This window comes from Xenopus laevis, chromosome 9_10S (genome assembly GCF_017654675.1).
Source record: "Xenopus laevis strain J_2021 chromosome 9_10S, Xenopus_laevis_v10.1, whole genome shotgun sequence".
NCBI lineage: Eukaryota > Metazoa > Chordata > Amphibia > Anura > Pipidae > Xenopus > Xenopus laevis.
The window spans coordinates 62,488,457-62,632,635 of NC_054388.1; the positions used below are offsets into that span (position 1 = coordinate 62,488,457).

Consider the following 144,179-nt stretch of genomic DNA (forward strand, 5'->3'; position numbering starts at 1 on the left):
CCTTGTATTGATTCCTGTGTTTGACCCTTGCCTGATTATCGTTATTTGAACCTTCGCTGCCTCAATCGAACTTATTGCCTGGACTCGACCATTCCCTATCTGTACCGTGTACTGTTGAACTGGTGCTTCCTCCTTGGTCCGCTACTCCTGGCTGAGCCTTTGGGCCCCTTACAACCCAGGATAGTCTGCTTCTGCTTACAGGAACCCCTTAGGCTCCCCTTAGTGACCCAAACCCATTCTCACATTCCATGTTGAAGTGATGGGTTTGCGCATCATGGAAAGCAGAGGGACTTTATGTTTTAGGATCTATCATTTCACAATAGACCAGTGTAAGGAAGGCGTTGGATCATTTTATTAACCTAAGGGGGTAGGAAAATGGTCCTTGCAAGCATAGGCAGATTATCAGGTTTCCTTTCAATTCATGGAATCAGGTATGTCTGTGTATAAAATATATGTTTATATTCATTTCTGGCAGCTCAGATACTGTTTAAGCACCTTTTCTATAGTCCCAACTGATTAAGCCCATGTCAAAAAGGGGGGTATAATCTCTTCTTTAAATAATGCTCAGTAAAAACAAGAGAGCATTAAGTTAGGTGTAGGTGTGCATGGAATGAGCCACTCGTTTTCCATACCTCCCAACCGTTTTTCACAGGACAGTCACGATTTTGACAGCTCAACCAGCAGTCCCGGGTTTGTTACTGGGGGTTACAACTTTCTCTTTGATCTCCTGCACTGAACAGCCAGAAAAAGATACAACATTTATAACTTAAAGGACCAGTAACACCAAACATTTTTATCTAAAAATTCCATTCCAAATACTAAAATAGGCTTTTTGCAGAGAAGCCCAAATACATACTTAGATACTTTTGTAACAATTTGAGATAAGCCAGAAACTGTGATTTGCAGCTTAAAGGGCAATGCACTGCAAAACTGTAATAACACATAAAAACTGCAGAAATGTGTTCAAACTTTCATAACCTGCCAAATATTGTAAAATGGACATGGTAATTAGGGGGTGTAGCCACAAAAACGGGCGTGGTCAAAAAATCTTTCTATTTCCAAAATGTTGGGAGGAATGGTGTTCTGTGGAGATGAGAAACAATGCAGAAGCACAAGATTGAGTTGTGGGCAACTGCCTTACTCTACGGAGCACAACATGTTAATAGTGAGAAGCTAAAGGGACACCTCTGTTAATTGGTTTGTTAGATGGGTTGGACTGGCCTACCTGATTGCCTGAGGGGCCCCAGCCCAGGGTTATTCTCATCAGTTCTTCCTTATATCCACCACAGGGCTAAATGACACTAACACTTATCAATATCTACCAGGGCCGGAACTAGGGAAGGCAGAGTAGGCATGTGCCTAGGGCGCAAAGCTGGGTTACCTTATCTGCCTCCTTCCCCTGGTCTGGTCACCTCTCTGGCCAGCGGCCTTTCATGTGGGTGCCAGTGACTTTTTGGCTCAGAGGCTGGCCACGTTGCCTAGGGTGCCTGGCTGGCATGGCCCGGCACCGAGAGATTTGGTATTTCTTAAGAAACTGGGTCCTGGATTTCAGGTTCTCTCAATTATATGTTTTGACTTATATTGTTCATATGGTTTTATATGTATATACAGAGTTGGATTGGGCAGATGCGCACCCTGTGCTGCTTCTTCCTGCCGCAGCCTTCGGGCCGGCATGCGTGCACACATCAGGGTGGGGTCCGGAGGAGTTCCCTGAAACTGTAGCCCAGGGGGCCCCAGGCCCCCCAGTCCAACCCTGTGTAGGTAATAAATGCATTATGTGTGCAATTGCCCAATTTTAGCATGCAACAAATCTTGCACAATAACTCTTTTAACTGATCAGGACTGCAACTCCACCTATTAGTCATGCTGCTCAGACTTAGGATGCAAAGAGGGGTTCTGCAATTTTTTAGGAAACAGTATCAAGGAGGAAATAACTAAACGACCCTCGTTCATTATTACTGTTGGTCTTAAATTCAATATTTAATATTGTTCATTAAGTCTACTTGTGGTACCAAATTTATCATCTGTGCTTGGACCAACAGAGCTAAATGGTCAAAAAGTGTCAGGCTCTTCTGCTTCAACATATATCATTCTTGTGTACTGCTAATTTAAGAGTTGTAATGGATGGATGGATAGACAGATAAATAGTAGATAGATAGAAATTTAAATGATAATTCATGATAATGTACCTCCAGACAACAGGCAAACATGGAAGCCCATAAGTTTTTACGGTAGCTAATTACATTGGGACTCAACGCATTAAATTAAAAAGTGCCTTTTATACTGTTCACCTTAAAAGTCAATTACTCAGTCATTCCTGCTGGCTCTGATCCAGCAATGAAATTGGTTACATGATGGCCTGTTAGGGTTTGCAAGTGGCTAGAAACCCACTGTTTTCATTTCCTTTTCTCTCATTTTTGTGAGTATCATCTAATGTATCATATTCACAGAGGACTAACTATCAACATATGTAATGACATCAATTACAAGAATCAGCAGTTTTCACTCAAACCATGCTACTTCATTATATTAACATAGTTAAAGTACAGGTGCTCATCTTTAGTACATGCTGATGCCCCTTTAAGTAGTGTCAAGGGACAGCAACTCTCCTGCCCATGAGTCTTTTATCATTAACTTTCAGACACTGGATCCTTATAAACACCCTCTGCCAATACTGTATTGTAATGGTTACATAGTACAAGTTGATCCGTTCCAGGGACTAGTCTGATTGCCATCTTGGAGTCAGGAAGTTATGTTGACTATAACAAACAAGAAACAAACATAGACTGTTTAGGTTATGTTCTCATCTTTTCTCTTCTACTTCCAAGTGGGCCAGAGGCCTATTTAATGCAAAGGGAACCATTGAGAATCATACCTGCTCTCTTTACACCTGAAGGGGGGCGGCCAACAAAGAAATCCGGCGCTGACTACTGTTGTTATCAGTTAACAAACAAATACTGTATGTTGTTGTATAGTGGGATTTGTAATCCAGCTAAATTTGGGTGAAGTTAAGTTTAGCAAAAAAAAAGGTAAAATGAAGTGCAACATTCAGTGCATTCCTATATTTAAAAGGCAACTGGACCCCTCCATAAAACTGTCCCACTGTGCCACATAGCTGACCAAAATAATTACAGATTCTAATTTAAGAATCCTCTTGAATCCATTAGGCCTTTGGCCCGTAAAGGGGACCCATCACCCAAAAAAAGTATTCCAAATCCTATTTTATCATGTTAATCAAGCAAAATAAATTAAAATGTTACTGTAATCAGTCTGGGAACTCATAATTATAGCAAGCAGGCAGGAGCCATTTTGTGGACACTGTTATTAAGGCAAGCCTTCCATCATCTCAGACTCTTGTTTGTGCACCAGAATGGGGGACCTGATGTCCATCCCTATGTACTGGTTACACAACTAAATGGTTCAGAGAACTGGGGGAATGTGGGGAGAGCAGTGATATCTAGCAAGTGCTGAATGGAAAGTGAAAGTAATTGCTTGCCCCGCATGTGATATTTGATTTACAGCTGACATTTTTAAATGAGTTTACAACAGCTATGAATGCTTTAATAAAGAAAAAAGAATTTGGATTTCATGTTTAATTTGAAAATAACTTTTATTATACAGCTTTTTATGGGTGACGGTCCCCTTTAAGAACAGGGGCAACATTTCACTGGGCAGGGTTGATTTAAGAATCCTCCCCTAGCATGCTGGACTACAGCTCCCAGTATGCGTGAACCTTTATAAACAAGGTGGAAACTGCATTCCAAAAAAATTGGCATAGCCTATGGTTGAGCCATGAACCATGCCTGCTTTTAAGTATAGGACCAGAGCCATTTAATGCCTTTAAGGACTGAATTGTCACAGAGTAGATTGGCCCTTGTATGACCACCTGTATTCCCAAAGTTTAGTGGGGACCTAAAATGATTTTGCAGCGGGGCTCGGTCTTTTCTAGTTATATCACTGTCCCAACATATAACCCCTTGTAAAATAAACTAACAGCAGTTATTACTATTCATCTTACTTTCAGTAGATGGAATGTGTCATTTATAAAACCTTGAGTATATATTGACTTCTAAAATGTTATAATAATATAGATACAGTATCTGTGGGATTTTGATTGCTTATGAACCAAGTAAAAATGCCCATTTTATTTGATTTCTCAAATTTTTAACCAAACTGTCACAGCTGTTTAGCTAGTCCCACTGGCTTAACGAGACCAACAAAGGGCAATCAGAAAGCCTATGGCTTGCCTGAGCAATTTTATCACACACAATCAAATTATATTTTGTCTGGCCATAAGCACAGGGTTATATAAAAAAAAATTATAGCCAATCCTAATGAGCCAAACAAATCTGAAGCCAAACCCTCAAACTATCTGAAGCAGAATTCTAGGAAGAAATTAGCATGTATTTTTCAGGATAGCGGACATGACTATTAATTGGATAAAACATAAACAGTAACAAAATAATATTCAACTTCTGAAAATGCAAGTCCTGTCAAAAGTATATAGCAAACATATTAATGTGACAATTAGTTTCCATTGTCTTCATGCTTCCTCCGGTAAGGATTAAATAAGGCAAGGCACTGTAGAACAAATTAAGTCTAAATATCTAAAATATTTGCACAAACATGTCTGTTCGTTATTATGCATTCTCTTTGCAATTTTTGTATTAATTTGGTAAATTCGGTGATATGTATTTTAGTGTTGCAAAACAGAGATAAATTTCTTAAACAGTAGCAAACCACAGTTTTTATGTGTTTGTGTATAGGGGGCAATAATAAAATTGCTTGCTCTGTAGGCAAATAGGGATGCACCGAATCCAGTATTCAGTTTGGTTTTTGGGCAGGATTCAGACTATTTCAGCTGGATTTGTCTGAATCCTTATGCCTGGGCGAACCAAATTCAAATTCCCCTCCCTCCCCCTGATTTGCATATGCAAATAAGAATTCAGATTCCGTTCGGTATTTAGCCAAATTTTTCACAAAGGATTCAGGATTCAGCCGAAACCTAAAATATTGGATTTGGTGCATCCATACAGACAAACCCACTTCCCCTCTTTTTCATCCTCTAATGTGGCATTTAATATACATAATGGAATGATGTATTTATCCTACTTTCCTTTTTATTACCTCATTTGCCTGTTTGTGAAGGTGCGTTGCCCATTTGCAAACATTACTGGTGCACTTGCCAACAGCTATTTTCTCATAATGGTAAATTCAGATGGATAGACAGATACAAGCTTAGTCTGAGTGGCATGGCTTCCTCAGAAGTTTTGCTCTATAAGAAGTGCTTACAATGAATTCTGTTCTTCACTATACCTATCTATATACTACTTACTAATGAACTCTACTCCAAAGCCATGGGATAAAACAACATCCAGAAAAAGAAGGCAGGTGATGGTGCCCATGCTTCTTCAGAGGATCTGCATGATCCTACTCCAACACAACAACTCATCACCTCTGCAGAATTTAGACCATTCTTGCTGCTATGTTTACATATTTAACGGATGAAGGACAGGGATAACTATCAGGCAAGACACTCTCAGGGGCAGATTTCTCAAAATGTGAGTTCAGATTTTAATAAATAAAAACTCCCCCACGTTCTGTTCATTCCTATGGGATTTTTGGAAGAGTATTCATCAAATGGTGAGTTCCAGTTATCCTCCTAAAAATCCCATAGAAATAAATAGAATGTGGGTGAGTTTTTGTTTATTAAAATCTGAACTCACATTTTGAGAAATCTGCCCCTAGATATTTGGGAGAAAACATCTGTGAGAAGATAGAACAACAACAGTCTCAACTATAACCTAGGAAATAGACAGTATAACAACAATATCAAAGTGGGTTTGATGAATAGAGCTGAGAACAAGGACCCATAAGAGAGTTTTTACTGACTAAAAGTGAATTTAGGTTAATTCACTGCTGATAATGGGCCAGCACAACAGGGTTCCAGCTAGGTCCCCACCACCAGAAGTCCTATATTGCCCACTTCTGGTTAAATAAATAAATCACCAAGGCTTTTGCTCTGGCAAAAGTGCAGAGAAGAGAGTTTCTTGTATCTCAGTGAAGAATCACCTTAAAGCCAAATATTATTTTCTAATCCCATGAGGTCACTGAATGAATTAGACAGCAATAGGTGTATTCAAGACAAAATGCTATTATCTGCATTATTGGGACATGTATGGGATCTGCAAGTATTTTTTCTTCTACAATTTTGTGTGTGCGGATAATATGTGGAATATGATCTTTCATAAATGCAATTGAACAGTTTGTTTTAGGAATTAAAAAAAGGATTTTTTTTTACTTCTCTATTTCGTTTACTGTTAATATCGACTTTAAAATGCAGAATTTTCTTAATATTAATTTGAGGACGTGAGAACAATTTAAGCAATATAATATTTCCTAAACAAAAGCACTTCATTGGGTGAAAGGTCAATCAGGAATACTACATATTGTTTGTATTTCCTATTTATATATTTTTTCTTTACATTAGATCCCACTCAGCTGATGTGATTAACCTAAAAATAAACAATGCTATACAACTATGAAAGGGATAGTATCCTACATTATTGTATGTTCCCAATTTTCATTTATTTGCATATTGTGAAATTGCTGTGGAGTTGTGAGGTGTGTTTTATTATTATTTTTATGTTGCTATATTGTTCCTGTCTGCCTAACTATACATGAAGATTAGGGAGCACCAACCATCAATCGTAGAGAATGCTGTGCTGGGTCAAGTAAATTAAACATGTATCAAAAAAGGAAAATAACTGACCCATATAACTGCACCCTCCCATACAATGTAGTTGAAGTGTGCTTCAAAAGCGGATTAGGCTCCTTGCAGCCCCGGGTGCAAGCCGTACCCCCTGCCAGGGCAAAATATACATATATCAAATAAAGCAGCAAAAAAAAAAAGTGAAAAACTTTACTCAAATGCCATAGCCAACGTTTCGTGCTACGCAGGCCCTTTGTCAAGCCATTAATTAACAGTGTCTAAATGTGTTTAAATACCCACAACAGGGAGGAGTCACACAATTCCACCTCCATATTACCCATGAGTCACAGTGAGCTATTTTCATGCCAAATTACATTCAATATACCAAATTATCCCATATGTTAAGTGTCTCATACTCATATTTTGTTACAAAAAAGTGGATTGTAGAAAGTGTTATATAGTAACAAGTAATAGATAAAAATCTTTTTATATAATAAACAGTGACACAATGTATTAAAATCCTCTTAAATAGCCATTGAAACATAAGTATCAAGGGCAGGAAGCCTTACTTTGCTTTATCTCAATATTGGACCTCTTGATTTTACTTATCTCTGGCTCCAATGCTGAATTCAGGGAACTGATACCCCAGAATTACTTTGAATCAGGAGCTCCCATATCTTTAAATCTCACTGTCCTATAAAACAATAAAAATAGAAATAAAATTATTATATAATAGTCATTTTAAATCTGTAAACAGACACATATTAAAAATAAGCATATCAATAAAGTCAACTACAAGCACTTACTTATATAAATAACATAGGTGTATATTCTTTATTCAAGCCACCCGGCGTTAAAGTGCCCAATGTATTGATCCAACGCATCTCTAATTTCTTAAGGATTTGTTGTCTATCACCGACACGTCTTAATGGCTACACATTATCAATAACCTGATATCGTAGTTGTGAAACAGTATGTTTCATTTCATGAAAATGTGCGGGTATCGGTAAATGCAACAATTTACAGCGTATGTTAGACTTATGTTGCTTTATCCTTTCTTTTACATTCTGTGTCGTTTCACCCACATACGCTAACCCAGATGGGCACTTATTCAGGTAAACCACATACCTGGACTCACAAGTATAGTATTTATTAATCGAGATGTTTTTACCCGTATGGGGATGTGTAAAAGAATTCCCTTTGGTAATATTATTGCAATGTGCACAAGATAAGCAAGGGAATGTCCCCTTTTGAAGGGGTCCTAAGAATTGTTGTCAAAGTTTCTTTTGTGGACCTATATCCGCTCTCACCAAAAGGTCCTTTAAGTTTTTATTACGTTTGTAGGCCATTAAGGAAGGGGATGAGAATTCTTTGACATGTGAAACCCGTTTTGAGGACCTGCCAATGTTTTCTCAAAATATTCTTAACCTGATCACTTGCCACTGAATACTGACTTACAAAGGCTAACTTACTTTCTTTCTCTATAGTATCTGTCTTTTTGGGAGTCCTTAACTGTGCAGGTGTTATATTTTTTATAGCTATCAAATCTTCCATTAATTTACACTGGGAATAACCCCTTTCTATGAACCGTTCCGACATTTCTTTTAAACAGACACTGTTGTTCATTGGAAACAATCCTTTTAACCCTCTTAAACTGTGTCTTCGGTAAAGACTTCAATAATGTTGCAATGGTTATTTAAGAGGATTTAAGAGGAATACATTGTGTCACTGTTTATTATATAAAAAGATTTTTATCTATTACTTGTTACTATATAACACTTTCTACAATCTACTTTTTTGTAACAATATATGATTATGAGACACTTAACATATGGGTTAATTTGGTATATTGAATGTAATTTGGCATGAAAATAGCTCACTGTGACTCATGGGTAATATGGAGGTGGAATGGTGTGACTCCTCCCTGTTGTGGGTATTTAAGCACATTAAGACACTGTTAATTAATGGCTTGACAAAGGGCCTGCGTAGCCCGAAACGTTGCCTATGGCATTTGAGTAAAGTTTTTCACTTTTTCAACAATACCGGAGTGCTGCAGCTTTATTTGATATATGCACCCTCCCATACATTACATCCAAAAACGCATACGTAATAATTAAATAAAAGTAACTTTTAATAAATTATTAAAACAAATGTCCAGTGTGCATAGATTAAAATATAGGTTAATAGCAGGAAGACGGTTTGACTTCCTGTTATTAACCTATATTTTAATCTATGCACACTGGACATTTGTTTTAATTCATTATTAAAAGTTAGGTTTAATTTAATTATTGCACATGAGTTGTTGGATGTAATGGAAGGGAGGGTGCAGCTATACAAGTCAGTTCTTTTCCTTTTTTGATACATGTCTGCCTAACTAACCACTATATATTAAAGAGGACCTGTCACCTTAAAAAAAAATCCAATTTCTTTTATATAATTTTAGTTGATCAAAATTAACTTTACTTACACTATACTTATTATTCAAATTTTGTTTCCCTCAGTCTTGGAATTACACAATCACAGCAAACAGACATGAGCCATTTTGTGGCAATTTGTTATTAAGACGAATTGCATAACTCCCAACATTTGAAAACTGTACAGAGGGACAAGAACATCAGCTGCACGTAACACGGTGAATTGTTCTGACCACACCCATTTTATGTCACACCCCCTAATTACCATGTCCATTTTACAAAATTTGGCACGTCATGAAAGTTTGAACAGTTTTAGGGCCATGTTTTATGTGTTATAACAGTTTTGCTATTGAAGGTGAAATGGCCCGTTAAGCTGTAAGTTTCCCCAAGTCACCTGCGTATCTTATATAGTTACATTTGTATCTTTGCTTATTTTAAATTGTATTAAAGTGTAATTAAATGTATTAAAGTGCACCTGCTCAGTGTTCTGGGATATGTTCCAAAAAATCTTATTTTAAATAAGAAACGTTGTATCTTTTTCTGGCATCAGTGTAAGAGATCAAAGAGAAAGTCAGGACATTTCAGTAAGAATCCCAGGACTGTGGGCTGAAAATCTTGTGTATCTTGTGTATGTGAGGCAGGGCAGGTAATATTTGACTGCTCAGATATTTAGACACCTTTATAACAGGTATGGATAATTAAATACAAAAAAGTTCCATGCAAAGGACTTTCCCTATAGAGCTTTTTATATGTAGGTGACAGGTCCACTTTAATAGCCATTTTGGTGATAGTGTTGCATGCCACGTCTTTACTGAGTTTGTTCACAAACTCGACATCGCCAAACGAGAGGATCTCTCTGTGTATAGCTACCTTTTTTCTAGATCATTTGTGCATCATGCATTATGAAAAGCAGAGGAACTTTTGTACATCCACAAGGGCAGTCCAGCACTTTTCCCACCGTCAGATGCATGTAACACCATATTTATTTAAGGTACTTGGTTAAAAATGCACTCCCTCCACTTAGGGTAAGGGCAGGCTGAGACAATAAGATCTGGTCAGTGTCCCTGCTCCATTGATTTGAATCTGATCAGTCTGTGTGAGCTCACACACAGCGGAACTGAAGCTAAAGACAGTCCAAATATGTGAAAGGAGTCCTCTCCAGCTGACATCAGCTTCAGCTCCACTGTGTGTGGGTGCACATGGGCTGATCAGATTCAAATCAATGGAGTAGGGGCACTGAGCAAATCTGCTTCTTTCAGCCTGCAAAAATGTACAGGCTTACAAAAGCCAGCGCCTTCAGCCTGTGTGCCCATAGCCTTAGTCCTTTGGCTCAAATGTGCCGAATTTGCAACAATTTGGGTGAATAAGATGCAATTGCAGTAGGCGCATCACAATTGCATCTTATAATTGCACAATTGCATCTTATAATTGCAAGAGTATTATTCCTTTGCAACAGCAATACATGATGTACATGAGCCCTAAGGTCTCCAGAAATACTCTTAGCTGCCATACAGAACAGACAGGAGAGTTAGTTTAGCATCTTGGTAACATCTGGGGAATAATAATGGTCTTCCAGTTGATGATTAAGTCTTGCTATTAGTAATATCAGCACCCCCACATTGGGCACCCCCACAGTAGAGGTATGGCAGCTCAACGCTAGTGTGAATTAGAGAAAACTAAACAAATACCGTTTTAAAAAGTTTAGTTTGAGTATTCAGTACCTTATACCTGTGATGTATAACCAATCAATCTGTTGTTGAACTACAGATAAACTATTATAGGCACTCAGCCTGGATCCAACCCTATACAAATGCTCAAAAATGTCATTTTCTATATCTACTAATCTCTGGCTCCCTTCTTGGCTACTGGTGGCAGGACCGGTGAATTTCCCTGCATGTATAATTTAGAACCATCTGTTCCTTGTGATGCTTCACCGTTTAAAAATGTTCACGTCTCTAAATTTTCATATAATTGACAGCGATTGTTCACTCCCAAATATTGAGCAACAAAACACTCTCTGTATACCTATACAAAGGGGGGCCCTGGGGTGGAATATTTGATCTTATATTTAGCAAAGAATTATCTGTAAACACTCAGGTACAGTGTTGTAAAATATCTAAAGAGACAGAAAAAAAAATATGGTGATAAATGGCAATGCCCATTCACTCTCAATAGGGTGTGAACAAAACACTTGAAAGCATCCTATGTGTAATTGCCCTAAAAAACACCTTTCCTGGTTCCTACAAAAGATTTTTAAGGGGCAGTATAGGGTTACATGGATTATCACATGACAGGTGGAACTTTCTATGAGACAAGAAGAATCTATTGTTTAGAAAACATTTTAAAGAACAGGGCCCTTTATTGTTCTCTTCCATGCAAGGGCTGACGAGTCTGGTGTAGCCTGCAGGTTACAATATGTTTTTATAAGGAAGCTTTCCTATAAGGCATTGCTAACACACTAATGTTGCTGCAGAACATGGATTTAACCCTGTAAAGAACTGGTGTGACCAGTGTTGGACTGGGGGAGTATGGGCCCACCAGAGCTGCCACTTCACGGGCCTGCATAAAACCTGTTTCAGCCCCCCAACTCCCACCTCCAACATAAGGGCCCCTGTGCCAGCCATAACTTTCCTCCATTTGCCTCCCTCCTGTCCCCAAACAGCATGCACCTGCTTTTCTGCCCCAGCCCCTGACCTGCCAACTCCAGGCCCCTCCCCCCCAATGCCATCCGCAGCCCTCCTCCCTTCCCCCGACCAGCGTTTACCTGCTTTCTTCTATCGGTTGGTGCGGGGAGAGGTCAGGGAGTTTCTGGCAGGCATGGGGGAGCAGCCCACTCCAACCCTGGATGTGACCTTATTTACATCACGCAAGGCTCTGCATTTCCCTTTAGGGGAGCCACAAAGTAAATCAGGCTACTGAAGCCAAGGTACAGCACCATATGGAAAAGAGAATACATTCACTTAAGGGAAAATGTAATATGTTTCGCTAGCGTAAAGAAACCGTTCTCAAAGAAGCTTGCGAACGTTAGAGACCATGTTTGCTCCATTTTTACCCTCAATCAGGGGTGCTTCACCAATGAGGCGAGTTGAGGCTGTCGCCTCAGGCAGCAGCGCCCACTAGGTACCAGGGGCGGCAAAAATGCTGCTCCTGGTACTTTAAGAGCGAATTTCCGGGGGAGGCGGGGCAGCAGCAACTGCTGCTGCTTCAGGCTGCGGAGGGGCCAGGATCGCCCCTGCCCTCAATGACATCCTTTTTGACCAAATTGCTTATGCTAATGTTGCAGTGTAATAACATTTTGCAAATTGCAAACCAATTTTTTTACAACAAAATATTTAACGAAACTGCAGAGCAGGTGTCAAAGGTTTGCGATGTACAATTAAGATTTGCAATGCAATTGTCGGCTTGCTGGCGCTCCCTACGCTTACAGCGTTTTCCCCAAGATGCCAGCGCCCAGGGGAGTCACCATTCCGGCGCAGCGTTATTACGCCAGCGTCAAAACATGCGGCGTCCGCATGTGACGTCATCACACACTTTTGGTGCAAAAAGTTGCATAAAAGGACGTCAGAGGCTTGAATCTTTGCCCGATTGTAGGTTCTTCTACTTAGAGTTCCTGAGTGTGTTTTTTGTGTGTGTTTCTGTTCCTTGACCCAAGCCTGAATCCTGACCACAAAATCTTGCCTTCTGAACTGACCTTTGTCTGAACTGACGATTCTTCTGCCTAATCCTTCTGTACTGCGAACTGTGTTCCTCGTATACCGCTTCCTCCTTGGTTCACACTGCAAACTGGGCCTTGACAGCAATAAAAGCGAAGAATATTACATTGCGATAGGCAAATTTTTATTACATTTCCCTCATAGTAAGCCAAAACCTCTGTTTCCAGGACTGTTTAACTGGAGGCCCATAAGCCAGAAGTGGCGATTAGCGATCCGCTACGAAAAGCATGCAAATGTGCGCAACTCTTTATGTGCGAGGGGGCACTGCCCTCTAGAATGAAATTCCGCTACTTTCCATTCATTTCTATGGGATTTTGAAAGGCATAGGATGAACTTTCACTTTCACCTATTGATAAAAGTGGCGGAATTTCACTCTAGAGGACTGTGGCGATCACTAATTTCACTATTTGATAAATATACCCCAATGAAGGAAACTGTGTAAATAATAGGGGTAATGTACACAGATTGGAAGAAGTACAAGAGCACAAATGGGCCCAAAGGTACACCCCTAAAGGTTGAAAACAAACAATCTTTCATCAATGGTCACAGGAAAGATCGTAATTGTTAAGTCTATGGCCACCTTTAGGGCTCAGTCAGGCAGCTTTTATTCACCCAATCGGGTTGCGCTCTGCACCTCACACCACAGTAACAGGGGTGCAAACCAGTCTTGTTCTCATGGCAGATGGTAAAGACAGTGCCCTTTTGCGGCTTGTGTCATATGCTGCTCACTAAATTCAATGTCTGAGTGACGTACAAGTTAGGGGGTGGGTAGGGGGTGGGAAGAAAGATATTATATTCCTCCTGCATTCAAAACCTAAAAATCATCCTCTGTCCACCTGTGCAGTGATCCTGGATGGTTCCCGCATGTGCACCCCCACACAGCTTAAAAGCATGTAAGAAAAAAAGAAAGTAATACATTTTCCATTGTCAAAATGTAAATATTTTTTGGGGGGAAAAACAAGTCTAACCATAAAAGTAAAGAAGAAAAAAACAAAGTTGAAAATATTGCAGAAACTTAACATAGGCTCACAAGCTGCGGCAGTGCTCCCCCCCTAACTTTCAGTCTGTATAAATAAAGGCAGTCAAAAGATGAAAGATTTTCTAATTTTCTGCCTGCCAAGGATCTGGGAAAAGAAAAAAGGAAGCCTTGGGAATCAAATCACTCAAGATGGCAAGAAGCTTGTTGTTTAGAGGGCAGGGGAAAAGGGGGAGAAAAAAAATGGAGGATATTGTTATATAAACAAAGGGATAAATTTCAGCAACTCGGCCAGTCTGCAGCTGCTGCTCTGTGCAAGGGAGCAGCACAAAAGGCTGAGTGGAGGAGAAGAGGAGGGAAGAGCTGGGACACAGCAAAAAAGATAAGATGTTCTCTGTGCAAGAACCTCTTTCACCTCTGATCTTCTCCGTGCCACCCATTTGCAAAACACTATCATGTACAGGCCCAGACTCTCAATCTGTAAATTCTGGCAAATGCCAGACGGGCTGCTATACTGTAAGTTGACATAGACAGTCACTAATTATTGGGCTGGTGGGGGGCTGCTTGGACCTCTGTGACTTGAAATGAAAGGGTCTATTGTGAATCCCAGTCTGGACCTGATCGTGTACCTGCTTGGTTTGGGAGGGCTGTGCCGTGCTTTATGCAAAAACAGTACCTAACAGGCAGGGTTACCTTTTACCCCTAAAATACTTCTGGGTTCAGGGTTACTGATTGAGGGGTGTGAGGAGGGGGTGACACAGTTTAAGGTTACCAGTCAATGTTGCCATGCATTAAACAGACTAATGGCTGCAGAGTGGCATTCATGGATCCACAAATTCTGCTCATAGTAACAGCCCCTAAGTACTTGGAACACCCTTTGTGGATATTAGATAGGATTCTGTTGTGTAGCACTGCATTATGTGTTGGTGCTATAATGCATGGTAATATTAATAACATCTGAGTACAAGGAGTTAACTGTTGGTACAATGCTGCTACAGAGAAGATTCTATTGAATACAGATAAGCGGTTATCCTGTGGGGTAAACTGTGTCACTCCCCCAATAGAGTCAATCAAAATAGAAATCAAAGTGCAGAACAAATCCACAGCAGTATTCTTTGACTGCAAAAATGTATTGGGAACGTGAAGAACACAACATGTTTCGGGCTAGGCCCTTTATCAACATGTTGTGTTCTTCACCTTCCCAATAAATTTTTGCAGTCAAAGAATACTGCTGTGGATTTGTCCTGCACTTTGATTTCTCTTTTGCTACAGAGAAGATGTAGACTTACAGTGTACAGAGAGGCACAGGGGTTAAAGTATATGGGATACTGGATATCAAGGAGTGGGAAGGGGCGGTTATTATTTTAAGGAAACGGTGGGAATGAAAACTGAAACCAAATATGCTAGAGAGCAGGGACACATGGGTAATGGAGGGTTAAAGGGATGCTGCATGTGTTTGGCAACAGCTGGGGGCATGTTTGGGAACTGAAGTGCCTTTTTACCGGTCTTGGGAAGGGTAGTCAAGATATAATTAGGGGGGTTGTTATGGGGACACAGGTGTGTTGATTAATGTCATAGACACCATGAAACATCAGGAAGGGGAGGTAGTGCAGTGCAAACAGCTAAGAAGCAATGGAAAAAAGTAGAACACATACATAGAGAAATAAAATACATGGTCAGAGGCAGGAGAGCACCAAATCAGCAGGAAGGGGGAAAGGCAGGAGGGAAGCAGAGGGGTATGAAAGGAAATAAGAGCAGGAGGGACAGGAATGAGGCAGTGGGACAGAAAGAAAGACAGGGATACAGCAGGAAGGCAGAGAGGGCCAAGAAGGATGAAGATGGGCAAGAGGGGGATGGGCAGGCAAGGGGCAGGAGGAATACAGGGGGACAGGTGGAGAATGAAGCTCAGGGATTCATAAAAAAGCAAATGTGCAAGACTAAAAGGCCAAGAGGAGGAAGAAAGCCAGGAATGCAGTGAAGAGACAGGGGCAACATGAAGAAGAAGAGTAGAGGCATAGGAGTCGGACAGAAGGACAAGATGAGGAAGAGCAGGGGGAAAGGAGGCGGACAGAGAGGCAAGAGGAGAAAGAAGTGAAGTGGCAAAACGCTGGGGATAACAGAACCGATATAACAACAGAGGAGAAAGAAGAGCCTGCTCCCAGCGCCGGCGGGAAACTTTGCCCAACAGCCGCCAGGGATTCAGCTAAACAACCGGCGATAGGAACCTGAGAGAGGGACAGCCGGGAGCCTGGGAGAAGCCCTATTTAAACCGACGGGGATGGGCCCCTGACGCTCTGCTCAAAACACCCTCAACACCCCTATAATTCTGAGCGTTTAACACTTGTCCAAAAGCGCCAACACCTTTATAACAACAAGGACCCGGCATAACTTCATCCCCTCCTCCCCCAACATGGGGTGCAACTCTCACAGCCCTCTCTTACTGGATAATAAACAAGCCTCCCCCGCGAGCACTCACCTTCAATTCCGCAGAGATGACGGGGTCCCGGGTCTTTCCAGTGCAGAGGATGAGGGCTACTTTTTGGGGAAAGTGATGGACGGGGAATCTGCTGTGTGTGTCCGTTCCTCCTTCCCCAGGAGCGCTGGGAAGGGACATAAAGGCAGAGGGTGGAACGGAGCCGCTTCCTCAGTGTGTGTCTGTGTCTGTGCAGCACATTCAAGGAGATTCTTACCAAGGTTTATTATTCAGCTTCACTTCAAGGCAAAAGCTCCAGGAACCCGAAGTGACGTCAGCCAACAAGCTCACAGCAACAATGTAATACTCTGCTGTACAGAAACAAACTCGCAGCATCAATGTAATACTCTACTGCTGTACAGAAACAAGCTCCAAAATGCACTACTCTTCTGCACACCAGGCAAGCAAGCTCTCAACAACATAATGCTCTGCTGTACACCAAGCAAACAAGCTTGCAACAATGTAACACTCCACTGTACACCAAACTAGTGTAGCTTGACCAGAAAACTGCAGTGACCCATGGGTTGACCACCAGATGACCAAGTTTGGGTTGAAATTTGGCCAACCATTCCAGGTTATGGTTGGGTGTGGGTCAGACACTCCCCCACTGCTCCCAAAGATTCCCTGTCTTGGATCCAGAGGTGAGTGTACAGAGTGACATGAGTACAGGTCCAGTGCGGCATCGCCAAACAAACGGATCTTTCCCCGATATGCCATTAACGAGCATGGCTATATCGGGGGTAATCTGAACGTTTGGCCGTATGGCCGAACGATCCGATTACAATGCACAATGGGCTCCGGCGGGATCGGTCGGGTCAAAATCAAACCTGTCCAATCGACCAAACGACCAATCTCCACTGGACGAAAGATGTCGGCACTCTCCACAAAAGATCCGAAAATCGTACGAATCCTCGAGGATCGCCACAAAAGATCCGAAAATCGTACGAATCCTCAAAGATCTGTGCATCTATGGCCAGCTTTAGGGTCCAGTGTGGGTTATGATTTTGCTGGGGGGGGGAGGTTGGATGCAGGGGCGATCCTGGCCCCTCCGCCGCCTGAGGCAGCAGCAGTTGCTGCTGCCCCCCTCCCCCAAAAATTCGCTCTTAAAGTACCAGGAGCAGCATTTTTGCTGCCCCTGGTATCTAGTGGGGCGCTGCCGCCTGAGGCGACAGCCTCAACTTGTCTCATTGGTGAAGCACCCCTGGTTGGATGTACAGTTAGGCCCATAAATATTTGGACAGAGACAACTTTTTTCAAATTTTCTGGTTCTGTACATTACCAGACAAACGAGCTCACAACAATGTAACACTCCACTATACACTAGGCAAGCAAGTTTACAACAATTTAATATTATGCTTTAGAGAAACAAGCTTGCAACAATAAAATACTCTGCTGTACACCAACCAAACAAGCTTGCAACAATAAAATACTCTGCTGTACACCAACCAAACAAGCTTGCAACAATACACTGCTATTATAATAATGCACTGCTATAATAATAATAATACACTGAAATATACCAGGCAAACAAGATTGCAATAATGAAATGCTCTGCTATACCTCAGCCACACAAGTTTGGGAATCAAAATGTTACAAGACGTGTATTATGCAGTGCCATTCACATGGTACATATACAAGAGTTTTTTTTATTAAAGGGGTTGTTCACCTTCCAAACATTTTTTAAGTTGTGTTGTTTTCAGGTTTTTCACCATAAACAAAGACTTTTTTAGTTGATTTTCATCTTTTGTTTTTAACCATTTTTCACCATTGAAGCTTAATGTTTAATGTTCTTGCCTCTAGTGTTTCAGTCTGGCAGCTCAGTGATCCAGGAGCATCTGGACTGTTACAATTTGATACATTTAGTTGTTGCAATTACTTGATACATTTCTCTGCAGTATCTGTGAAATATTCACAGCTATTGCATCAATTTTAACAGCTGCCTTTAATGAAACTCAGGGATTCTGCTCAGCAGGGACAAACATAACAAATGTAAAGAGTCTGTGACCCCCTCCCCCTTCCCAGAGCTGCTTTAGAAGGTGAAAAATTAAACTTTTCACTTTATTATTAGAAAAACAGTCACAAATAGAAAATAATTGGTAAAACTCTTTATTTCTGGTGATCTGTCAGAAACCAACTGAATTGTTTGAAGGTGAACAACCTCTGCTTCAGAGGTGGCCATTCTGCTGTTGTTGAATCCAGAATTCCTTAATAGCCAAAATAAAAACATGATATGTAGTATTTTGAAAAGAGTAAATGGAATATCTGTACAATGCCATCTGCTGGTTAAAGACCCTATGGCAGCAAATCTTGGGGGTGGGGGATTCCAGGACATGTAATGCAGAATATAGTGTGTAGCTTTGTATATTCCAGGTTATTAGACAATAATAACACATTCTGTGTATCATTATACATTCCGTCCTAGTGATATGCAACAAGAGGTGCAGGTGATGGCAAACAAAGCCCTCAAAAGAATTAGTCACCTCAATGTTTATTTTATTACATGATTAGGCTGACAAATAAACATATGTAGCATACAGACAGCTAAATGGAAACAGTTGGGCATCTCTACTCAATACCCTTTTCGCATATTGTCTTACTATAAACACTAGTAACACTGCCACACAGTTGCAGACCCAACCACGACACAATCTTGCCGTGCTATACTTAAGATTTCCTAAAATGGAGCAAACAGTTGCACCTTAGTCTGTATGTTCAGTGAAACTGAATACAGAAGGGGAAGGAGGTGAGTGGCACATGGACATTCTCTAACTTCATGTCATACAGAACATGCAAACTGAGGAGCACCGGGGGACCCAAGTTGGCAGGGTTTAATGCTTGTACCTGTCAGTGCTGCACTCTTTTAATCCAGGATGTATTTCATCCTCTATAACCTGCATTGGGGTTTCATCTCTAACCCAGGATTCATATTGCAGAAGCACCACAAAAGTTATCAGCAGTTTTTCAGTTCTCCTGTGAATAGCTCTTCCTGGCAGTGCTATGGAACAATATGTACCCTTTAAACACCTGGTACACTTTACCTGGAGAGATGGGAGGGGGTACAAAACTGTCCCTGATTTTGCTGGACTGCAACACCCAGCATTCTTTCATCTTTTATTAAATGCTTGAATAATAATATATAAATACATTTAGGGGGACCTGCAAAGTTCGATTAAACTGTGATGACATTTTCTTATTTTTTTTTTTTGGTCAATGCTGCACTGCCCCCCCATCCCCCACCGCACCCCATACCTCCTGGGCATCCTCCATCCAAAGCAGATGTAGGGTCTCCTTCCTCTGTACTTACAGTGTGTCCCTCTTGCTGCTGCTGCATCAGAGCACCCATCAAGCTTTATTATTGATAATATGATGGACAGTACCAATTAGGCAAATGAAAAACTTGCCTTTGCAGCACTTTACCAGGGGTGGGTGGCAAAGACTGCAGTAAATATGTTTGTCACTGTATATGTGTCTGTTTTAGTGCAGTTGCTATCTCTGCATTTCAGATGCAGCGCCCACTAATACCACCCTGATTGCAAAAGAGGGGGTGCTCTAAAAGTAAATAGCAGGATGTATGGTGATTGGGGGGTTGCAGGTTCATACCAGTACCAGACCCCCTCTCGCTTATGGTCCCCTGATTATGGGATCTGCTGCCTGTCTAGTCAAGCCACTGCTGGATGCTGTTGCTGTAGTCCACTAAGCTTTGGATAACCCAAGGCTTAAGTAAAGCGGCAGTAATGCAAAACAAACATGTATGTATAAGCATCAAACGTCGCAAGTGGATCAACTCACCAAATTGAATAGGTGGCCCAGGTGCTCCTGCCCCAGGCCCTCAGCTCAAGGGAGCGGACAAACCGTATATAAGGAAGCAGAATGTTGGAGCAAGGCACTCAAATAGGTCACCCATGGATCAGACAAATGTTAGGTAAAAAGAAATTTTTTTTTTTTTTAAAGGTTAATTTTTATTGAATTTTAACAACAGAAAATTAGAAAGAAGGAAAGCAAGTTAAAAAGAAAGAAAAGAAGGGGAAAGTGGGGAGAGGAGGTATGGCTGAAAAAGTAACTATCAATGGTTGGTCGAGGTGGCTGGCGACTCGGGCCAAGGGTTCCAAATATTCTCAAACTTCTTTGGACATCCTCCTGCCAAGTACGTAAGCTTGGACAGTTCCAGTTGCGAATTAACCAGTCCAATCCATCTACTCAGAGACGGTGGCGATGGGCCCATCCAGTGCAGGGCAACGACTTTCTTTGCGTAAAAGAAAAGCAACCTCATCAGGCATCTAGTGTTTACTCTAGGTATCACGGAGTCAAGGAGACCCAGAAGACAAGTAGCAGGGTTAAGTATCTGGGGAAGTTCCAGTTCGGTAGCCATGAAGTTCAAAATTGCCCTCCAATATCTGAGTATCACTGGGCAATCCCACATTAGATGTATGAAATTAGCTACAGGAGCACCACATCTCGGACAGCTGGGAAAAAAGAAAATTTTATTTATATAAACTTATGCCTATCACGTTTCGACCAAGTGTCTTAGACACGAAACGCGTCAGGCATGAGTTATTTATACAATATGCTCCAACATGTTGTTTCCTTTAGTAAAGCGGCAACCTATACTACTCTATATATGAGTTTTTAATTATGGCATACATTGGCATGCTGGAAGTCATAGCAGACATTTGATCTAATCGTAGCACCGTCTCTACCTATGAAGTTCTCTACACTGTATCCAATGTCAAGGCAAACGCGTATTCCTTTTAGCCCTAGAAACAAAACTATTGCACAATAAGGGAGTAATATTGCGCTGGATGTTGCCCTTGATAAATGGCATTTATTACCCTGTGTGTAAGTGATATTGCAGGGAGGATGCGGCGGAGAGAATCAAATAAAAGGTCGTTGAGGGAAGAAAATATTAGTGTTCAGCTGAAAAACAGTCGCAGCTCGCAGGCGTGAGTAATGGCTTGTAAGGTGATCGCACCGTGCGCCGTTGTGCGCATGGTTATAAATATCTGGCTAATGTTCATTTACTAGCGTAACAGGAAATCATTGCCTCCTCCTTCTGTGTCTTTCTATGTTCTGGGCAATTTATCTAAGAAAAAATAATAAGGTCACCTCCCATGTATAAAACCCTTTAAACTTCCCACGTGTTCCCTTTTTTTTTTGGACAGCAGTCAAGTTGGTGCAGGGTTAAAGTACACGGAAAACAAAGGAACTTGCACGCTTTGCTACTCTGGCTTCGGAAGCAAAAACACAGCAGCGGTTAGGCATTAAAAATAGAATATTTTTTTCCAAGGGATGTTTGGTTGTTTATAGATGGAATTTCTTTTATTGTGTTCAGATTTGTATTTTTTATTTGGTGTTTGTTTCGCCCACGGGCTGCGCCTGCGATTTTAATTGCGCCGGAGGATCTTCATTAGTATTAACACATGGGGAGAAATGCACAAAGGCGCTTCATTAGAAGAACAGAGGTCTTTTTGCATACGATGAGAATGTCAGGCGTCCCTCGGTCATTTGGTAACATAATAAGTGCGAGAGGCAGAAGCATTGCCATCCACAAACACTGGGGGAAGGGCACGCAAACAAATCCTGCCTTAATAGGGGCTTTATCATAAAAAAAAAACCTTGGCTACAAAATAAAACCATATATATATCGCAGGATGGGGGGCTTGCCCAGAACGCGATTTAAACACATATTTGCAATTAATATTCTTTTTTTTCCCTCTCTGTATTTATTCCCTGAAAGACAGTGTTCCCATCCTCACAGCAGCTGTGCTTGCATTTATTGATTTTTTTTTTTTTTGCTGCCACATTCCCGGAATACAGATTTTAATCATTTCACTACAACACACTCAGTAATTTCATTAAAAACTGGAACAGAGCAGCCCCAGCAAAGCATTTCATTTCAATGACACAAGAGTTCTCTCTCTGAGCAGCATAAAAACTGACTCAGTAGCCACAGGCACACACATACAAAGACACACACACACACACATACATATACATTGGTTTAGGGTTCATATCTTGGACTAAAACAAGCTGTGCATTCCTGTGAATGTGTAATGCGAATAAAGCTATCCATAGATGGACAGACCGATTTAATTGTACAAAGAAGTCAATAAGGATGTGACCACTCAAGACTCACGCCACCACGCAATGTCCCTCCCATCAGCTCCGTAAACTCTGTGTGCTCAGCCACCAGCGTCCCGGCTGTGATACAGGTCCAAATAAACAAACAAACAATTCAGGCTGCACGCCAGATGGATTTGAGGGGGTTTATTACAACATTAGGGTAACAGCATCCATCGCCTTCGCGTTTCGGGGAAAATTCCCTTAATTATAGGCTATGATTAAAGGAATATTTCCCCGAAAAGCATAAGGCGATGCTGTTACCCTAATGTTGCAATGTTGCAATAAACCCCCTCAAATCCATCCAGAGTGCTGCCTGAATTGTTTATTTCGACCTATAATTGTACAAAACTTCCTTTCATATGATTTTTGGACCTTGTGTGGGCTCCAAATTATTGATCGTTCGATTGGTTGTTTAGTCAATCAGGCAAGTTAGAAAATACATGTATTGCCATTCTTATAATATCCATGGGTGACCTACAGTGTATTCCTGGGACATGACGATTGCTGTCTGGCAATTACTAATGGCCAAAACATTGTCAGATTTGTTATTTTTAGGATTTTAATCTTACAATTCAATCTGAATGTTAGTATCAGATCATTGCATTAAAACGTACAATTGAAATCCGAATGTTCACTGTACAACAAATACAATTTGCACATCTATGTCCACCTTAAAGCTGGCCTAACGGGCAGAAATTTACTTATATGACCTTGAGGTGGCGATATCAGGCTGATCAGATCACAACGGGAATACAGGCAGTCAGAGTGAGGACCACATCAACAAACCAATGCGGCCCTTGCTTCAATGGGATTTTTAATATCTGGGTGACATTTGTCCAGATATGGGTTGGAGAAACCAGATGGAGGGCTCTATACACAGGTGAATAAGCTGGCAACATTGTTGGCCTGTGAATGGAATATTTTACCCCCTAATGGCTTTAATTATTAGCGTGTATTTAAAAAAAGCCAACACCTTCATCCCCTGTATATCAATTTACCTGCCATTAGTCTACCAAAATCAACATAACTATTGGTTTGTCTGTCTTTCTATCATGTACTTCTGTGTGCTCTATTTGTCTATATCAGTCTGTCCATCACTTTTCTATCATGACTCTTTCCAGAAGTTTATCATATATAATAATACATTATCTATCTGTGTGTCTATCTATTATCTATCTATCTATCTATCTATCTATCTATCTATCTATCTATCTATCTATCTATCTATCTATCTATCTATCTATCTATCTATCTATCTATCTATCTAACTATCATCTATTATTTCATTATTTTGTTTTTCCATGTATCTATTAGAAGACATTAAGATACTTTAGGAAATGCTGCACTATATTAAAAGCACAAAAAAACACTTTTCTTTTTAGATTCACCCCGGAGTTATAACCTGGAATAATTAGCAATTTGCATTGAGTGGTCTCTTTAAACTCTCAAAAATAAAATCACATTTTTGATTGGTTGATGATAGCTGCACTTTTATTATTATGAACAACTGTACCTGTAACGACGGCCACACATGACCCGACTTCCTAAAAAAATAGTTGAAAATGTTTCCGAAAAACGCTAGCGTCTTTTCCTTTATCAGGGTGATAGGCTGAAAAAGAGCGTTCATTTTTTTTGGGGTAACCCGCTTCCCCCCTACATTTCCTAACATATGGCACATAAACTATACACTGGGCACATGTGTAGGGCAATATAACAACTTTATTTCATTTTATTAACATATACGTCCATTGAACTTTAACTTCCCGCCATATGCAAATGAGGCAACGCTAGCGCAACTTCACTTTGCTTGCTGCAGTAACGCTAGCGCAACTTCACCAGCGTTTGGGGCCCTGGACGCAACTTCGGATTTTAGTGAATTAGCGTTGTCCTGGCGAATCTACACCTGGCGACGTGTTGTGAGCGAAGGCGTTGCTGGGGAATTTTCAGAGGTTAGTAAATTTGCCCCATGTGTGTCACAGATTTGATACAAAGGAGAGTGGTTATGACAGATCACACAAACACCCTCGTTGCGCCAAGCACCTTATGCAGTACAGCTCCCAACCCTAAGCAAAATGTATCGAAGGTTTATAAAGCCAAAATCAAATCCTTAACCGTCTTTTTCTCTTCACACAACACAACAAATAAGATAACTGGGCAGTTGTCTGTCAATGGATATTGATAGGACTGTCAGAAATAATATTTCCCGGGGTTGCTATCCCTGCTGTGCTGTCCTACAGGTCATATACGCCAAAGGCCGTTCCTGATTATCTCCATGTACCAGGGAATGGGAAGAGACTGCAATATCATCTGGAACAACTAGAAAATATTACCATTTGTTATACAACGGCATGTTAAATGTTGTGGGATCAAAGGAATGGTTTCAGCTTTGAAGTTGTGCTTGCTTAATGATACCATCGCTTATTGTTTGTAAACATGTGCAAGTTCACTATACTCGTTCCTGGGTTACATAAATAGCATTAACAATTAAAAAAATCCCCAAAACTGGTGTGCATAATGAAAGAAAATGGAATTCTAAGCAACTTTCCTACATTTATTAAAAGTATTTGTGGTTTTAAAGGAGAAGGAAAGCGAAGCTGTAACTAAAGGTCAGGGCAAAAGGGACCTGCTGAACTACTTAAAGTGTGTTAATTCAGACCAAAAGGGTTTCCTGATCTTTGACAGACAACCCACATGACCCAGTGACTCACCAGTATTTATAGACCCTTGCCAAACCATTGACCATTGGGACTACTCTATGCACCTAGAGGTCAAAAGTGGTGGATTAATGCACAGGCTACCCCACTGTGATCAGGGGACCATCTAGCTTTTTTCACTTATTATTTCTATTATGGCATGCACCAAACCCGACCCAGCATAGAGAGCTTGGGTGCACGCATGTCTGGATCTGCACACTTCCAGACCTAGCAGTACCCTAGAAGGGGGCTCTTCTGGGTGTAGCCTTGGGGCCTCACATGTCACTGGAGGTATATTTCCAGTCCTGCACTAGTTACAGAGTGCAGCCAGAACTTGGATTCAAGCGCTTTTTGAATAACCAGTAAGGTGCATGCATTTTGCACCCAATAGTGCTCTAAACTTGTGTCTGGGTCAAAGTAAATGGACAATAATATAGCAGAAGGCAGGTGATTAACAGGGCTGCAGGAGGACTGACTTCTGCCACATTGTTATACTGTAATAGTCAGAAGCAGAGAAGAAAAAGGGAGAAACAAACACTGCTTTCAAACAAAATGACATTTACCTTAAAACTACTGATTTTTTTTATTATTAATGTAAGTTACTTAAAAACATATCTTCATTCTCCAAAATTCAGTTTTTGGATGGATTTCCCTTTTATTGATATTATTATGTCAAACGGAGTGTATTTATGTGTTTCTGTGTCCTTGAATTCTTGTGAATTGATTGAGGAAAAGAATAAAAGATCGGTTACATTGATCTTCATATGTAAAGGATCCAGTCGGGTAATTTTTACCAACAGGGAATATATTATTTTGATCACATATAAGACAATCTAAGAATGAATGCCTTTTCAGGAAGAGTATTGATTTTCCTTCCCCCCTCTCTTCATTAGCAATTAAAAAATGGGTTTTATAGGTTATGGATGGCCGGATATGTGAATCCCACTCAGCAAAAAATAGAGGGGGGGTTGGGAACATTTAAAATAATCCAGAAAATCAATGGGGAAAAAAATGAACTAAATGATCAGTTTTTTGAAGCAAGGGGCTTTTTTCCTTGGATGTTTATTATAAGGAAAGCAAATCTTTGAAGCAGAAGGAGGCACATATTACCTGTCCTGCAACATAAAGAAGCAAGGCAATTAGTCTGCTGCCTTTGACTTTATATGTCACATTAATTATGATCATCATTACCATAAGAAGCCTTGATGCTATTTGTGCATAATTTATGCAGAATGGATGTGGAGCAGCAAGGCTGACACTTACTTCAGGCTAAATAAATAAAGGCACAATACAAGTGAATGCAAATTAAATTTATAACACCAGTGACCTCTTGCCGCACTTTACACCTCTGTAAAATTTTATGGGGCCATGTTGTATTGGGCTGCTGACGTAAGGCTATACAGTGGATTATATATATATAAAATATGATTTAGTGGATCACACAACAAGGACAGAATAAACCATTTTTAGAGGAATAGTAAAACCAAAAAAATTAAAGTGTTTTGAAGTAATGAGAATATAATGTATTGTTGTGCTGCAGTGGTACAAGCATCAGAATCTCTACTATAGTTTATATAAAGAAGCTGCTGTGTAGCCATGGGGGCAGTCATTCAAAGCTGAAAAAGGAGAAAAGGCACTGGATACAAAGCAGATAACAGATAAGCTCTGTAGTATACAATGGGATTCTTCAGAACTTATCTGTTATCTACTCTGTATCCTGTGCTTGAATGGCTGACCCCATGGCTACACAGCAGCTTAGTATATTGGGAGAGGTGGCGACCTCTCCAACCAACACGGGGAATTCGCCTTTTGGAGAGAATTGGGGAAAAATGAAAATTTGCTTGTCAAAACAAATGACCCCTCCCATGACCCGCTCAAAAATGGGACAGCACAAGTTTAACTACAAAGGTAAGAGAATGACTCAGTAGGAAACATGCCTACCAAAACCATATCAAAAGGTGGGATCAGGGTCGGACTGGGCCAGTGGGACACCGGGAAATAACCCAGTGGGCCCCGCCGGGCCAGATCCACACCCAGATCCGTGGCTGCTTCCTGCCGTGACCTCCCTTTGTCGGGCGGTCGCGGCAGAGACATTGCGTGCATGTATGAGCATGCACGATGCGCAGTGTGCCGATGTAGTGTGCCGGCACGCCGACATAGCAGGGGGAGTCCAGTGGCGGTCCCTGGGACAGCAGCCCCAGTGATAATCTCTAACTTCACTCTATTATAAATATACCCTTATGTTTCTTGGTTAATTTTTCATGTCATGTCATGTTTACTGGCACAGGATCAAAAGAGCCATCCACTCAAGCGATTAAAGGGGATATGAACCTTCCCTGAAACTGACTTTTTTGTGCTCCTTACTGGAAAAGTATGGGTCAGAATGCGGCAATGGTCAAAAATGATTCCAATAACAGGTCAGTACAAATAAAGCAGGCAGGTTTCTCACTGTAGGAACCACTTGCATCAGTTGGTTTGCTGGCCCTATTATTGTACAGTGCTGCTTTAAAGTGTACCTATCATCAAGAAATTGTTTAATGAGCTGGAGGTGCGGGCTTAAAAAAGCCTCCCCCGATTACAACCTGCACCGGGAAGGAGCTCTCCATTAAGTGGATGCCCACAAAATAATAGGTATCCCATATATAGGCATTTTCACCCAGATATGAGCAGCGTTCCTGGGAATACATACATAGTTGCACAATGTAGGTCTCGGATGGAATTCATCTTCCAGATACATCTCCCAGAGAGAGAAGGTACAGGCATAGAACAAGACCTGTCACCATGAATCACTGTAAGAAAGAAAGTAAAGTGCACCAGTAGCTTGTGAGCAGAGTTAGAAATGCACAGGTCAGGCACATGGCACTGATGGCTTTCAGATGCTCTTGAGCACTAACCATATAAAACCTTCTGATGTATCACACGCAGAGCTTCTTTTATTCCTTCCAAATGTAACAAGAAAATGCAATTGAAAAGCAACCATGTAACCACCTATATAGACACAAGACTAACAGCTAGGGACCAAGGAGGCAAGTAAACAGACTGCAGACCCTGGGGTTGAAGGGTAGAGAACCCAAGGAACTGTTATCTGGGGACGATCAGTCACATTTACTATTCTTTCATAGGTCAGAGAGCAGTGGCAAGTTTTTTGGATGAAGCTGTCAAACCATCACCAATAATAAAGAAGGCATACAATAAAATCAGTGTCACGCAACAGAGAAACAATAAGTATGCATGTACATGTAATAATGAAATCAGACCTGAATAAATACGTTGTGGAGTTGATGGAGCATAGTCTCCCTCTTGTGGCTTTATGCTACCAACCAGTTCAAATCAATGGGGAAACCTTTATCACACCTGACCATGCATAAAAGTGCAACCTCTAGGTATAGCCACTAGATGAAACCATTGACTGGAAGTCTATGGAAAGTCTATGGAAAATACCTCTACCAAAACAAAGACTACAGCAGAAATCCCCTTTTTAGACATAGATGCAACTAAACAAAGTATGTATATGTTTGTCAGATATTTTCTTTAATGTCAATTAAAGGGGAAATTAACCTGCTCTGCATAAATTGCATGGCTGACTTCCTGCATCTGTCAAGTCTGTATCCCTGATGTACAGGTATTAGTGCTGATGGGAAAGTAACCTCCCTAAATAGAGCAGCAAATCCCATGCAGGACGACTTGCATCCGAACACAGCCACATGCATTATTTGCTTGCATTAGCAAAGCAGATTCCATGTAAAGCATCAGGGGTTCCAAAAGGGTTAAGATCTATCGCTTCCAATGCAACTTTTGATATGTGTAAGCAGTGCGGGGCATCCATCCATACTTGCAACAGAAGCAGCCACTGTTTTAATGTCAATTTATTCCTAGGTCTTTCTATTAAAACTGGTAACTATGGAGACAATCTTTTTTGTGCTAATTCATCAGAAAACGATTGTGAAAGGTGCAAGATGAAAAACATTAAATATAAGGGGCCAAATGTTTTTTGTATTGATTTCTTATCATTGTGCTTTCTTCTCGCTAGTCTCGGGAAGGAACGGAAATTCTTTTGGGGGGAGCTTTTGTTTCTTGACCCACAAAAGGCTTTTTTTTTCTGTGCAGCAGCAAGCACCTACATATTATGTAAATACATCTATGTCATACTGAGAATACAGTGAGTTATCATTTCCAAGGTTGTGATTAAATCATTGGTTTATTAGGTGGGCATATTTTTATAGAGTTTATGTTGGCACCAAAAATATTACAAATATTACAAATATAAATTGTAAATTGTAAAAAAAAAAAAAAATAGAATATAATTTTTTCAAAACAAAAATGAAACCCTTTAAAGCAATGTAAATCTCCCAAAAAAAAACTCTCCAGTTGCATTCTGCATTTCCCCAAAATAGGCATGGCATGCTAAGTTTAAGATGCAAGTATGCACTCCTTTCTACCATGAATGAATCCTCTCTACCAGCTCATTATCATAGGGGAGATTACTGTACAATTGTTTGCTTACAAGTATAACACTGAAATCTAACATTATAGCAGATATAGTGCTATTCAGGCTTTAGAAAAAAACATTTAAGTAAATTAAAAAACCCACTGCACTGCATTTCTAAACCACATTTTACTGCTGGTCTAAAATCTCAGCATACTTTAACATATTATTCATGCTAAGACATGCTGGGAGCTGTAGTCCAACATCATCAGGATTGTATTTTTAAAGCAATATTACAGTACACTTTTTCCCTTGACCTATAAGGCCCACAGCTGCATCAAAATGTAAAATAATCCTCCAATAAGAATCTCAGTTGATCTGTGTACATCTGGCTCTATGTTCTTTGTTCCTGCAACTGGAGTTGGAAACTTTAAGCACAGTTTCCTAGCACTGCACAAGTCTGTCCTTTAACCCTATGTCTTTTTCCAGTGTAATATATTGAAGCCAAAATGACATAATAATCACTGTATTTTAGAAAACAGCAAGATGGCTGGCATAGAGCTGGTAATCAGCATTCTCATGCATCTCCTGCTAGTTTTTGGTCACTAGAATTCTCATTGGTGAATTGTTTTCCATGTTTTTTGTCAATTTCTATAGAGAACTAGGGGTTACAGTGATACAACTTTACAATTGCATCTAGTGGCCCTTTAAAAATCCATTTCTCTGTTTGCTGGATTACAGCATTTATAAACCAATGATAAACTGGGGAAGTTGTAGTCCAGCCAAATTTGGGTGAAGCAACATTGGTACTGAAAGTTAAGTGGCTTTTAAAAACCTAGCCCTGATGTTGCTGCACTATACATGCACACACAGGATAGATTAATAAAAAAACAAGGTGTGGGAAATGAATTAAACCACTGATTTTTATTATTATGCCAAATTTGCTGACAGATAATGGCTTCTAGCCTCTCTTTGATTTATTGTTATGAACAATATCAATGACTTCATCATTATATTATTATATTTTACTAGTGGGTTCATGAAATAAACTTAATTGAATTACCAACTTTGAAATTACATTCTGCAGTTTTTAAAAAACATTATACTTCACATTTTACACTCACAATGAAATCACCACTTGCTGCAATGGGTTAGGATTGTGCTATTACAGTTTGTGGTTCTATAAAAATGTGTTTTAAAACGTGGTTTTAGGATTTATTTGGGCAATTATTTGGGTAATTTTTAAAGCTCTAAAAACGTTAAAACTCTCCCATTCCTGCCCCTTTATAAGGTATATATATAATCTCATTGGTCACAAACCGCACCCCAAGGGCTTCATATAAACACAAAAAGTTTATTTCAACATTTCAGCTCCTCTACTCGAGCCATCTTCAGGAGAAGACGGCTCGAGTAGAGGAGCTGGAACGTTGAAATAAACTTTTTGTATTTAATAACATTTTTTAACCTGCACCTAGGCATTGATGTTTTTGTGTTTTGAATGCACTTACTTTGGAGAAACTATATATATCTATCTATATATATATCTATATATATATATATATCTATATATATATATAGATATAGATATAGATATATATATAGATATAGATATATATATAGATATATATATATATATATATATATATATATATATATATATATATATATATAGATATAGATATAGATATATATATATATATATATAACAAACAAGGGAAAGTTGTGCTCACCACTATTTTTTAAAACCATTAGGCAGGGTGCAATGAGGCTGTGACCACAAAATACATATAGTCAAACACAAGAGTCCTCTGCACTCAACCCATTATCAATATATTTAAGACAGCGACATTTTGTGCATACTGCTACTAAAAAAATGCCTTACCCTTTAAACAAAACAGGGATTGTTTGTCCATATATTGCAATATATTTAAGCTGGCCAACTACGTCAAAGTCATCCCATATCTGGCCAGTCCTATGCTCAATTTTCATCTGATTCATTAAGAATTCTATTGCTTCATTATACATTTTACAAAGGGACTAGGTTTTACCTGGAACTTACTTGCTGCTTTCAAAGTAAACCTCCATACTTGGCTGCCCTTTTATTAGACACCAGTGGGATCACCTGACTATAGCTGGGAAGGGTGGGAGCTACAACATGGAGCTGGTCACTGCCTAATGGTTTTAAAAAATAGTGGTGAGCACAACATTCCCTTGTTTTTTATAGTTATACAGGAGCAGTGACCAGCTCCATGTTGTAGCTCCCACCCTTCCCAGCTATAGTCGGGTGATCCCACTGGTGTCTAATAAAAGGGCAGCCAATTACTTTGAAAGCAGCAAGTAAGTTGCAGGTAAAACCTAGTCCCTTTGTAAAATGTATAATGAAGCAATAGAATTCTTAATGAATCAGATAAAATTGAGCATAGGACTGGCCAGATATGGGATGACTTTGACGTAGTTGGCCAGCTTAAATATATTGGAATATATGGACAAACAATCCCTGTTTTGTTTAAAGGGTAAGGCATATTGATTATGGGTTGAGTGCAGAGGACTCTTGTGTTTGACTATATATATATATATATATATATATAGATAGATAGATAGATAGATAGATAGATAGATATGGGATGTGCATGCCATTGTATCTCCAGCTACATAACCATTGCATCTGACTGTATTCTTCTTTATTACTTTTGTTTACACATTTCTCATGAGGGCAAATATGTTTTTGTGCAGAGAAATCTGTTCTTGCGTATGTGACAAGGCTGAAACGGTCTCATTTTGTCAGCTATAACCCATCAAAATATAATTTAAAAGACACTAGGATAGCACAGAGCTCGCCAATTGTTCCTAAGTCGCTGAAAAATTAGTTCATTAGAATCACAACATGGGGGTAAATCTTGGGATAAATGGCCGGTACGCACTAATCATTTTAAATGAGCAACTACATGCCATCCTGCTACAAAGCATGCTGCTATGCTTATTTTTAGTTAAGTGCATATGCAGTTTATATTGTCTGTGAGGCAGAGAATCTATATCCAACAATAGAATAACATACAGAGCAGCAGAGCAGCTGGCCTCTCATGCAGAATAAACATTAACATGTTAGCTCAAAAGTAAGTTTCCAGGGTTTATAACATAAGGATCACCAAGCCTTAGAGCTTTCTAGGGTAAAGGTGGACAATGGCAAAGGTTCTAGAGGTCTTCGTGGCAGCTGTAGGTCCCTACATTACACAAGCGCATATTTAAAAGGACTCAACAACTGATCAAATATCTGACAAACAAAAACATATCAACTTTGATCAGCAGTGAACAACCACGTCCTAAGGTACCATCAAGAGTGAAACCTTACTGACACCAACAAAAGAGCACTGACTAGCACAGATTTTTATATCTAAAGAACCTAATACAGGGGTGTCCAAAAGGTCGATAGGGATCTAGCAGTAGACCTTTAGTTGGTGATCAGTAGATCTCAAGACATTGTCAACAAACAGGTTGACTAAATCACTCTCCTGTTTCATGCTTTTCATTCAGATAATTATGCTGTTACAGAAGAAATAGTTGTTTCTTAAAGGGGAACTATCACAAAAATAAAAATTTAATATAAGCTTCCTCATACTGAAGTAAGACATTTTCTAAATACAATCATTTAAAATTCTGCATTGTTTTTCAAATAATCAAGTTTATCTTCACTGTCCCTCTCTCAGCAGATGTTTCTCTTCATTCTGTCTTCATGCAGCAGTTGGGTGTCAGCTGAATTATCCAATATATCTTATAGGGGGGGGCTTCCTTTCCTAGCAGATGTATTAGAGTTCATTCACATAAATGATTCCAGTACAAACAAAATCTAACAAAATAACTGCCTTTTGCACAAATTCTGCAATTAGAGAGACAGGATTTCTGGTGATTTTCTTTCAATATTTCTTGATTGCAAATATTCAACATTTAGGGGCACATTTACTAAGCTCAAGTGCAGGATTCGAATGAAAAAAACTTAGAATTTCGAAGTTTTTTTTGGCTACTTCGACCATCGAATTGGCTACTTCAACCTTCGACTTCGAATCGAACGATTCAAACTAAAAATCGTTCGACTATTCGACCATTCGATAGTCGAAGTACTGTCTCTTTAAAAAAAACTTTGACCACCTACTTCGCTACATAAAACCTACCGAGCACCAATGTTAGCCTATGGGGAAGGTCCCCATAGGCTTTCCTAGCAATTTCTGATCGAAGAAAAATCGTTCGATCAATGGATTAAAATCCATTGAATCTTTCGATTAGAAGGATTTAATCGTTCGATCGAACGATTTTTCCTTCGATCGTTCGATCAAACGAATTGCGGTAAATCCTTCAACTTCAATATTCGAAGGATTTAACTTCGATGGTCGAATATCGAGGGTTAATTAACCCTCGATATTCAACCCATAGTAAATGTGCCCCTAACATCTCAGTGCGTTAATTTTATTCATACATTTAAAAAGCCATTGAATATGTTAGATCACAATTAAACATACTATATATGATTCAATCGCCTGACTCATTATGTGGCTCTATTTGCTTCCGAGGATGTAAAAATATTGATAAACAAGTTATTCAAAATCTTTTAAACAGAGAATAGGTAGGAGGGGGAAAAGGAGAGAAAAGGAAAGGAAAAGTGGTAAAAAGATAAAGAGAGGAAAAAAAAGGGAAAGGGGGGGGGGAAAGAAGGGATGAATTTCTTCCATTCACTGCACTTAGTATTATACAAACAAATTATTATTCAAGCAATACCATACGATTCCTTTCCTGTGTCCTCTCATGACCAACTAATATGCTAAAACATTACAGTCAAATCTATTGGGGTAGCGGTATTGAATCCATGGGTCCCAAACTTTTTGAATTGTTCCTGCTTATCTAGTGTTATGCTAGTTAGTTTTTCCATAAGAAAGACATTCTATTCTGTTTTTGACTTCTGAAAAGGCCAATTGCAGAGTTAGCCAGGCTTTCGCAATAGTTTGCTTAGTTGCAGTGAAAAGATGTGCGATTAGTTTATGGTGCGACTTATTAATTGCCTTTATTGGTTTATTCAATAGTGCTTCCACTGGGCATTTAGGTATGTTTACTTGTAATACTGTGTATATTAATTCATAGACTCTAGCCCATAAGCATTGTACCCTACTACATTGCCAAAATGTATGCAGCATTGTGCCTAGCATGGCACATCCTCTAAAACAATTAGGATTAGCTCCCCGTTTACATTTGGCTATGCGAGTGGGTACCAAGTACCATCTACTTAAAATGTTATATGAAGTTTCTTGTGCCAATATATTAACCGAAGTATGCATTGTGTTTGTGAAAAAAGTTTGCCAATTTTGCTCATCCAAAGTCAGTGACAATTCTGCTGTCCAATTTTTAACAGATGTCAGGGATGTTAGGGGCTGAGAAGAAGTACATTGTCTATAGAGGTAACTGAGAGATCCTTTCATCTGGGGACGATGTAAACATAGTGTTTCGAAAAATGTAGGAGTGGAAAATGAAATTTTTTTTCTCTAGAGTAATTAAAAAATGCCCTATTTGGTTATAGCGGTATCTTTCTTGATCAGGAATAGCATATCTGTCTTGTAAGACTGTCCAGCTTATAATTTTGTTATGCAACAAATAGTGACGGATATGTGTAAGTCCTTTATCCACCCACCAAATGAATTGTCTAGGTTCCAGTCCTGGTGGAAAGTCTGGGTTATTAAACAAAGGTGCTAAATGTTTAAATTTGGACAGCCAGTTAGATTTAGAGGCTACAGTGTGGATTTCTGGTGATTTTATTAGGGTGAGCTCTAATACATCTTTTAGGCAAAAGGATTCACCCCCCCCCAATATGATACCCAACTCCTGAATGAAGACAGAAAAAGGAGAAACAGAGGCTCAGACACAGAATTTTTAATTGATTGTAATTAGAAAGTTTCTTATTTCAGTATGCTGACGCTAATATTATATTTTAATTTTTGTGATAATTCCCCTTTAAATATAGCAATATACATTCTTTCATTAATCAATATAATATTTAAGTAATATTTTCCATGGATCAGAACAGTGCTTTTCTGGATGTAGATCATAATGGGACAACATCACTAAAAGTAGACCTAGCATTAGTAAAGTATTAGTAAAGTATTGGTCAATAGTGTAACTAGCAGGGGGGTGTAACAAGATAGCACAGGCCCCCCTGCAAAAAATCTATTGAGGGGCCCTGCGTGCAAAGAAACCTAACATGCCCCCCAGTGCACGTACCTGACCTCTTCAAATAGATTGTAGCAGCAGCACAAACGTTTGCCAGTGGATGACTATAAAGGAAGCTGACCCCACAGTCTGGACCCCCTGTTCTACAGCAAACCCCAACCCTGTGAACACTATAGTTACACCACTGGTAACTAGATGTTAGTGGGTCCATCAACAATTTTGGTAAGCTCACTTATTTTACTTTGATATAGCCCCTGAGGTGGCATCCCTGGTGGGCCGAGGACACCCCAGTCCATTCCTGTCTAGGCTCCCTGAAAATGCAGGGCCTTTTTCTCCTATAGTTACACCCCTGGTCACTATCCATTTTATTATGCTTATTGAACAGTGAGTTGTGCCATAGCAGTCCCTTGTATTGCCTCAAGATAAACTTCAGATGTCTTGGTGACATCTGAGCTAAAATTCAGGGATGATTCTGGTTCTGCTGCCATCTGTGCCAGATATCACTCAGGAAGGCCCCATACACAGGTTAATTAAATCCATGGAGATTAGCTACTGTAGATCAAGGATCACCCCAAGAGCAGAGATTCCCTAGATGGAGTATGAATAAAGGGCCTGATAATCCATGGCATAAACATTCACAAAGAAGGCTTTCCCCAAAGTGTTGTAAAAAGTAAAGCTTATCCTGTGCCAGAGAGTAACATGAGCAGTGTAATGCAAAAGAGCACAGGCCCAATGCTTTTAGCCAAAGCATTTCAAGCATTACTGATAAATAACTATAATCTAGCTCAGTGACATAACTAGATATTACTGAGCCCCACAGCAAATTATGTTTGAGGCCCCCAAAATATCTAGAGCAAGGGTTCCCAAAAGGTGGATTGGTATCTACCAGTAGACCTTTAGCTTGTGCTCAGTAGACCTCAAGACGCTGTCAACAAACAGCTTGTCTAAATCACCTGCCTATTTAATGCTTTTCATTCAGATATTTATTATGTTTAGGTTACATAAGAAATAGTTGTTTGTTGAATATAGCAATATACATTTTCTCATAAATCATTATTTAAATAATATTTTCCATGGAACAGAATGCTAACAAGGCTTTTATGAATGCAGATCATAATGGGACAACATCACTGAAAGTAGACCCCGCATTAGTAAATTATGGGCACTTCTGGTCTAGAGGTTGACCTGTTCTTTCAATATTTATTGAAATTGTATATTAATTAGGGCCTCATGGGGCCATTATACTTCCTGGGCCCCCCTGCCCAGGAACTAACTGTCCTGAATTACTGTAAATATCCTTAGTTATAATCTCATGGCATGGTGGGAATTTGCGCTGCAACAGAAACATGTATTAGTTACAATTCATATAGGATTTATTCAGGCCTGAGTACTGAACAAAATGTTGTTTCTAGCACCACCTAGTGGGGGCAGAAGGCTGACCCAATTAAATCTTCTCTTTTTATTTGTAAAGGTAAAATGTATTCAAACAAAGAGTAGAAAAGTTATGTCACTGATCTACAATGTTGTTATATCATCTATAGCCAAGCACTGTTTTATACTGTACAAGACTTCTTACAAAAAAGTTTCCTAAACCCAACTTCCACCATGAACTACCTATTTTGTCAGATTTCTTTTTGGGAATCTCTAGCTTTGTGGGTAGGGTTGACACCTTTTCTTGAAAAAAATACCGGCCTTCCTATATAATTATTTTTTTTCCCTATTAATAACATTGGGATCAACCATCATGTTTACCAGCCAGGCCGGTAAAATACCGGCCAGGTGGAGTTAGGCTAATTTACTAGGTAGTGATGGGCGAATCTGAGCCTTTTACTTATGCCCCCAAAAATTTGAAGCCACCGAGAATTCGCCAAATGCATTAAACTCTATGGGCGACTAACATTTTTTTTTTTTGATACAAGTAATTTTTTTTCTTCCATTGGAGTCTATGGGCGTCATTTCAGCGGTGAAACTCGTCGCCCATCCCCTCCCTGGTCCTTGCCTGGCATATTTTGCGGTTATGATGATAGAAGTTGGCTGCTCTAGTTCATCTTGGTTATTGATCACTGGGTCTTTTCCCCGTGAGCTTAACAAGGCTTATGTAAATAAACAGAAGATAATTTACTGATCAAATAGTTAGTGAAGTTCTAAAAATATAACAAGAAACAAGTTTGTTGAGCTGGCACTCATGAATTTCCACATCATCAGGTGTGTTATAAAACAACATACACAGGCTGGAGTGAATCATAAAGGGAATTTTGTAGAGCAAAATAATGTTATATTTTAACATAAGGCCGCATGCACATAAGCAAGTGTATAGAGCTAATCTACAAAGCAAGTGCAAAGCCCTTGGTCCAGCAGTGCTGGAGTTTCTGCAAAAATGAAACTTGGGACGCTGAGAGTTATGGTTCAGTAAGAGCAGAAAGCTTGTTGCTTTGGATATCCTTAGTTGTCTTGCCCTTGAGTGCTGTACTGAGGGCAATAGTGCTGCTTTACATGTAAGAGACAATAATATGAGACCCACTGCTGATGGTTTTCTTTCTTGCTTGGAAAATAAAGAAGCTTTGAACAGCCGTTTCCTTCGTCCTTCGCTTATCCTCCCCCTCCGCTGGGGAATCAGCTTGTAGATATGGTGCAGTGAGCAGGAAATCGCAGCCCATACATCTCATTCCCTGCCCCCCTGCCTGTTTGTACCTAGGCTCTGGCCTATTTATCTTGCATGAAACAGGCTGCGCACCCTTTTTGCATCCTAAAGTAGCTTCTTCCTGCTGCTGCTCCTATGAAACTGATGACCAGTCATCACAACTGGTTCAGCAAGCTCTGCTTTTGTATGAGCCCCTGTCTCTGCATCAACCAAATAGTAGTTTTAGGCGAGGGGCTGTTTTTCCAGGGCCCATACTAAATGAGGGACTATGGGGCTTCCGTATTTAAATACAAAATATATCCTATTAGGCATATAACATTCTTGGTGCATTTAGAATGCAGCAGCAAGAGGGGCCCTAATGATTATTAAGTTGGCAGCTTTTCTCTTATTATCCATACCTTCTGAATTTGAAAAAATTACCCAATTTAGGCCATGTTTCCAGATCCCACCCAAAACCCCACCACCTTTAGGTAAGTCCCAACTCCTTCAGGCTCCACAAGTCTGGACTATCCATTGGAAAATGGGATAATTGGAAAGTATCATTATCTTGTTTCACTTATGGCTTTGTTGAAAGAGGTTCCACAAGAGATGCAAACCGGTGCAGCCCCTACTCAAGATACTGGAAATATTAGCAGCTCAAGGTTGATTTTCCAGGGTTTCTTTAAGCTGCAGAAGTACATTGCTTTTTATGATATCACACACACACACATAAGTAGCTAGTGCTTATATTTAAACAGTGAGACAGACTCACTTGTTGGCTCTCCTGTCTGAACTGACTCATTTCTTTCCATTCACGGTAGTACCTGCTGTTGCTTCATCACTTCTCTAAAATAATAGTCACCCAATAAGTTTTTCTTCTCCCCTTGTGTGTCATCAGGCATTAATGGGAGCCACCTGTTACTGGGCATGCAGGGTGGATTTTAGCCAAAAAACACAAAAGTTAGTGTTTGCACAGCAAAAAATTATTTTCTTATATTCTTATCATACTAAGCAATAGAAATGAGGGGAAAACATTATGAGGAACATCCTGCATTTTTCAGCCTGGCCATTAACAATTTGGGGTACTCAGACTACACCTTTATGTTATTAGAGTAAAAACTTCTAAAATAATGTAAATTGCAAAAGTGTTCTTTGGGTCTATATATAGTTTCTTTCTGCAAGCACATAAGTATTCAAGATATCTGGCTCACTATAAAAGAAATTGGGCATCGCTGAGCTAGTATAAATAATCACAGTGAGAAAAATAAGAGGAAATATTTCTAGCACTGAAACTTGGATAACAGCAGCAGGAGTCTAAAACCAAACAAACTGGTATGGTGAAAAAATGATCTGGATGAAGTCAATGTCCACGAATATTTACATATAACATTAAGCTGGCCATAGATGTTGAGATTTTTAAAAGAACCGATCGTCCTCATGAGACCATGATTATCTCGGAACGATCGTACGAATTGTCCATCAACTAAAAATACCAATTTGCCAGGAAAACAAAGGGGAGCTGCCTGCTTGGGCCTGCAAACATAGATAGATTGCACTGGGACCGATAAAGATTTTTTAACCTGGCGATCAATTTCCTGACAGATGTCGGCCGAAAAATCGTAAGATGTTCGGTTTCTCGAATCCCACTAACCGCACGATAATTTCGAAGGATTGGTCGGACTTCACTAAAATCGGTCGTTCGGCAAGAGAAATCTTTGCGTCTATGGGGACCTATATGGCTTTAGGAAAAGACCAGGCACGTTTGAATGGTGCACGTGTTACACAGAAGGAACTAGCAGTGTGTAGGTATTTGCATTGACTTGTTGTGACAGGTTTTGGCTAAGAAAGTGGCTAAGACAGGTTTTGACTAAGAAAGTTAAGATCAAATCATCTGAAACAGGTTATACACAAATTTACTGGAATTAACAAAACAAGAACATTTAAGTGACTTGGATTAAAAAAATGATAGCATTAATTTGTTACATGGTGCTCTGCTCCAAAATTAAATTAGACACATTGATCGTGTGTTTGTTAATCCTTTGTGAGCTATAACACATCAGCTAATGTGAATGGCCTGAAGACAAATAATCACTTCCACCAGCCTGAGAATTCTATTACACACATTTCCCACACAATATCATTATACATTTCTATAATAACATTGTATGTAAGCATACAATATCGGCACAGTGCACTATTATTATTGTTTCTTATTGTTTACACTTATTTTATGTCAAATGTTTGTACAAGATATTTACATTAAAAGGCACAATGCACTACTAATATTGTTTCTTATTGCTTACAATTATTTTATATCATGTTATTTAACAAGGTGTTTTTACATGATAAACACAGTGTACTATTATTGCTCATTGCTTATTTTTCTTTCTTTTGTTTATTTTATGTCAAAGGGCTTTTAGGAGTAGAGAATTTAAATCTCTTTAACATTTTTATCTACAAACTGCACAGTCTAGGAATGATCAGGGAGCATTTCATTACATGTTGTACTTGCATAACTGTGTATGTGACAAAAAAAGGGAATCTTGAATCAGCCCTGCAGCAGAAAAGTTATAGCCCCAGGAATAGCACTGATACATGCTAGATTGATTTTCTCACCCACAGCAGAATATGTACAATATACAGATTTCCAGTCTTTGTAGATGCACCCTCTAATATTACACACCTCTCTGTAAAGGTGACCATGCACAAGTGGATTTAAGCTGTTTTAGACCAAGTCAGCAGGTACATAGTGCACTGTTTCTGTGTCTATAAAAGGGGAGAGTGAACATCCCTACACATTACACATAACTGCACTTAACTGCTTTAAAACGGGACATCCGTGCCACACTTACAAACATAGTATGGCTCTAACAACACAGTGAGATTTAAAAGTGTGGTTCACCTTTAAAGGGGTTCTTCACCTTCAAACACTACATTAAACTTTAAATTTAACATTTGAGAAAACTTTTTGACCCTAGCAACCATATTGATTAAAATTGTAAAATTGCTGAAATTGCAAATTGGAGAGCAGCAGAATAAAAAGCTAAATAACTAAAAAGAAACCCCACAAATATAATATAAAAATGAAAACCAAATGCAAATTGTCAGAGAATATCACTCTCTACATCATACTACATGTGAACAGGTGCTGTTAACCTTTGAGATAACTTTTAGTATGATGTAGAGAGTGAAATAATTTGCAATTGGTTTTTTATCTTTTTATTCAGTAGCTCTTCAATTTGCATTTTTAGCAATCTGGTAACTAGTGCCCAAATTACCCTAGCAACCTTGCATTGATTTGAATAAGAGACTGGAGTCTGAATAGAAGGATCAGTAATAAACAGTAGCAATAACAATACATTTGTAGCCTTACAGAGGACAGCGACGCCCATTTGAAAGCTGCAAAGAATCAGAAGAAAAAGACAAATAACTATAAAACTATAAAATATAAATAATGAAAACCAATTGAAAAGTTGCTTAGAATTGGTCGTTTTATAACATAATATAAGTTACTTTAAAGGTGAACCACCCCTTTAAATTAACATTTAGTATGATGTAGAGACTGAGAGTGATGTTCTGAGACAATTTTCAAATGATTTTCATTTTTTATAATTTGTGGTTTTGGAATTATTTCCTTTTTCATTCAGCAGCTCTCCAGTTTGCAAGTTGCTAGGGTATGTAAAAGACTGGAATGACGCATACCTCCGAACTGTCCCTTTTTCGGAGGGACAGTCCCTCTTTTCACAGCTCACCCTGCAGTCCCTCGCTTGTACTGGAAAGTCCCTATTTTCTCTGCATTGAACAGCCAGAAAAAGAAACAAAGTTTCTCACTTAATTCGCTTTTAGCAGAGAGCACAGAACAGCTAACAGGTGCAAATAAGATACTTTGTAACAAATTTGAGACACAAAAAAAACAGTTTAGATGAGGAGAATTATTTTCAAACTTTCATAACCTGTCAAATTTTGTAAAATGAACATGGTAATTAGGGGGTGTGGCCACAGAAAGGGTCGTGGGCAAAAAATTTTGCTGCGATATGTGCGAAAACATTTTTTGTCACTCTTTTTTACTTCCAAAATGTTGGGAGGTATGTGAATAGGGGAGGGCCTGAACAGAAAGATGAGTAATACAAAGTATCAAAAACAATAAATGTGTAGCCTTACAGAGCTTTTGTTTTTAGATGGGGTCAGTCAGTGACCCCCCATTTCAAAGCTGGAAAGAGTCAAAAGCAGCAGGAAATAATAAAAACAATTAATTAGTGATTCTATAAGACTTAAAGGTGAACCACCCCTTTAACATCTGGGAAAACACACAAAAAACTATTTGTTACCTCCTTAATGATGATGCCGTTTTTGTCACTGTCGCTGTCTTTTAGCATCATCATTTGTTTACATTTTCCATAACCATAAGAAATATGGCGGCGTGAAGTTCTTCCGCCCACATAACTCACTGAGACTAACAGCTGGGGACGTGGTTGTGCGTGCCACGATCACGTGGCTTGCGTGCGAGGGCCGTAGACAATAAGAGTAGACGCCATCTTTTTTTTTGAAGATATTATTTTTTTATTTTTTTTTCTCTGTTGGTGAGAAGGCAAGGCGGAGACGGCTCCTGGAAGGTGAGACTTGATTCTGCCTCTTTGGGGGGGACGGTAACATATGATGAGTCTTTGTATACTCGCACACTTACCTGTTAGCTCTTCGCTATTTACAAGTTAAGCAGTGGTTTATCCTGCAATTTACCATCTGCAGCCTGTTGCCTTGCAGACCGCGTGTGATGCAGGTTAGGCCACTTGCAGGATATGAGCAAGGGACTAATCAAGTCTGCTTTAATGGCAGGGCAGAGTTGATTTATAAACACTAGCCCCAAAAAATAAAGGGACTGTAAGTAAGATCATGTTGGCTTGGATAACAATTGTTGCAATATACATAAGGGATGTTCAACCTGCAGTCCTCCTGCTGTTAAACTCTATAGGTAATAATGCTCTTCATGCCTTTTCTAGTTCAAAACAGGGCTCTTGTAGCAGCCACCCATGTGTTTTAATGTAAAATCCCTTGTTAAAAGCTTTCAAAGAGGCTCAGAAGCTTTAAACCTGGGGTGCAAAGTTTTGGGCACACTGACTAAACTTACTAAGTGATGTCCGCATTACAAAGATATTGGTCTGTATTGTCCAGCCAACATATTATACATAGTGAAAATTCTGTTCTTCTTTATGGGTTTACCAGCATTCTAGCTTTGTCAGTTGCCCCCATTTAACTTGGTTTCTTAAACTAAAAGCCAAATGGGCTCTCTGCTGTGTTTCCCCCTAGCCTGACCAACAAAAAGTTAGTAAGTAGATGACGTAAAGTTGTTTTTGTTTCCATTTGCAAGGTACAGTTTGATCTGGCATTGCTGCGCTGGCAGGCAAAGGGTTAAATAGGAACTTTATTCTGATCCATCAACTGTTTAATTGTCCTGCCCCCACCTGGACAACCTGTATTTTGTATTAATATTAACTTTTTAGTCTTAAGGCACTTACTGTCCAGAAAGCTCTTTATTATTTATGGTGGAGCCATTTCCTGTTGAGAGCTAATTATACAATTATTAGTTCCCCTTTTCTTTCTAACAATGCAGGGCCTTGTACATGATAACTAAGTTGTTTAAACCCATCGTCATGTACTTTAATGCAATAAAACACTTTTTTTTTTCCTTCTTGGGGCACTTTCTATCTGAATAACTCATATATGCTGTTTGTGAAATCTTGTGCTGGGTTTACAAAATATTTGCTGTTTAAGCAGGGTTGCCAAATGAGCATATCTTTACCTATTTAAATTTAACCACCCACATTTCAATGTGGCCCTTTTCTTTGATGGAATAGTCAAACCTCTCACAGTTAAAGGGCCAGTAACCCGCACTGCAATCCTGGTCACTGTAGCTCAAAATGGCAAATCAAATCACATGATCCACAAGCCGAATCAAATTAGACTGATCCATTATTGTTCCTAGAGCTAATGAACGGCTTATTTATTGCAGTCTATAGAGACCTGTTTGCACAGGGACTGCGTCTATGTGCCAATGACCTCCTCTTCTGACAGACAAACTTGACCAATTTCTATCTGGACCTATTTTGGTCAGTTTCAAATAACAGTCCTTCTTCTGGGCCTCCTCAATATTGGCGCAAAAGCTTCAAAGGGGCCAAATTATCTTAAATCTGCTTCCTCAACTGCCAATGTACCATTCCCTGGCCAGCATGGCATCTTGGTAGATTACTTTTTTAAAATCTCCAATATCCATGGTATATAATATCAGTCACATACCAAATCCTACCAAACAAAGTATGTTTATAAAGTTCTCTGAATACAATGGGCCAGCTGGATTTCTGTTTTAAACAGATAAGAAGGCTGAACAAAGCCACGCTGATAAACATGTTTCAATTAAACCAGGGCTTCTACACCAAAGAAGAGTTTTATATGTACAAGATACAAATAAATACCAGGCCAAATTAATTTTCATTTTTGGTGTTACTGGTCCTTTAAGGGATCAGTGTTCAGGTTGCCTATCTGTAGGAGAGCTGAGAAAATGAAGATTACAGAGCATGCCAAAGAAGAGCTAAAGTAATTGAAATGCATACATTTGGAAAAGGGTACAAAATAATATCAAAGACTTTGCATTTCCCATTGGGTATGGATGGTTCAATTATCAGAAAGTGGAAGAAATATGAAACCACCCAGACGCTTCCTAGAAAAGGCTGACCCTCAAAACTCTCTGCCCAAACAAAGAGAAGAATTGTGCGAGAAGCCACAGAGAGGCCAACAATTACATTAAAGGAGCTACAGAGTTCAGTAGAGAAGACTGGCGTGCAGGTGCACCAGTCAACCATATCAAGAGCTCTGCATAACATTGGCCTGTACGCAAGGCTGGCACAAGGGGAGCCTTTGCTCGAAACAGAACCAAGGGAAAGCGTGTTTGACATCTGTCAGGAAATTGATCAGCCAGGTCAAAAAATCTTTGTCGGTCCCAGTGCAATCTATCTATGTTTGCAGGCCCAAGCAGGCAGCTCCCCTTTGTTTTCCTGGCAAATTGGTCTTTTTGGTGTTAAATTCGTATGATCGTTCTGAGAAGATCGTGGTCTCACGATCAGGATCTGATCTTTTAAAAATCTCAACATCTATGGCCAGCTTAAGAGTGGGCCAAAACCCCTCCAGGACAGTGTGGAAAATTTGACATATACTCAAAAACAAAAATTCTTCGTGGAACAAAAACTCAACATTGTAATTTTTTTCATAGGAGTTTTTTTCCGCAATGTAACAGTCGCATTAAAGTGATTGTGTGTCAGTACTTTGAAATAAATTTTGCAGAACATTCAGTGTATAATTTGTTGGTCCATAAGATTAGAGAAAGCATCAAGGGTGTGAATAAGTGAGATCCTGCTATGCCTGTTGCAAAAAGCTGAACTAGACATAAGAGGTTGTCTAGTGCCCCCCCACCCCCCTCATTGTGCCCTAGTTCTGGCCCTGCAGCTTGGCACAGTCAGCATCAGTTAAAAATAATGCTGTAAACTAGGGATGTGTGGATTGACCAAAACCCCCATGTCAGGTAGAAATCTTGTACAGTCTGACCCAAACCTACAGTGGTTGCCAACTACACTTGTGTGCTTGCCTCTGGAAGCAGATCAGTAGTGTACAGAGCAGAAAGATGTGGTTCTTTTAACAGCAGGATTGGGTTCAGCCCCCCCCCCCCCATCACTCTAGCAATGAAGATGGTGGGACCCTCAGGCTTCAACTTTCAACATTTGCTGATGGGTGAAGGGTTGTATATTTGATTCCTCGTTTGTATAAGGTTTTCCCTAGTAGCCCTTTTATATGTTTAGATCTGTAAGCTATAACAAGCAGTCCCCACTTTACCTGCCTGTATTTGTATGCAATAGCTTCTTGGCTTTCAATATATAATATAGGTTATTGCTACATATTGGTGAGCACTGTGCATGGTTCCAAATATTTGTATACTCAAAAATAAACATGCACAGAACCTGTCTGCATACCTCGTGTCAGCCTCTCCCTCCTGACTCATTTCACGCCATTGGGCGCTTCATTAGAGGAAGTGCCCCAATGGAGCAAAACGTGTCAGGAGGGAGTGGCTGACACGAGGCATGCAGACAGTGGGGGAGACACAGCCATGTGCTTTGTTATGCATGAACACTTAAATGGATTATGTATTTTCAAGAATGCCGATTTTTGTTTTTGTGGAATTTGCACAAATACATATTTGATGTGAGGTACTGTGCATGTTTCTGTTTTTGAGTTTACAAATAGCTTGGCTTTCACAGCAGAAGGCAGAAACATTGGGCAGGGGGGGGAGAATAGTTTAGGACTCCAGTTTTTGTAGGTGACAGTGTCTGTGCTGTCAGGTTTGTTAGCTATCTGTGAGCTGTTGTGGCATGAAAGGGATCAGATAACAAGCAAATAAAAGCTCTTGTCCCTGCCCTGATCTCGAGTGAGCTGTGCGCTTGCTCATGCTGGAAGCTGTTTATAACTTGCCTTCCCCATTCCTTACAATCCAGTCAACCCTTTTGCTCTCATGGACTTGGGACGCTATCTGGAGCAGGACTTTATACAGGGTAATGTGTTACAAGAGTGTGCTTTCTTTATTTTCTATTTCTTTTTCTCTGCCTATCCCTTTTAAAATGCTTTCGGTAGGTTTGATTTTGTACATTCCTCCTTTGCCCATGGTTCCTCAAGCTGTTATTAAGAGCTAGTTATTGCAGTCCTGCCTTTCAAATAAAACACAGGGTGCTAGGGTTCTTGTATCCAATAATTTTGTAATTATTTTTTCTCCCTTTCATTTCATGCTAGGTTTCTTACTATAACACTGGTTAACTCCTTAAGTGCCATAGGTTCAAACGAAGAGGTAGCAATTTTAGAGCTTGAACTTTTGCTATAGAACCTTTTTATTAGAGACTTTATATAAAACATCTCATTGCCAACTACTTTGCTTTGTTAAAGATCAAAGCCTGATGTGCTGCATGATGGGTTATTTTAGAGGTATCATTTTATGTCCTGAGAACTTTACTCCTCAGGCCCCCATAGAAGGGCTGATAAAAGCTGCTGACAGACAACCGCTTATTGGCCAGTGTGTGGTGCCCTCCAACGATGGATATCTGGCTAAGTATAAAATCCCATTGGATTGTGGTCGCATCTGATTGTTGATGCGGTCCTGCAATCCGACTGCCCGTATATCCTCCATTCTGATCCGATCGTTGGTCTCTAGAGCCCACGATCAAATCGGCCCGATATCACCCACCTCAATGTGGGATCTCCCTGTGTATGGCCACCTTTAGACCCAAAAACTGGTCCCGGTGATTTTTGGGTTGGTTTGTTTCCTTCTAGTAGTATGATTTGTCTTCCTACAGTATAAAATGGTAGTTTAAAATGAAACCCCTCATTCAACTTTATTTCAGTCCCTGAGAACACGTTTTTGTGGTTTTTTTGGGCTACAATCCCTGGGGCTGGCTTGTACACTTGGGCCCTGAATCTGAAACTCCCTCCATGTTTAGGTATTGACATACAATCACAGTGATGTGGGAGTAGCCTTGAATAAACAGGAAGGGCATGCCTGTTACTAGTGTGGTGATTAGTGGTTTGGACTTCATTATATTCAAAGTTTTGGTGGTTCTACTTTAGTGCTGAAAATGTATCCAAGACTTTTTTATAATAAGATTAATGGTCTCTGCTATGCTTCTTGTGAGACTATTGCAGATGTAATCTACATGTTTTGACCCAAAACAGGAATATCTGTTTGTTTATCTGACTGGGATGGAAGCAAAGACTAAAGTGAGAGTCAGATAAACATAATCCACAATCAGAAGCTTATTGACCTGTGTATGGTGCACTAGAACCTGCCTGTCCGTATCTGGCTAAAAAGAGTTGTGATATCTATTGGATAAGATTAAAATTCTGTTGCTTAAACCTTTTGCTACACTGACCCATTAGTCCGTGCCATGATTCTGCTGTAGGCTGCAGTACTATTATGTACTAAATACTTTGTTCAACAAGCATTGTTGTACTCCTATACAAGTAGTATTTACATACATTACATTAAAGAAACAGAGCAGTATTGCATTAAAAGTAAAATATCATTAGGAATAAATATTTGAAACATCATATTTGATTTGCCATCCACTTCCTGCTGCCACTTAACCACAGTGGGGGTAAAAGACCAGGCTACATGGCTGACTTTGTAACGCCATTACAAATCTTATGTTGCCTGTGCATGCTTATGGCTGCTGTAGTCATTGGGTTGTAAACTTTCATAGCTGTAACAACTGCAGTGCCGCTAGTAAATCAGACACACAGACACGGTTTGATCACTGTGCTGTCCATTTGCTAGGTGACAACTATGTTTCTGGGCTATTAACACAATTCTAAATAGAGTACATTTCTCCTCTACCCAAATACATTTGTCTGTCAAGGTAAAAGGCTAATTGTATAAAAGACTTTGTTTTCCATGGTTTGCTTTTAAGCCATCTAAACCATTGTAGTGTAACAATGGAACAGCTAACTGAGAATGCGCTGCTGCTTGATGTGCCTGCACCCAGATACATTGCCTTGGCTCATGTGCAGGTAGACGCAGTGGATTTTGGTGCCGCAACGGCACTTTTCATTTTGCCCCTAAATCCTCCTCCACCTGCCTGCACTTGAGCCGTGGCGATGTATATGAGTGTGGCACATTGAGCAGTAGAGGAGGAGCGGATTCTGGTCCTGCGTTTCTCTACGGCCAAGATCCTCTGGCAATAGTCATAAGTGGTATTTGTTTGTGCTGGCTTTGTCTACATTGTGTTTTTAACTATAACATTGATAAGACTAGCTTAGAACATTTTATTACTTTAAATGTCAGCATTTTTATATAGTTTGACTTGCTTCAGCCCCTGCACAATCTAAGGTCTATTTCCTACACAATGGAAAAAAATGTAGTTCCATTAGGAGACAATTGACCTATCTGTTTATGTTGGAGTATGGGTGAAAACTCGTCAACTAGCAGGAACACTGAAAACAATTTATGCCCACCCCCCTTTTTATTTATTTATTTTTTTTAGTCCCCATGAACAACTTCTCTGTGCTTTGTATCCTTTAACCCTTACTATTTTGGGAGTAGGCTATTTCAACATTAGGCAAATTTGGGCGACTATTGAAAACGCATCGCCGTGTGTGCATTAGCGCAGGCGACTTTTCATTGTAGCCTATGGGGAAAAACGCTGAGGCAGTTTGGGGAGATAGTTGCTCAAAAGACGAGGCGATTAGTTGCCAGGCGACACAATCTCCCCGAATCTCCTCGTGAGGACTAGCCCTAATAGTTCCCTCTTGGATGTCTACAATGGGACATATTTTCCACCACTTTCAATGAACCTGCTTGTGCCTTTATCAATCATGCTGCAGCCGTAACGCTTCAGGTAGTTTGTCTTCCTCCAGAGTAAAAAGTAAATATCTATAATTATTATAGATTTGTGTTTCCCATGTACTATATGACAGACAAGTACACAAAATCCTTAGGTGGTCATGTTAGACTTTTGTGTGATTTTTATCTCTGTGGATCGACTTTCATCTAATGTGCCAAAGTATGCTCAGGAACTGGATGGGGCAAATGTGTCTCCTGATATCAAACTATCACCATCGTCTTTTGTTTCTAGATTAATTTGCATGACATAGACCCTTACACTGGATACAATGACGCAATGCATGCTATTTAGGGTAGGGACACACTGGGCGATTTGGAGAGTTTTAGTCGCCTGGCGACTAATCGCCGCGACTTTTCTCCCCGAATGCCTCCCCTCGCTCTGCGCCTGGCTAAAATGAATAATCGCCTGCGCTAATCACACGCGGTGATTCGTTTTCCGAAATCGCCCGAAGTTGCCTCACGAGGAAACTTTGGGCGACTTCGGAAAACGAATCGCCGCGTGTGATTAGCGCAGGCGATTTTTCATTTTAGCCAGGCGCAGAGCGAGGGGAGGCATTCGGGGAGAAAAGTCGCGGCGATTGGTCGCCAGGCGACTAAAACTCCCCAAATCGCCCAGTGTGTCCCTACCCTTAGTGGAATAGCCTTTCTTTTAACAATATTTAGGTGCTGATTTAGCAAAGCTGGGGGTGCTCTTATCTTATCTAGCAGATCGACTAATTTGGCATTTAGCAATGTATTTTTTGTATTGTTGCCTGTGTGAGAAATCACACGTGGAGATTCATCATTATGGATGTATTTCAGTTGAAGCCTTCATACACTTCATATAGTTAAGATTTCGTGACAGTTTCTCTGTTTCGTACAAGTCAACAGAAAACTTGCACATTGAATCATTTTCTCAAGGGCTTTCACTGTTGGGAATATTCAAATGACAAATGATAAATAAGTGATTCATGAATCACACTTTCAGTTTTCAGAAATGTTGATATACAATGTACCGTATCTGTCCCAAAAAGTAGATAAGACTGAGAGTAAAGAACAGATGCACCAGTCTCTTAAACAACTTCACGTATAATAAAGAAAAGTGTGACTTCTAAATGTAAAACTTTTTTAATAGGCTTTTACATAAAACAGGTATAGGATCAATTATCCGGAAACGTGTTATACAGAAAGCTCCGATTTATGGAAAGGTCATATCCCATAGACTCCCATTTTATCAAAATAATCCACATTTTTAAAAATGTTTTCTTTTTCTCTCTAATATTAAAACAGTACCTTGTACTTGCTCCAAACTATAAAATAATGAATCCTTTTTGAAAGAAAACCCAGCCTATTGGGTTTATTTAATGTTTACGTGATTTTCTAGTAGACTTAGGGCATGAAGATCCAAATTACGTAAAACCCCAGGTCCAGAGCACTCTGTATATCTGGTCTTGATTTCTCTTGAATAGCATAACATGCATTTTGAATAGGCAAGTGAAGGTACTGTATGCCTACATTAATGGCAGAATAATAAAGGGAAAAGAACACTGCACCCTTTTACTTGATTATACACAGGTTGCTCTGTGCAAGATGTTGCTGTAAAGGGATCTTTCAATGACTCAGCCCCTTTGGAAAGCGGTAGATTTGCTTTCACAAACAAACCAGATACTCCTGTTTGTAGGCAAGTATTTAATTACAAGAAAATTCAGTTTGTTGGTACATTGCGGACCTTGATTTTAGGCCATAGTTTTATGTTTATGATATATAGAAAGAGAGAGAGAAGACAGAGAGATGAAAATTAACTATTTAATAAAATGTATAATAAAAGCAATTGCAGGCCCATAATGTGGTGTTCTCCTTTTTTACAACAGGTAGGTAGGAGGGTAGTGACTATTTGCTCTTATTGTTTTGCTAAACTACACCTTGCAGTATTACATCTTTATCTGACAGACATTATTATATATAAAATTTTATGTATTCGGTTGTTTCGAACAGGTTTTTAAATTTTGCTCAGATAAGGCATTATGAATAAATTTAATAAATGATCCGAGAGCAGTTTGTGATCTGTGACTAGGGCTATCCAATTTGTACTTACAGGGGCCAACAATTTCACCCTGTCCTGAAAAAGACACAGGATAAACAAGTAGGGATGCACCGAATCCAGGATTCGGTTCGGGATTCTGCCTTTTTCTGCAGGATTCGGCCGAACTGAATCCTAATTTGCATATGCAAATTATGGCTGGGGAGGGAAATTGTGCGACTTTTTGTCACGAAACAGGGAAGTAAAATGTTTTCCCCCATCCCTAATTTGCATATGCAAATTATTATTCGGATTCGGTTCAGTATTCAGCCGAATCTTAAAGGATTCAGCTGAATCCAAAATAGTGGATTCGGTGCATCCCTATAAACAAGTCATCAGATTTTTGTTAGTTGGGGAGGCTTGGCTTTCTTTTCATCTCCACCTTCATGCTTATTTTGCATACTGCATAAAGTGAGGGTTCCTTGAAGCATCTCAAACTTTTGTATTAAAAAGATAGTAACACCAACCTTTTTAAATGCAAATTGTGCTCTGGCAATTTTTTTTTTTTTTGTGTACAAAATAGTCAGATAAAATTCCCTGTCCAGCTTGTTTGGGTTCAGACGGGTCCTATACTTGTACCTAAACTCCTGCTCTTTAAGGCAGCTATAGATGCACCGATAATATTATACAAAACTAATTTTCATACGATTTTCAGTGCGTGTATGGTGGGAGATGAGACGACAGATATCTGGAAAAGACTTGGATATCAGGCTGGCTGGACAATTTTGGAGATCAATTTTGCAGCTCTGTCAAAGCTCCATATGTGTTCATTAGGGAACATTAAGCCCCAACTTAAAATTAGGGTGGAGCCAGTCGCTATAAGCGTAGCCTTGCCGTGATAAACAGGGCAGTTCTGTCTTAAATGTATGCGTTAAAATATAATTCTTGATAACTTCTTTCATAGCCAGGGGCAGCTACTGTAGGTAGGCCTGTTACTTTATTTGCATGCACTAAAAAGCATGGTAACCAGAGTTCAAATGCAGTACTGAACTTAAGAATGAAATAAAATGACAGATTACATGTAGGTGATGGATGAACAGATGCAAATTTTCTGTTAAAAAAAGGAATCCTTGTATAGTTTATTTTACTTCTCTTTTCAGTTCAGTAACACAGTGCAGTTTGTTGCAGCAACTAATAGCCTTTGTATAGATGCATAATTATGAAAGTTGTGTCGTAGCAGAGATTTTCTGTATCCCCAAGATACATAGTGCAGTGTGTCATTGTGCAATATGGAAGTGACTTCCATATTCCCTTTGCTCAACCAACATTTTCTGTCTTTGATCACTGGATGGTGCAGTTGTACCAAGAATGTCTAGAGAATCAAAGTAGAAAGGCTTTAATACATGGGACGCTCCCCATGAGGGTCTCCAGGACTAGTATAGCAAAGACGAAGAACTGTTTGCACACTCTTATTTAGAAAAATCATAAAATATATTGATCAAAAAAAAAGGTGGTTACAAAAAATACAAAAATAAATGGTGAGCCCAATGTGTTTTGATCATAGTAGTCTTCCTCAGGGGCACAAATAATGAAAAAAGAAAAGGCATATTCTTTATTTATTTATTTATTTATTTATTTATTTATTTATTATTTGTGCCCCGAGGTAGACCACTACACTTTACAAGTACATTAGAGGACATTATAGACAAATGGCAGGGGACCTTTTTACCCATAAAGAGGATCACCGTACCGGAGGCCACCCCTTAGACTAGAAGAAAAGAACTTTCATTTGAAGCAACGTAGGGGGTTCTTCACAGTCAGGACAGTGAGGTTGTGGAATGCACTGCCGGGTGATGTTGTGATGGCTGATTCAGTTAATGCCTTTAAGAGTGGCTTGGATGATTTTTTGGACGGACATAATATCAAAGGCTATTGTGATACTAAGCTCTATAGTTAGTATAGGTATGGGTATATAGAATTTAATTAAAAGTAGGGAGGGGTGTGTGTATGGATGCTGGGTTTTCATTTGGAGGGGTTGAACTTGATGGACTTTGTCTTTTTTCAACCCAATTTAACTATGTAACTATGGTCGGAACACGTTGGGCTCATCATTTATTTTTGTATTTTTTGTAACTCCCGTTTTTTTTATTAATACATTTTGTTTGATTTTTCTAAATAAGTGTGCAAACAGTTCGTTTTTGCTGTAGCAAGAATATCTTTTGGTCAAGGCAAGTGATATGGCAGTGCTTCCTCATATAACCAAAACAGAACAGCGCATGCTTGGCAAACAACCTGCCATGTTTTCCTTTAAATAAAGAAAACCTTATTATAATTAGAGTTTTGTTAGACCTCTTTGTGCTAATTGTAAGATGTGTGTGTCCAGACAGAGCTGCATTTGGGTTCTGCTTATAAACCATATCAGAAAGCATAATAGAAATCACTCCTCTTCAAATATTCATCAAATTGAATGGGAGAGCTCACTGTTTTGAAAGATACCTAAGAGCTTAGGAACACAAAGGAGTCTCTTAATTGATAGCTATCTATTGTACAGCATAGCGTGGCTGAAATCCCAGTACAGTGTCTAGTCAGAGCATGGTACCTGGGTATGTTATTAGGAAGCTTTCTATGCTGACACCTTACAAGTTGTATAAATGTCTGTCTAGGGAAATGAATGCCAGTATTTTGTGCTTTGCAGGTTAAAAAAATGGAACCAAAGCCATCAAGACTGCCTCGTAGGATAACTGTACAACCCTCCACCTTGTCCCCCATAACTTCACGGACCTCAAGGGTGGAACGATTAGGTGGAATCAGTGACACTTATAACAGAGACAGCTCAAGAAGACATGATCTTGACTATCAGGTAAACTATTTTTAGCTTACTGCATGTTTATCACAAATTTATGTTTTAAAAGTCATCTTGCTCAAAAAGGTCCACTTGTTTGGTGGGGTCAGCAAAGAAGTAGATCTAAATTATGGGCCAAATTTGGCTGATGTGATCGTTTGGTCGCAGGAGGGCACCTATAGAGGCTTATTAGAAGAAGACCACATTAATGCACAAATGCTGTTCCCCCCATATATCATAGAGGCCTTTGTGCTGCCCCATAAACTGATAGCTTAGCTGCTATCTTGGTCTAAAGGGACACAATTGGCAGCTTAATGTGAGCTAACTATATTGTGTTTGCTTCACTAGCCATGGACCAAGCTGCTTGCCTGCCTGGAACATTAACATCAAAAATTTAGTGTTTTATAAATAATAAATAATATAAATATAATACACAAAAGCCATGAATATCCTGTAAATTATTTCCTTATAAATGGGGAGTTCTGATGTCATCAGTTATAAACGGTGAGTACTGATGTCATTTCTGTCATATGACTCACTGAAACTTGTGTATTATAATAAATAAAGTACCCCCAGTTGCAAAATATGAGGATATTAGGAGTCCCCTCGGAGTTCCATGACCTGTATAAAAACACTCGGCCTTCAGGCCTTGTGTTTTTATATGGTCATGAAACTCCTCGGTAACTTATAATATCCTTATATTTTACAAGAGGGGGTGCTTTATTCACTATATAATGTACTGTTGCCCTCCTGCACTGTTAAATCTGGTGTATTTGCTTCAGAAACCTCTACTAAAGTTTATATAAACAAGCTGCTATGGAGCCATTCAAAGCTGACAAAAAGGCACCGGATACACAACAGATAAGCTCTATAGCATACAGCAGGATTCTTCAGAACTTCCCCTTGGCAAAAATATCAATTGCTGGTGAGATGCCATATGTATCGCTTTGGTTTTCAAAGTTGCCTCACGAGGAAACTTCTAGCGACTTGGGAAAATGAAGCGATACTTAAGCATTCCTTTGGACTGGAAGGCATTTGGAGAGTTTTGTCGCCCACAGTAGAGAAGATTTGTCACTTGGCGACTAATCTTCCCTTGTGCCACCAGCCTAAAACACTCATTTTTTGTTGTTTCTGTTCCTTTAAGGTGTCCATACACTCATAGGTGTTTATCAGCTTGTTTGGTGGGGTCACCAGATTGCATGTAGTGTTTCTTAATTTGGTCAACTAGGTGGTAGTACAAATGATCGGATAAATCACAATCTGTTCCCTTATTTGTACCTTAGCTGAACTTTTGGGAAAGAACCACATCAATGTCCCCAGTGTTAACTGATCTTTTGTCTCTGTGACTTTCTTGGGAGCAGCCAGACACACTGACCTGTCCATGGCTAATTAGTGGCCTCTCTTGACTGCATTGGCAGCCATTTAGGAGGTGTTTGTGCCAAAAATTATTGCTGTCTTAAATGATATTTCAGCAAGCCCAGATCAGATAATCTTTCAAGAGGAGTCAGCTGAGGAGCATGTGAGACTAGAACTCAACATCAGGTCAGGCTGCTTTTCTTGGCTTAATTTGCAAAGATGCCCTTGCAAAGATGCAACCTGACAGAACTCATTTGATCTTCTCTGAGTATGGCCACCTTTATTTTTTTTGCAAAGTTGATAGGCCACACATCTCCCCATAAAGCTAGCAGCCTGTAAGACATTCTAGCAACTGTAGTTCAGAAGTTTGAAGGCAAAGTTGCCCTTTCCTCTGTTAAGAAATGGCATATAAAAGATTGTTACTGGAGTACCTAGAGTGCTTGGAGTTTTTACCTTGAATTGATAGTGAACCAATTTTACACACAGGGTTTGACTGCCCTTTCCCTAGTTTGTACTAGTTAATGTTGGTAAAACATTGCAGTCATTTTCAGTTGCTCCTTAGGCTACAAACTGTTCATGTAATGAACTGTTAATCGTATCAAGTTGCCTCTTATGGGTTATCACCAAGCAATATCGAGGGTGTCTTAAGTCTCAAATGGCATGTCCTGGTCCATTGTTCTGTGAACACCCCTAACAGAACTTCTAAAAAGGTAGGGCAAAGGGCAGAATCACCATGAGCGTTCTCTTTATTACCTGCTCTGGTGCCTGCATGTATCTCTTATTTTCCATCTACATACCAGAGCCCAGACAGATCCTGATTCAAAAGGTTATGTGAATTTGTAAATGTTCACTTCAGTGGCATAACTATAGAGGGTGCATACTTGTGATTTCATTTTACCAAATGATCACGTTATATATAAATTTAGGGCTTTCTAATTTTTTAATGCCACTGGTCTATCAAACCTGATGAGTTTAAAAAAAACAAACACATTTTAAAGAAGGATGCCTGCATTTATTGGGGCTGCAATGTTATTAGCTGGCAGCTGGGTTGTTGCAACTTTTTCAAACCTCCCAGGTATCTGCTTGATTCTAGAAGGGCTCACCCACAGAAATCTGATAAAATGTTTTATACAGTTTATATGATTACACGTGGAGGCATAAATATAGCGATCAGTGTAATGTACACAAGGCTGGTGTGTTTTGATGAAGAGGAGCAGCAGCCAGTAATGGGCGTTAAGTGACTTTCCCTAACAATTTGGCACCCCCCACAGTGATTATGGATTTCCTTACCTTATTTTATGTTGGATATCCATTCAGTCAGTGGAAACCTTTGACTAATGCAATACATACTTTTTCTCCTCTTACTGAGGGTAAGGAAGGTCCTATTCGTGTCACCTTGGACTGCTGCAGTATTATTGTGCTAAGTGTATGGCCTTTCGCAGGCTCCAAGAGATGAATTGGTTTCTCCATCAGTGTGGATCATTAAGACATTCACCAGCTTTAATGAAAGATACCAATTCATGCAGTGTAGGCATTATCAGGATCTACCTTCTGCTGTCTTCTGCCAATTAAGGTAAGTTGTGGGGGTATTTTTTTTTTTTTTTGGATTTTTTTTTTTTACACTACAAGCATCAAACTTTTTTTTTTTTTTTATTTATATGATTTTTGATTGAGGTGGAGAGCGTTGGCAGGTGTTGCTCTGATTATTATAGTTCAGGAGGCTGCTGTAAATAATGGACCTGGGAAATTAATACCAAGTATGTAGACGGCATGTGCCTGAGACAAATGGGATCCAGTATTTTTTTAATTAATAGCAGTAAAATGATTACTCCTAGTGCCATATGGTCCCTTATTTACTGATACCTATCCCTTGCCCTTTTTATATGGTGTGCATTGGTGCTTTTTAATAAACCCTTTTCCATGCAACTAAAGGTTCTCTGAATTTGCATAGGGTAAGTCATTTACAGTTTGTATTGTACAGTTCTATATTCAGTTTAGTTACAGTACATTATATCAACTTTTTCTTTGCTTAAATATCGTCTTGTCTGGAGATTTATATCTGACTGTGCCTAAAGGTTTTTAAACTTGGGTATGAATTGTGAATAATCTTAATAATGTTTCAATTCTTTATCTAGGATTCTAGTACCTACCGTAATTCCAGTCGAGACTGGTCATTCAGGGAGAGGGACAGCTTTGAGCCTTCCTGGAAGACCACCACTTCATCTTACCAGCGCTGCTCAGGAACGTATGAGCAGCCCCTGTCTGGGGGCTTAGTATCAAGCAGGAGCCGTCTTGTAAGTACTCTTATTGATCTAACTGTATACCGTATTATGTTTTCACCTTACAGTAGCCAATTGGCTGAATGATCTAATAAATGCATCTGGAAGCTATGATCAGATGGGCTAAAAGATGAAGCACAATGACCAATATAGATATATTTTTTATTTTACATAATCTGCCTGCTCCCTCAAACTGCTCATATTCCAGTTCCATCCCTTTCAGTTAGATCTGTCTCTTTAAATTTCTTGTTAGCTTACAGATTTTTCTCTCCTCTTTAGTCAACATCATCTTCAACTCCTCAGTCAACGTACGAGCCATTGGAGAGGGCTCAGGGCACTTATACTGGATTGCACAGCCAGCAGCAGGATCGGGACTCAAAGAGACCAAAACTATCATATTCTGCTTATTCCTCTCTTTCTGGCATTAGAAGCACAAGTAGTGGTTTAAGTTCCACTTCAGGTATTGCTATGTTTTATCTCCTCTTCTATATTTATTAGTCTACCTGTGTAAAGCTGGCCATAGATGTAAAGTTTTTTTAAAGATCTTTTCGTTATGGTGATACCATGATTATCTCGAAATGATCATTTAAATGTACGATTTGTCCAACTAAAAATACCATTTCAAGCGATATTGCCAGGAAAACTGAGGGTAGCTGACTGCTTGGCCCTGCAAACAAAGATGGATTGCACTGGGACCGACAAAAACATTTTTTAACCTGGCCGATCAATTTTCTGACAGATGTGGGACGAAAAATCGTAAAATGCACGATCGTTCGTTTCCCACTAACCTCACGATAATTTGACAGATTGGTCGGACTGAACTGAAATCTATCGTTCACCAATGAAAAATCTTTGCGTCTATGGGGACCTTAAGGCCTATGCCACACTGATCTTTTACCACTGCTCTGCTGTTTTGTAAACCATGGCAGTCTAAATTCCCTTAATTGCCTGTCACTCTCTTCATATGCAAGTAAGGCAAAACGGTCTACAGCAGCAAAGATGCTTTCATGCAGACACTGTTCTTTCTCACTAAGAGAAATGCAGTAATAAAATGCCCAACATAGGTCCAAAACCACAAGGCTGTGAAAGCTTTTCTGCAGTGCATTACTGTATATAGGCTGCCTTAAATATTCACGACTTACTTGTAATTGCTTTTCTTCTGAGGATTGCACAATTAAATTTAAAGAATACACTACCTCTTGTGAATCTGTAAACTGTTATGACCCGGTCTTGGTTCGCCAGATTCTACCAGCAGGTATGGAAGGTTTCCAAGGACTTCCCCTATGATGCTAGGTTCCAGTAGATCTGATTTTACTAGAGACCGAGAAAGGAGGACTGATTCAACCATCCACAGTCTTATGGATTATAGTCATAGAAACTCGGACACTACACAGTCATGTAAGTATATGTAACCGTTTCAGTGGGGTCTTTGATTAGCTGCATTCAAATGTTTGGGCCTACGAGACTACCACATTAATCACATGTTGATGCCATGTATATTTCCATCATCATCGAGTGTTACTATTAATAAACCTGCACTTTAAATGATCAGGTGTCATTGTGTGAGCATGAGAAATGAGTACTATATGTAGGTTCAGGGTAATGGGAAGTAGTGCAGGACAGGGGCAAGGTACTTCACCCTCATCTGTTGAAGCACATATGAGCAACCTATAGTTCTGCAGTTGATTAATCTACTGGGACCCTGGCAGCCACAATGGTTTGTTTGTGGTGAAATTGATGAATGCTTTAGCCATTCTGTGAAGTTAGAATTCATTTTCAAGCTTCTGAAACCCAGAACTCTTAACAGGCCATCAGTCGGCTGGAAAATTGGAAGTTGGGGGTCAGGAGTCGGGTGCAGTGTTACTGTCTGCCCTGATCTTAAGGTTATTTTAACCCACTTCTGTTCTACAATGTGTTTACAGGGACAGTAGCCAAAATCAAACCCCCTCTCATGGGTTGCTCATTAATGTATTTAGTGCATCTTTTGACACACACCACTAACAAAGTTAAATTGAGAAAGTTGGCCGTCAAAATAGTGTGCTATGGCCCACTTTAAATGGGCAGATATTTTATTTTATTCTGTGTAAACAACATGCTTTTTATTTTTTTTGCCATGCAGATCTTCAAGACAGAGTTTCTTCATATGCACAAGGAGCAAGGCCAAAAGATAATTCCTTAAGCACATCTCGACCCAACACGTCTATCAGCCACCAGCTGCCTTCTCAACACAGCTCCTCGCTCTACAGCAGAGACTCAACCAGGAATTTGCGGCCAGTGACTTCTAGAGATATACGTTCCTCATCACAAGATACTCAGACTGAAATCCAGCATGTCACAAGTAGGAGGGAAACTGCACCTAGAACTTCAGGAAGACTTTCGCCTGTTCAACAAAGATCTAATGAGCAGTCTACAGATGTGGAGAGCAGACGCTCAACAAGGCACTTACTTTCTCGCATTGCTTCTAGCATGTCTTCTACCTTCTTTTCTAGAAGATCTAGCCAAGACTCATTAAATGGACGATCACCAAATACTGAGGAATCGCCATCTAGTTTACAAAATCAGTCTCCTCAATGCAGGGTTGCTACTCCACCCAGTGCTGATGCATCTGAAAACAGGTCATCTGAACAATCTCAGGGATTTGCCTTTTTCAGACGGCGACGCTGGGGTTTGTCTTCTGTCTCTCCCAGTCAGAGTTCAGATTCTGATGCAGACAGTTATAGATCAGAAGATTCAGAAACAAGGTCTTCTGCATCGTGGTTGCCTTCTTCCCTCAGAAACAGATGTACACCTCTCTTTTCCAGGAGAAGGCGTGAAGGAAGGAGTGAAACTGCCAGAGCATCATCTACCTCTGACACTAACCGGATACATTATCCGTTCAGGAGGAGTTCTTCAGAAGCAGCATCTGCTGATGAAGGTCATGGAGCCACAGCATCCTCTCCAGATTCTAGTACGGACTCTTCAAGTGGAGCATCCCTGGCAGATTCCCTATTTAGTGCGAGAAATTCTGGCATTTCGGGAATGCTTCCTGGCTCATTTCTACAAATTTCAGTGCCCGGTGCATTAAGTAGCTCCCTCTCAGACAATGTCATGATAACAGTAGATGTTAGGACAAGTGATGTGCAAGATAGTCAAAAGTCTCAAACTTCCTCCAGAGATCCAGAGAAAATAAAGCAAATTCAAGAAAGGCAAGTTTTTAAAACAAGACCACTTTTATACTGACTTAGACATTCATATAACTTTGTAAGTGCAGTTAAGCTGGCCAGTTTGGCCCCCTTAGTTCAGGCCAGCCTGATCTTTTTTGCCCTCACAGGCCCATGCAAACCAGTCAGATGTTTCATTAGACTGCCCACTACCAAAAGGTTGCTGCAGCCAAAATCTGCCTGTGTATGTCCATCTTTATTTTATTGGTCACAAAACCCCAACAGTTTGTGTTTTTATCATGTTCATTCTCTTGTATAGGCATATCCATTTTTACTAATGTATAAAGCTTAGTAAATCAGTCTATCATTGGGGGATGTAGTCCACACTAGAAACCAAGAGCTGCAAATCTCCCAGTAGCCTTGCATTGAGCAAAACTGTTATATTTCTACTGAAGTTTCATCTTGAGAAAATTTTAAACAGGATATTAAACAGTTCTATATACATTTTAGCCTTCTACTAGAGGATTCTGAGGAAGAGGATGGAGATCTGTGCAGAATATGCCAGACAGGAATGACGACGCCATTGAATCCCTTCATAGAGCCATGTAAATGTTCTGGAAGTCTTCAGTATGTTCATCAGGACTGTATGAAGAAATGGCTGAATGCAAAAATTAATTCTGGTGAGGATTATTTCTCTCTAGCGTAGCATTTTGTAAAGGGATTTGTTTCTTCTTCTGCATAGCCATTTAAGAAGTCAATGGTCCAGTAAAGAGACAGGGGCTCATTAAATAAACACTGGGCAAATTTGCACCTGGGCAGTAACCCATAGCGACCAATCAGTGATTAGCTTTTTTCAGTTTGCTTCAGGCTGACAAAGAAGCTAATCACTGATTGGTCGCTATGGGTTACTGCCCAGGTGCAAATTTGCCCACTGTTTATAAATGAGCTCCAGAGTGTGAATTCATAGCTGATGGGAATGAAAGCTAGGCTGAAATGTTTTACTACTCTTTAGCATCAAAGGGCACATGCCAACCTGTGGCTTCAGTAATAAAGGCTAAAGCATGCCTTATACACCAGTGCCACGTGCATCCCATTCACCTCTTGCCTTGCTGTTGCCTTTGATCTTGTTGCACCACTTTGATGTCCCTGACAGTTGGCAATGTAGATTTTACAATCCATACAGGCAAGCTAATGTGCTACACAGTAGCAGATCTTCAGTCGAGTTTTTCCCGCCAAAGGGCTGACACCTGTTCTTTGACATTTTTTTTGTATTCAAAACATTGTACATAAATGACTTGCGCAGCCCTTAGGCTTTTACCTTGTTCCTTTAAAGGAGAACGAAACCGCCCATTGGGATAATGGGCGTTTCACAATGGGGGTTTAGTTCTCCTTTAAAAATAAAGCTTTAAAATACTTTGGGTGCAGGGTTGTTGCTTCATTTCGCTCATACTGTTTCTGTATATCTATACAGGATCCATGAGCTTGCTTTTCTGCCCTGCAGGAACTGGATTGTATAGGAGTTTGCTTTTAAAATTAATCCATTTAAAGCATGTAGTTCACCTTTTAAATTAACCAGTTAGTATGGTGAAAGTACTATTGAGACAAGTTGCAATTGGTCTTCATTTTATTGTGGATGTGAATTTATCCTTTTGTTTGGCAGCTCTCCAGTTTGACATTTCAGCAGCTATCTAGGTGTTATGCTTCTAGTTACCAGATAGTGGTTTGAAAGAGAGACCGGTATATGAATCGAATAGGTACTGAATTGAAGGTGCTGTAAGTAATAAATTAGTTGCTGCCTGCCAGTTGTTTCAAAAGTTGGGTTGGGCCTATTTATCGCATACCAGGGATCATGAATCCGTTTCAATATATCAAAATACATGATGCAAAGTTGCCTTATGCCCTTGAAATGAGTGTTTCAAAAAGACAATGACCCCAAACACACCGTAAACGAGCAACTTCTTGGTTCGAGTTCAACAAGATTAACATTATGGAGTGATCAGCCCAATCCCTGGACCTTAATCCAATAGAAAACTTGTGGGGTGATATTAAAAATGTTGTTTGAGGCAAAACCAAGAAATGCAGAATTGTGGAATGTAACGGGTTCCAGAAGTTTGCCGACTCGATGCAACACAGATGTGCAGCGGTGCTCGGAAACAGTGGCTATACACCTAAATTAGTTCAGTGATTTAAAAGAGAGACTGATCTTGAACTGTAAAATAAGCTTTGCTCTTCTTGCTTGGGATGTTCTAGCCCTTGGTGTGTACATGAATACACTTTATTAGCTACCTGTCATTTTTTGCTTGAGAGCGTGCTGATCTCTGCATATCCTTTGCAGGCACTTCTCTAGAAAGCATAACTACATGTGAATTGTGTAAAGAGAAACTGGATCTGAACTTGGAAGATTTTGACATCCTGGAACTTTATCGTGCTCATGCCAGCGAGAGGGTAAGCTTTTGTATGTGATTAAATTCAGTCCAGGCGGACTTAAATTGAAATGTTATGCTGCATTCATGATATAAACTGAGCCAATTGCCTAAGCCAAGTGATTAACATATAATATTCTTCCTCTCTGTAGGCCGAATATGAATTTATCAGCTCTGGTCTGTACCTGGTTGTCTTGCTCCACTTGTGTGAGCAGAGATTCTCTGACATGTTGGGAGCGGCTAATGAAGCAAGCACTAGGGTTAGAGTGAGTGGATGTGCTATGTATCTGTAATATTCCCATTACAAGCAGTTAATCACAATGTGTGTAATGTTCTGGGTTTTTTTGTGTTATGTTTTTTTCCAGTTTATAAATCTTGCCCGAACTCTCCAAGCACACATGGATGACCTTGAAAGTAAGTTCCAATTTAGAAGTAGGTGTTGCTATTATCTCTAGTTAATGATGCAGTAGAAGGTCCTGCTGTGTTTTAATGTTGCTTTGCTGTAACAACCCAATTCTTTCTCGTCCACACCCTGATGACATGTACGTTCCCAGTTAAGCAGCCATGTGTACTTGGCATTTGAACCTTTTGTGTCCTGTACTGTCTAAGCTGGCATGTAAGTATGCAAAACGGTCTTCCGGCTCACATTGGCTTCCACGAGAACTGCCTCAAATCGCTAGTGCAAATGAAATCATGCACCATTTTAGGCCAATAACCACCACCATGATAGATGATCTGTTCCCTTGTATTAACAAGAACTATTGAAGCTGCAAATTACAGTGGCCACGAGAGTTCACCAAATGAGTGAATCAAAGTCTATGGCCAGTTTTAGTGTCTGATCTGCTCCATGGAAGGTTAGATATTCTGTCACTATTTGTAAGTTTTAATGGGAATCTCATAAATACTGGCAAGCACGCCGCAGTCCACTCATAGGGTAAAATCATTCGTTTATTTCAGCAGATTAAAAAATTTCAATCCTGACACGTTTCGTTATCAAAGATATGTAGTCCTAGGTATCTCTTAGCCTTTATGGCAGGGATGCCCAAACTTTTTTGCAACCAGGGCCAGCCCTAAAGAAGTATGCGAAAACAGCGCGTCTCTACGTACCAGTATGGGTCTATTGCTAACACCTTCAGCACACAGGCAGCAGTATAGACCAAGTGGCAGATCATTTCACTAATGTGCCTTAATATTACTGCTATGGGATTCCTGATCCCACTGTGCTGGGGGCCTCTATTATTCATTTCATGAAGGAGGATGAGGGCCGGTGTAAATTTGAAAATGGGCCGCAATTGGCCCCCGGCCGCACTTTGGACATGCCTGAAGTATACTAATGCCTTATAAGAATTGTAGGTTGAAATTCAGCTTATTATAGTTGAATGCAGCATTAATGGGAATCTGTCTGTAAAAATGTAGCCTCACCCTCCCCAACTCTGTATTAATGTTGAAACTGTCTTTCAGCTTCAGAAGAGGAAGATTCAGAAGATGAAAGGGTATAACTGACATCAAACCTGTCCATTTGGCCTGCAGCTTGAAGCTACCAAAGCAACAGCATTAAAGATGACAGTAATGCAGGCATATTGTGCATTTTTGCTTTGTATTTTTAATATTCAGCCGTTCCATAATAGATATCCCTTGTATTTGACCCTTAAATCACTTTGTGAGCTTGGCAATGTTTTTTTTTTGGGTTTTTTTTAAGTGCAAACGCCTCCTCTTGTGTTGACTGCAGGAATCGGGAACCTTTAGCTCTCCAGGTGTTGTAGAACTGCAACATGCATCTGTCTCTACTTTTTGGGCTCCAAAGGTTGCCTTTCCTTGCTTGCACAAACTGTTTTTGGCCTCTTGTGTTTATTTTTCCTTGTTTTCTTTTGGAACATTCATGCCTTTTTTTCTTTTTGTTAGTTTAACCAGGCCCTGAAGCTTTGTTTTTCAATAATCTTTTCTTTGTGTGTCTTTATAAATGTATCTAGCCTTGCCTATCATCTTGCTATTCTTAACTCTGAAAAGCAATGTTTGCATAACTAAATAGGCTATTAGACTATGTTCTGGGACTGGGGGAGATATATATGCAGAAAATTATTATTTTTCCTTTTAAGAAAAAAATAACCAAGCCTTAAGTTGCAGGCTCCTATTTTATAATATAAGAATAAAATGCCTCCAATGTTAATTGTTTCCTATGAAGGGGTTTTTGTACAGCTAATTCCGTATCCAATGTTTTTTTGATTCGACCTGTAACTTCATAAAAGGCCAACAGAAATCAGAGGTCAATTCTCGATATGGATTAATTTTGTGTTGGGCTAATATTTTGTGCATATCACACTTTTACAGTCTGAATCGTATAGAGAGAACTGTAGCTGGATGTCCCTTCAAACCACCTGTCATTGCAGACATCTTAGAACCATGTGCAGTCACTTTCAACACTGACCTATTGATGTTTTAGTTGACAATGAAAATAAAGATAATGTAAGTTATTCCGGGTCTGCTATGATTTCTGCTTATATTCCTGTTAATGGTGCGCTAGAAAATGGATTTCTTCCATCGGATCTCAAGTGCTGCATTTGTTGTGGAAAAGTACAAAATTTCTCTATCTGTGAAATGATCTGTAAAGCTCTTTGAAGCTGGCTGCCATTCTGTCTGTAAAGCTGCCTATCCCAACCCACTGTGCCCATAGGCTTTAGCAACCAGCACCCCAACCCGCCCATGTCTGACATCACAGGGGGCAGGCACACTCTTATAAAAGAGAGTGGAAAACCAGCGACAGAATTGAGCTGGGGGTGGGCTAGGGGACTGATCTGTGGATGACACTGGGGAGAATTAGGCCTGTGACCTGACAGTAACTGGTCATACTGGCCCATGTCCAATCACTAGCAATGGGTGGTCGGCACAGGTCCCATGTCATTGCTAGTAGCCATGCACAAGCCACACAGATGGGTACCATGCAATTGACCATATACCTCTTTGGACAGTTTTCAATTAGTTCGTTAGTAATGGATGATTGCTTGAACCATTTAAACAGCAGGACGTAAAGAGGAAAAATATATTTTTTTTCGCTACAACAGAGCATCCTCTGTTAACTAGGATTGCCATATTCTCTCCAGAAAGTCCCCCTGATTTGCCAGACTCGCCTAGACCAAATCTTGGCCAGCTTCAAGCGTTGTAAACTCAACCGTAACACCGTACCAAAACACCCCCTAGTTTTCTATAGAAGTTGCTGTAAAAACGTAATTACAGATATAAGAAAATTCACCAATAATAATTGTAATGAAAGACTCCATTACTCTGCTGATTCTTTTTTCTTGTCTGGCATCTTGCTGTTATGTTACATAGATACTTCTGTTGTGTTACTGTTTATTATTACACTGCTACTGGAAATGGGCATAAAGGACAGACTTGTTTAGTACTTGGAAACTGCTTAAAACTTCCAGTTGCAGAAACAACAGAGTTTGTACCCTTCCCTATATTGGTTCAGCTGCACTGTACCTTGTTTTAAGACAGAAAGCTTATAATTATTGGCAGACAAAATAATGGGAAGAAGTAGCAGGAATTCAGTTCTAGATTGAAAAAAATGACCTCATTCCGGAGCTGAGTGCCCTATACAAAGTGCCTTGGTGGAGCAATTATTGTGATCTTTTTTTTTTTTTTGTTCATCGTTCAGCTATTCTACAGTGTCCCTATTGGTGTAAGGGGACAGGAAGGTTTGCCAGTAAAGCAATGACTAGGCGGCAGGCCCAGTGCATGTATTTTTCTCAAAAGTATATTTACATTACTGTGGGTTTTTTCTTCTATTAAACAAAATATTGTGACGTCACTATGCACAGGTTAGAAGCATTTAACTATACTGAGTAGGCTTTTCTGTACAAGAACACCTTAAAAAAGTGTTTTTTTTTTTTTTTACAGGCTGCCTAACTGACCGTTTCTTAAACTGTCAATCCATTATGAACGCACACAAAAGGTGGCTCTGGGTGAATGATTATCATTAAAGCAGAACAGAGCCTTGATTTGGCTTCACACTTGGTAATCTTCCCTGTTAGCAGAGTTAGTTTTACTCGTGAGTGTGTGCTCTGTATAAACAATCTCCTCCCTTGGCTGACACCTAAGCAGGATTCTGTTATGCAGGGGATTTATTTGTGCATTAGTTATCTACTCAAGTACCAAGTTATAAAGATAAGGCTGATTAAATTTCCCTGTTTAATTTAAGAATTACTTTAGATCTTTAGATCTTTCTTGTTCTTGGCCTATTTTTGTTCAATGCACATTGTTGAACAAAGGCAACAACTATCCTGATGGTAGGGGAGAAAAGATAAGTCTGGGTGTTGTCTAACTGACTTGTACAAGCTCTGGATCACTAATGGACTGATTAGATTCCTCACTGAATGTAGGTACTGCTGTGTTTAAAACCTTATGCTAAGACTTTTTGGCTTCAGCCTCTGCATTGCTTCATACTGTTGTATCAGGACCCAACTGGGCTCATAATATTACTGACCTATGAATGGTCACTCTGTATATTTTTACACAAAGTTCACTGCTATATTTCCAGGATTGTCCAAGACAGTAAATCATTAATCTCAATTCCTTCAGGCTGTCCACACATTTCAGTGATTTGTATCCCCTGTGGGCCAGTCCCATTGTTTAAGCACCACTGTCCTAGGCAGCAGAGTCCTCCATTGCCACTGTGTCCACTAATACACGCTGATCTGAGTAAGGAAGAACCTCGCTGGCTAAGGTATAGTTCCTTGATAGAAATCCTGTAGAGCTTCTCCTATACAGTCCCAAGAGTACTGCCGATACACTTAGAACGACAAGAACTATAAAGATGATCAGGGTGATTGTTAAAGCCCTTAGATCTGCAAAAGAATATTGGGCATAGTTAGTGGAAAGGTCATGCTGACACCCACTTCCAATTCAATAGCTAAATGACTGGTAACTGAAAGGGACTGTTCACCTTTAAATTAACGGTATGAAACAAACTAGAAAAAACTTATAAATGAAGAGTTTCAAAGGAATGACAATATAATGTTCCATTGCTCTGAACTGGTAAAACATTATATTTTCATTGTTTTAAAAGACTTTCATGTTTTGGAGTTAGTGCTCCTTTAAAACAACAACTTTAAGTCCTTCAGGTCCAGTCCAGTAGCCCAAGTGATGCAAGAGTCTTCTCCAATGAGAAGCCACCTTGATCTGTTTGCATTTGGCTCTCTTCTTTAATTTCTAAGGCATATTTTGGCTTTGGAGATGTAAAGAGCCTCACTTGTAATTCCAGCCACTGATTTATTGCTAAGGCCAGTTTCTAGCAACCCAGTGCCATTAAAGTAAAAAGTTTAATAACCGAAAGAATTAAAAAAAAAAAAAAAAGACATGCAAACACATTCATAGAGATGTTGCTTCTACAACAAACTCACCTGGTAAGGTATTCTCATTTTGGGCATCTGAAATAAAAAGTGGTACAGATTTAAAAAAAAAAAAAAAAAAGGAAGGCCTGCAATTCTGTCTGGCCAATCGGATTGCAGCATTACGTAGGGCAAAACATGTGCTTTGGGGTTTTCAAAGGTACTTTGCTTTAAAGGAACAGTAACACCAAAAAATGAGTGTTTGAAAGTAATGAAAATATGTACTGTTGCCCTGCACTGGTAAAACTGGTGTTTGCTTCCAAAACACTACTATAGTTCATATAAATAAGCTGCTGTGTAGCAATGGTAGAAATTTTTAATGTACATTCATATTTTAAAAAGTTTTATAGTGTCAGTAACACTTTAAAACAATTTAATATTTTGATGTTACTGTTCTGCTGTTTAACCCAAAATCTCTTGCCTGCCAATCAGATTGTGCCATTCCATAGTATTGTAAACTAAAACATGTACATTACAAAGGTGAGGAGTTTTAAATCTGGGATACATTTATTTATTGAAGGTAACATTTTAAGATAAACATTCATGTAAGATATTTGATACAGCTAAATACTGTATGCATGGAAATACTTACTTGTTTTTTTACACAAAGTTCCCATTTCAGCCACATTTTCACAGTCGATGAGATCCCACAGCCCTGTGATTGTGCTCATTGTGGTGCAAGTGATTAGATTGTTAGGATTCTTCTCTTCTCTCCAGTTTGTGAACCTCACTTCAGACTGGTCGAGCCATTTCATAGAGTTGTCTGTGGCAGCAACAATGTTACTGGAATTCTATTATGCAGGCTAATTTTCCATATTTAGCAGAGATAAAATATTCTACTTAATAAAGTAAAGCGAGTCATTGAAACTCTGTGGGCCGTTGTTGCTACTTTACAAATAAATGACTGCCACTTTGTTAAAAATCCTAGCATTGGGTAACATTGCTGTTTTTTTCTTTTCTTTACTGTAAGGTCCTTATCGCTTTAGCAACTCCCAGTAGTTAAAAGAGAAGTAAAAGTTAAAATGAAGGGTACCGACCCTTAAAACACAAGTATGCAACTCCAAGCAATAATCCTTTTTAACTTTCCATATTGGCTCCCCACAGATACAGATCCCCTCCCAATGGACCTCACCACCCCACACAAAGCCTCGCTACTTAAACAGCCACCACCTCTACTCAAGACCCCAACATAGATCCCTCCTGTCATTACATTTAGGGTGTTATTTACTAAAACTCAAATTTTTCTAGTCTGTTTTTAAAAGGCAACTCGAATTTTTTGAGATTTATTATACCCTGAAGCTGCTAACAATTTGAATCCGAAAATACTCCAGCTAAAACCTGTCGATGGCAAATGGTCCCTTTGACCTTTGGAACATGTTTTATGCCTCCGTGGTTCTCAAAAGTTTCAGGCTGTTTGTGTTGGTTTTTGTTCGATAATCCAAATTATTTGAGTTATTCAGACGACAACTGTTAAAAGTTGAGTTTTGGGAGCGCTAATTCGAAAAAGTTGAATGATTTGAATTGACACACAATTTTGTGGCAATGTTTTTTTGCTGAGATTTATGAGAAAAAATATTTATAAATAAAGGGCATTTGGGTTTTTTTTATAATAAATTGAGAAATATTTGAGTTGTAGTAAAAACTGTAACTTCCTAAATATTTAGGAGACCTTATTGAACACTGAGCCTTCCCCACATATACACACATTCAAGAGAAAATCCTGAAACCCACCCTATCCTTTTGAAAATACTTGCAGCTATGATCAGGGGTCAGTTTGCAGCCTTTGTCCCCAATTTACCTAACTTATAATGGTGGATAATCCAGCTACGGTAATCTCACTTAAAGTTTATAACAAAACTTGCTTTTTAACAGGCCAAACCTTTTCGCTCTGCCAGGGAATGGTGAACTTCTCAAATACCTGAGCTCACTCAGGATGATTAGGAAGAGGCAACTGATACTATATATAATACACAAAAGCTATGAATATCTTGTAAATGATATCCTTATAAACGGTGAGTTCTGATGTCATCAGTTATAAACAGTGAGTTCTGATGTCATTTCTGTCACATGACTCACTGAAATTTGTGTATTATAATAAATAAAGTACCCCCAGTTGCAAAATATGAGGATATTAGAAGTTACCTCGGAGTTCCATGACCTGTATAAAAACTCTCTGCCTTCGGCCGAGTGTTTTTATACGGTCATGAAACTCCTCGGTAATTTATAATCTCCTTATATTTTACAAGAGGGGGTACTTTATTCACTATATAACTGCCTTATTTCCATCGAGGACAGATACAATACAATACAAAACTTTTCATCATTGTTACATTACGCCATTAAGGTTACACCAGATGGCTCGAGCTTTGAAAGACCACTGCCCTAGATGTGGAACTAGAACTGCTAACTTATTTCATATGGTGTTTTCCTCACATCTCCAGGTTTTTGGCAGCAGTGATTAATTACCTCATGTCCCTACAGGCAACACTTACACCTGAGTTTGGCTACTTCCTGTTGGTAGAAAAAACACATTGTCCAATAAAAACACATCATGCCCCCGTATAGCCTGCACTTCCTCTCCAATACCTCAGTGTTTTTTCTTATTGCGGGTAGATTGTCACATTTGTTATTTTAAACGACTGTGGTAGTTTTGTCCCTCCTGTGCCATGCCGGGTAGGGTTGGTAGGGTTTGCATTTTGCATCCCTCCCCTGGAGCTTGTGTGTTATGGGGCTGGCAGTGCTTGTTCTTCCAGCCACAACGCTCCCCACCCACTTCCCCTTAATTGTCACTTTTTTCGAACCTGTCCAATTCTTCGGGCTGAAGGGAGTATGTCACACGTACTCATGGGCCCAGTTGGAAACTTCCGGGTTTGAGTCGTTCCAGATAACACGGCAGACTGCTTCTCACGCTGCTCCCTGAGATGGTTCCTATCCAGTGGTCCCCTTGCCTAGTCCCTGCCTCTGCTGGAACTACTCTGTGCTCACTGTTTATTTAGTCATTATATTAAGCTCATATACTTATATTTCAGCTTTGTCTGACCCTGCACTTATTAAGAGCAAGGAAAAGCCTAAAGTTAAAGAAGCCCTGGTTAAAGATGCCAAGAAGGAGAAAGAGTCTAAGAAACTACAGAAAATGTTCGTGCTGCATATGATGCCATTACTCTGATAAGCTATGCCTTTCATGTAGAGAAAAACTTCAGTTGCCTGGACCATCTAACCCTATGTCAGATTTTATGCCTTGGTTTATGTCACAGACCCTGGAATCTGTAAAATCCTCTATGATTCCTAATACGGTAGATAAATTAATTTGTGTTATTGGTGAAAATATTTCCTCAGAAGAATCAGCAGATGAGGGTACACCTTTGCTAGGAATTCTGAATCTGAGGAAGGAGAATTCTGAAAATGAGGATTTTTTTTTTCTCTGGAAAATGTAGGGCCATTACTTAAAGAATTAAGAGATACTATGGGGGAATAAATAACTGATCCCCCTAAAAGAAAAGCAAACTTTTTTTTCTAGTATCTCTAAAAAGAAAACTTTCTATTCCAAAAAGGATTTTGGCTCTTTTCCTAATGACTGTAAAGGTTCCTAGGTAGATTCCCCTGTTGCTCAAACTGTTAAATGCACTACCATTCCCCTTGAGGACAGTTTGGGGTTAAACTCCTATGGGTAGAAAGGCAGATATTGCCTTAAGGAAAGCCTATGTTTCTGCTTGTGCAGGATTTAAATCAGCTATTGCAGAGGCATCAGTAGCAAAGTCATTGAGGATCTGGTTAAGTCAATTACAGAAGGGAATTAAGAAAGTTGTTCCTAGAGAAATGCTTTTGAATGATTTCTCCATTCTTTTTATGGCATCTGATTTTCTAACTGAAGTGGCACTAGCCTCTATTCATATGTGTGCTAAAACTACAGCTTTTTTCCACCCTAGCACATAGAGCCCTCTCGCTCAAAGCATGGGTTGCTGATATACTTAAAAAATCATTTACTGAACATACCCTTTGATGGAGAGAAGCTATTTGGTCCAGAACTCAACTCATTGGTGAAAAATAAATCCAATGATAAGGTAAAATCATTGCCTCAGAATAGGTGTAATTCTAAAAAGTGTTTTTTTCGTTCATACAGAGCTTCATCCTCTAAAGCTGTGCAGGATTGGAGATATAACAAAGGCCACAGAGAAAAACCTTCTCAAAAAGTTAAACATATTCTATCAATATGAGATATCATATCAAAAGTGGATATACAATAGAATTCCTATTAAAACCACTTTAACATTTAATTGTCACAAAGAGGCCTCTTCAAACAGAGAGGGATTTTCCATTCCTGGATGTGCTCCATATCAGTAATGTCTGGGATATCCCTGTCCCCCATGCCCCATCAGAAGGACCCTCCCCACGCTTTAAAAGCCACTCCCACCACCACGGCATGTTTGTTATGAGCTTTAAGACAACCATTGTAGAAGAGATGGGAACATACTGATATGGAGTAAGTCCAGGAAAGGAAAATCACAGTAAGTATGATACAATTTTCCCTGAACGTACTCCATATCAGTTCTCTCCGGGACATAGCAAGCTCAATGCCCAGTTGGAAGGGAACTAGGCTCTAACAGCCTCTTGCATAATATTGTACTAACTTACTGTTTTGTAGTACAGAAATTTGTCATACTATCTGCTCAAGGTGCAGAACCTAGTAATGTACAGGAGACATTTTATAGGATTAGCTGATCTCAACTCCAATTTAGAGGAGGAGAGCAATGAACAATGATACTCAGGGGAAGACAATACTGCTAGGACCTAGCTCTACACAAGGAAACTCACAACAAGAGTGACCCACCATATGGCCATCTCACATCCCTATAGTGAGAGGTGGATAGTGCCTGATTAGTCATGGGACCAACTTCCAGAACTTAATCATGAAGAAGCATACAGAGAAAAAATTGAAATGAACACCACCCAAGAGTGAAATGCATCACAATTGGAATATATCTGTTAGACCAGGGCTGTCCAACTGGTGGCCCGACCCGCGACCACACCTTCTGTGGCCCCCCACATGCTGTGTCTGTTTACCATATGTAAAATTTAAAAGGTATCACTACAGAGATTAACTGGCCCCTGCATTGTTTAAACCTCAAATTCAGTCTCTAATCCCCTGTATTGTTCACACTTGTGACACCTCTATTGTTTATATCCTAAAATCCTGTACTGTTCACACCTGAGACCCAGACTGAAACTGCCCACATTGTCATCTGTTCAACGTGATATAAGAGAACCAGCACTCCCATGTGTAAAATATTCTCATTTATGGACATGGACATTGATTCATATATATGAACACAAGTGACCAACTGCGGTTTATGGTGCTGGAAACAGTACCTCCGCTCAAAAGAGGGGGTGATCGGGAGCTAAGATTGAAGCTGCGGGAGGTGTGGTGGATCAATAGGTTGAACACACTTCACCCACATGGTCTTAATAAGGATTATGACTTGTACTTGTTTTTATAGCTAATTTGTTATATTTGTTATATTTATTACCATTACTGTATTCATGGGTTAAAATTGCTGCGATAATACTAAAGTTGTTTCCATTATATTTGATTTTCATTCAGGCTATGGGGTGGAAACCCTGCATTGTGTATGGAAAATACTTTGCATGTCACTTCCTTTCCTGGAATTTAAATACCATTATGAACACGGACTATGTCTTTTCACCATTGATACATATGGCTTGAGAAAGGGCCAAGATGGCTCGAAACGTTGCCAACTGATATGTGCACATATATGGTGATGTAAGGTTTTTATCTTTCAATACATTATTTTTGCATCAACAGTGAGTGCTGTCCATTTCTTTCGTCTCTATATACCATGGGAAGCTAACCGGAGTATCCCAAAGGACGAGCACCACAGTCAGATTCATTAAGCGTGAGTGCTGTTACTAACCTTGTAAATATCTATATATATATATATATATATATATATATATATATATATATATATATATATGGCTAGCAATACAGTACGATAGAAGACCCCCAAAGGCAACAGAATATTGCCTCACAAGGAAATACTGTAGGCAGAGAACCTAAACAGACCTGTCCAAGACCAGGCCAATATGTGTTTATGCTAGCTTCTTGACCACTCGCAGTACACTAGCCTGCCAGGGCCCCATAAAAAGTTACTATCATGCCGAAAGGTAACCTTACTCGAAAGTCAAAATGCCTGTGGGTAACCTATTTTCAGTAAAGCTTCCTTATACCAACACATCAATATCTAAACCAACAGTCCCTAATTTGGGCTGTATGACACATTAAGGCAACCATGTTTGAAAGGATAACTGCTTAGCACGAAACAAGCAGGGCAAATTATGCCTCATTACCACCTTGTTCTTTAGGCAAACACCAAGAACAGACTGCCCCTGCCACTACACTAATGGCCTGTGAACAGGAAGGTACATTCCCTGCCAACATAGGCACTGGGCAGAAACAAAGGAATTCATACAACCTAGGACCAAGGTCACACATGCTTTACCTAAGCAAAATGTTTGTCCCTTATCCTGACTAGTCTGATGGAAGCCAAAACTAGAGACACCATGAACATCAGGGCAAGAATTGACTGTTGCCCAAGCAATAACTTGGATAATTAACTGTGCCCTAGGCAGGAATATATTAATCCTACCTCCACAGACTATGACAACAGATCATAACCTAAAGCATGTCATGCCCACTACTGTGGTTATGACTCCCTTTTAAGGGGCACCTCCCTCACCAAGGGAAATATGTATAGAATGGCAACTGTTCCAAAACATGCAATTGAAAACCATAGGTAAAACAATTCCTTTAATATAATATTGAGGCAAAACATGTCAAAACAGCACCTGTCAAATGTCCCACATTACCGGGAAGTCCACAGTAGAAACATCACCCACTAGTTTTCAGCGCTTATAGACCCCTGACCCATGGCAACCATGAGAGTTTGCAGAAGGGAGCCAGTAAACGTCAACAAATGTGACATTAAAAGGGGGCATGTTTTAACAACAGATATGTTCATCATGGGGGCGTAGCTAAAAATGGGCGTAGTTTCTATCCCCAAACAAGGTGTCCCGCTTTTCATTTCTAAAATGTTGGCAGGTTTGTTATATTTTGGTATTGTTTTTTTAAACATTGAGGTATGCGAGAGGAAGTGTGGGATATAGTGTATGGAGGTGGGATGTCTTTTTATTTTACAATGTGTTTTTCCTAACTACACAGAGGAGCCAATCTCATGTGTAAATTCTGCCTTTGGGATTGAGGGGAAAGGGATTTACGAGTATAAATCCTGTCTTTCTCTACTTTACTTGCACCTGTGACCTGTCTCCTAGGAATCCTAGACAGTATAATTCCGCAAAGTAACTCCCGACTACGTTTTTGACTATAATTGTTCTATGCAAAAAAAAAAAACAATGGCCATGCACTGGATGGGCCCCTCCCTGCCTGCTGTCACTGCCTGGAAAAATTAGGCGAATAGGGTCATCCCTCTGTATAAGCTAACATATGAGGCTAGAGGTGCATATGATACATTTTACAAAGTTTGGGATCCTCGGCATGACTTGGAAGGCAACTAAAGGGCCCTAAACTACTTACCCCTTAAGTTGGAACTTCTTACTTACCCCATGTGATACTTCTTATGTGCCTACATTAACCAGTAATTCAATTCACTATACATGAACTGCTGCCAAAACTTAAAATTTGTGATGTCGTATTTGTCATCTCATTGCCTACAATGTACAGTATTTCAGACACCGTTGTATACTTTGATCTGGAAACAAACTTTCTATGTTTTATACCATTATTTTATATGATGTGTTGTTTTATTGTTTACTCAGTATACTTTCCAATGCTGCCTTGTTGGAACCAATTATATAAGTATAACTTGAGCCCACTGGGTATTGAAAACGTCTCAATAGTTATTACACTGCTTATGTGCCTGATCATAACGTGCAGAGGATACTTGGTTATAGGATCAAACCTGAAGTGGTGCTCTTTAAGAAAGTACCCCAGGCCAATGTGACTTTTATAGACAATCTCTGACCCATTCCACATGGTAAACAATTTCATTCACAGTGGAGTGGCCATCACAGGGCTTCCAACGGATATCATGCAGCCCCACACTTCTTTAGACGGCAAAGATCCCCAACATGCCTGGTTTCTTAGCCCTCTGGCTGACGTACTGCCAATTTACAAGAATGGAGACCCAAGATAAAAAATACATTTTACTATAGGTTATGCTAGGCTTTGTAAGCTTTCTAGCAGTGTTGTTGGGTTTGGGGTTTTCTAGTTTTGGGTTACTGCAATGTCCTTTTGTTAGAGAATAGCAATATGAATGTTATGGTATTAGGCAGGTTTCTCACTGGAGAACCCTCTTGCACCTTCAGGTAAGTTTGGGGTTGGAGACCTGGTTTAGAGAACTGGGGTGTAAAATGGGCAAGTTTATAGACTACAGGGATGACCACAATAACAAATAAGAAATTAGGTGTACACATAGCAGCCAGGGGTTCTCACTGAAGCTTTTCCCCTGTAGGATAGGGGAAAGGCCTTGTTGCTTTAATGTTATATCCTTGCTTTGTCCCTTCCTTATACTGTATATGGGTCTATGTTGGGAGCTGTAATATAATAACATCTGAGTAAGCAACACTGGTATTGAAGGCTTACATCCCAAATATGTCTACTAATGGCATTTTTGTGTGCTAACGTCTTCTGTGTTGGGTAACATATTGGACATTTTAGTTATTTTTTACAACTTTGGCATGTTTGATCAGTATTGCTCATTCGGAAATATTTTTTTTTGGGTTATCAAAACCTTTCTATCTATTGTCTCAGTACAAACTTACCATCACTGTCGTAGAACATGCCCAGTAAGATTTTATCAGGGCCCTTCCATTGAGCTTGAAACAACTTTAAAACAAATGTGTTTTCCTCTTCGGTAATGATACTTATAAGGTTGGCACCATAGGCTGGAAAGGAAATTTATGTTATTATCAGACTGGACTATTCTGAAACCACTTTAAGAACTTACTTTAAGAATCATACTTTGATTCATTGAATATTGAAAAATTTCTGCCATTTTTCCCAGGAACATCCCTATGACCAAAACAGTTTTTGTCCTAGACTTATATGGGAAAAAAATGGCAATAATGGGTTTATTGCACAACTGGCAGTCAGCATCTCTCAGCACCTTTCAACTGGGTGCATGTCTCATTGTGGTCAACAAACACAAGTTCAGTAAATCCAGCTCTCTCTGACAGCACTCCGTGACAATAGTTAGATTTCAAGCCCAAATTGATCTGAAGCTTGATAAAATGCAAAAGTGCACCTGAAATGTTACTATTCAGGGTCTGTGCACTACCCTTTTTTTCGGCCCCTTGGACAGCACTCCACAATGGAAATTGTCTAACGTCGGCTTCTGCAAGTTGCTCTGGCATGCACTGTTTGCATGCTACCTGTACTGCGAGTTACCAGCCTTGGCCGATTTAGCTTATGTTGGTCGTAGCTCATGACCAGTGCTTCTGCTAGCAGTGAATTTTGATATCAGGTTTTCAGGTGGACCCTAAGCGCCCCAGTCCAACACTAATAAAAATGTCACCAGTAGTGATTTAGTGCTTTTACGGCTTCTTCTTTTTCCTGAACAATGTTACAGTTCTTTTCCAGGATACTAGGGTAACGGTAGGCCAGGGTCATGATTGGAGATGAGGGGACACGTGAACATTGTGGAGGTAATATCTGGAGGGGGTAAATATTGGTGTGTCAGAGAGAACACCCGTCATCTATTGGTTACCTTTCAAAAATTTAGTACACAGCATAGTAGTTACAGACATTGTTGCTGTAACAGTTTTGCTCCTGTGTACCAGCACTCTGAAGTCCTTCACTCTTATGGGCAATCATCTACAAGATCATCTACAAACCCTACACTACATTTCCTCAATAGGAGTCCTCCTGGGTGTACATAGATCCCCCTTAATGTCATAAGTGAGAACATTTGCATTCTGAATTTGATGTCTTAAGAAAAGTTACTTTGCGATTTTGTTGATCTTTACCTTTGCAAAGTTCTTGAGCAGGTTCAATACTTAACAAGTTCTTTGGTGTAATGCGAAGGAAAGTGTAACAGCTGCTGTTAAACCCAACCCAGGCTGGAGATGGACATCCTTTTCCTAAGGGTAGATAGAAGGCCAAATCAATAAACACGCAGTAATGTTGTCAAAGCCTCCGGATCATTGTTTATGTGGTATTGCTGTCCTTTAATGTGTGACTCTCTATTATGCGGTGCAAAACAAAAACATTAATTTAGCTCTCTTTAAATCTAGGGAAATGCCAAATGTAGAATTTTATTATTGTATGGGTGATGGACATACCATAAAACCATACCATGTATGTAGCAAATAACAGGAACATGAAACTTCCTCTAAACTTCTCCATGGAGCCGGTGTGTTCACCCATAGTCCTCAAACTTGTGCTTACCCCAACACAACACATATTATCAGCTTTAGTGATGGAATAAGAACTATTGTAATAATTTGTTTAAGTACAACATACAACTGCCAACCTATGCTGTGCCTACGTGGCCTTCTGACAAACCCAGCAATTAGACAGATCAGATAAAGTCCCATATAGATTGCCTGAGTCTTTTCACTTTATCTATAGATAAGGTCCAACTCCGCATGGACACCCTAAGGAGATTCCCAGTGGAAGCTGATTCAGGACATAATGTAGATTCAACTGTGCATGTTCCTGCAAGATCCATGTAGGGAAACTAACAGAAGATGGTCAGAAGACAGGGTGAAATGGCAACTTCGAGCTCTGCTTTGCAGTTCTGCAGATTTATTACAGGATGGCACATGGGAACTTTTGAACAGGATATGTGCAGCAGGGTGGGAACTTGGAGGGGGGCAGTGGAGGGGGCTGAGGATAGGCTTGGGTTTAGTTTTCCTTTAAATTAAGTTAGTGAGCATAGAACAGTCATGTGATGTTTCCCAGTTCAGTTTCAAGCAACATTACAAGACGTACCCCTTCTTACTAACTTACTTTTCTGCCAACTGTAGTTAGTTGGCCAAACAGCAGCTGGTGCTGTCACAAGAGCACTTTTACTTTAATTTGTTGAGGGTTTACACTTTAACACTTTGTGAGTTCCTCAAAGCAATATTATTGTTTTGGCTGCAAACAATACAGTCACATTGTGAGCCGCTGACAATTTCACCTGATCTGGATTACAGCATTAATCATCGATCTTCAATGTTTGTTTGAGAAAGCACAAAATAGTTACATCTCAAAAATAATAAAACCTTGCAACTCACTGGAATGCACTGTGGGCTTAATCTAGAAGAAACTGCTTGTTTTTTCATATCTCAGTCTCTGCTTTGCTTGGCTTTAATTTTCGAGCCAGACTCTGGTAGTATCCTCTAGCGAGACCTAGCGAAGGAGCCTAGTATAGACATCATTTATTGACTGCAATGCAGATGGTATTTTGAATGGGACAGAGAAGAATTAAAAAGAAAAAAAAGGAATTAAAAAAAGAAGACGGCCATTAAATTGTGCACATTGGACCAATGTTCCCTGGTGATGAGTCAGTAGAATGCATCTTATAGTGAGTGTGCCCAGAAGCTCCGTGGCTGCCCCAGTTACAAGCGCACATTGCAAATATTTACATTGCACAACGGCTGAAACATGAGCTCGGCCACATGATACTGATGAACCCATTGCTAAATTATGCAAGACCTCAAAATGTTCCTTTTTATGCACATTGATTTAAAGTGGATATTGACCTTCTCTCGGCATTGTGTATTCTGGTACCAGCTGGAATGTTTTGGTCTCTAAACTGCATTTCAGTAAAGACACAGTGTCATGGTATATATCCGGTGTGTTCATTTATCTGGCTGGATTTAGAAATAAAATGGATATGTTAATGGATTACAATGGAATCTACACTGCTGAATGAATACAATATTTTCTATTTTTTTGCTTCTCGTGGATATTTTAGGCATCAGCTCTGTCCTAGAAGGATGATTAGTTTTCAATGCCAGGTTATTTCTGTTTTTGTAGCAAATGTTAGGGCATTAGATAGAATGCAGGATCTGTAGTTGACACACACTGGCTTGGAGATGGATTTTAGAATGTGCACATAAACAGATTGGAGAAGACTATAGATAGTGCTATATTAACTTACTTAAATGGGCCTTTATTGGTTTTTATTTAATTCAATACAATATTTAAAGCAATTGTTCAGTATAAAAATAAAACTGGTTAAATAGATGTGCAAAATAAAAAATGTTTCTAATATAGTTAGTTAGCCAAAAATGTAATGTATAAAGGCTGGAGAGTCTGGATGTCTAACATAACAGAACACTACTTCCTGCTACCAGGCAGTAACCAATCAGAGACTTGAGGGGGACCACATGGGTCATAACTGTTTGCTTTTGAATCTGAGCTGAATGCTGAGGATGAAAACTCACTGAACAGTTATGTCCCATGTGTCCCCCCTTCAAGTCGCTGACTAACTCAGAGTTAGAGAGCTGAACAGCAGGAAGTTGTGTTTTGGCTATTATGTTATGACATCCACTCACTCCAGCCTGTACAGATTACATTTTTGCCTAACTAACCATATAAAAAACATAGTATGTCCAAAACATTTTTTATTTTGGACATACTATTTATGTATCCAGTTTTTATTTTTACACTGAATTGTTCCTTTATGTTGGGCAGCCTTTACACCTAGCAGGGAAGCCACCAGGTGACTCTGACCTTACACAGTAACATTTCAGGGAAAGTCAACCATTTGTTTTCCCTTAATGCTCTGTTAATAGGATTGATTAATTTCTGTTAGGGCAAGAAGATACTAGTTTGTCAAAGTCAGACAGAGAATGGGTCTGCACAGTCAGATGCTACAAGTATGAAAATGAGGTAGGGGATGAACTGTGCAGCCTGACTCATAAGGGTATTCCTGAGTCACGCTCTCTGCTGACATCTTTCATTGCATAGTGGGGCTAGTGTAAGGCATAGTAAATTATTGCTTAAATATATTTTACAATGTAGTTTTAGCTGTTTGGGGCAGTATTTACTCAATAGCTGCTTTTTTCATGAGTGCAAATATTTGCATCTCTATTTACATCAAACATTTCTGTTGCTAAGTCAATCAACATCAAAATGGACATTTCTTTCACAGCAGTTAATATACTCGTTGGGTTTAAGGCAGTGATATTTGGTAGGAGTTACTACTACTCAAAATTAGAAGGTAATAAAGAAGCCTCTTGGAAATCATAACGCAAAATCCTGAAGGTAAAGTCAAAGAAGCTACAGAATGCCAATGTGGAATCTTTAAGTAGAGGACATTACTATTACCCTTCCAGTAATTAAACATAAAGTTTGCACAATAGGAATGTATACATGTATTATACATCATGTGTCTAAGCTACTGTAGGACTATTAGGTAAGTAGAAGGCAGAAGGTATATCTATTGTTAAATCTATGTAGCCAGAAAAAACACTAAAGAGTGTGGCTGCCCCTTGGAAAGGGCAGTTTGTGGGGGAATCATGTACACTGTATGGCCAAGAGTATGTGAACACCTGCCTATCCAACTTTTCATTCCAAAATAAAGGGTATAATTAGGAAGTATTGCTACTATAACAGCCTCTACTCTTCTGTGATGGTTTTCCTTTAGATGTGGAAAATATTGATGGTTGTAGGCCTAAAAACTTCAGAGAGCATTATTGTGCTGGAATAGAAAAAGGATCTTCCACAAACTGTTGCCACAAAGTAAGTCTCACAGAATTGTCATGAATTTCCTTGGATGATGCAGTGGCCCCTATCTCCAAAATTATAAGTTTTGCTTAAAATAGCAAATGCTAAGGATTAGAAGGGCTGTCCACAAACTTGTTTCCATGTAGTGTATGTGGCATAGGTATTTATTTATTCATTTATTATATGTCATAGAAAGGCTGGATTTGTGAGAAGGCCACAAACCCGGAGCCTAGAATGGCAAAGATTTAGGGCTGATATGCCACCCACTTTCTGCAGTAATAGGGTGCTTCCCCGTGGACTGTACAAGGTTTAAAATCACCTGTCCTAGTGTGGCCCCATGTAGACCGAATAGTAGGGTGCTCTTATCGTCTTTCTTTTGTGTGAGTGTGCGCCTGTGTGTCCACACACGTTTGGCAGGAGAGAGGGGTGGTATACCAGGCATGCGGGTGTTATGCTGGTAATAGCAGCCCTGTGCTACACCAAGGATATGGCAACAGATCATGCTGCTAGTGCTGCTGTTCCCAATGTATTGGCCCCCAGCAACTAGCCAGTTAAATTGCTGATCAGCATAATTCCTTGTTAAATAAAGCACTTGATTCATTAAAAATAACTTGTGCCTAAATTATAATAAGGACTATGAGAATCTATGAGATCTCTGTCTGTCCCTAGCACATGCAAAATTCTCCAGAGGTTCCAAAGTGACCCAAGCTCATGTTTGTCTGCAGGGAGCAGCCCCGCCAACATGGTACATGTATCATGAGTTTATGATGTGCCCTAGTTTTGCACAAAAAGGGATTGGGTTAGAACCTATTTGTACCAGTAAGGTCACAAATAAGACAAATGTTCTTGGCTTTTCTTACCATTTTCTTGGGTGTCTGATCCAGGGAGCCCAGCAGTACAATGTGCAACGCTGCAGAGGGAGAGCAGTATTAGAGCCCTCATTGGCTTTTCTTCTCCGGGATGTTGTTATGTTTTCCAGGGGTGGTGCCCAAAAATAGACAGTGGAAATGTCTTGAGATTCCTGTGGTCTGGCAGGGAGAGATCTGTATTTCTTGTAATTTCCTGCAGCACTGACAGAACGGTTACTATGACCTGACCCAACAGCGGCCCACACTGCTTCCAAAATACTCTTGCTCAATCACAAAACACACTCGCATCCCACAATCAGAGCCAGTGGGCTGGGGTGTAAGGGGGAGTGAACCAAACTTAACTCCTTCTCTTTTTCATTTATAAACATTTTTTTTATTATTGTTTATTCTATCTGTTACTCAGGCCTGTTGCCCCCACCCACTTGTTAATGAAATTGTGGCCTTTAGGGAACACACAAGTAATGAGAAAACAACAAAAGAACAATGGGAACAATTCTGCTTTTTCTAAAGATGATTTAAACTAATAGGTAAGTTTTAAAAACATTGTTCTCAGAGAGGAATTGTTTTTCATCCATAAATACCTGGAATATTTTAGTCAATGTGCCATGTGTACCTGGGGCATTATACAGTTATTGTTTTCTCCTGTGTTTAAGGTTGTTTTGTGGCTGGTATTTAACTAGCCTAGCCAGTAAACACCAACTAGGGATTGTGCCAGTATTACAAATGTATTTGTCAGTAAATTTGCAATACCTTATAAATCCCAGACCCTCCTCTGCTCCACCCATTTCCTCAGTCCTTTCCACCAATTTCTGCCCCATGATGTCTCCACCCTGCCTCCAAGCACATGTAAAAATAACCTACCTTTTTCTATCTTATTAGACAACAGAACTAAGAATCCTGCAGAATCTTTATGCGCACACTCTGCGACTCAATTATGCCACAACTTTGGTGGCGGATAAATTATTCGCAAAACAGTTTTGCAAACTGCGAATTTAAGTTACTGTCAATGCTATTTTCGCACACAACTACCTCGCACATTGGGTGCGCTTGAGCAAACTCCCGTCTCATTTGCGGAAATTTATTCACACTGCGAATTCGCAAAAAACGGAAAGACGGGCAGAGCAGTGCAATATATTAGCGTTCAGAGTGAGACTATCATCTCTGCCACTTGTTATGCATAAGGTCTGTGAGATTTCTCTGCCCTTTTCCCCATCAAATAATGAAAGAGCTTCATTTTGCGGTTCTCATCACATCACTGGGCTACTGTGAGATCCACATACAGGCCAAACTCCTCTTTCCAGTGTTTCCAAACTTTTCACTACAAGGTTTAGTTCCCTGCTACCACCATGTTATGAAGGGAGACTTACATCATTCAGGTACATGCTCAGGATCCTGTAGCGCAGACTTTATTAGCTGATCCCAAGAGAAACCATTAGCTGCTGCACACACGGTCTGTAACTACCGACAAGTATATCCTGCTAGTTCTTGCATAAGTCAAAACAGTGAGACCTCTAGTGGCCAGTTGTAACCTATGTTGCTACAGGTCCCAAGTAGCAATAGCAGCCCAAAATACCTTTCCCTCCAGTTAGGTACTGGCTCCCTCGTGGCAGGCATCAACAACAGCCTGTGTCATAAACAGAAACCATCCTGGATCCTCTCTTTTTCTACCCTCCCCATGACACACCTTACCCTGGGGATTCACACAGATGGGTAGGCTCATCCAGAGCTGGAGCAGGCATCCACAGCGATGAATCCATTCCATGAAGCACATGCAGCTTGCTTGATCCTCCATTCGTAGCTCCCAGCACTGTATATAGCGCGAACACTCAGATATCTTCCTCTGCAGAACTACAGCTCCCAGCACTATCCATAGCGCAAGCACAAAAGTTGTCCAGCAAAACTCCAAACCAGCATGGTTGAGCTTTCCAGGCTTTTGGAGTACCCTGCATCAGCCCACAGGGCTATCAAACTCCTTTTAGCCCCCTACATTTTTGCATGTGTTCTGTCCACCTTCCTCCAATAAAAGTGAAATAAGGAATCCTCCAGCAGTAATAGCTGCGAGCACATGGCAATCTCCTTACACAGCAGCGACACCTTGTGGCTGCTTTTGGGACCAGCCATGCTTCACAATCAGGAAACCCTGTATTCACCATGAGGCTCCACATGAAAAGGGGAACTTACGCCTCATGGTCCCTACATATATATATATATATATATATATATATATATATATATATATATATATATATATATATATATATACATACACAAGCATAAAGGGAGCTTCTTTGAGGTTTCCCACTGTATCCCTAACTTTAAAGTTTAAAGTTGATCCCCAGGCCGATCATAATATGGTTTAAAGACACCAATTGAAAGAGTGCCTCAACAATATATGGATGTGTTCTAACCATTTTGCCCTACTCCCACCTACAATCAATCATATTTCAGCATTCCAGAAGTTATGACCAAATGCTACACTACTGGTCTCATTTACAATGCCCCACACAGTGTGCAAAGTGCAAAAAAAGCCACAATTGTTCCTTTTTTGCCCTTTGCACACTGTGGGCATGCTACAGTATGTTCTGAATTTATAATCAGCTGTATAGGTACAGGTACTGTATCTTACTGAAGCCCAAGAGAGGTGTGGGAGAAGCTGGTGTTGCCATGCCAGACGCGGGCCTGCCAGTGAGCTGAAGTGATGTCACATCTGAAGCGTTTCGCTCCAATCAGCTTCTAGCTTCTCCCACGACCCTCTTGAAAAAGGCTTTTCAGAAAGCTCTGAACTAAAGCAAGTGAGTTGAGAAGCACACATTATGTTTTTACTTAAATAACTACCAGGAGAGGGCTTCCCGTGAGACACATTGATGCACCTTTTTTAGAAGACAAATTCAGCCTTCCAAATTTGAACAGTTACATTTGTTGGTGGGTACCTGTATTGCCTGGACAACACTGCTGCAGCTTAGTTTACTATGTTTAAATATTGGGCCTTTGCTCAACATGAGCATAATAAATAAAAAAGCATTTGCTTATTATTTAAATTAAAAAAAATATTTTCTAAATGTTATGCAATTAAAAAAACACAATTGGAAAAATAATTTTGTTCCCTGGCCCCATCAATAGTAAACAGGGTAAATTAATGAAATTCACATAAATGAGCTCTGAGAAAACTGAGAAACATATGGAAGGGCCTGATGGGCTGTTGTCTTTTTATCCCATATAGACTACATATTCTTCAATTTGCGTAACACTGCCCATTGCTGCCATTAATTGCTGCCATTGCTGCCATTAACCCTGACTGATTTAAGTAATGCAGCCAAGCAGCTTAAAATTATAGAATATTAAAAAAATAAGGATTACACAAATATAAAAAAAATTACAAAATGTAATATTAAAATATATATATGAAATATATATTGTTATAAATATGTTTAATTAAATATACACAAAAATGAAACTATATATTCATATAAAGTAATATATATTTGATAAAAATATACGTCATATAAAAATATAAAATATATATATAATTAGATTATAGTAGAATTTTGCAGCTATATAGTGCTCCCTGTTTATTCTGCACTGACGCCTGCCCTCCGTTATAGCATATTGTCTTTTGGCAAATGTTCATTAGATGGAATCAGTTTGGTTGACACCATTAGCTTTGTTATGATATCAGCTTTCAATACTTTTTCAAGTAGGCAGTATATTGAGAGAACACTTTTCAGTTTTCCGGTTCAATTTTAATAGCTTGGAAATCTTCTTCAGGGTTTGGGTGACATTATTGATAGTGATATTCTTTGAGATGTCCAGATGGTATGTATGTACTATGTATGTTTGTATGTATGTATATTTTTATTTGTATAGCGCTCCTTGAGGGCAAAGCACTGTACAGCAAAACAATAAATTAGTAGTAACAAACAAGGGGTCACTGCATTAATAAGTTACAATAAGTGCATTATTAGAAATACAATTCACATACACATAAAAAATAATTACAATAAAGATTAAGTGCACAGTTTCAAGGAGACAACATGATGGAGGACCCCACCTCGTGGGGCTTACAGTGTAAATGGATGGATGGTAACCCTGAAGTCTTGTCCTACACGTGGAGGGTGTTACTTCTCTTCTGAAAGCTCTTTATTGGTAGTATAGGGACACTTGGTATCCTCCTTGATGGTAGAGAACAGCTCCTGGTTTATTAAACCTGTCTCTGTAGAACATAAAATACATTATACATTAACCTCAATAGGGTTGAAGGTTATATTCTGTGTACTGAGGGCTATGGTGAACCCTGACCCCCACACCTTAGTATGGTTTGTATACCAAATGTGGTTTTCTATAAATTGTGTACTGGCAAAGCTGATTGGTTCAGTGATCTAACTAGAAGATACCGGCCCCCAGAGAAAAAATGTTGGCCCCCTAAATTTTGGGAGTAATTCATCTACAGGGTCTAATTACACTTATTGTACTGTTCTGCGATAAACTTAGTAACAGTTTATTGTATTGGGCTGTAGTTGAGTGGTTGCTAGAACATGAATTTTGAAGACTTAGTTCAAGGTGCTAAGCAAGGTCATGATGCAGAATTTCTGCAGCATGACCAAGGAGGTTCTTGCCACATAGCTGTGCCTTGCAACTCTACTGTGTACCTAGTTACAGCAAGTTACTCTCTATAGCTTACAGTACTCACACATAATATAGTTCCCAGAACATCCTTTAGAGGGCAGAGTTTAACTGATGTACCAGGTACACCTGTTCCTTCAATGTAATGGGTTCCTAAGATGGTGGGTTAGTGATGTGCATAAATGGTATTTTCTTACCCATACCTGACCCTATCCCACCCCTTCTCAAACCAGGAGTCCCACCCCTCAGAGATGATCATTGAGGAGTGGACCCTCCAGTGGCTTTGTCAGCAGAGTGTTCTGGGAAGGTAAGAGAGGTTAAGAGCAGGGAGAGGCCTTGTGAATATTCCCCTGTAGCTAGGGTGTTACCCTCAGGGTTCAAAGTTTCAAGTCAAATGACATACTGCTATATTCAATGTCTTCAAGGTAGTAACTCAATGGACACATCTTGCTGTAGTTAAAGACTGTTCACTAAATAAGCCCTCACCACCTTGTTCCCTTAAAGCAGAGTTTACTAAAAGGTGGGATGCCTGTTATTACTGGATGGCCTATCTTCCTATATCTCTAACCTTGTTGGGACCTAACTAAAGGTTGGACCACACGATGGGGCTTGAGCCTATATGTTATGAAAAACTGTGTTCAGAATAAATACACTCAGAAACGAACCTGTACACTGGCTAGCTCCTCATTCATGGGGGTCTCTGGCCTTCTTCCTCAGACTCTGAGACACCCCATTATATTAGACATGTGCTTAAAATGCCAGTTGAGTTTACTAAAAACTGATTGTTTCCCTTTAACCACATTAGGAGGAAGCTAGTGAAAGAGATCTGTGATATCCATGGGATACATTTCCCATCATTGTCTCATGGAGATCTCACAACATTCTGTATTGGGTCTCGCGTCACTTTTGCAATATTCTCTTTTGGGAATTAGACCTTCGTTGTTATTGTAATATGAACCATTCATTTGTCGTTGGATTCAATTGCCATAATTAAATGTTTTCATTATGAGAAAATAAAAAGCCAAAGTATTGTTACTATAGAACTCATTTATCTGCAACAAAAACATTTTCTAAACAATATTTTGACTCCACCTAAGGACCAGCCTTTGGGTCAAAATCCATATTTTATTACATATAAGAACAAAACATCAAATATTATAACACAAAGAAGTCTCGTTAGAGAAGGAGAAAAACAGTAACTTAATAAACTTAGTAGTCATCTTTCTCCTCCACGTGTACCAGTGTTAAATGATAAGGTCAAATTTCAAGGGCTGGGCAGGGTCCTTGAAGTTGCTGTGGGTGTGAAGAATAAATGAATGAACTTAGGGAATTCGTATCTGTGACCCTCAGGGCTTATATGGGGACCCAGATGGGAGGGGTGCTGTGTATTGGTTCCCAATCCCAGAAGACCTTATAAGGGCATTGTTATATGATTCTAGAGTCCTTTACTAGAGTAACACTAGACTCATGCACAGCTGACTGCACAATCACTGGTCATTTCTGAAAGTTGTCAGGGGGCTTTGCAGTGCATGGAAAAATGGGGGGTTGCAAATTGACTATGACTGAAATCTTGTCCATGCACCTTTGGCCCCCCAGATTTGATGCTGCAGGCAACTTTGTGCATGCGCCCCGATCCGACTACTATCTTTGTAAAGTGACGCTCAGCAGTTCTTTCATAAATAAACGGTAGTGTCATGTTTTGGCAAAACCGAGGTCTCCAGGGTAAATAGCAGCAAGAAAATCCATGAGCATCATGTGTGGAGAGACCTGACCTTCTGTGCAGTGGTTTTGGTAAGCATTCAATAAATCGGAAATAATCCCTCCATAAAACACTTGCCAAAGAAGCCTGGCCAAATGTAATCACAGGTGTAAAGACATTTTCCAGTGGGAATTCTACAGTTTCAGTCATCTTTCTGCTATTTAACATGTTACTGTTCCATTTTGACTAGTGATATTCAACTGTAAACTGCAGATGTGCTGTTGGCTTCATGTTCTTGGATATGTTTGTTCATTGTTCATGATCATTGTTATGGAATTCTGCTGCTATTAGAGGGTGGCATCTATGGCAGAAGAGAAAGTATGCTTATCACTCCTGATAGGGTAGCTAGGTGATAAGTGAGTGACACATAGAACATTACACATTTATGGACATGTACTGTATATGTCAATCTGATTTTATAATCTGATAAACATTTGCTTTTGGGTAAGTATTCATTCCAAAGGGTATTGTTTTCCTTTAACTTTGGTAAGCATAGCTATGGGTACCCCTGTGTCATTGCAGAAAGAATCCCAAGGCACACAGGATAATTGCAAGCAAGCTGCCTTTGCGTGTCAAGCTTGCTTGAGAAAGGGGCGTGACCCCGAAACGCTTGCAATTATCCTGTGTGCCTTGGGATTCTTTCGGCTAGACTGTTTGTGAGGCGGCCGATCCTCTACCTTCGTGCACCAGGTGTCGTTATTTCAATTTACTAAGGGTGTGCGAGAGCCATAGTTGATCTACCCCTGTGCCATTACCATTATGGAAGATTTTCATCCGTGTTGGGTAGATTTATTTTGCCAAGCATCTAAGAAACATGGCACTAAAATGCAGTCACGTGGGCCCAGTAATGTGACTTTTACGGCAAAGAAAAACATAATTCTTTATTGACTCTCTAGGGAACATGCCGGCCCAGCCAAAGGCCCTCATACACTGCAGTATTTTTCATACTAGCCATCCCCTTATCAAGATGAATCAGTGCAGCCACTCTCCTGTTTGCCCTGTGACCCTACAAAGCAGAATCTGAAGGAACTTCTTGATTTGTATTTAACCATGAACACGTGTTGCTGCAGGGCCCTCTCATACTATTCCATTGATTTTCTTGTCTTGTCGTCTGTAAGTCGCATTCTTAAAGGAAAACTATACCCCCAAAATGAATGCTTAAGCAACAGGTAGTTTATATCAAATTGAATGACATATTAAAGAATCTTACCAAACTGGAATATATATTTACATAAATATTGCCCTTTTACATCTCTTGCCTTGAACCACCATTTCGTGACTCTATCTGTGCTGCCTCAGAGATCACCTGACCATAAATACTACAACACTAACTGCAACAGGAAGAAGTGAGGAAGCAAAAGGCAGAACTCTGTCTGTTAATTGGCTCATGTGACCTTACATGTGGTTTGTATGTGTGGACAGTGAATCTTACGATCTCAGGGGGCGGCCCTTATTTTTTAAAATGGCAATTTTCTATTTATGATTACCCAATGGTACATACAACTAAAAAAGTATATTATTATGATAATGGTTCATTTACATGAAGCAGGGTTTACACATGAGCGGTTTTACTCAGTATCTTTTAATAGAGACCTACATTGTTTGGGGGGTATAGTTTTCCTTTAAATGTTGATGTGGAACCTTTGTAGAGTGGATCTGTACCCTGGGGGGAAGGAAAAACAATAACACAGTTATTTTAGTAGTACCATATCTATATGTGCACTACAACGGAATAGTTTCTCAAAGGGGTTAAAATGGAAATAGGCATTTGTAGTAATACTAGCAAAGTCTGTAACCAACAGCAACCAAGCAAATGCTTAGCCAATGCAGTAAACACTGCCCTCATGCTTTAGATTCTATTTAAAGAGACACTGTACCCTAAATTGAACATGGTATAAGAAAGTGTCCATGCAGGGTCTACATAAGGAACTAGGGTTGCCACCTGGCCAGTATTTTACTGGCCTGACCGGTAAAAATGATGCTTGACCCCAATGTTATTATTAAGAATAAAATCTATATAAATCTATATTTATAGAAAAGCCAGTATTTTTTTCCAAAAAAAAAAAGGTGGAAACCCTATATGGAACACATAGCATAAATATAGTGTAATGACCATGTATAGAACCCTTCAGTACATATGGCTGGATAAATACAGTGCCAGTACCATATATAATGCCCCCAGCACATACAGTATGGCAGGACAGATACAGTGCACATCCATGTATAAAACAGAACACATAGCAGGATAAAGGCAGTGATAATGGTAATACTTTAATAATTGGGCAATAAAGAGGGTGTAACTTGTATCTAAAAGTATTAATGAGGACATCTTCGGACCAATCGGAAACCCTCACACGTTTGTATATCTTGTATTGTAAAAAAAACAAAAAACATGTGCTGTAATATGTAAATGAGCTTTTGGGGTTTTTCCTAGGCCTCTCACAACCTGTAATGTACCCCGTACCCCCTGGGGATACTTGGGCAAAAGTATTTGGAAAAAAGTCTTTATTTCTGGTGAATGATCTTCAAACTGAACAAAAAAAGTGTTTGATGGTGAACAACCCCATTAACAATTCCACCTGGTAAACTAAAATTAACATTTACATAAAATTAATTACTCTACTCCTTACACTTCCCTCCTGGTTAGTCAAACAACATCCCCATTGTCAACTAAATAAAACACAATCACACCTAACCCTTCTCATATCTGCTGGGTCTTCTTGGGTTTTAAAGGTTAGTATGTTGGCCTTCCCAGCTCCAGATTATACATACTGAATCCCATTTGGTCTTCATACTTTCCACTTCAAAATTAGCAACTTCTCGACGATCTTGAAATGAGACCAACAGCTTCCAGATGCACAGGATAACAATGCCAATCAGTGCAATTGTAATGGAGACCCCAATGACTATCATTAGAACGATTGGAGCTTGAGGGCAATCTGTAAAAGAAAAAAAGGAGGAATAGCGTGTAAACTGGCATTTCATGGGGCATAGGACATGAAGCCCTGCAAAGTCTGTTTTGCCTGCACTGCCACTACTAAAGAAAAACTCCTCACTGGGACATATTTTTCTCTCTTCTGTGTTCTGATAACTATGAACTAGTTTGGATGAACAGCCCCTTCATTTGTCTTCCAATTTGGCTCTGAATTCCTGTTATTACCACAAGGTGTCACTCTAACTCAAGTTTCTTTATTAATACAGTCTGCATCTGGAATCCATTGAGGGAATAATGTACTAAGCACTTTCTCCTTCAAAGACAGCAAATATAACTTCAGTCAACAGAAGTGTTATGTAAAGTACACTCGGACATTGCCAGATTGTGGTGCTAGTAAAATTTTTTTTTAAAAAAAACCCACTAGATATAATATTTGTTAACCCAAGGAAGTGTTACTGGCTAATGCTGGCCATTCAGGAGTGCAAAAAAAATGTAAGCAGCACCCTCTTGTTTTTGATAGCAGAAGGGCCATCATGCTAAACAGGTAATGTAATGATCTGGCTCACAAAAGAAAACATTTTGGCAGCAGTGTAAATAAACACTGAGAAGGCAGACCATGCGGCTGCTGGAGATAGGGTTGCCACTTGGCTGGTAAAAATGCAGATTGATCCGAATGTTATTAATAGGGACAAAGATAAATATATAGGAAGGCAGAATTTCTTTCCAGAAAAGGTGGCAACCTTAGTTGGTAGGGGGGGGGGGAGTTCCAGGGAATCAGTAGGACACTGACTTTAAAGTGATTCTAATTTGTTTATGAAAAATGTCTTAATCCAAGAATTTAAGGGGTTCCCAAAATTATTTTGATGTTGGGCACATTACATTCTGGTTAGGCCTCTGCATTGTTAACAGGCACTGGATTCATATGCTCTTTGCTCAATGAGGTGGATCCAACTGGTTGAATATTCTCCCTATACACATAAAATGTTTTTACCTGATCCTGCTTGTATTACACAGGACTCTACCTGCTTGCTTCTATTATTATACTGAAGCTACCACAAGCTTAGCCAAGACCTGTCAACACTTGGGAGTCATCTGTATTTATACCCTCAGTAGGGGTTAGGCCACCTACGGTATTCTTGAAAAAAAAATATTAGCTATCTTATATTTTTATACGTCTTCCCTATAAATAACATTGGCAGCAAACAGTTATTACTGTCCAGGCCAGTACAATCCTGGTTAGGGGGCAACTCTAGCAGGCGTACAGCAATGGGCTTGGTTGATTTCAGTGAGGCATAGTCTGGGTTTGTCATGTGTTTAACCAAAAATCATCCAGGGTCCTTCCTTTTTCACTTTTCTACTAAATTGGGCTGTACTCACAAGGACACATGCATGTTGCTTCCCACATGCGTTTGGCACTTACAAGTGCCTATATGAGTACAGCCCAATTTAAAAGAATAAATTGCATTTCCTCCTGCAATCCCATGTGAAACGCATTAAAACTGACCACATGGGAACAAGGGAAAAAACACCAGAAAAGCCCGAAAGAACCATGTAAGTTATTTAGCTATATCATTTCTGTATGAGCCCTTAATGCGTTCATTTGCAGGGGATTGCAGGAAAAAATGCAGACGACTTCCTTATGAACTTTACAAATATATAACCAGTATATGCTATGTTTAAATACGTTGAGTGAGCTTACCTGGAGCCCGGGTGCACACTCCCTAGACCTTCAGTAAGGGGAGCAAATACCAGGGAACTTCAAATGAGGCTGGCACAAACCTGGACCCACAAAGCAGTAAAGCCGGAGTCAGATGGTAAAAAAGCTTACATTTTGTTTTCCATAATTAAGAACAAAGGCGTTTCGTGTCTACCAGGGACACTTAGTCATAGTCTGACTCTTCCTTATGTCCCCGTAGTGATACAGACGCATGTAAGCGCTGAACACAGGTGAAACGCAACATGCTGTGTCCCACCTGCGGTGAAATGCACTAAAACTGAATGCAGGAAAGCACAGGGAAAACTTAGCTTGAAAGTAGCATTTTGCATTCCACTTGCGTTTGGCGCTTATGTGCTCCTGTGTCAGTATGGGCCCCTTTAAATGAATATCATGCATTTCCTCCTGCGCTCCCCTGAGGCTGAACAAATTTAAATTGAACACGGGATTGTAGGGAAAAATGCATGTCAGTACGAGCCCTAATCAAATTTTGACTATATAAATAAATAGTATATAAATACTATGTGCATCTTTACTCTTCTTCAATTTTTCCCATGTTGCAACAACTCAGTTATGCTATTTTGCTTCTGCAGTTAATCGTATGATACAGCATGTTGATACCATGTGCACTTTTGCAGTTCACCATTGTGGTGTTTATCGGCTACCAAAACATAACAACCATATTACTATACTGCAGCAACTTAATCTATTAATACAGAGTGCCTATCTGCAGTTCTTCATTATTCAAGGTTGCAACTTTCCAGTAAAATTGTAGTGTTTTGTTCTGAATTTGACCATTACTACTATGATACAACTACTAGTATATTATTTAGTGTGCATCTTTCATTTCCAGAGATGTCAACTTGGATTGACATTGTGTATGGGGATTGTGGGTGTAGCCCCCTGTGATGTCAGCATGCATACACATTAATATCACTGAATACACACTGTACTTGTTCAGTAAAATTGGGTGAAATTTCGAGAGCGTTGTCAGCTCTGCATTTCAGCATTACTACCAGGTAGTAATTATCTAATATTTTATACTGTGGCATCTCTGCAGTTCATTATTACTATGTACATCTCTGCAGTTATTCAATTCATAATTTTATAGTAGCAACTACCAAGCATTTTTGAGACTGTGTACAACAGATTCTTATTACCTTGTTGCAGCTATTCAGTATATTGATATTATGTGCATCTCTTCAGTTCGTAACTACTATGCCACAGCTAGTATATTAAAGGGATACTGTCATGGGAAAACATGTTTTTTCCCAAAACGCATCAGTTAATAGTAATAATATCACATCCCTCCCTTCTCCCCCCCACCCAGCAACTCATCAGCAGAACAATGGGAAAGTAACCAGATAACAGCTCCCTGGTACACACTAATATTACAACTAAAAGAAATACACTTGTTGGGCTAGGGATTAAATTTTACATGGTAGAGTGAATTATTTACATTGTAAACAGTGTAATTTAGAAATACAAACTACTCCATAACCTATAATCATGACAGAATCCCTTTAATGCTGTGTGGATTCCTGCAGTTCGTTATCATTATCTTGTAGTAACCTTTCATGTATTAATACCTCACCTGTGGGCCAGTTAATGTACCACTCTGTTGGTAGGTTCCTTACTCCCCTTGCCCGTTAGGCTGTGCTAAATAGACATGAACATGCTCTATAGAGGGGACTTTTCTTCACTCCCTGTACCACTTTCTGCTGTTGACTGATGTTCCTAGTAAGAGCGTTCATGCAGAATCCATCTGCAATTCCCTGCCTGCTCTGAGCTCATTACATCTTCCAAATTTATAGTGTTTTGCAAAAATGCATTCATTTGCCCTTTTTCAGCAATCCGCGGCACAAGCACAAGATATTTATATATATATATATATATATATATATATATATATATATATATATATATATATATATATATATATATACAGTATATATATATATATATATATATATATACAGTATATATATATATATATATATATATATATATATATATATATATATATATATATATATATATATATATATATATATGATATATGTGTGTGTGTATATATACACGTATTGCCTTCACCAAGTCTTTTTCAAGGCCGTGGCAATTTGTCAGGCTCTCCCCCGTCACATTATAATTCCTGACAGACAGTATTAAATGCCTACCTTTTTGTCGTATGTTATAAATGACTTTCTTTCCGTGCTCATCCGTCGCCATCCCAAATGTAATAGCACATTCATTTTCACCTTGCAAGGAGCACAAAATAGATTTATCCTCTGAGAAATCTGAACGGAATGAGAGGGGGGAAGCGAGACAGGTCAAATAAGATGTATGGTATCAAAAGAGCCAAGCTGATGGATCTCGGTGTCAGCGAGCGCTCACAAATAGTTAAGATTAAAGTCTGGAGAAGAAATTGCTGCAGCAAGTTTAATATTTCTTTGTTTCTTGCCATTAGAGGGCAATGCCGGCGTCTGGCTGGGATTATTCTTGTCTCTGTGCATCCTGACTGTGTCACTCAGCATTGGCCACCTAATGCCCTTGTCAGTGGCGGAAAGGGGACCCTATTGAACGACTCCTTGTAAAGCTTGTTATAAAGGGCCGCAGACTTATCACTGTGCCATTTGTGTTACACCGAGTACATTCTGCTCTCCATTACTCAGAGTCATCCAGAAATTCTGGTAAGAGCAAGGACTCTTATTACAAATGGATAGTTCAAACCTCTGCAGTATTTACTGTGCCGGGCACTGTCAGAAGGTTAGGTTCATTATGGAACACATGGAATGGCAGCTAGAGGTAATTTCAAGTGCTGAACGTTCTTTATTCTCAATACCAGGCTAGTCAGTATATGTGATTAGCCCTAGAGACCAGCAGCCAGAAGGCTTGAAAGAACAGTATAAAAACCTTTACAAAGAAAATAAATAGATAACACACATAATTCCGTGCTCTCGGTTTCAAGGTTAAAGGGGTGGTTCACCTTCAAACAACTAGTTGTTTTCAGATAGATCACCAGAAATAATGACTTTTTCCAATGACTTTCTATTTTCTATGTGTGACCGTTTTTCTAATATTGAAGTGTAAAGTGTCATTTTTCACCTTCTGAAGCAGTTCTGGGATAGGGGGTCGCCGACCCTGTAAACTTTTCTAAATTAATACATTTAGTTGATACATTTCTTATCTTTGTCCCTGCTGAGCAGAATGCCTAGGTCTCATTACAGGCAGCTGTTAGACTTGATACAATAGTTGCTAATACTCCAGAGATGCTGCTGAGAAATGTATCAACTAAATGTTGCAAAATTATAACAGTTTAGAGTCTGCACCTGAATTACTGAGCTGCCAGACTCAAACACCAGAGACGGACATTCAACTTTAAACTTAGATTTTGAAAAAACAGTAAAAAATAAATAATGGAAAGTAATTGAAAAAAGGAACAATCTAAAAACAACTGAATTGAAAAAAAGTTTTGGAAGGTGAACAACCACTTTAAAGGGGTTGCAACAAAATTGATGTATTTTAAAAAAAATACTAAAATAAATGCCAATATTATTTTTTATATAAAAAAAAACACTGTGGTCATTTTGTATGTGCAAGTCAGGAGGCAAAACGCATAAAGGGGGCAGAAAAGAGTCAGTATACTGCAAAGGGCCTAAATAATGAGAAAAGTATAGTAAAGTATAATACAATGTATTATATATAATATATAAAAGTATAGTATAAATATAGTATTGTGTGATGGTAAATCTAAACTCTCAATCAATACATTTCTGGTTGCTAGGGTCACTGATCATATTATTGTAGATGTTTTAAGTCCAGAGAGGATTTCTTTCCAGATTTTACCAGATCTGTAGTGCATTTCCCTTTATTGCAAAGAATAACGTCCACCTGAATTACTTTGAACATCTCATATGATCTAAAAACAATATCACTTAATTAATGTATTGCCTTCTAGCTTATGATAAAACCTGACAACTTTTTACAGTGTTTTGATGTGAAATGCTATTTTTTTGGTACTCCTTTACACATTGCATATATCAGTTTGCGCAGGATATCTTCCGAATTAATATGTATGGGGAGATTTACATATTTATAGAAAGAGTCAGAAAATAATTGGGCTTGAAAAATGAGACAGTCTGATATCAGCAGATGTTTGAGGCTTGCACAACAGGAAATTGTGACTTGAAAAAAGATGGAGGAGATGCCTGGCTTCTTTACAAATGGGACTCAAGATGCAAATGCAAGAAGATGGGGCATATGCTAAAATGTTTTGCTTTCACTGCACCTTGCTCACTTTGTAATGGTCACAGGAGCATATACTACCCCTAAACATAGGGGTCCTTTAGTAATGGCAATGTAGTGTGTAAAGTGCAAATAAACAGCTGCAGTTGGGACTCAGAGACCTGCGGCTTTGCTGATGGATATAGCATTGTCTGTGTCATAGGCATCCCCCTCCCTGTGTCCTCCACACCTCCCTAATGCCTACATGCCAGCCTCGGCCACCCCCATAAATACAGTGCTGCCAAATAAGACTATAACATGGCTGAAAGATGATCTTGTCTGTCAAATGAAGGAAAGAGTATAGCTCCTTCACTCCTGAGCAGACAAGCAAAAAAACCAGAAGACTGGTAGAACCGTAGAAGGAGATTATCACAACTTGAATGGTAAGGATGGCATATATGGAAATCTCATGGAGTTGCAGCTGTACCTGTGTGCCAGGTGATATTTTGCTCAGAAACATTGACTACCACGTTTCCAAGCAATAATTGCTGGGCAAATGAGTACATTTCCTTGTGATTGTTCATACCAAATGAAAACTGATTAAAGTTTTTAGTTGGGCACCTGCAGAGGTATTTATCGCCTAGATGAAGTTGCAGAATTATTACACATGCCATTGCCCTAAAAAAAAAAAAGCCATTGAGATAGAGGGCAAGACCGCAATGATAGTTATGATACTGAGGAAAGAGGTATTTTGGAAAAGTAATTAATAAAGAAAGTTTATCTGCCCTTTAATCCTATTATATTGGAATACCCTACAGGACGTCCTTGCAATATCAATCAAATCTTGCAAACCTTCTGCGCTGCTGACAGTGGCATCCCCCAGCTTGCATGTCTCTTCACATTCCTCTTGTCATTCTTCTACAGGCAGTAAATGGCAGTCTACACAGGCCCTGTGAAGACACAACTCGTCCATCAATGTCAGTCGGAAGGAGGTGTGAAACTCTATAAAACAATGGGCATCAGAACAATCCTTGTTTCAGTGATAACTCCTACGCTATGCTTAGTCCATAGATGCACCATATACATTGAAAAAAACAACAATCTGGTTTCACATTTTGTCCTGTTGACAATTTGGAATTGAGTTTGAGACATTCCCTTGGGCAACATTAGTCAGACGAGCTAGCATGATAAATGGTGCTTTACTCATACCTAAATCTCATGTATAATCCTTTTTCCTGAATCAGATCTTACAGTGTGACCTTGATCTCTCTACTGCCCTGAAGGCAAACTAACTGTTGTTAGCCATCTGTTATCCAAAACCAAAAAAAAAAAAATATAAAATAAAATAAAGATCACTATAAAAATGGATTAAAGAAAAAGAGATTGAGTGCAATTTACCTTTTTGCGCTGCAGGGATCACCACATGTTGGACATCTATCACACAAATCACCAGAAACTTCAGGGTTGTTGCAAATACATTTGCCACAGACACATTCACCTCTGTCACTGCAGTGGGCACCACTCTCTGATATACAGGTCTGAATATCCCTTGTGCAGTTACAGTATGGGCCACTCCAGTCGCTGTGGCATACACAGTCTCCACATTCACAGTCTCTGTGGCCTGGAGAATCAGTGGTAAAAAATATTACTTTGTGTCGCCCTTAAACTCATAACAGGATTACAGATATAGACACTAACCTATAGCATCTCTAGCTGATTTTGCACTAGGCTTTCATGGGTCCACCAAAAACTCATACAGTCTCCACATTCACAGTCTCTGTGGCCTGGAGAATCAGTGGTGAAAAATATTACTTTGTGTCGCCCTTAAACTCATAACAGGATTACAGATATAGACACTAACCAATAGCATCTCTAGCTGATTTTGCACTAGGCTTTCATGGGTCCACCAAAAACTCAAGTATCTGCTTTACACTCTTCAATGCTCTTCGCTCATATTCTATCTTCCCTATTCTCTGCTATGGTGACCATTTATGTTATTCTTGATTATTCCTTTTTCTTTTCTCTCTCTCTCTCTCTCTCTCTCTCTCTCTCTCTCTCTCTCTCTCTCTCTCTCTCTCTCTCTCTAATCTCATGCATAAATGGGGAATGGCCTTGGCATTGACAAAAAGCATTACTTTACAGGAAGTAAAACAGAAGAGCCAGAATTTATGGTGAGATGGGCTAAAAGGAACCAAATATCCTTCAAATAAAAAGTTACTGAATAGATTCAGAAGCCAATGCCACATATCCTGCACTGAGGAAATCTCGAAAGACTGTTCCTGTCTGCAAGTTGAGTTATATTGCTTTCAGTTTATGGCTGTTTCCAGGCTTTGGGAGGCAGAATTGGCCTAAGGAATATATACTGTAAGGAGAGAGCTGCATGTCTCCTAAACTGAGGAATCTTCTGTCATTTCTCATTTTGTACTGGAATGCTTTGTATAATTGGGCACAAGGATATCGTTTGTATTTTGAGAAATCTTTTATTCTGCTTATTTCTCCAGCCATACAGATACTGGGACAGCCATATTTCTTGTCTTTTTGTCTACAGATGTCCAGCTGCTATACATAAAGCTTTATTGCATGAAAATTCAAGTGCTTTCAATGAAGCAAACTAAGATATAATTAATCCTTATTGTAAGCAGAACCAGCCTATTGGGTTTATTTAATGCTTGTATGATTTTCTAGTATAGTTAATAAATGAGGAGCCTATTACGGAAAGATACATTATCCAGAAAACCCCAGGTCCCGAGCGTTCTGGATAACAGGTCCCATACCTGTATATTAATTAATGACTTCTTCACTTTTTAAGACCTGTGAGTTGGACATTGCTGTGATTTATATATATATATATATATATATATATATATATATATATATATATATATATATATATATATATATATATATATATATATATATAGTAATAGAATGCTGATGCACACCAGGATTTTTCTTTAAAAATTTCTTACTTTATTTATCAACGTTTCGGTCCATATCTGGGACCTTTATCAAGATACATCTTAGTACTAATGAAAACATTATATAGGGACTCACCCACCAGTGACCCATCACCAGACCACACCCATTTTTTAATTGCATGTATTAACCCATGTGTGCCCTTATATTTGGTTATCACGATATGTTCCTTTTGCGGGCGTGACCTGTGAATCAAACATACATTGTTTCAATATTTTACAGTTAAAACTGCTATAATTTATATAGTGACACATAGTAACCTACACAATATTACCCTTATGGTGTATAAATATATGAAAATATAAATATATAAATGTTTAAAACTAGATCATAAAAACAATGTATATGTCGAAAATGTTCTTAGAGACGGCATAATAAACTTTTACAGTATTAAAATAGTAATTTAGTATTAATATACTAAAATTAAATGAGATCTAATTATATAAGTGCTTAGTGCTATTATAATCATATGCTTAGTTCTCAATCAATTTAGCACCAACATACAATTAATGGTATTTCAATCGATTGTGTTATATACAAATAATTAAAATGATTAAAGTGCTATAAATTAGGTGCTTTGACTTTCAATTGATGAATAATCTAAAAGTTCATGGTTCTTATATGAATTAAAAAAGGTGCTAGTGCTGTAGTTATATATACCTTATATACAGTATATATATATATATATATATATATATATATATATATATATATATATATATATATATATATATATATATATATATATATATAAGGTAGTGTGGGGTTTTACTGCTTTTTCTTGTTTTAAGTATCCCAATTCTGGTTTATATACCTCTACATAGCCTGAAATTGGGTAATACAAGTGAGTGAACATTAATTACAAGTGAACTATATTTTTGTTTGTGATATATTAATATAGTTATTACCGTTGCTCTTATAATTATAATTATTCGGTGATTGCAGATTTGGACTTGAATTTGGCCTGTTTTGACATTTTAAGTTCTGAAAAGTAAACAGAAAGAGAAGCTTTTGAAAGTTTGAGCATGCAAATTAAAAAATAGTGAAATCATTACATATGAGCACAAGTGGTTGGTTTTCCATTTTTGGTCAGTTTCTGTACAAAATGGTGCTAAATGCCATATATCAATATATAACTAGTTTTACAGGTAAATGCTGAGCACTGTGGCTCACTGTAGAGTTTGGTCAGCAACAGTGCTCAATTATATGTTGATAGTTCATACACCAATAAAAATCTGTATATAATAATCACACATTTAGAGATAGTGTTGCAGTATTTTCTCTGCTATTAGCTTTTTCTAACCCTTTTCCATCTCTCCTGTCCTCCCTGCACACCAAACATACAGATAATATAAGCACATAAACAAATCTTTGTTAGTAATAAATACCTGCACAGATTATTCCTCGGTGCCTCATGCAAGAGAAATCATCACATTCACAATGGGACCCATAAATGTGCCAGTAAACTGAAGGATAGCAGATACACTGGCAGCAGTAACACTACCCTCTACCACTGCATGAGTCCAGTCCCTTGAAAGAGTTACTGTTGAGGGAGCCTTTGTTGCACTGGCAATGGTCTCCCAAGTAAGGGGGGTAGCAAACGAAAACTCCACATTCAAGGGCCCCATTCCCCTGACTGCATTTACTGCTTCTCTCTTCTCTGTGACACTGACATGTGCATTCAGACTCAATCTCAATTTCCAGGCTCTCTTCAAGGCCCACAGATTTTATTACTATGCGCCGGGGTTGTTTTTCACAAGACGCAGATATTATGCTTACACTGAAAGACACCTAGGAAGGAATAACATAAATGAAATGTTATCTCTATGTATTTCATCCCTTTGTACAAATGCATGTTGCATTTATCAAAACTGAACCTCATTTTCCAGTTTGCTGCTCAATTTTCAACTTAGAACCTATAGTTCAGCACAATTTTGTATCATCTGCAAAAATATAGTACTTTCAATGCCCACCTCCAGGTCATTAATAAACAAGTTGGAAAGCAAGGGACCAAGTACAGAGCCCTGCGGTACTCCACTAACAACATTGCATTAATCACCACTCTTTGTAGTCTAACCTTCAGTCAATACTCTATCCAAGTTCTAAAACTATGTTCCAGGCCAATATTCCTTAATTTAACCAGTGTGGTACTGAATAAAAAGCTTTAGCAAAGTCTAAGTAAATCACATCCACTGCCATCCCAGATTCGAGGTTCCTGTTCACCTTTTAATAAAAGGAAATTAAATTAGACTGGAAAGATCTCTTACACATCAAAATGTTCTAACCACTAACAAATTCATAGACAGTTTGGGATTGGCTCTAATCTAGTACAGATAGGCTGCGCGCAAGCAAGTGTCAAGTGTGCACAGAGCAGACGGGATTCACATTGGAGGGTACATTGGCCACTAGCCCTGAATTACTCAGAATATGAATTCAATTAAATAATCAAACATAGTGACTAAATGCAGTTCAATAGTGGTGGATTCCAAAGAAGTGTTAAAGGGGAACTCCAGCTTCCAAACCAAAATTTGATAAGGAGACCCACATAACACAGACACCCCTAATATACTCATCACAGTTACCTGTTTCTTCAAAAAGTATGAATAAATGCCATTTTTTATGCTGAAAACCAGCTGTTTAACAGTTCTTCTTTCTGCATCATTTGAAATCCTGGCAGGCAGTTCCATAAAAAGAATTCTAAAGGCACACATGGCTAATTGCAAGTAAGATTGCCTTGCGTATTAAATGCGGAGTGCAACGTTTTGGGGTCACTCCCCTTTATCATGATGCTTGATAAAGGGGCATGACCCCGAAACATTGCACTCCACATTAAACACGCAAGGCAATCTTGCTTGCAATTAGTCATGTGTGCCTTTAGAATTCTTTTTATGGAGCATTATATGTGAGGCGGCCGAAGCTCTACCTCAGTACACCAGTTATCTTTGCCTTCATTTAATCTAGGGTATGCGAGAGCTGATTTTGTTTCAGTGTTGATACAAAGTAACAGTATTCAGCCAGCTCAGCAAAGTAGTCAGAGAGAGCACCAGAAGCGCAGGGGCCTAGTCTTAGACAACTGTCAGAAACAATTAAAAATCATGAGAAGTCTGCATATATTTTAATTGTTGTATATTGCAAAGTTACTTGAAATTGTTTTTACTTTTCAAAAAGTTATGTTTTTGTGGAGTTCCCCTTTAATTTGCCCTAACTGCTTGGACTGCACCCTGTTTGATTGTTTGTAAGTATTAACAGATGAGCATTGTGGCCCCTGTTAACTGTTTGGATGCTTGGATGTTTGATTTTGCATTGATTTTGTGTATAAATAAAAAAAAAAAGCATAGGGGCCTGTGGGAATGTACTCACTCTGTCCCCAACCTTTAAATGCTGGCAATGCTGTGTGGCATAGTTGTGTTGTTCTGTGTATCCAAGTACTTCAAGCTCAATCTCCAACCTCAATTCCTTGATCAAACACAAAAGACTAACAGTTATACCCAGGGAAAAGAATGCTTGCCCTTACCTGTACCAGTAACCAAACAACTTCAATAGTTTTTAGTCTGTTCTGTCATCACAAGTGCCAAACAACTATTATTATTTTTTTTAAATTCTTTATTTTGGTTTTCTTTTTTAGAACATCACAGGAAATGTTATTGGCAAAACATCTTCAGAACATAAAGTCAAGGCACATGTTACAATTCGAAATTTCGGTGTATGTAATTAAATTAAATTAAAGTACAGGCATGTGGTAATCAATTCGAATGCCAGGGGTCTCAACAATACTGCAATAATGCTTCTGTATCATTTATGTTACAAGAGCAAGATATTCTGATGATTCAACAAACTGTACCCAATGGAACCATTTTAAAGTGAACTTCTCCTGCTGCTTCGGCTTACTAATGTCCACTTTGTAACTTTCAAACTGGTGGCTCTCGTTGACCTTAAATGCCCAGTCCTTAAGTGTAGGAATGAGATTCGATTTCCAAAATAATGGAATTAATGACTTTGCAACTGTTACCAAAGTAGAAATAAGAGCATTTTTATATTGTGCTGGGGACATCTCATTGCAGTGCAAAAGAAAAAAAAAGGTGCAGAGTCTGGTATAGGTAGATCTGTGAATCGAGGTAACAGTTGTTCAATTTGAGTCCAAAACAATTGTATGTTAGGGCATTGCCACATAATATGTAAAAGAGTTCCGCCTGATTGACCACACCTCCAGCATACATCTGGAACATTGGGGAAAATCTTAGATAAACTCTGTACTCTGTACCAACGGGAGAGCATCTTGTAATTATTTTCCAACAGTCTGGAGCATCTGGTGGATGTATACGACTTTGTCACTATGAGTTCCCATTCTTCGTCTGTAAAAGTATGACTCAATTCTTTTTCCCAATTCTGTCGGGAAGTGCACATTGGTGTTATGGTACGGCAAATCAGTGTCTTATAAATTTTAGCAATTACGTGAGGAGTGCGATCCGAGTTAGTGAACATTTGTTCAAGCCAAACAACTATTATAAGCATATAAGGCATATGGAAAAGGTGAAGAGGAAGCTGCTTCCTGGGAGAATGGAAACAAGAGAAATATGAAGTATAACATGGGCACGTAGGCAGTCTGCAAATTCAAATTATTGTTTCCATGGTGTCTGTGGTTTATGGTTGCCCAATAAAGGAGGAAAGTAGAGCGATAGAGGGTATTCTGCATTGAAGAAAAAGTTTAAGAAAGAAGGAGACTTTGTTCAACACCCTCATTGACTTTAATTGATGACCTCTTTTTATAAAAACCTTGGGAAATTCAATGTAGACTTCAGCTCTTTCCTTTTGCTGCCCACACCCATACCCTCTCTAGGTGGGTGCATTCTTCAGTGATTATTGTACTGAGCTTGCACCTACCTGTATTTGGAGGTACCAGGGAAAAAGCAGTAAGTCAGTGGCAATGCACTCTACACTAAAAAAAAAAGCCGGGTAAGAGCTGCCACCTGTCCGGTTTTGGACAGACAGTACAGTTTTTACATGGGCTGTCTGGTTCAAAACTGCCTTTCTGGGTATTGCAGCTTGGAAACCCAAACAAAACACAGCCTGTTGAGATGTTTTTTGCCTTCCTACCTGCCTCTTAGCAACCTCGCCCGAAATGCTATCTGTCTGTCCCCATAGGGCACCCACCCTGCTTTCACACATCATCTGCCCTGCCTTCTGATGTCATTAATCTAGACCCTTAGCCTGGCACACGGGGGTAGTTATTTAAGTTATTAGGGGTTATTTATCAATGCAAGTGCAGTATGCACAGTGCTATTTTGGGCCCAATTCTTTTTTTTAAACCTCAGAATGCAGCATTTTCTCTGCAATGTTAATTATGGCCATGAGGGGGAATTGCTTTGTCAAAATGCGTGCAATTGTGCTTGTAGTTTTGACAAATAGGATACAATTTCAACAGGTACACTTGCAATTCAGAACAAGAGGCATGATGGCTGCACCGATAACAAGGGCAACTATAGGGAAGTGCAAAGAGTGTCTATGGATGCAAGAGCCTTTTGCTAAATCTCTTCAATGCATCTAATCTCTGTGTCCATTTTTAAGCCAGTTGCAAGGATACCTTATTGTCAGGGTCGGATTTACATAGAGGGCGCCCCTAGGCCCACTGCTGTTCCTTGCCTCTGTCCCCTCCCCTTAATTGGGATTGGCGCATGGGAAATTTAAAAAAATTTAAAATACAAATAGACTTTGACGTAGTTGGCCAGCTTAAATATATTGCAATATATGGACAAACAATCCCTGTTTTGTTTAAAGGGTAAGGCATTTTTTAGTAGCAGTATGCACAAAATATCTCTGTCTTAAATATATTGATAATGGGTTGAGTGCAGAGGACTCTTGTATTTGTCTATATGTATTTTGTGGTCACACCCTCATTGCACCCCCGCCTAATGGTTTTAAAAATTAGTGGTGAGCACAACTTTCCCTTGTTTGTTATATATATATTTTTTTACCTTGATAAATAGACCCCCTTTAAGTTTGCCTCCTGTTCATATAAAATAAGGCATAAAAATTAAGGCAAGACTTTCCTACTGCCTGCCTGCTGAGGGTGGGGGATATCTTAAGTCATGTGTATTTATTACCCCACAATTATGCTCAGGTTTAAGGATGTCAGACCAGCTATGAAATAATCCTAGACAAGATTTAGCCTATGAACCAGGGAGATTAGTTACAGTCCGTTGCCTTCCCCAGAACTGTACTGTCTTATCATTATGGGCTTTATGAGCTAGAGCTCCTGTTTACCCTTAATTTTCACATCAGTAGGCCTGCAGTGCAGAAGAGAATTACTCAACAGCCACAGGGCATATTGCCCAAAAAAGGGTTATATATTTTGCTCTGAGCCCAGGCTGCCTATTAATTTGTGCAGCCCTTGACCTGGGTTTTGCCAGGCCTGCCCAGGTTGTCAGTATCAACAATGGGCACAAAATCCTTATCACTTCCAAATCAGTCCTGATTCAGTGGTGAAATATGTACAGGATAAAAATGGCAGGGTCATATTTATATATAGACACCTGAGGGCCTATACCTAGCGTAGCAGCTGTAAGGAGGTGACCATCAGGTACCTATATAATAAATTACATTTTTTTTGTGACAGAAGAAATCTCCCCAGCCACCACCGAAGATTTGTGAGTAAATCCAGTGGCTAAGGGGTTAGGAGCACATTACTGGCGAATATGATGTTGCATGTCACCAGAAGCGATGTCACATGCAGCTGTGCATGTGATGTCACTTCTGCAAACTGGGGGTGCTCTAAGGTCCAATGCTTAGGTTGGTCTGGTGCCTAGGGCTGGACATGCTGGCTGTTGGGCCTGAAATTGCACATTGTACTTGCAGTCATGAATGACCCCATAGGGTGATAGGGTCATATTTAATTAAGAGAGTTTAAATCAGCAGGGTAGAAATAGGTATAAAATGAACAGTGCAAGCTTCACCTTGATATATGACAAGAAGCCAAGCAAAGAATAGCAGAAGATACACAAAGAGACTAAGCACATCTATATTCATGCTTTATTAGATCCCATTTTATTATAGGATAAACACAATTTGCATGATCTGGACTTTGTTCTTTGTATAAGAGGAAGATTGTTCTGCTAGGACCATTACCATGATATTAATCTTAAATAAAACACATCCGTATGCAGAATGATGCATGACTTATCCTGTATTACAGTGAACAAGCAGGAACCTGCAGGGGCAGCCATTGACGCCTTGGGAGATGAGTGCTCATGGCTCACTAAACAAATATTTGTATAAATCAGGGTAACCTAGCTGAAAACAACTTAGACATTAAAACATAATGGAAAATAATCCTCTTAGCAGATTTACATAATGGTGAGAAGATGGGAGGCTCGTCTGTATGAAAGAGCAGCTTCACTCTCGCTCGCTGCAGGGAATCTTTGGGCTTTTGTTGAACAACACGGAAGTTAATAAACCAGTCTGAGCACTGATATAATATAACATGCAGAACCAACGGAGCATGATGTTTGCCACAGGATCAAGCCCATAAATCTTCAAAAAAAGGTTTATTTATGATTCTGATTATTACAGAATTATCACTAAGACTGTACTGTGTCTACTGTGATCTTTTATCACAACATGGCACTTAATCTCTTTATAGTTATAATTATTTATTACTATGCTGGTTGCTTATTTAGTATTTATGATTATGCTTGTCCTCCCTGTATGCAAACTTTACAGCGCTGTGTATTCATGTAGTGATTATAATACATACATACTAAGATGAAGCTCAGGGCTTTAAGATAACAGCCCCTGTTCAGCCACTCCTAGCTTTGTTATTCCACCTATTGGTTACTGTGTTAAGACTCCCAGCACACTACAGTACATAAATTATTATCAAGAAGTTAAGTTCTGATGAGAATTGCAGTCCAGCAATATCAGGGTTCTTAAAGCAACACTGCTCCATAAAACTTCCCCCATTCCTCTAGGGACAGTGACCCACTTAAAATAAGCATCTTCGATTGGGAATCTGCCTGCTTCGTATACACTCCAGGTCCCCCTTCCATGTTTATCAGACTGCTGGAGTGGCAGAACACTGGCAATTAGGGCAGTAGCCATGGACCCATGCAGGCCCGGACTGGCAATCTGTGGGTTCTGGCAAATGCCAGAGGGGCTGCTGTATGGTTCCATAGAAAGTTACCATATAGTGGGCTGGTACTCCTACTGTGGCCTCTGTGTACCTGGAATGGCAGGGCCTATTTTGACTCCCAGTCCAGGCCTGTACCCATGCCTCAGTCCAGACCCAAAGCCAAAATTATTTTACTTCCAGTAAAATGATTGGCATGTATTCCCATTTAAGCTGATAAGAGTGGGACACAAAAAAATCCCAGATACACGACTGGAGCAAGTGGTAAGTGAAATAATTGCTCTCCCGTTTTCCCCATTAACCTGCCATGTTTTTGTAGGATAGCAAGGAATTCATTCCTTTTTGTTCAGTTGAAATCTCCCTAAAGAAATTAGGGATGGGCATAGAGGTCACAGAAAGATTCCTGGACAAATATTTGGACATATTGCTTTAAGAATCCAATCTTGACTAGACTGCAGTTCAACACACGCATTATCACTTGTTAAAGGGTTTGTAACCGTCAAAATAAAGAGAAGTTAAAATATAAACCTGTATGATAACACTGCACTTAGCAGAATTTATTCATCAGAATTAAATTCAGGTTGTTATGATATTACCAATCCCATGAAGACTTCATCTGTTGTATAAATCATGGGGGGATTTTAATGAAGGCTAGAGGATATAAGCCTCCCGAAAACCAACACCAATGAATTTCTTGGTGGAAATAATATATACAGTATGAAGACCCCATTTATCCTGCCATGTTTTCAAGGTTTATAATACATAAAATAAAAACTGCATTTATACTACCATGCGGTTTTGGTGCATAATATATAGAATTGTCACTGTATTTATCCCTCAGTGTGTCCAGGGATGTATGAAATTGTCCCTGTACATATCTTGCTGGGGTATTATACATGGAACTGGCCCTGGTATACTATGAAGGAATCTGTATAGAATATCTCTTTAATTAACCTCCCCAAACACAAAAATCAGGCTCTGTCTATATGAAATTAAACTACATGGGGAAAATGATATTGATTTTAACACTGTTTATTTTAATATTAGTTCTACTGAAGCCTAAAAACAAATCCACGTTAGGTTTGTCACCAAACAGAAAACCTTAGGCTCTGTAGTATCTCTGCTCTCTTTATAAATGGCATGTTTTTTTGCATTGCTAAATTGAATTTCCCCTTTCCCTCCCATTGTTCTGACTTAACAGCATTATAATAGCCTCTGTCATGGGTAGCCTTATTTTGTAAGCCTGGCCCATTAGCCAGAAGCTGCGGATAAAATAGTATGTCATATTACATTGCCATTAATGTCAGATGTGATTACACAGCTGGGATAGGAAGGATAAGAAGGCTGGTGGCTAATTTGGGCCTTTAAAGCAGAAGGCCGGAGTTCATTACCAGCTCTGCGTGATCCAACATATCTTTATCGCTTTTGCTGCTGATACACTTAAACAGAAAACGGATTCATATTATTTGAAGCCCCATGAAACAAAATTGTTCTGTAATGGAATTTCGGAATCCCTTCCATAGCTGGAGGGGCCCACTTGCATCTCTTTGAGAGAAAATTACCTCCTCTCCTGTTTCTCAGGCTGGCCTGCAATGCATATGAATGGAAATTGAGGCCAACAGCACGGCACAGACGTGGGAATCTATTCATTATGCTTTGCTGTGTGGGTGAATATGGCCACTGTGTGCCTTATTGCACTGTAGGTAACTGTCCAATAAATATTTTAAAATATTCAGCCAGTTTGTGAAAAGCTGAAATGGAAAGCAACACAAAAGAGCTCAACTGTGGTGAACTTCTGGCTAGGAGCAACAGAACTGAACTTTTCTCTGAAATCTCAAATTGGAGCTGACGTTTGCACTAAATCATTTGTACACGGAGGTTAAATATAAGCTAAGAATTAAACCCGTTTTATTTTCCAGAGCTGTTTTAGGAAAATAGTGATTTGAGGGTCAAGAAAAACTCAACCCGACCCTAAGCAGTAAAACTTTAACCTGCACCCAACCCAAAGCTCTTTCCCAGTTTGACCTGCACCAACACTAACCTGCAATGATTGGCCACATTTTAACCCAAATACACCCAACCAGTGGTCAACCCATTGGTCACCTCTGGTTTCGAGTCAACCCACACATTACTAGTGTGGGATTCATAAGTGGCAAGTTAGCTTCTATATGGACAACACAGTCATGAAATAACTTACTTTATATGCATTAATAATAAGCTGCAGGGCATTCCCAGAACCCTTTGCCAAAAGTCCAACAGTAGACCCTGGAATTAGGCTGCACAGGTTCTCACCTTGCCTCATGGCAGGAGCAGCCCTGCATATTTAGACAGCATTTTTAATAAACAATTGGAAAATAAAAGTCAGAACTCACTTTACTAAAATCCTGTTCTTCGACCCATTAAATAAATACAAAAGATTATTTTTCAACAAATGTCTTAGCCTGGAGCTGCCATTGGGGGGCACACAGGTTTTTGCAGTGGCAGTTAGGGTTCTGGGGTTTGGGCTGCTCGGTGGGTTTGTGATGATCTGAAGTAGAGATTGGGTGGACAGGGTAGGTCAAAGGCATGTTCATTTGTGCATATAGGACCCATTAGGACACATGGAGAATTTTGAGGCACTTTGTATGCAATTTTTTTTTTGCAATAATACAGTATCCACAATTGCAGCTATGTGGGGTGTTGCATCAGCTGCAAATGTGCTGGATGCATCAAAATAAACACAATATGTGTGCGTGCAAATCAGGTGCAAGTTGCAGCTAACCTTTCCATAGTATGGATTGCTTCACTTCCAGTGTACAGTGTCAAATTGCATTAGCTTGTGATTCTTGTGGCAGACTTATTAAATCAACCTGCTATGGAAATTACTATAAAGAGTGGCTTTGATGTCTCTTTGGGCAAGCATAATATCCAAGGCTATTGAATCTTAAGATCTACAGTCAGTTTGGAGGGGCTGAACTTGATGGACTTTTGTATTTTTTCAAGCTAAATCACAGTATATTGTCATCTTCCTGGAGTTTTATGTAGCCCCAAAAAGATTTTTGCTGGGGGACTATTACCTTCTAAGTATGATGTTACTTGGCATTTGTGTTAATGTTTGAAGCCCTTTAGGTTACTTATGGGCATCAAATCAACTAGTGAGAGAGATAGAGAGATAGAGAGAAACCATACCTCGTATAAAGAAAGATGTGTGTTTGTAACTGCAAAAACGAGATGAATGTTGTTTTCCACTAGTTTTTCTATTAGCTGTCCGACTGACGGATATTCCTGCAGGGAACAAAGTATCACTATATATAAATATTTTCATAGAACAACAATTATATGTTATGACTGTTCCACATCAGTAAAGTTTGTACATGGTTAGAGCAGTGATATCTAACCCCTGGCCCACCAACCCCCATGGCTGTTCATCCCTGTGGCCTTAAAGCAGATACTTTGAATTTCTGGTTATGGAGGCATGTTTTGTTTGCATAAAACCAGATGTACTGCCAAACAGAGCCTCTTTTAAATTGACAGTGCAGATAGGGGCTACAAATTCTCGGCCCTTATTTGGCACCCCCATGAACTTTTTTTCATGTTTGTGTTGCTCCTCAACTCTTTTCACAATTGAATGTGGCACACTGGTATAAAAAAGGTTGGGGAACCCTGGTTTAGAGCAAAAGGCCCTAATCTCCCTGCTATCCAGCAGAATAACCTCAACTGATTTATTTGCAATCTTGTTTTAATTTTCTTTTTCTTTTTCATTAACGTTAATTAAATTTTGAAAATGTGATTTTTAAAATATTTACCTTCATACACCCAATCTGGGATTCCATTTAAAATTTTATTGTCTTCTCCATTGGTGGTGATCGTGGTACTGATACCCCCTGGCACCTCCAGTCAGTTGCTGTTTTCAGTCTGTGCCTAGTTTGTTCCAATTAACATTAAAAAGGGGCCAATATTGGGCCATTAAAAGCAAATCACTGAACCCACAGTCTACAATCAGAAAACATTTTCATGAAATAACATTAGTAGAACAGTGACTAAACAAAGTTTCCAAAGAGAAGAATATCATGGAGTGATCACAAAATATTTTTCAAATGGCTAGTGTCAGGCTGACCCACCATGGTACCAGGATAATTCACAGTGCCCTCAGGTGTTAGTGGAACCTTCTGCTCACCTAACTGGTAAAAGCCTGGTATGGCTTTACCTTAGTCATCATGTATGGGAGAAAAGAGGTATTAATGAGGTATAGATGAGTGTATGTAATATGAATAAGACAGTGGGGCAAATTTACTAAAGGTTAAAGTGACTAATGCTGGCGAAAATTCGCCAGCATGACATCATTACTGAACTTGGCAGATTTATTAACGGTCGCTGGTGTAACTTTGCTGGTTAACGAGATAAACTCTAACCGTACTTCGCTCCCTAACCCTGGGCGAATTTGCTCTCTGGTGAATGGAAGTAACTATGCAAATTCACTAAGATGCGGATTTTACTGAACGTTACCTCTTGTGCCAGACTTGCCTTTGCCACCTCAGACCAGGCAAAGTGCTAGAGTAGATAGGACTTCCTAAAAAAATAGTTGAACATTTTTCTAAATCCCAAAAAACGCTGGTGGCTTTTAATTTTTTCAGGTTGTTCACCAACACTTTTTTCAGTTCAGTTGGTTTTAGATAGATCACCAGAAATAAAGACTTTTTCAAATTACTTTAGATCTTTATTTCTATTTTCTATATTAGTTATATTTTTCACCTTCTAAAGCAGCAGGGCAGGGGGTTGCCGACTCTGTAACTGTTCTAAATTGATAAATTTAGTTAAAGGGGACCCGTCACCCAAACAAAATTATTCCAAATCCTATTTTATCATGATAGTCAAGCAAAATGAACTTTAATTACACTATATACATTATTTAAATATTTTTTCCATCAGTCTGGGAACTCATAATTATAGTAACCAGGAAGGAGCCATTTTGTGGACACTGTTATTAAGATAAGCCTTGTATCATCTCAGAATCTTGTTTGTGCACCAGGGGACAGGGACCCAATGTCCATCCCCATGTCCTGGTTACACAATTAAATCGTTAAGAGAGCTGGGGGAATGTGGAGAGAGCAGTAACATCTAGGAAGTACTGAATGGAAAGTGAAAGTAATTGTTTGCCCCGCCTCTATGCCTAGGCATAGAGGCGGGACAGACAATATTTGATTGACAGCTGATATTTTTAAATGAGTTTACAACAGCTATGAATGCTTTAATAAAAAAAAGAAATTGACTTTCATGTTTAATTTAAAAAGGACTTTTATTATACAGATTTTTATGTCTGGGTGACGGGTCCACTTTAATGCATTTGTTACCTTTGTCCCTGTTGAGCAGAATCCGTGAGTTTCATTAAAGGCAGCTGTTAGAATTGATACAATAGTTGCTAATATTCTCCAGAGACTGATGAAATATCTATCAATAAATTGTATTAACTAAATGTAGCAAATTGTAACAGTTCAGATGCTCCTGGATCACTGAGATGCCAGACTGAAACACTAGAAACAGGACTGACATTTTGGAAAAATGGTGACAAATAAAAGATGGAAAGCAATTGAAAAAATTCTTTGTTAACGGTGAACCTAAAACAACTGTACTGACAAAAAAGTGTAAACAACCCCTTTAACTGCATACAAAAGATTATTCTAAGAATTATTTATTTTTGGGTATGTGAGTTATCTTATTGTAACTTATGAAGATTCTGATCTAATTTTTGCTCACTTGCCAACTGCCAGAATTTTTTTTAACTATTGATTCCAGTTCTACATCCTTTTGTGCTAGTTTTGTCTGTAATTACAGTACAAGAAAGATGTTAAATGGAAAAGATTCAGGATGACTCTAATCCTAACTGATATTGCTGTAGGGTCTGCCAGTAGAAATTGCCATGCGAAATCTCCTAATTATCCCACCATGGACAGCCAGCTTTGTGTACAATTTCCAATTTTACTGTGGTTCCTATGCCCAAAATGTTTTAATTAATGTTGGAAACTTAGTTAGATTTACATTTCTTTTCATTGTGTAAAAAACTGTTTTGGGGAAGTTATTCCCCTTCAGGGGGGTCAGTGTTACTAGAAATATTGTTATATCTACAAGGCAGAATAGGCAATAGTCAATATGCAGGTCATAACTGAACATATGTTGTGATGTGGGGAAAATGTAGGACTTTCCAATCTGCTGGATAATAATAATAATAACAACCCCACACCCCCGTAGTCAGAGTTGGACACTTAATCATCAGCCGAAAGCCGATGGTGACTATAGTAGGAGTGGAATAATAATCTCTGGGAAGGGAGTGTGGCTGTGGGATAGCAGGTATAGTAGGGAGAGATGGAGCCTATAGTAGCAGTGGGATAATAGTCTCTGGGAAGGGACTGTGGCTGTGGGATAGCAGGTATAGTAGGGAGAGATGTTGCCTATAATAGCAGTAGAGCCTCTGTGAAGGGACTGTGGCTATATATATATATATATATATATATATATATATATATATATATATATATATTGGGCCCATTTTCAACTCTGCCCGCCAACAACCCTCAAAACAGCCCTGGGAGTTTTTATTCACATAAATAACATAAAAAGTGGATTAGTAGTGGATTAGAACAGTATAGGGTCCCAGACAAGGCACCACTGGATATATTCAGTGAATTATTATGTGGCAGGCACTGACAAGAACCTAAACAAATTATATTTTGTAAACACAGTGGCACACTACATAGCAGCTGGGGTGTTTCAATAGAGTGCCACTCTGTTACAATCCAAATTATATGCATAGAGCCCTCAAGACACAACCACCTGCGGGTACAATCCCTTCTCTCTTCTGTCCCCTGCTTGTGTTGCACTCCATATTATGACAAACACAAGTACAGTGCAAGGTGTTATTATTTAACAGGTAGTTAATTGCTTCAATCATTAACTCTCTTCTTACCTTGCACGTGGTTTTTTCCATTCAGAATGAAAGCGAAGAGGCAGATCAGTTCAATCCCCATTTGTTTTTACTTCTGGCTGTAGAAACAATAACAAATAAAGTGGGGGTGTGTGACAAAGGACTTCGGCACTTCCTAGATTTCTAGATTTGTACTTCTGTTCCTGTTGCTCCCAGTATTCGATACTTACATTCCACTGCAAACCAAAAGCTGTAAAAAGTAATAAGGCTGAAGGTTATGGAGCCAAGAAACAGCAATGCTCTTCTACCTACATGAAATGACTTCCTTCTATTTCCTTTTTCAGTACAGGTATAGGGGTCCGTTTACTAAAGTGCGGTAAATCTGACTTTAAATTTCCGCATGTTATCGCTGAGAATATTTTTAAGACAGATTATTCGCAGCGACTAAGTTTACTAAACAGCGGTGCGCTCAGAAGTCATTGCGATCACTTGCGGTAACTACGTTAAGGAACCAGCTTACGTTAGCGGTAATTTTAGCGAGTTGCGAATTTTCTTGCGAAAAATTAAGTTTTTGTGAATATTTATGCTATAAAATAGTCTTGTTTTATGGCGGTTATTATGGCAATTTTTACTGTGACATTTATGGCCAGAAATGCATCTTCAAAACTCATAAACTTTATTGACTGATGATTATACCATCCAACAACATTACCAGAGTAACGCCAATCAAACATGTCTGCATCATATAAACCCTTCTGCCAATAGAATCATAGGAACAAGAAATGATACCAGTCAATCTCTTTGCTTCATAGAAATGCACAGTTTAATGTAGCCAATCACAATGAAACCAAAAAAGTGTAGAGGCTGACGAATACTTGACTGTGATGCCGCTGCCAATAATACGACTCTGAGCTGAAACTGCTGCTGTTGCAGATGGAAGCAGAAGCCAAAACATCCTGTCAGCAATAGCTACAGATCTCTCTCCTGTCAGCAAAGAATGATGGGTAAAAAAAAACAGTATTATGGGATATTTCCTGCCCCTTAGAGAATTTTCTGGCGAAAAAAATACTTTTACGCCACTACATAGGTGGGGGTAAAAGTTTGCGAATATTCTGGCGTTAATTTTGTCTTTAGCACATTTCGCTGTTTAGTAAACCATGTGTTAATGTGTACGTAGCGTTATTTTCGGCGAATGCGATAACTGGCGAACAATTATTCTTGCGCAAGAAAATTCACAAATTTATATTTACCGCAGGTTAGTAAACTGGCGATAACATATTTGGCGAAAATTCTGTCTATATATTGTGCGAATATGTTTAACGCACTTTAGTAAACGGATCCCATAGTATGAGAATGTGGGTGGGGATACTTCCCCAGGTTAGAAAAAAAGAACTTGTTTCACAGTCCTAAAGACAGTGTCACTTTATTTATGCCATTTAAATGCTTGTGAAATGCAATTTAAATGCAGCTCGCGCACTGGCGATTTCCACCCGCAGCGGCCGATTTCTGCCCAGATAATCTTGTACGGAGGGGGGCGGGGGCCCGGCTGCACGTCCCGCACCAGGGCCCCCCCCGGGGCCAGCTCCCTCCAGTTACGTTACTGCCTGGGACCTCTGCATGCCACAGTCCCTGCATGCCATGCAGTGGCCCATCATACCTCCCAACCGTCCAGTTTTCTGAGGGACAGTCCTGATTTTGACATCTCAACCCACAGTCCCGACTTGCAGTTTAAAGGGCAATTTCACCTTCATTAGCAAAATTGTTACATAAAACATTGCCCTAAAACTCCCAGAAATTTGTTCATACTTCCATAACCTGCCAATTTTTGTAAAATGGACATGGTAATTGGGGAGTGTGGCCATAAAATGGATGTGGTTAAATATGTTCGATGTGCTACATGTGTTAGATGATCGTATAGAATAAATGAATCTGCGCTCAGCCAATTCCAGGCAGTAAATGAGTGCTTCTATCCTCTAGGAGTAGATGTACCGACCATCTGTTGCATACGTGATTAGTTGTAGAAGAGGAGAGCACTACAGACGCAGATTAACTGCTAGTGGTTAATGTTTATTTTAAAGCTGCTATGCATAGCAGCTTTAAAATAAACATTAACCACTAGCAGTTAATCTGCGTCTGTAGTGCTCTCCTCTTCTACAACTAATCACGTATGTGTTAGATGATCCCTGTTCTAGGCCCTGTTCAGTGTCAGTCGTGTGGGGATGCAGAATATCAAGGAAGGGGGAAGTGGGTCTGGGCTGTCGGGGCCATTCGTTTATTCTTGATGTCCCCAGCCCATTCCGACCCGATCACCATCCTGGAGCATCTTTGAGATCTAGCATGGGTGCAAAGTGGCAGCCTTAAATGATAAGAAAAATGTACTGTGCAGGAGTCCTAAACTGCAAGTTCTATGTCAAGGTCCAATTTAAGAGAACAATATTAGTATCACATGTAAAAGCATGTTTTGTATTAAGGTCCAGTGTGAGCACATGCTGTGAGTCAAGTTATCATGTACAGGCATGGTCAGAATCAAGGTTCAATGTAAAGAGTATGGTCTGTGTTATAAGAGTGTGGTTTTTTCAATGTCCCATGAGCATGGTGTTTGTTAGGGTCCCATGTAAGATCATGGTCTTTGTCAAGGTCCCATGTAAAAAAGCATGCTCTGTGTCAAGGTATCATATAAGCATATGGTCTACCAATGAAAATAGAAGGGGTTGTTCTTGAGATGGCTAGAGCCATTCACCTGTTACATTGCTATTGTCTCCCATTATACAGTAATGAAAGAATACGCGTGTGATTGATAGTACAAGGTTTTTGGATTCTTTTTATAATTCTTCCCAGGATCACAATCCCTGGATAGCCGCAACAAATCCTTTATTGTTACTGGATAGCTGAGATGCTGAACAGTTAATACAGATTTTAAAACAATGAAACTTTATAGGGTGATCCTTGACATTGGTATCAATGTATAACCCACTAATGGTGCATTTTGCATGCTGGTAACTGAAGAGAGCTTGTAACCTTTCTCTCTGCTGCAACAAAACTCTCCGGGAATGTCAGCTACAAGCCTCAGGTAGCGTTATAACACTGCAAAAGATATATAAAGTTTCCCTAGTGATTGAAAGCTGCTATTAACACACGGTCTTCCCACATCTCATCTGGCTCTCTGAAGGTACACATCATCATGGGTCTAACAAGTCCCTTCTAGGGCCACAGTTTAAGGCAGCCTAAACCCTCCATAAAAATGCTGAGTCCCGTAACCTTCTACAATAATTGGTCCACATCTAATAACTTAGGATTCTCGCTTACCTATACTATAATTACTATTGTGATGGACTGAAGCTTGCAGTATGATATATCCCTCATTAATAGTAATTGATAATGTTGACAGTTGCAGTCCAGCAATATTTGGTGTGAACAAGGGTATTTGGGTATATGGGCACTAATGTAAAAGAAAGTTGGCAAAATGTATGCACTCATTAGGATTATTTTCCCAGAAAAAAAGAGAAACCAAGTGCTACAGAATAGGGCTCCATGATTTAATCTGGGTGCTACAATTACATTTAGGATAGCTAGGGACAGGTTTTCTAATCAGCTAGTCTTGTTTGCTTATATCACTCCAAAGGCAGCCAATGTCCCCTCCTCCCAGACAACCTCAAGTGTTAAAAATGATTAAATAAAGGAACCCAAGTGAACATTCCTCTGCTCAGCACAACACTGGTGCAATGCTACAAATTACCCATTTCCTCGGGCTGTCCTGTTTAGGATTGAAGGTAAGGAGAAGTAACAGTTGCAATGATTGTGCCTCTTACCTGCTTGAATGTGACAACCATGTGCTACTTTAAGCATGTGCAGAGACAGCCTCGAAAAAGAGTAAAAGCATTTGAAGGCTGAAAGCTCATAAACACAGTAAATGTTCCTGAGTCTGGTGCGCTTGTTCGATATAGAATCCCCAATGTCTAAATCAACACAGTACCACAAGGTATAGGATTAGCTCAGCCTTGTAGGAATAAGGTATTGTATATGCAGAAACCTTGGTGGATCTGGGGCTTTAAGGTGGTCATAGACACACAGATCCTATCGTACGAATCGAGGATTCGTATGATTTTCGGATTGTGTGTGGCGTGTGCCGACATCTTTCGTCCGGCGGAGATCGGTCGTTTGGTCGATCGGTCAGGTTTGAATTTGACCCGACCGATCCCGCCGGAACCCATTGCACATCGTAATCGGATCGTTCGGCCATACGGTATAGCCATGTTTGTTAATGGCATATCGGGGAAAGGTCCGCTCGTTTGGCGATGTTGCCAAATGAGCGGATCTTTGCATCTATGGCCACCATTACTCATATAGTACTATTAGTGGCATATACAGTATCTTCCATAGCAGTGTTGTTGTGCTACAGCAGCCAAATGATGTAGGAATGGTATAATAATGAAGAAACACCAGTGTTTATACTTTATTCACTATTCGTGGCTTCATGCAGTAATTAACAAAGGTATTAAATACAGTTTTAAAGGTCTAGACATCTAAACAGCACTATATCCATGCCTGAAATTTGATTGGACTGTAAAATTAGCAAGCACAAATTACACACTAACTCCATTCTATGAGATGACTGATGCAGACCTGGTAAAGATGATTCTCATTGGAGGAATCTCTTGCATGTGATATTAAAGGGACACTAAACCCAACTATAATGCTGTCTCACTGTGCCCCCTAGTACTCAATAAAAGTTGGGGGTAAAATACGTAATTACACATGAAAACCAATGAACCAATAAGAATTCAACTGCCCAAAATGTACTTGCTCTTAATTAACATATAGAGATTATTATGCCATTTTGGGGTCATTGGAATCAAATATAGGTAGAAGCCAGATTTCCAGATCAACTGGGATTCTCATGGAGATAATTCTACATTTTAATGCTGCAGCTCACAATATGTTATAGTATGCTGGGATTTGGAGTTCAGCAACAACTGAGTAAACTGTGGTTGAGCAGAGCAGTACCGCAGGGTATAGTCTCCCTTTTAAATTTTGGAATCCAAGATAGTTTGTTTGATGGAAGGTATAATATATATATATATATATATATATATATATATATATATATATATATATATATATATATATATATATATATACACACATACATACACATACCGTTTTAAAGGGATATATATATATATATATATATATAAGTTCAGAAAGTACCTGCACTTTAACCCTCTCAGTTCGTAGTGGGTGCCCGGTCAAACGGTATTATGCAACTTTTCAAGATGGACCAGCACTCCAGTTTGTTCAATCAAACGTGAATATTTATTTGAATAGTCACTCTCGTGTCCAACGTTTCGGCCCACATCTGGGCCTTTATCAAGGCTCAAGGATAAAGGCCCAGATGTGGGCCGAAACGTTGGACACGAGAGTGACTATTCAAATAAATATTCACGTTTGATTGAACAAACTGGAGTGCTGGTCCATCTTGAAAAGTTATATATATATATATATATATATATATATATATATATATATATATATATATAGTCAACTACAAGAGGTCCAGGCCAGATATGGGATGACTTTGACGTAGTTGGCCAGCTTAAATATATTGCAATATATGGACAAACAATCCCTGTGTTGTTTAAAGGGTAAGGCATTTTTTAGTAGCAGTATGCACAAAATGTCTCTGTCTTAAATATATTGATAATGGGTTGAGTGCAGAGGACCTCTTGTAGTTGACTATATGTATTTTGGACCTCATTGCACCCCCGCCTAATGGTTTTAAAAAATAGTGGTGAGCACAACTTTCCCTTGTTTGTTATAGTTATACAGGAGCAGTGACCAGCTCCATGTTGTAGCTCCCACCCCTCCCAGCTATAGTCAGGTGATCCCACTGGTGTCTAATAAAAGGGCAGTCAAATTTGGGAGTTTTACTTTGAAAGCAGCTAGTAAGTTGCAGGTAAAACTTAGTCCCTTTGTAAAATGTATAATTAAGCAATTTAATTCTTAATGAATCAGATGGAAATTAAGCGTAGGACTGGCCAGATATGGGATGACTTTGACGTAGTTGGCCAGCTTAAATATATTGCAATATATGGACAAACAATCTCTGTGTTGTTTAAAGGGTAAGGCATTTTTTAGTAGCAGTATGCACAAAATGTCTCTGTCTTAAATATATTGATAATGGGTTGAGTGCAGAGGACCTCTTGTAGTTGACTATATGTATTTTGTGGTCACACCCTCATTGCACCCCCGCCTAATGGTTTTAAAAAATAGTGGTGAGCACAACTTTCCCTTGTTTGTTATATATATATATCCCTTCAAAACTGAATAATCTGTTCAAGATTAACCATCCCAACTCATTTCTAAACACATTAAGAGGAAGATGGCATTAAGCACTTTAAATAAAGAATAATTCTCAGACAGGAGAATGAATTGTTCCTTTGCCAAATTAAATGCCAACTTAGAGCTTCACGGTTCACTGTTTTAGATACTGGGCAGTAGCACAGAGCATTATTGTTTGGTTCCAATGCCTAGGGAAGCAGAAAAAAATCCTATTTTTAACAAGCCCAGACCACACCAGTTACTTACATCAGAATCCAGTGGCCGGGGTCGAGCAGGAGAGAGGCTGTGCCCAGGGCAGCACAGGGCTATTTAGACATCTGGGGTTTGTGACATTAAATTTCTCATACTGTATGTATTATTTAAGCTAGTGGATACAATTTTATACCCTGGAAAAAACATTTTGAGATGTCCGCTCTTCTTGAGAAGGAGAGACAGTTATCACTTCATCCTTGTGACTCACCCCCCTCCCAGGCTTGATGACAATCCTTAGGAGTATTGTTAACCCCCCTAGAACACATATTTGAAACTATGTTAAGGTGGGGCCCTAGAGCCGGAATCACAACCTTTTTTTACCTGTGTGCAACATTCAGATATAAAAAGCACAAGCATGAAACACAAGAATGAAAAATATTCATGGGTGGTGCAAAATAAGTGCTGTGATTGGTCATTTGCTTTTTATGCAAACAAACTTGTGTCCAAACCAAAATTAAAAAATAAGCACCTGCATTGTGGCCACTGGGAGTAACTTTTAAAGGGTTAGTGCTCATGAGCCACTGGTTGGGATCACTGGTCTAGAGTAATGTTTGCAAACTCACTGGTCCCAAACTCTTAGGGGCAAATTCACTAAGATTTGTAGTTGCGCCAGGCGCAACTTCGCCGCGCTTCACCGCACTTCGCCAGGCGTAGTTTCGCCAGCGCTCTGCAAATTCACTAAAATCCGAAGTTGCGCACAGGGGTAGCGTAAGGTTGCGAAGTTGCGCTAGCGTTGATTCACTAAGTGAAGCAAAGTTACGCTAGCGAAGGTTAATTTGCATACGGCGCCAAATGCAAATTTCAATGGAGGAATACGTAGAATCACTACAAATGCCTGGGAAACCTTCAAAACATCAAATAAAACTTTTTTTTGCCCTACACATGTGCCCACTGTATAGTTAAGTTGCCATGAGTTAGGAAATGTAGGGGGGAAGGAGGGGAGCCCCAAAAAAATTCTCGATCTTTTTCAGCCTATCACCCATAATATAGAAAACACGCCAGCGTTTTTTGGGACTTAGAAAAAATTTGAACTTTTTTGGAAGCAATCCCTATCTACTCTATTGCGCTTCGCCTGGTCTGAGGTGGCGAAGGAAGTCTAGTGTAAAAGGTAGCGTTCAGTACACTACGCGCGTTAGTGAATTTGCGTAGTTACGTCCGTAGCGAAAATTCGCCAGGTGTAAGGGTGCGAAGTAACACTAGCGAATCTACGCCAGCGTTCGTTAGTGAATTTGCGAAGTAACGAAAATGCCCAACGCTAGCGAATTGACGCTAGCGTTCGGCGCTTAGTGAATTTGCCCCTTACTCTTACTGCACCTGCTCTTATTCTCAAGATGCTAACAGGTAGAGACCCACATTAAATCTGATTAACTAAACTTCATTTAAAACATTTTATCTGGAAATTAAAGTATTGCAATACTTATAATTTTAATCATATGATTAACTGTAACAAGATAGATTGAAAGTTTTACTGGGCCTCCTTTAGCCTATGTCCTGTATGTTAGTTTCTGTGCATATGTTTTTCTTTATTGCAATGTTACTGTACAGTATAAATGTATGGTTCTGTGTCTACAACATAGTGGACATATTACAAATTTGGGCTTCACATGAGTGGACTGCTATCTGTCTGAAACAGTTTTTTCCTGCCAGTTCTGCGAAATTATCCTGACCAATATTTGCCAATACTCCAAGGTTCCCTCCCAAGGCTGCTGCTTCGATGAGTACTCCGGATATGATATATTATGGAGATTGGAAAGATTACCAAAGAAATTCGAAATCAGAGGCTGAAAGTTGAAACGTTAAATTGCTGTGGGGCTTGGCTGACTATGTTCATTTCCACATGTTGTTTTTTCATGTTTTCAGATACTTATCTTTTGAATTTGCCTAGGGTTTTATAAAGCATCACCACCTCTCCCCACTTAATTACCGAGTAAAGTAACTGAGACACTGCTAGTAAGATGCCTTTGGGGTTGATTCAGGGCCTTGTGTGCCAGTGCATCGCTTTCTCTTTAAGCATCATTTGTTTTTTATAGAAACACAAAATGTATAGGTCTTTCTAACTGTCAGGTTGTCAGATATGACTGGGGGAAATAATGATTATACCTACAAAACTGTAGAAAACAATTATTTATTTATTTTGGTAAGTAGCTTTTTTTTAAGGAATCCAATATAATCCCTAAAACTTTGTTAAAAACTTTACTTCCCCTTTAAGAACCTATAGTTACCTCATTTACATGCATTATGTAAAAGCTGCATCAAATATGTCATGTGCATACTTAATGTGCCAATTGAAAATTGACAGGGCCTGTATTAGTATAGAGCAAAATCACTCACCCAAATAAGAGCAGATATATAAACCAGGAAAGGCTGATTTCCAAAAGTGGAGTCATGTTTTTGGCTGTGAGCTGCGGCTTGGATGAGTGTGTGTCAGTCAGACAGACAATAATAATGTCCTACAGGGCAACACCAAATTAAGCACAGAAATATTAGTTCAAATGTTTTCTCGTGGAAATGTGGAATTTCTACTTTGAAAATTAAAGCTTAGTTCAGTGAACATAAAGAAATGCATAACTGCTGCCCTAGAGGAGGACCAGGCTTAACCACAACTGCAAGAAGAATTTCCAAGGAAAATATTACTTACTTAAATCATAGCAGTCATCCTGCTGTGATCAAACATAGGGAGATTCATGTGCCTCTTTTAGCTTGTTGTATCTTATTTATTATACATTTTGGCAAAATGCATTTTTTTAAAATTCTTTTATTGTCAGTAAAAGTCAAATATCTATTAAGCAAAAAGTAAAAAGCAGATATAAGGTTGTTTAGAGGGGGCATCTAATCCATCTAGCTGGACTACATACTTCTACCTGTGACAATATGATGGAGAATAATGGCAGTTTTAGTCCATCAGTATTTGGGAAGAGAGGCTTCTTTATGGAAAGTGACACTATTGTTCCCCCTAGCCATCCAAAGTAGGCATATAACGTTTAATTACAGATGCATAAGAGTTCTTCTATGGCAATCATCCATTCAGTCCTGTTCTACATTAGTCATCATGTTGTTGCCTAACATACTGGGATTACTGTGCAATTTTTGCTTGCTTATTATTCTTACACTGGTGTTGAGAGCTAGAAAGGAAGTTTTTAGCAATAATATGACACCAAGAAAAGAGAAACAGTTGTAAGGAGGGCATCTGGGATTCTCATTGGAGACGTGGGAAAAACGTGATTTGTTTTTTCCAAGTTGTTTAGAACAGGAACAGCCACTCTAATGCCAAATTACAGCTATCATATTCTGGTCAGGAGATACTTCCAGTAAAGTGGAATAAGTAAGTCAGTAAGCAGATTACCACGTGGGGTTGAGTCATTGGCTCATTCAGTCATCGGCTTTTCCACAGACTTGGCTTATTGAGGAAATGATTACCTGACTTTTCTGGAGAAACTAATTTTCCATTTAGATGAAGGCCAGCAGGTTTAACCTTCAGCATCGGAAGGCAATTTTACTGTAAGGGAAGTCTATGGAATGCTCCTCCAAAAGAGGTGGTGATGAGTGAAGTATTGGTTTGATTCAGGGAAACGGCTGGATGCCTCCTTAGCAAGAACAACAGTTAATCCGGGGGGCTATCCATTTGCCACTTTAGATCCGGGGAAGAATTCATTTTTTCCCCCTTTGACTTGACACGTGACATGTGGGGGTGCAGGGCAGAGGGTGAGAGAGGGGTGCCCGCCTTCCTCTAAGTCAGTCTTGCACCTCATGGATGCATCACATTGTGTAGTCTGCATCTTGTATTTTTATTTCTTAATACTTATATTCTAACCATAATGTCGTTCTCAGGCACATTGTCTCCAAATTACCAGACTTTAACTCAGAACTCTAATGGTCTGATTCAAATGTACATATAAAAACATCTCCCAAGAAATAGCATATACAGCTTCATCACAGCCCCCTAATGCAATTCAATACACAGGCAAGAAAGGAAGAAGAGTCAGGGCAACATATGGCAACAGATGGTAAGACTTTATTCCTGCTTTCATTATACACTATGAAATATTATTGCAAGATGAGGAGCCACTCTGTGGCATTTTCCTTTGAAATTCCCTCTAGCCCCAATACATAATCCCTCCAAAAAAACACAGTTGCTCTACCATGAAGCTGGACTACAGCTCCCAGAATACTGCAACATCATTATCAAGGATCAAGGCCATTGGCGTAACTTTGGCGCAACCATATAAAGGCACAAGGCTGCAGGGTGCGTTATACAGGGGACTCTGAGTATCATTCATGTATTATTAGCAATGAGCAAATGTTTTCGCAAAACCGGAGAAAATTTGCCACTGGAAAACTCACCAAGAAAAAACGCCCATAAGAAAAAACGCCCATTGACTAATGCAATTGGAGAAAAAAAAGCCACCATAAGAAAAAACGGCCATTGACTTTAATGCATTAGGACAAAAAAGTCGCCATGAGAAAAAACTTTGACTTTAATGCATTTGGAGTGAGAAAAGTAGTTGTATGAGTAAAAATTTGTTGCATGTAAAAATGTCCATTGACTTCAATGCGTTTTGCAAAATGTTGCCGTTTATCTAATTTTTCCGCAGTTTTGCAATTTTTTTCAGCAAAATGGGACAGATTCACTCATCCCTAATTATAAGGGATAATGTATCCCATACTTAAATTATAAGGATTTTATAAGTCACTGAGGGGTTATGTGGCCATATAAAAGCACAAGGCTGAGTATCACTCATGTATTATAATGGATAATGTATCCCCTACTATAATTTATAAGGATATTAGAAGTCACTGAGGGGTTCTTTGTAACGGTATATTTTAGTTTATTACAAGGTTTGTTACCCTGTCTGTACTGTTAATGTAACAATATACAGTACTATGTATACAGGTAGTGCTATGTAATTAAAGATATGTACGCCTCAGGGTTGAACTGGGGGGCCCACCAGGGCTGTAGTTTCAGGGCCCCCCCCTGCACCATGCGAGTGTGCTTGAGTGGAAGCATGTCTGAGTGGAAGTGCACACGTGCAGGAAGAAGTAAAGCAGCGCAGGGTGTGGATCTGGGCCAGCGGGGCCCACTGGGTTTTTTCCCGGTGTCCTGCCGGCCCAGTCCGACCTTGACACCCCCTATTGTAAAATATAAGAATATAAAAAGTCACCAAGAAGTTCCAAGAAGTTCCTAGACCATAAAGGCATGAGGCTGAAGGCCAAATGATTTTATACAAGGGGACTCTAAAGTGACTTCTAATATCCTCATATTTTACAATGGGAGCAATATTTTTTATAATATACACGTTTTAGTGAGTCTTGTGATAGAAATGTCATCATTAAGCACCAATTATAGCCAATGATATCACTAAGCACTGTTTATAAAGATATCATTTATAAGCTATTCATGGCTCTTCATATATGTGCCTGGATCCCCTTACCTTTGCGCCCTAGGCACATGCCTCTTCTGCCTACCCCTATTTCCAGCCTCAATGATATCAATAAGCACTGTTTATAAGAATATATTTTCAAGATTGTTCATGAATTCTGTTTATTACAGGATGATTAGAAATCAGTAGCAAAATAGGTTTATAGACTGCAGGTAATATGTCTCTATTTCTCAGGTTGCAATTGATTTGCCTCCTCCCGTGGACACACAATACAGTGTTCAGTCCATGTTAAAACATTCAGCATTAATCTGTAGCCTCTCTTATACCTCAAGCACCTTTGAGACTCTGAGTGGTAAATGCATCAGTCTCCATAATATTTCATTTAAAGTAGGCTCTTTGGTTCAATCTTTCACTCTTTGAAAGCACTTTATTTGATCACTCTCCTTCCCCCAAGCTCTCTACTGGCCTCTAGCAAAGAATCCTTGGAGTATATCCTATCTTCATTACCTTGACCTTTTTTCTTTGTTGAACCCCTGAAGAGAAAATCAATATATTTGACTGCAACATTAGGACGTAGAAATGAGGAATGGCTCAAACAATCTATCAGGCCCTTGAAACACTTTAGGGAAATGGCAATACAGCTCATGAATAAGCATTGAGCTTCCCTGGCTGTCTGCTTGGCTCAGTTTCTTACCTTTGTAACCATTCCGTTGCCTTTTGCACTATTTCTGTATTGGTAGGCAATATTAAAGTCTGAAAGTACTTACTTTAATAAATAGTGTTTTTGTTTTCTTTTTAGACTGACACCTGAAATTAAACTTTTTTTTTTTTACATCTATTATAATATTGGCTTTGCAAGCTACTTCTAACTTTGCCATAAAGTATTTGCATGATGCTTTTACATTACCTGTCTGATCCCCCATGTTCCTGTATGAGGGGGCTGCCATATTTGTGCAGCAGGAGTCCGTTAGCATTAGAAACTGTAACTAATAGGCTGAGATGGGACAGTCAGGTTGGCAAAGTCAGAGTGTCAGAGTGTCAGAGAGTCAGGCTTAGGAACTTCAACTAACAATTATATACAAAAACAAACCTCTCAGCAAAAAATGATCAACATGACCTATAGGTAACATTTAATGTACATTCATATGCTAAAATTCATTTTTTAGTGTCAGTATCACTTTAACCTGATTTCTTTCCTAGTAAAAATAAACCCTAAATCAGGGACATATCTGTGGATCCTGGGGTCACCTGTCATCCACCAGCATGCACCCTGACTGTGCAGTGTTAGGGATCCCTAGGCATCCTCCATCCAGCGCCCAACCTGCCCCTCTTCTGCACCAATGCAAAATCTTAATGCAGGGAAGGAATGTGGTATTATAGTACATGCTAGGTCAGGGGGACACTGTAGGCAGTGCAAATTATTTTGGTTAAAGGTTAATTATTTTCACATATTTAAGCATAATTGTGCTTACTATAGTATGATGGTTATGTTGCTGTCATAGATATATGCAGGGGAGTAACAAGAGATCATTGGCCCCCAGGGTCCACCCATGCCAACCACTCATGCCTGCGGGTCCAATACATCCTGCTCCCCAGCATTGATCCATTCAAATGGGTGGGAACATGGAATCGTGGGACAAGTGGAAGGAGCAGGATCACTTTGTCAGTACCCCAACCCTCTTTCTGCCATTAGGACTTTTCCCTTCCACATATTGTCATTTTCATGAATTGTCATGGGTCAAACAGATGGTGTGATTTTGTTGCAGCAAAACAATCCAGGGTTTAGAATGGACTCACACACCATCATCATCACCTCTTGTCTATGTTTGTATGTGTATGGTTTTTCTGTATTCTTATATATATTGCAAGGGTATATACTGGTACTTTGTAGATGAATGTATTAATAATATGTGCCATTTCTCTAAGAGAGAAGTAATGGATTTAGCCAGTGCTTGTAGTAACCAAATAAACTAAATACATTTGCTTAAAGTATTTAATATGCCAGACGAGTGCCACCAATTTGCTTTCTGGATTTAATAAAATACTGACTGGTGCTCCTGCTCCTGATCTGCAAGAGTTCACCCCCAGGCTGGATGCTATAGACAGAAGGTCTATCGAGTGTTGATGGTGTGTTTATATTTTCTAAGACAGGAGATGACTCACACAACCTGGCATGGATCAGGTGTATGTAGATGTTTACACAATGCTAAACACCTCTGTGCAAGTTCATCCACAATTTATAATACCTATTGTGTAGGTTTGTTGCAATGATTAATCATCTACTCAAAAAAACATGTACAGTTAAATGAAAGTTAATAATTAACTGCAATCGTTCAGGAATGTATATATCAGGCCAGGTCCGGACTGAATTAAAATAGGCCCTGGCATTTCAGGTACACAGAGGCCCAATCAGCCCTCACCAGCCCACTAAATACTGACTTTCTATGGCACCTTATAGCAGCCCCTCTGGCATTTGCCAGAACCTACAGATTGCCAGTCAGGGCCTGTATCAGGCGCAGAACACAAGGGACTCTCCCGAAAACTGTTTAAGGAACAGAAGTTCCAGACTTGAGTCTGCTGCATGGGTTCAGAAGAACTGGAACAACAGTCTCTGCAGTGTATTTCTTCAAGTAGATTCTCAGATTTTATCAGAAAAATGTTATTAAAATGGCATGTCCTTCAAGCCTGTTCTAGCTTTCCCTCATATCTCACACACAACGCAGGGTGATAGAGATTCCAACATATGTGGTCTATTAATTATTCTACTGAATATACAGTGAGAGGCCAGTTTGGTAGATAGAGCCCTGTTCTTCATGGATAAAATCATATACACAGACAATGCAGTATGGCTGCCCGAGGTTTGTCCTAAAGGATTTATGTTGTTTTGGGAACCATTGTGAAAGAACTTGCTACTTAGTAGGTGTAACTGACCAAGTGACAACAACAAGTGTTAAATCTCAGACTTATTACGGTAACATTTTCAACATATTCATTAGCCATGGAAAACGCTTCAGTCCATGACAAATTTAGGCAGGGGTAGTGAGGAAGAGCAGTCCTTTGCTCCATTAAGTAAATAGTATGGGGTTTATCATTACTCCAGGTGGCACCTGCCTTAGTGTAGGGACCACAGCTGGAAATGGACTTGGGCTATACTCGAGATGCTTCCACTGGAGGAAACCTAAAGCCTTGTGTCCATGCTGGGCTCATTTGAGAAACAGGGTAGTAATGTAATAATGCACTACTGTTTATGTAGCTGTGGTAAGTAAGGAATATCATATAACCCCATTTCTATAATGTTACATAACTCACTCCCCATTCTTAAGGGAAATCCTAACTTACTAGAGAACATAAAGTCAGTCTTTCCTTATAAATCACTGTAGTCTTCTCTGGGTCTAGTAAACACAGCAAACAATCAGCAACAACAACATGAAAGCAGACATCAGACCTGTTACTAACACTGGATATTCCTCCAGCATACAGGTTCAATACATTTTAATTAATTGGACTATCATTAAGGATTGCTAATGATTTGGTGTTTGTTCTTTACCATTAAAAAGAACCATATGAAATATCTGGGTGATAGTCCAAAAGTTTGATCTGCTTCTGTTATATGGACCAACATATCATTGGAGCCATTAAAATTCTCAATATATTTAATTACTTGTGTAGGACACAAGAAACTAATTTCATCCACACACTAAGTAAAGACATTATATATACAATATAGTCATTATGCATAACTAGGATCTGTACAAACGCCCCAGACACAGGCCTATCCAAAAGCCAGGAATTCCAAGTAACATTCTCAGCATTCAGTTTGCTAAAAAATTTGGCTGCATGTTCCAAGAGGCAACATCTCCATATCCATCTTTATCCCAAGTATAAATCTCTCTCTGTGATATCAGTGATTAGAACGGGTGACATCATTAAGCACTGTTTATTAGGGGAGGGTGTATTGTACTAATTATTTATAACTTTTGTGAATAATATCCTGTATACTTCATTAAGTTTAGCTAAGACTGTAGTGTGTGATGTTTTGTAACCTACTGGTGCAGGAGTTGTTGACTATGAGGAAGGCCATGTTGTTCGCTGCAGGTTCTCCCTAAAAAGAAGTGAAGCTATACAAATTTCCATCACTTTGGTTAAAAGCTCAGTTCCACAATTTACGTATTACCAGGGCTGGAGAAGGGGGGAGGTCCTATCAATGCTGTAATAGTGGTGCCAGTTGTTATTTATAGTTGAATATAAGGGCTGGTATACCATTGTGTTTGTGCAAGCACTGGCAAACTAAAAAGCAAAAAAATGCACTTCTTAGGGAAACTTACAACTAGTTGCACTGGCAGAAGGCAAAGGACATAATACACAGGACAGCAAAGAAGCCCCCAAAAGCATCTAGGAAGTACAGGGTTCCCGATAGATCTTGAGCCAACAGGTAATACTTTCCCCTCTTAGTAAACAAACAATATTATGTTCCCCAACGGGCTCCTGTGATAACAAGGGCTCAGGACAATTGCCTTTTCTGCCCCACCCTAGAACCGGCCCTATTATTTCTGCCCTAGAAGCTGAGCAACTTCCTTTGGTATTAAAGCCTGATTATAGAGAGCAATTTTGTGCATTTATGTATCTGGAGAAATCGAGGGCTTTGTGTCTGATTCACATTTCAGTTCTTGTTGAGCTGATAAGCAGTGCATAAAAGCATAACTTGGTGCTTAGGTGCTATGAAGATGTGTAACAACAGGTGCTCGAATAAAATGAAAGCAGCGCTTTTGTTCCTTCATGACTTTGTACTAAACACACGGGTGCAGCTGCTCTGCTCCCCTCCCTGGATCCTAAGGACATTTTCCTGTCTATCTGCCTTTTCAGCAGGGCACACAAGCAAAAGCATAATAGAATTTATACATTACCAAGTTTTGCCTGAATATGCCAACGTATTATCAAAGGGGAAAGCAAGCTGTACAGCATAAGGGAGAGGCATGGTATTTCTGCACAGGATTGATAGACTGTAGGGTGCTAACCCAACATTTATGGCTACAGATTTTTTCCTGGCTCCAGCAAGAGCAGCTTTAATTTAAATGAGGGTCTCATAGTAAATGTTGGTTGGGCTAGTAGGCTACAACTTCAGAAGAAATAGTCGACAATGATAAGTAGCATGTGTATACCAAACCCCCACCAGTAGCAGGGTAATTCATTTTTGACCCCCTAACCTTGGATCAGTCACCACAGAGTATAATTAATGGTCATGACTAAGAATTTCCTTTTCTGCTAGAAACACATCCAACCCATTCTTAAATCCAACCAAAAGCTCACTCACTAAAAGGTGAGTCCAGCCCTGAGGTCAGGGTCCAGCCCTGAGTAACAAAAGATGACAGGGCTAATGCTGGACGGCTCACCAGGCTGGATGATCATTTTCTTTAGACACAACTCCACTGTGAAGTCTGGTTGTATTTCCAGCACCAATGCTTATAATTAAAAGTCTGAATCTAGATGCAACTTTTGGAGGCTGAGATATTGTACAGAAAGTGATAGCTGCATGTGATGAAGTGCTTATCTTGTACTAACGTTGGGTCACAGATACTGAGATAAGTGTAGGTGGGAAATACATAGAAGGACTATGAGTCAGTACTAAGATTAAATAACTGAATGATTAAGCACCAATTCCCTATCGCTGAGCACATTGGTTCATGTTTCTTCTACTAGTCATTAAACAATTTACCGAACCAGCACGTTACCCACCCTTCTGAAATTTGATAACAGGGGAATATTAACAAGCAGGAATTGTACAGAAATCCAAATATGTAAGATAACAGTGAGATGGCTGATGTAAAGCAGGTAAGGATGATTCTCATTGGTCAATCATTTTACATCTGTAAATAAGCTTGAGATACATTTTTTTAAATAAGAAGGTATAAATCCCCTATTATGTGAATTGTCTATGGAGTTCTGGACAATTCTTTATTCACATGTCTAATCTAGGCAATCTTTTTTATTATTATGGCTGAACCTGATTTTCATTGAAAGCTTAAAATACAAGCAAATAACTATTTACAATACATACTGTATGCAAGCAAGTGTTATACCCCTCTAAATAAATGTATATCAAGTTTTACTGAACTCATTGGGGGAAATGGTGGTTCTTCTAGACTAGAGAAACACCCAGAATGCTGCATGACACTGTACACTGAATGCACTTAATGCTGTAGGGCAATGCAGCAAATTTACAGTATATTATGCCCAGTGCAAATCTCCTTCAGCTCATGAACTGGATACTCTCTGTGTACTCTCTTGTATAATAGATAATCCATCACAGTCTTACAGAGACAACAACACAACCATTCTTTGCACGCTGAACCCTTTCTGTAAAATTATCCTGATATTATATCAGTTAAGTATACTGCATTAACAGCAACTACTGATGCGATAATGGTGGAGCTCACCCGGTGCCACCCGACCTCCTGTTTGATCGCAGCTCTCGTGATACCCCGGTCACTCTTTGCCAGTCAATACATGAATCCACTGATACTCATAGATTGCTCAGGAGTCTGGTGCTTGTAGCATCAAATTACGGCTTTATTGAAACCAAACGCTTGTGAAGATTACATCGGAGGGAGTATAATTCTAACGCGTTTGATGCCCTAAAACTGGGCACTTCATCAGACTCTGATGAAGTGGCCAGTTTAAGGGCATTAAACGCGTTACAAGCACCAGACTCCTGAGCAATCTTTGATCAGCGCTCCGCAGCGTATCAATGGATTCAAGTATACTGCATTGACCAATAAAATATGAGTGAAATAAATGAGTGTGTTAACTTTGAAAGTGCTATGAGGGAATGTAATATTGGTCTCTAATGGAAAAATCATTTGCAATGTGAATAAGTGTTCGCAAAGTGAACTATTTTGCCTTGGCAAATTGCATATTACAATTCAGCAGTGTAACAACTGCATGCCGGACCCTCTGCAAAAACATCTACGGAGGGGCCTAGGCCCACAGCAGCCCCTACCCACTCCTCCTGTCATGACTGCTGCCTCCCAGCCGCTCATTCCAGAGTTAGTAAAAGCATGGCTGGGGAGAGGGGAATTGTTAGAACTATAGAGGAAGCATACCCTGCGGTCTGGACCCCCTGTTCCCTGCCCCCCCCCAGAAAGGATGCCAGGTCTGTTTCCTCTATAGTTACGCCACTGTTGCAATTTATGTTATCACAGGTAATATGTTTGGTTCCAAATCTGTTGATCATATTATTTATTTTGCACATTTTGTCATACATGTTGCATGGTCCACAAGGAAAAAAATCTTTAATCTTAGGGTATCTTTTTTGCTTTATTTATTAAATTAACTTCTATAAAATACCAGTACATTCTTTAGAAGCACTGAACCCAAAGTCTCATCTTCCAGCAGAATATTCACAATGGTTGTCCAGGATTCCTGTTATGTCTGGAATATATTGGATATGATGTTTGCTCTTTGGAACAAGAAGTAATTCTATATTTGTCCCTATGATAGACCTTACCTACCAGAATATGCTTTTTAAAGGAACATTACCACCAAAAAATTTAACATTTTTATGGAATGACAATATAATGTGTATTCTTGCCCTGGTAAAACTGCTGCGTTTGCTTCTGAAACACATGGATCAGCCATTCAAGCACAGGTTACACAGTAGATAACAGATAAATTCTGAAGAATCCCATTGTATACACAGTTAGTGGGGGGGGGGGGCTTTTACACATGCAACTTGCTGACACATGTTTGTATATATTTCCTACTAGTGGTTCAGCTCATTCACTCAAATGCTGGAGCAAAAACATGAAACCGTCATGGAATAGAAAATACCCAGTGCCCAGGAATCAGACCAGTCATTCCCCAGTTCTCGTATGGCACATAAAACAGACCAACAGTGTAACCCGCGAGGTGCAAGTGTTTGTAATGTACAGATTTTTGTATTAAAACACAAAACTGATATTTGACAGAAGTCAGCGACAAAGGAAAGTCAAGTTTACTGCTGGTGCACCTCACAATGAATAAAAGGTTTACTTTTTAACTCCTCTTCTGTAAAAAAAAATGCACCAGAATAACTTTCCATCTCAGCAATGTACCACCAAATTGTAGATGTGGAAAGCGATGTGCATTGATGGAAAATAGGTGAGGGTTTGGCCAGATCAGGTTGTGGTGTTGGATGGGTTGATCAGGGCACACTATGGGGTATATTTATCAAAGAGTGAAGTTAGAGATAACCACAGTGCAATAGAGTGAAATACCACCTGTCTACATTTATTTCTATGGGATTTTAAAGGCATATTTATCAAAGGGTGAAAGTGAAAGTTCACCCTTATATAAATACGCCTTTAAGAATCCCATAGAAATGAATGGAGAGATTTCACTCTATTGCACTGTGGTTATCTCTAACTTCACTCTTTGATAAATATACCCCTAAGACTTTGGTCTTTTGGTCTACTTGTCCTATTTTAGGGAATACAAATTTTGGGAGATGCTATTCTTCTTCTTCTCCTCTCCAGCTTGTAATTAATGGTATCTGGTTGCTGGTTGCTCTCTGTCAACTGAAAATTCTCTATAAGCAGACTTCATTTTTATATTTGATATCAATTTATTGAGTCATTGTTGGGTCAATTAGGGCAGATTTACTAAAAGGTCGAATTGTTGCCAACGACCGCTTTGCACACATCGCATCAGTTAACCAGGCGCAAATGCTCTATGAATATGCTAATTCACTAAAATGCGAAGTTTCATCCCAGGCGCCGAACGCTGGCGAATTTTCGGTAGCGTTACTTCAGCAGTGCGAGCATTTCATAACGAAGATGCGGTAGCGATCGTTTGTGCCTAGCGAAACTTTGCTAGTGATCTTGCGCGTAGGTCAATTTGCATACGGCGGATAATTTAAAGTTGTATGAAGGTCTTTATTATTAATGCAAATTGAAAATGAAGTTACCTTTTTTTTCTTATACAGGTCCAGGGAACCTTAATAAAGACAAAAGAGTTAATATAATTCCCTACACATGAGCCCACTGTAAAATGAATGTTCCATATGTTATGAAAATGTCTAGAGAAAACCGGTTACCCAAAAAGTTTTGTCAGCCAAAAAAAAGTTCAAGTCACAACTTTTGCAGGCAATTCCGCTTCAAAAAAGCAAAAGTTGCCAGCGTTTTTTGAACTTGATGTATTTTCGACTCACAGGATATGATGTAAGTGACTGATTGAGGAAGATCTGGCTGCGTTTTAGCACTTTGCCTGGTCTGAAGTGGTAAAGCAACTGTGGTGAAAGAGGTAACGTTCAGTAAATTCCGCATTTTAGTGAATTTGCGGAGTAACGTCCATTCTCTGATCATTATGGTGTATCACAGAGACTGAACGCCAGTCCCAGTCTAGTTCACCTACCTTGCACAGAATACCTCTAATATCAGATGAGGTATCCATTCCTAATGCCTCTTTATGGTGCATATCCTCTGATCCTGACACTGAGATCGCTTCACTATTAAGGATCACTATTAAGAATTGTGTGTGCACAGTGAGTTTTGGGCTCCGGAATATCACCATGCCTGTTGACTTCAACTGAATCAGAGCCTGCCAGGTTGCAGGGCCAAATACTGAGTTAAATTGAGATTGACGAGTAAATGTGCAAAGTGAACCCACTGGCTGACAAATGCCAAAGTTATTCCAAAGTATTACTTATTCCAAAGCCATATGTAACAGGCTCATCTACACCCCCTTATCTCCCTCCCCCTACCTTTGGGAAAGCAAAGGGCTTGAGGGATCTACAGGTACAGGTTTCTGCAGGTAGCTGGGCTTCATTTACTCAGTAATAGCATAAAATCCAGTTATTAGAGCAAGGAGTTAACATATTTCCCATTTTTATTGTTACCTGTAAACACTACAGATAATGAGATTCAGTAAATGAGCGAGGATTAACGAAGCAGAGTGGGCTGAACTTGCAGTAACCTTGTACAGGGTTTATACTGGAGTTTATACTTTAATTAAATATTTGTATGGTGCTTTAGATTCTGATTGTTTCCCCTGGGAAATCACTGGCGTGTCCTGCCAGCACAAGGAAATAGATATAAATGCCTGGAGCTTTATCATTTGCATGGAAAAAAAGGGAGTTGAATGTACAGAATTCTGGAAGCCAAACTGCCTGCCCATTCATAGCCACTGCTTGCTCCACTTAACTCAATGCTTAAATTAAAAGTTTTAGGGCCACATTAAACTTTGGGTTCTCTTTACCTCTTGCAGAGCTGCCAACAGGGGAATACATGTTATACAATAAAAAGAAGCCCAATGGCAGGGGGGCGCCAAGATAGAAAAACTTCATATGCAAGTCACAAAAGGGTAGAGCTTGAATCAAGTAGGTGTGGCTAAAGATTTTTATAGGTAACGTTTGGTATAATTAGGGAATGGTTAGGGTGGATCAGAGGGGATTTAATTTTTCATAAGGAATCCATTATACTTGTTAAAACACCCACCACCCTGGAGTCCAGGGTAACCAGTGGGCTAATAATTGGGGCACTGTGGTGGAGGATGGTCCCTATAACTTAATAATATGGGGCCCAGTGATTACTGATGGCAGACCTGACCTCTTGGGCCCCACAGCAGTTTCAAGACCTGTTTCCCCTATGATTCCTTGATATGGGAATGTTGGAAGAGTTCATTAAACACACGCAGAGCATTAATGGTAATCAGCAAGCAAAGTAAATGCTGGCCAAAAATTTTCACATATTTGTATTCACTGCCACCTATCTGAGTATATAAGTTCAGGTGTGGGAGAGGTTCCAGGATCTACTAGGGGGTGGGGCCTGCAAGAGAGTAGGTGGTGTTTGGCCAAGTCATGGGTGTGTTTTGGGCATAACAGGGCAAGGCTGAGATGGATCAGGGTTGCGGCCAGGCGTTCGGGTTTCATCCGGACAGCCCTGTTTTCAGGAGGAAGGAAATCCGGACAGGTCACAAAAAGAAATAGAGCAGCGATCAACCAATTGACGATCAGGCCCTACCTCCGATGTCACAGACACACCCCATGACCCTCAGGCAAACTGCCCCCAACGTTATCTACCCACACCTAATGTCACAAGACCCACCCCTGATGTCACAAGTCACAACCCCTGCATGGTCTGCCTATCAGCAAAATGTGGAGACCCTACCAGGCGCACAAATTTGTTTGTTGACAGGCAGTGGATTAATACAAAATACAGAAAGAAATTGCCAGTGCTCAGTCTAACCCATGCTGTGGCGTTGACCAGCTGCTAGAAGCACCCTTGTGCCAGCGCTTGGTCTAACCCACATTCTGGAGTTGACCAGCTGCTATAAACGATAAAAAGCCAATATTTGTACACAAAGAGAAAGAGAAAAATTGCCAGTGCATAGTTTGCCTTTAAAAATAATTATTACAAAAAATGAGGTATTAGTACTACACTTTGGCCAAAATATATAAGGTCACGTACCATGTCAAGGCCACTCAAGGCCAACTTAAAGGGCCAACTCAATCTACACCTACTGTACATTCAAGACAGTCAATAAAGTGTTTTCATGAATTGACACGTATCAATGAGTTCGGATACTAATTGGTAGTAGAGCAGCATTTTCAGTCACACTGTCCTTTTAAGAGTCTTTTGTATGTTTTAAAATGTGTCAGACCCCTGGGGTTTCCAACCCCCCCCCTTCTTAACTCTTTCTTCTCTGCAGAAACATCAACGCACAAGACACTTCTGGAACCATCAAAGGCAAAGTGCTGAGAACGCAGAAGGAGTGGAACTGCTGGCTAATCATCTGACTCCCATGCACAGGGATCTATTTTGATTTCAGCCTCAGCCCCATTTAATGGGAGGCATTTCTGTTGCTGCCACCAATAATTGGATTCTGTACAGCGCAGGGAGGCAGGTTTAAGAGAAATAATGTGTCAGAGCCGTAAATCACCATGAGACCAGCACTTCTTTAGCAAAAATAAAACCCAGCAAATTCCACTGTATTTAAAGGGGTTGTTCAACTTAATTAAAGTTAACTATGTCTATATAGACAGAGAGATTCTGAAACAATCCGCAACAAGTCTTAATTTTTACAAAATTTTTAATTATTTAGCGCTGCGTTTTTCAGCATGTAGGTTTCTTTTCCCAACATGCACTTCTCATTGTTCTCATTGTTCTCATGAGTCTATTGATTTGGTAGTTTCTTGACGTATTGACGTTTTTGCTGAAAAACACCAATACTGGCGTCCTGTGGCGGATTTCGGCTTGCAAGTGAGAATTGCCATAGTGCGTTTTCCATTAGTTTCAGTGGTAGTGCAGTTTATGCGTATTTACGCCTGGTGGAGCTTTTTTAAAAATGCAGTGTAAAAACACCACGTCTGGCCTTGCCCTAAGGGGATATGGCAAGGAAAGGCAGGAACAGGGTTATGAAGGCATAGAGTCAGAACAGGATGGGGAACAGACTGAACAGGAGCAAGGACGGTGTGGGTGTAGTTCAGATCAGGAGACAGAAGAATACTAGACAGGAACAAGAACGGTGCGGGCGTAGGTAAGATCAGGAGACAGAAGCAGACTAGACAGGAACAAGGACGATGCAGGCGTAGTTCAGATCAGGAGCAGACTGGAAGCATAGGACAGGATGGTGCAGGTTTAGATCGGGAGCAGACTGGAAGGCTAGGACAGAACGACTGGATGGCAGGAGTACTGGATAGCAGGAGGACAGGATAGAAGGAGGACTGGATAGCAGGAGGACTGGATAGCAGGAGGACAGGATAGAAGGAGGACTGGATAGCAGGAGGACTGGATCAGCGACGTAACTAGAGGGGGACGGGCCCTGGCGCGGGACGTGCAGCCGGGCCCCGCCCCCCTCCATATGGCCAGAAACGGCCGCATTAGAACAGTGGCGCGAGCTGCCGGGGGGGGGCCCTGAGGGGGTTTGGGCCCTGGCCCAATCGCACCCCCTGCTCCCCCGTAGTTACGCCACTGGACTGGATAAGGATCAGGCTAGGCAGAAAAGATACAGACAGGAGAATGAAAGATAGGGCAAGGTGCAAGGTAAGGTCAAGGCAAGGTCAGAATTGGAGCAAGATTCAGAATAGCAAGGAAAGCAAGGCAGGGCAAGGTCAAGAACAAGGTCAAAGCAGGACTGAAACCAGAGTAGGAACACACAAGGCAAGGTTTAAAGCAGGACTGGAGCAGAACTGTGAGGGGAAGGCAAGGCAGATCAAGGTCAGAAAAAGGCAAGGGAAACAAGGAAAGGTTCAGGTAAGGCAGGACAAGGAAGAACAAGGCAAGATAAGACAAGGAAAGGAGGCTAGGAACCTTTAGCTAGGGGTGATGCCAAAGTGCTAGTATTGGAACCAATGTTCAGGCAAGGAGTGTGAGGAGGGCTGGCTTTAAATAGGGCAGAGTCAGCCCTGATTGGCTGACTCCAAACCACCAATCAGGCTGCTGCTGGACTATGGCTGCAAAGGCCAGGCCCAGTGGATAAGGCACAGAGCCAGAGATCCAAATGTCCCTCGCTCGAATCCCAACAGAGCCTGACAATAGGTAAATTAAAATTTGCTGTAAATGTACTTACATGAGTTCTTTGAGGCAATTGCTATTATTATATATTTTATTTAACAAATAAGGGAAATGCCTGCCAATGCTGCCAGCCCAACAGATAGTCCAAACTGCAGTTGCCAAGACACTTGAAACTGGCTTGTGTCCGTTTAACATATTCTTTAACTCTTGGTTCATATTTTTTGTTCAAGAGCTGAGGTGTAGACGTTAAGTACACTTTTTCCATCACCCAAACAACACTATGCCTGCCTGTTAAGTAATGGATAACAGTGTCATACCAGCAAGCCTGAGTTACCCAATAATCCTATTATGTTGGATAAGAGAAGGATGGCTACTACAATGTAGTGAGCAGGATTCTTGCTGGACCATCCTCTTGCTGCTCTAATGAAGTTAGGCACATAAATTACTAGATCCCAGAACAACCAATCAGCAATTAGCTATTGTCAATCTAATACAATCTAGAGTAATTTAAGAGAATGCCTGATTGGTTTCACTAGTTGCTATGCTTGTACAATTGCTAAATGAAAGCCATTAACCATTATTTTTCCAAGCATCAGAAGCTGTGTTGCCCTGTAATAGACAATATGAGCTGAAGATATTGCATTTTCCAGGTCTGACAATGGCGCCAATAATTTAATTACACCATGCTTCTGATGAAAGCTTTAACACACTCATATACTTTGATGTTTGACCTAATCAAACGTAGTCAGGCTAGCTACAGCCCAGAGTTATGTTAGCTATTCTCCTTGGCTCCGCTCAGCTGTCTTGACTTCTGATGAACTTCTGGCCTCGTTCTGAAATCAATGGCTTTGCTGGAAAGGTTATGGACTTAATGCGCCGGAAAGATTTATTCAGTGCATTAATGAATGGTGCTTTCCCAGACAGGTGTGTTTAGTAGCACTGTATTTAGTGGGGGGCTGGAGTCTCTACAAACTGGTAATAGAGAGGCCACACTTATATAAAGTATTATTGTCATCATCATCTCCCTGCTGTTTTTTTCTATGGGTTATATACAGTTACAGTCACTCAGGTTCCCTACAGTCATTTGCACTAAAAATCCCATTCATTAAAGGTACTTGCATCAAAATGTTTTCCTTGTACTTCCTTATAGATGTGCTCAGCACTGCTCAGTCTTCCTGTTCTGAATCAAGAGCAGTTTTCCTATTGATACTGAATTATTGCCACCCCCGAACTAGGTGGTATCTCCAGGGCACCCACAGCAGCCAACGTCACTGAAAGAATAGGGCTCACACATCACTTGGAAATTGTCAGCCAGACTTGTTTTTTACATTTTCAGCACAATTGCAGGGGCAGATAAATGTACAGGATTCCCTATGCCTATGCTATAGCCTAGGGGTCCAGTGAGATCAGGGGCCCATTTAGCTTTTTTCAATTATGCGGATGCATGCTGATCCAGTGACGTCACTGGTATGCACTGAGAGGTCGGGTGCACTTGTGCTGTATTTGAATGCATCCAGACCCAGCAGTAGCCTAGAAGGGGGCCTGTGTGGATGTAGCCCAGGGGCCTCACATATCAGCAGTTCCATCAGATCTAACTTCCCCTGGAGACTGCAACAATGTTGGAATTCTGGGGAAAATGAGGAATTGT

General features: G+C 39.6%; 3 protein-coding genes and 1 pseudogene across 27 annotated transcripts in view; 1 reads left to right on the forward strand and 3 right to left on the reverse strand.

Annotated features, from left to right (window-relative positions):
* The window catches only part of baz2b.S (bromodomain adjacent to zinc finger domain 2B S homeolog), a 156,836-nt gene extending 140,095 nt beyond the window's left edge, over positions 1 to 16,741 (reverse strand). For 7 of the 22 annotated variants that reach the window (XM_041578664.1, XM_018238814.2, XM_018238813.2 and 4 more), the window contains exons 1-3: positions 16,292 to 16,738; positions 12,818 to 12,915; positions 7,282 to 7,406 (exon numbers count right to left, since the gene is read on the reverse strand). The gene's annotated coding sequence lies outside the window, so the exon portion shown is untranslated. Of the gene's footprint in view, positions 1 to 7,281; positions 7,407 to 12,817; positions 12,916 to 16,291 lie in introns of all 22 variants that reach the window. The other 15 variants (XM_041578661.1, XM_041578660.1, XM_018238809.2 and 12 more) reach the window with 8 other exon arrangements.
* Positions 16,742 to 42,826: 26,085 nt separating this feature from the next.
* On the forward strand, positions 42,827 to 66,289 carry marchf7.S (membrane associated ring-CH-type finger 7 S homeolog). Of its 4 annotated transcripts, none has more exons than XM_041577863.1 (11): positions 42,827 to 42,967; positions 54,474 to 54,638; positions 58,112 to 58,270; positions 58,535 to 58,715; positions 59,498 to 59,653; positions 60,375 to 61,440; positions 61,906 to 62,075; positions 63,731 to 63,840; positions 63,971 to 64,078; positions 64,184 to 64,232; positions 65,280 to 66,289. In XM_041577863.1, exons 2-11 carry the CDS (start codon positions 54,483 to 54,485, stop codon positions 65,315 to 65,317), a joined length of 2,193 nt encoding a protein of 730 aa, XP_041433797.1. In that variant the 5' UTR covers positions 42,827 to 42,967; positions 54,474 to 54,482; the 3' UTR covers positions 65,318 to 66,289.
* Positions 66,290 to 68,321: 2,032 nt separating this feature from the next.
* cd302.S (CD302 molecule S homeolog) lies at positions 68,322 to 84,020 on the reverse strand. The gene is given in 6 exon segments (NM_001096876.1): positions 68,322 to 68,662; positions 69,218 to 69,244; positions 69,798 to 69,968; positions 78,062 to 78,184; positions 79,265 to 79,378; positions 83,819 to 84,020. Coding segments are annotated over 6 exon segments (717 nt in total). The 5' UTR covers positions 83,901 to 84,020; the 3' UTR covers positions 68,322 to 68,462.
* Positions 84,021 to 89,474: 5,454 nt separating this feature from the next.
* Positions 89,475 to 117,178, reverse strand: LOC108702265 (annotated as a pseudogene).
* Between the last annotated feature and the right edge of the window lie 27,001 nt (positions 117,179 to 144,179).

Coding starts and splice junctions, on each gene's coding strand:
- marchf7.S (XM_041577860.1), top strand. CDS start 46,841: ATGCTGGAAGCTGTTTATAACTTGCCTTCCCCATTCCTTACAATCCAG. Junction 58,271..58,534: donor TATCAAGCAGGAGCCGTCTT/GTAAGTACTCTT, acceptor TCTCCTCTTTAG/TCAACATCATCTTCAACTCC. Junction 64,233..65,279: donor ACACATGGATGACCTTGAAA/GTAAGTTCCAAT, acceptor ACTGTCTTTCAG/CTTCAGAAGAGGAAGATTCA.